Below are 143,456 nucleotides of genomic sequence, written 5' to 3'. Positions count from 1 at the left end.
ATGTTAAATGGGTGATATATCCCTTTTTAAAACGGAAATTAATTTGTTTACTTATGCATGGATCCCACTTTTTTTTTTTTTTTTACTAATAGTGGACTTTGAGCAAATGAATGTGAAATACATATTTACTGTAATTCAACAAATCTTGGTCTACCAGCTCTTGCCCGTCAGTATTTAATATATTTTTTTTTTAGAGAGAATTTTTTTCTTTTTTTCTTTTAAGATTGGCACCTGAGCTAACAACTGTTGCCAATCTTCTTTTTATTTTTTTTTCCTGGTTTTTTTCTCCCCAAATCCCCCCAGTACATAGTTGTATATTTTAGTTGTGGGTCTTTCTAGTTGTGGCATGTGGGACGCTGCCTCAGCATGGCCTAATGAGCAGTGCCTTGTCCTCGCCCAGGATCCGAACCCTGGGCCGACGAAGCTGAGCGCGTGAACTTAACCACTCGGCCACGGGGCCAGCCACCCGTCAGTATTTAAACTCTCCCCTTCACCCCAGGCAGTTCTGATCACTCCTTTACAGTTACATTTATTGATAGAGTGATCCATACTCCTGTCCGTTTCCTCTCCCCCGTGCACTCTGAGTTCATAGGAAGTTGACTTCCCATCACAGCCCCATCTAATTTATTTTATATCTAATTTATTTATAAGGGGCTCTCTGTCAATACTTGCTACCTTATTTAGATGTCCCCCACACTCTGAAAAAAAGATCTCTTTTTTCTTACCAAATCTTTATTAGGTGGAATTCATCAAGGTCTTTAGGAATCTGAGAATTCTCTTCTAGGAAATACACCCCTCAGAGATTTTCAGACTATAAACAGGATCATGTGTTTATTCTCTAAGCTCTCACTTTCTTTTGGCCTCACAATTATTTGACCTCCTCCCCGTAGGGAGTGCAGAAAAATGTTTTCTTCCATTTCCCTCTGACAGCATCTTGGGATATTCTCTTTAAGCACGCCTAATTGATTTGGATAATTAGTACACTGAGAAAAAAACGTTTAGAGATTTTTCTTGGAGGCACTGTCGTTGATGCTAGAAATAACATAATGATCAAGCTCTAGAGAGATGAGGTCAGGAAAACCAAACCTATAACCGAGGGTTCATCTTTTCCCTCCCTCGACAAACCTGGTAAACATTGGGTCCAGAATCCTGGCACAAAGCTTACTCAGGTGAGTGGAGCTTTATGTCTGACTTAGAAACTGTCTGGGAAAGGAAAGGGGTGAATATTCAGAGATGGGAATCTGTACCACGTCTGGACAATCAGACCTTTTTATGAGAACACACACGAGTCCCTGACAGGACCTGTCTTTACCACGAAGGGGCGTTCTCCGATTTCTGCAGATTCTCTTCCTTTCACCCACTTGCCTACAGTGTCCCTCGATTCTTCTCCTGCGCCAGTTTGTTCCACATTTTCTCCTCTTTTCTTTGATTAAAACTTCTTAGTCTGTGATTCCTTAAGTATGGGGTCAAGATGAGTTAAATGTATAACGGAGAAAATTACAGACCTGGCTCACCTAATCTTAAATAAATGTTAACATCTTTTGCTTCCACTGGACCGTGTCTGGGTGAGACCGAAGTTGGGAAATTCGTTTATACTGAAAAATCCTCTCTGTGCCCTGCATGAAAATTTTAAGATATTGTCTGAGTTTTCATTAGAATTGGTCCACAAGGAAATTGCATGTTCTTGTAGATTCTGATCTTCACATCAAAATAATACACCTTGGAATAAATGCCAGACACAATTACAGAAGAAGGCGTGCTTGTCAGTGAATATTCTCCCGGGTGGGTTCTCATTCCCAACAGCCCACTTGGGTCTAAGACTTGGATTCTGAGATGCGATATTGGTCCGACAGTCAGACATCTGATGTGGACCCTGCCTTCTGCTCTGAGTTCCAGGGCAGCATAAAAATCCTGAAAGCAAACATGATGGGGCAGTGGCTGGCACAGGGTCAATGCTCATAAGGATTAATGATTTAATGACATCTCTGAACCTGGGGTACACAGACTTTTGGGAGGCATCGTCACACTTTTTGCTCAAATGCGGAGCCCACACAGGATTCGTCATCAGCCACCATTGTCTCTTAGTCAGCTGCACCTCTGCTGCTATTTCTGTCTGCGTGTGGGTGTCTGCTTCCTGCTGTTTCTGACGTGTTTTTTTTTTTGCCCTGAAATTCATTTGTCTGTAAGATTTGATTTGGCATTTCAACTTTATACTTTACACAGCATTCACCAGTCTTTCTCCTTTTTTCTTTAACACTACTTTTGTGTGTGTGCGTGAGGAAGATTGTCCCTGAGCTAACATCTGTGCCAATCTTCCTCTATTTCGTACGTGGGATGCCGCCACAGCATGGCTTGATGAGCGGTGTGTAGGGCCGCAGCTGGGATCCGAACCTGCCAACACTGGGCCTCCAAAGCAGAGCGTATGAACTTAACCACTATGCCACCAGGCCGGCCCTAAGTCACCAGGTTTTCTGGTCCCTCAAAATGAACAGTTATTTTCTCATTTGTTGGACTTCCTATTTATAATTTTTCTGGACACTTCATTCTGAACCATTGATATGTTTGACTATTCTTCTTTTGTACCACCCACTTTAATTGCTGTAGTAAGTTTCAGGAAATTGGGTGGGTCAATCCACTTAATCTTTGTTATTTTTAAAAAATGGGGGGCCGGCCCTGTGGCCAAGTGGTTAAGTTCACGAGCTCCGTTTTGGTGGCCCAGGGTTTCGCTGGTTTGGATCCTGGGCACGGACATGGCACCGCTCATCAGGCCACATTGAAGCGACAATCCACATGCCACAACTAGAAGGACCCACAACTAAAATACACAACTATGTACCGGGGGGGATTCGGGGAGAAAAAGCAGAAAACAAAAAAAGGAAAAAAAATGGTTTGTGTATGTTTGAGGATAAAATGTTGGGAGAAAAGGCTTGGGTTTTTCTCTGCAATTATAGTTAAATTTTGAGGCAAATTGTCTAGTTCCTGAAAAATTCTCCTGCTATTTGATTGATGTTGAATTGAATCTACACATTTGAGGAAGTTTCAAATCTTGATGACATGTTGTATCTTCCCTTCCATGTACGTGGACTTTAGTTCCACTCATTCAAGATTTCTTATGTGCTATTTAATTGTTTTGCTTTTATATTTCCAGTACAGTAAGACTTTTAAAGTGTTGATGCACAATATATTTTTAAGTTTTGCATATCTATGTAATAATTGAGCAAATTATTATGTTATTCCTCCCAAAATATTTCAGGTGGTTCTTTGAATGTAACATAAAAGTAATCTAATTTTCGAAGAGGAATAGCTTTTTCCTGCCGTTTTATTTACCGTCAGAAAAATACTGAATAATTGTGTGCCTGTGGTCATGTTATTGTTTTTCGCCAGTGAAACGAGATTGCTTCTAATGTTTGTTGTTGTGTTAATCACGTGTAGTCTGGGAATATATCTTTGTTATGTTGTATTATTATTAAAACATACTGCTCACATCAGGTTAGGTCCTTGATTCAACAGTTGTATTCAAAAATCGTATTGGTTGCTAGAAAGATAATGTTGGACAAACAAAGAGTATTTGACGGGATCCAGTGCAGCCTAAGGCACTTGAATCCCTGTCTCTCAGAAAGGCCAGGCTCTCCCATAAATGAAAACAAACAAAATTTTCAAATCAAGCAAAAATATGCAGTTTTGAATAACACAATTCATAAGCTTAGTGCCCTGTTTTTAACCAACAAGTAGAAACAGTTAATATTTCTGCATTCCATGTTAAGAAATCTATTAATGTAAAGGACCTATTGAAATAACTTTTGACATGAAAATAACAACTCCATTCATTTGTTTATTCATTTATTAACGTAATAAATATTTCTTGATGGCCAATCTAGTAACAGATTGTTCTAGACCCTAGATATGGACTGGAAACAAGGTAGACATTCCAACTTTCATGCATCTCATATTTTTATTGGAGGAAATTGTCTTCCTTCAATAGAAATAAGATAAGTTCCGTTGAGGGGAAGCAGCAGTTAGGGATGGATTCTTATGTGTGACAATAGAATAGGGTTTCCAGAAAAGAGATTTTAAAGAAAATATGGCGAGAATGGTATTTCACTTGACTTGAAGAAATTCACGCGTTCCTTCTGTTTCTCCCCAGGTCCTGCGGATCTGAGCAAAATCATCGTCCCTCTGCCACTGAGGAAATGATTTCCTTTGACTTGGCAATAGATGTGGCCATCCTTGCTCAGACTGGAATAGGGATGGTGGGCAATGCTTCACTCCTTTGTCATTACATCTGCTCTCTTTGTAGGAGGCAGAGATTGAGACCATTAGAGCAAATAATTAACCATCTTGCTTTAGCCAATACTTTGACCCTGCTTTGTGGAGGAATTCCTCGAACAATGGCGCCCTTTGGGTTGAAATATTTCCTAAATGATGTTGGCTGTAAACTAGTCTTTTATTTTCATAGAGTGGCCTGGGGAAATTCCCTCAGCACCACCTGTCTTTTGGGTGGCTTCCAGGCCTTAAGTATTAGACCCACAAACTCTAGATGGGCAGAACTCAAATTCAAATCCCCAAAGCATATTAATTCTCCATGTATCCTGAGCTGGGTGTTTCATTTGTTGGGAAATATCATTGTTCCCATGAGAGTGACCGGACAGAAGAATCACGGAAATAGCAGTGTGAAATTAAATCTTGGATATTGCTCTCGTGTGTTTATTAATGCAATTACAGAATCAATATGTTCAGTCATTTTCTCCTCTGTTGATGTTATTTGTTTAGGACTCATGATATGGGCCAGTGGATCCATGATAATTTTCCTTTGGAGGCACAAACAGCGAGTTCAATACATTCACAGCACTAGGCGATCCCCCCAAATATCCCCAGAGACCAGAGCCACAAAATCTATCCTGATACTTGTGAGCGCTTTTGTCATATTTTATTCTCTCTCTTCTGCTTTTGAAATGTATGCCTATCTTTTTGACAGCCCACAATTGTGGCTTGTGAACACCAGTGTGTTTCTAGCATCTTGTTTTCCAACTCTCAGTCCCTTTTTGCTCCTGAAAAGTGACACCCACATCTCCAGCCTCTGCTCTTCCTGCTGAGAGCATTGTACAATATTCATTCATCCATTCATCTCATGCTGTGAAGGGCCTGCTCTGTGCTACTCATGTTCTAGACACAGTGGTGAACAGCGACAGCGTCTGCTCCAGTAAAGTCTGTGAATCCAGACATCAAATAAACAATTACACAAATAATTATATACTTACAGTTGCACAGATGGCTGCAATGAGGAGCTCAGGTTTCAGGATCGTGGAAAGCTTCTCTTTGTATCTGCAGTTCAGCCTACCCCCTGAATATTTTGGAGGAGGTCACCAGCCATGGCGGGTATTTTAGGCCAATGGAAAAGCGTGTTTGAACATGATTTGCAGGAAGGAACATAGAACATACAAAGAACCAAATGAAATCTCTTGTGCCTTGTGAGCCAAGAACAAGAGAATCTGGCACGAGCTGAGGTTATCGATTAGGGTGGGATGACAACTTGCCAGGTTTTACTGATTGAGTTAAGAATTTGTACAACAAATCCCAGCAGTAATTTCAGGCAATTTAAGGATTTTACCAAGGAGAAAGCAGGCATTTAAAAAATTGTCCACTTTGCCTGACAAATTTGAGAATAGTTTATTGAATGGAGCAAGAGTGAACTTGGGAAAAAGAGTTAGGAGACGTTTGAAGTAAACCAGGTGAGAGAGGATGATGATTCTGATACCGATGATGACAATCAACCTGAAGAGGAGCTTACCGACTTGAGAAACACTTCCTTAGAAAGAAGTAGCCACTGAACTAGGTGATTGTTTCATCAAGTGTTGGTTGAGGCTGAGGTGGGCAATGACGCACAGCTCTCTTAAGACTCGGTCGTGGTGGTGTTTCCTGATATTGGATACTGAGGAAGCTGTCATTTGGGTGTAGAGATACTGCACGTTCTTTTTAGCACGCGGAGTGTATGATGTCCCTAAGGCGCCTGTGTCATCCACGTGTCTAGTCATTCATCACACACGTGAATATGTGAGTGGAGCACAGATGGAGGGTCTGCTTTGGAAATATGCATTTGGTTGTCAACAACATATATTAGTAACAGGAGCTGAGGTCAGTTGGAATAAGAGAAAGGGAAATTTAAGAGTGGAGAGAATAGGCCTGAGACTTAGTAACCAGTTAGCTTCATTTGAAGAGCAGATAGAGAAGGTGGATCTACGCTTTCAGTTCATTCATTCATTGGTTCATTCATTTTATCAAGAATATTCATCATCCCCACTAAACGCCAGTCACTGTTATGGGTGATATTGGATATGGTGATAACAAGATAGGGAGGAATAGTGGTCCTTACAGAGTTTACATTCTACTGGGAGTGGCAGCAAACATTAAACAAGCAGATAACATTGTAGGATTTCAGCTGCTGGTAAGGGCTCTGTTGAAAAGTAACCGATAGGGGGCTGGCGTCATGGTCGAGCGGTTAAGTTCACATGCTCTGCTTTGGTGGCTCAGAGTTCACCAGTTCAGATCCTGGGTGTGGACCTACACGCCGCTCATCAAGCCACGCTGTGGTGGCGGCCCACATAGAAGAAATAGAATGACCTACAGCTAGGATATACAACCATGTACTGGGGCTTTGGGGAGAAAGAAAAAAAAGAGGAAGATTGGCAACAGATGCTAACTCAGGGCCAATCTCCCTCACCAAAAAGTCAAAAGAAAAGAAAAGAAAAGAAAAGTAATGGCTAAGAATTGGAGAAAGAATACTCTGCTTGATTCAGTTTTAAATAATCTGGTCAGGAGATCCCTTCCTGAGACTGAGATGTTTGAACAGAGTCCAGAATGACTTGGGAGAGGAAGTGATGCCTGTAGCCCTTGGCAAGAATGAGAGGGTGGACGGAATAGGTAGAGGAAAGATTGAGGAGGGCCCATTATTGGTGTGTTGTAGGAACAGCAAGGTGACCCGTATGGCTGCAGGAAGACGTGGGCATGAGCAAGAAGTAGGGGTGAAAAATGCCAACTTATGTGAAGCGTTGTAGGTAGTGTAAGTGTTTTGACTTTTACCCTAAAAGAGATAGGGAGCCATCAGAGGTTTTGAGCAGAGGAATGACCTGATCTGATTTATTTATTTGAAAGGATGATGGGGCTGGCGTTATACTGTGCTAATTTAGCTAAGCATTTGTGCCATATTTAGAAGTTGGAAGAGGAGCAGTAGCCATGTGCCCCGCAGAGGATTGTGGGCCCCAGATGCTGTGCAGCTTTCCACGCTGCTCTCGTCTGCTGGCGTGATGCCCCAGCTGGACTGCAGCTGCCCCGGCTCCTGCCAGGTGTCTATCCTCTCTCAGCTTCTCCTAGTGCTGGGCCAGGTGTGTGTGCGTCCATGGCAGGGTACCACCTTCTGCAGGTCACCCATGGTGTAGGAGTTGGAGGTCATGAGACACCAACACACGGTCCAGTTTGTCTTCACTCTCTCCTCTTTTGCGTCCAGCTTTTATGTCCTGACTGCCTGGCCTGCCAATTTGCAGTGACCTCAGGCCCACCACCGGACACAGAGGCAACAGCATCCCACAGACTTCTTCACGGCCTCCCACAATTGCGAAAGGTCTAAGTCTTATAAAAATTGCATATTCCATATCCCTCTCAGTGGTTCTACTTCTCTGATTGAATCCTGACACAATGATGTTCCTCCTGGGTTCTTGCTCGAGAGATCAAAGCAGGAGACTAGAGACAATTCAGGAGGCAAACTTCAATAATCCAGTGAAGTCCGAGGGACTAGTGTCCTACCAGTGGAAGCGGTGAGCATTGTTCAAATTCGCATATATTTTTATGCGTTTGCCTTTTTTCCTTTCTGAGATAATTGCAATCTCCAGGTAAACACGAGTCTTTATCATCTTGTCATTTCTGTGCCAGCTTCCAGCACAGATGAGATTTATAAAGGTTCTAGGCTCTTATTTACTTGACATGATGCCTTTTTACCCCATAAATTTTATGGCAGGGTAACTAACATTCATAAGCAAGTCATATGTCTACAGACCATGACATTTTCACGATTTGAACACTCTCATGAAACCAAAACCCAGATTAAGAAACAGAATAATACCAACATCCCGGGATCCATTTTTATGCCCCAATAAAGTCGCTAATCCCAAAGGTAACCGCTATCGAGATTTCTAATACCATAGATTGGCATGACCGTATTTGAACTTTGTATAAATGGGATCAGACAGTAGGTGTTACTCCATTTCTCCGAATTCTATGGCTCAACATTATGATTCGGAAGCTCACACATGTTATTACATGTAGTTGAAGTTCTTTTATTCTCTCATCTGCATATTGTTCCATTGTATAAAATCAAGACAATTTACTCTTTCTAATGTGCATGGTCACTTGGCTTGTTTCCAGATTTGGCTAGGAGAATAGTGCTGTTATGAATATATTTGCACATGTCTTTGGGGCCATTTATACATGAATTTCCTCTGAGAATAAGCTAGAAGGAAATCCTGGATCGTTTGGTAGGCGTGTCTTAGCTTTTGTAGACAATGCCCAACAGCTTTCCATAGTGGTTGTACCAATGAATTGATATTTCCACCAGCAGCGTATGAGAATTCTGTCGCTCCAAATATTACCCCCAATTTGGTATTGTCTATTTGTTTCACTTTAGCCATACGAATGGGTGTGTAATGATATCACACTATGATTTTAATTTTCATTTCCCTATTTTTACATGTTTGTTAGCCATTTGGCTGTCTTCTTTTGTGAAATTCTTTTTAAAATGTTGCCATTTTTTTCTATAGATTACCTCCCTTTTCAAAATTTATCATTGAGATCTTTATATATTCTCAGAATGAGTCTGTTGCAGGATGCATTCAGTGTAAGTGCCTTGTCCCATTCTTTGCCTTTTCTCTTTCTTATTCGTGTGTATTATAAATAGAATTTCTGAATTTGAAAGTAGTCCATTGTATTATTTTTCCTCTTAAATTGGTGCTTTTGCTTTCCTGTTAAGTAAATCCTGGCATACTCCAAGGTCGTGATCAGATTCTTCTCTGCTTTCATCTAAAACTTTTATTATTTATAATTTCACATTGACATATATAGCATATGTGATTTCATTGTTGTGGATGGGGTGAAGGAGACGCCAAAGACTTGCTTTCCTGATGGATATCCAACCATCCAAGAAGCGTTTATGTACCCCAAATGTACTTCAGTGTCTTCTGTGTCATGAATCAGGTGGCGAGACATTTGTGGGTCCGTTTCTAGACTTTCCACTCTTTTCTATTGGTCTGTTTGTCTATCCTGTGCCACTGTCATACTGGCTTAATTATAATAGCTTTGTCATAAGCCCTCCGGCTTTGATCTTTTTCTTCCGTTTTGCCTAGTCTTTCTCTGCTCTTTATATTCCCACACACATTTTTAGAATCAGCTTGTAAAACTTCACAAACGGGGCTGGCTCCATGGCCCAGTGGTTAAGTTCGCGCTGCGGCGGCCCAGGGTTCGGATCCTGGGCGCGGACATGGCACCGCTCTTCAGGCCACGGTGAGGCGGCGTCCCACATCCCACAACTAGAAGGACCTGCAACTAAGATATACAACTGTGTACAGGGGAGGATTTGGGGAGATAAAGCAGAAAAAAAAAAAAAGATTGGCAACAGTTGTTAGCCCAGGTGCCAATCTTAAAAAAAAAAACTTCACAAACAATCCTGCTGGAATTTTCCCTGGGGCTGCACTGAATGTATAGATCATTTTGGGAGAACCGTTATTCTGAAAACCTGAGCATTTCAAGCTATAAACAGTATATCTCCACTTACTTAGTTCTTATTGGATTTTTCTCAGGAATCATTTATGGTTTTCAGTGTCGAGGTCTTATGCGTCATTTGTTAGATGTTTTCCTAAATATTTGATGTTTTTGATGATATTTTTAAATGGCATCGTTTAAAAATTTTTATTTTCTATTTCTTTGTTGGTAGTATTTAGAAAGTACCTAGAAATAAAATCAGCTTTGTATTTGAATCCAGCAACATTACTAAATTATAATATATTGCTAGAGATTCTTTTTTATTTTTTGTGTGCACCATCATGTGCATCACCTGTGAATAACAACGGGTTTATTTCTTTTCATTCAATCTATATTCCCTTTATTCATTTGTCTTGCCTTAAATACATTGGATAGAGACTTCAACAAATCGTTAAAAATGGGCACACTTGCTTTTAATTCTGATCTTAGGGGGGAAAGCTTTCAATTTTTCACCATTAATTATAATAATTCATCATTACTTATAATTTTCTCTAGAAATTATAGATGGTATTTGTAAGAATGAAGACATTTTCTTTTGTTCTTAGTTTTCTAAGGGTTTTGCATTTCTTGTATAAACCCTACATGGTTATGATATATTATATATTTTATATTTTTCTTTATTTGCTGATATTTTTCAAATATTGAAAAGGTTATTGAATCATCGTTATCTTTTAAAATGTCATTCTCATTCCTGATATTGATAAATTTTCTTTCCTTCCTTCTTTTCTTCTGTTCCTCCCTCTTTCCTTCCTTCCTTCTCTTTCCCTCCCTCCTTTTTCCTTGTCCCCCTCATCCCTTTCTTTCACACACCTTGCTAGAGGTTTTTCAATTATATTAATTTTTAGAATTCTCTATTGTATATTTGTTTTATATTTTACTGACTTCTGCTCTTATCTTTGTCATTCCCTTGTTATATGTTTTTTTGACTTGATTTGTTATGTTATTTTAGCTTTTTTGTGATGGGAGCATATAATTAATTTTCAGTTTTTCTAATTTTTTTTTTTAAGATTGGCACCTGAGCTAACATCTGTTGCCAATCTTCCTTTTTTTCTTCTTCTTCTTCTCCCCAGAGCCCCCCAGTACATAGTTGTACATTCTAGTTGTGAGTGCCTCTGGTTGTCCTATGTGGGACGCAGCCTCAGCGTGGCCTGATGAGCGGTGCCATGTCCAGGATCCGAACCGGTGAAACCCTGGGCCACCGAAGCACAGCATGTGAACTCAACCACTCAGCCACAGGGCCTGCCCCCAGCGCTTCTTCTTTTTAAGAAATATTTATTTAAGGCTATAAATTGAACTCTAAGTGCTCTAGCTGTCTCCCACAAGTTGGTATGTCATAGATTTATCATTCAATAGAAAATATTTTCAATTTCCCTTTTGACTTCTTCTTTGACTTATGTTTTATTTAGCAAGGTATTGCTTAATTCCCCAAAAGTTGTGAATTTTCTCCTTACCTTTTTGTTATTTCTCACTCAATTCCTCTGTGGCTAGAGAACATACTTTGAATTTTTTTAGTCCTCTGACCTTTGTCGACGTTTTCTTTATGACCCAGGATATGGTCAATTTTGATAAATATTTCTGTGCTGTTGGAAAGAAGATGTAATCTTTTGTTGATTTGTTCAGTGTTGTATGCACAACAATTAAATCCTGTTTGCTAATTCTGTTGTTCAGATATTGTATTGCCCTGCTGATTATTTGTCTGCTTGTTTTATCATCTATTAAGAGATGTGTTAAAATCTCCCACTATGGGGGCCGGCCTTGTGGCGCAGCGGTTAAGTGTGCACATTCCACTTCAGCAGCCCAGGGTTCGCCCCTTTGGATCCTGGGCACGGACCTGTACCACTCATCAAGCCATGCTGTGGCAGGCGTCCCACATATAAAATAGAGGAAGATGGGCACAGATGTTAGCTCAGGGCCAATCTTCCTCAAAAAAAAAAAAAAAAAAAATCTCCCGGTATGTTTGTGGATTCTTCTGTTTCTCCTTTTAGTTCTGGTGGGACGGGCCTTAGTCAAGAACGTGAATAGTTCGTCCTCAGTAACAGGCAGTAAGAGAGAATATGGGCACACCCTGTGTAGATGGCTAGTTGACATAGTAAGAGGCTGTAGAATCTTTTTTGACGGCAAGCCCATAAGCTGAGAATCAAGTTGGGCGGAGGTGTTGGAGTCTGGAAGAAAGCGGAGAGAGAGGTCAAGCAGTAGTCATTTAGGGGAGAGGGAGGGTGAATGGGACGGGGGAATACTGTATGACTGCTGTTGGGAGAGAAAGTCCTCCAGGGGGGCTCACGCTCCTATAAGTCTTGCTGAGTGTGCCAGGAGTGTAAGGCCCTGATCTCTCTTTATTTGGGTCATTTCTCAGGGCTGTGTTTGCAGTGAGCACCGTGAGGGACGAGGCAATGTCTCCCTCGGGGACAGAGAGCAGGCTTGCTTCCACTCTGCTATAAAACAGCAGGTTCCCAAAGGTCAGTGTACTTATCCTGTAACACAGCCTCCTCCACGTGCCGGCATCCATCTCGACCTGTCCCTGTTGCCCTCAGGGGACTCAAGGGTGAGGGGAACCAATGCAAAATACGCTGATACTAAAGCTGATTTCCGTGGCATGAGTGACAAATCCCTTTGTCTCTGGCCCGGGAGTCTAATGCTTTCTGATAGCATCCATGGAACATAGCAAGCGACCTTTATTAGCTTCCAAGTAGGAGAAATCAAATCCCAGACCTGACACCTGTCACTGCGCGTTAAGTGCCTTCATGAGGTTAGTGATCATGAATGTAAAGTGAGATCACTGCACTCTTTCTCTCTGTTTAGCCACGTTCAGGTGTGTGGAGGCAGGCATGGTGTACACTGAGCCTTCAAGTGTTGATGAGACTAGGAAATCGAGGGCATGGGATTTGAAATGGGTTAGGAGGGGAGTGAGGACCCTGAGGGGTGGAAGGAAAATGGCGATTCGACAGATTGAATTTCTGGTGACAACAAAGCCCTTTTCGAGTTGGAGCACCAGCTGGAAGAGGAGGAGGTGGGGAAGGTGGCTCAGGAGTGGGGCTTGACATCGCGCCAAGGGAGCACTGGGCTCACTGGTAATGTCAGGTTTCAGGGTGTGACCATGGAGATGAGAAGTGGAGATCAGGTTGGGGACAAGATCGTTGCAGGAGACAATGTTACGGAACCAGGGGGAAGCATACTGGAAGATCATCTGTGTGTGTGTAGACATCTAGAAGAATTAAGACCGGAGTAGTGTTGGGTCGAATTATAGTAATTCAAGATTTAAAATCTTCAAGCAATGATGGAAAGTGACTGGTGGGGACAGTGGATGACTGCAGTGGGGAGATGTAGCTGATGATATCATCTGATGACACTAGATTCCAAGCCAGAGGGATTTAGGATGAATAATGATATGAAAGGAATCTTCGGTACTGAGGGAAAGTATATCCATGCCTACCGTAAGGTACAAAGATGAGAGCTACTCCCAGAAAATAGTGCAAAATCTTAAGAAAGCTGTGCATTTATTGAAAAATTTGGGTGCAGATTATTTGCTTGCATTGTCTTTTAAGGACACCAATTAAATCACAATGGGGTTCTTATCCTCTGCAATTTCTTAATTTTCTATTTTGTTAATTTCTCCTCTTAATTATTTCCTTTTGTCCACTTCCCTTATGTTTATTCTGCTGTTTTTAAAAACTCGTATCTTTTTTCAGATATTTAGTTTAGTAATTTTTAATCTGTCTTTTAAAAATTATATCCACTTAAGGCTTTAATTTCCCTATAAATGTTTGCCTTAGAATTAGCTCTTCACTTTTGATACGTAAAGTTTTCATGAATTTTCATTAATATACAATTGCTTATTCCAAATAAGTGGTTCTATCGACTAATAAATTTTTCAAAGTGTTTATTGCCCATGTTTTTGTTGGTAAATGTAGTTGTATGGCTTGACGGTCATGAAATTTGGCAGGTAAGGTATACATTTTGAAGAACTGATTGCAAAATGTTTTGTAGCCAGACTAGATTTCTCTAGATATTTCACATATGTTGAAAAAAGAAAAGTGTTTTCTATTAGTTTTGGACCCAGGGTCCCAAACGTGTTTATTTGATCAAGCTTATTATTTAGTGTCTCAAAAATTTTCAACCTTACTAAATTTTGTTTCCTTAAACTATAATACACTAAAATATGCATGTTAAAATTTATATATAAGTACTCTTTGTATTTTTACATCAATTTTTTGGGGTATGTAAGTTGACATTTCTCAGGTGCACGCAAGGTTAGGATTGTTATATCTTTTAGCTGAATTGTTCTTTTTATCAATATGTAATAATTCTCTTTTTCAAGAATGTGTTTTGCCTTAAAATTTACTTTGTTCTATATGATCATTTGTATCAGCTTTATTTTGGCAAGTTTATGATTAGAATATCATTTTTCATAACTTACTTTGAATATTTCTGCATCATTATGATTTGAAATAATCTCTTGTAAAGAGATTTTATTTTTTGAAATTTGGCATAAGAAACTGTGACTTGACTGCTATGTTTAATAAACTTAGCTTTGTTTTTCCTGATATAATTGAATTTACATCTATAATATTATTTGTGCTCTCTATCTAAATGCTATTTTTTTGTTTTAAGATTTTTTCCATTTCTCTTTCTAGTGGATTTGTCGCTTTCCTGCTCTCATTCCCTCCTTCTAAACCTTTGGAATATATCCCTACCGTTTTCCTTCTTATTTTTCTTGAGACTCTGAAATCTCACAGAATTCAAGTAGTATTCTTCACTGACAAAGCAGAAGATGTTTCCTTGTTGTCTCAGACATGACCTGGTTCTCACCATCCAGATCCCCAGGCTGTTTCTACATTGTGCTGGGTGTTCAGTGTTTATCAAAATCTCTTACTTCACCTTTAGTTTCACATTAGTGCAGAGTATGACCAAGAACATGAGGCATGATGACCATGGCACAGCTCATCACCTTCTGTGAGTTTAGGTAACTTGTCTGTTTCCCATTACATTGTTTGTCCTTTTATTCAAATCTGAGATTATATGGAATAGTATAATTATGACGTGACTTTGAGAAATCAATTAGTTAACCGTAGAGAACCCAGTCTTTTCTTCTTTGCATTTTGTACTTCCACGGCTTGTGTCTTTGTGACTACTTACGGGTTTCATGCCCTTCCTAGGAGCAGTTTCACTATTCCCTTACTCAGTGTCACAGGGGAATCCTACAATGCTTTACTCTAACAGCTATGAAACTGTAGTTTTCAACTGTAATTATGCAGAGGAGAAAATTTGAATATTGTCACAATATCATGGGTTGGGAAATTTGCTATTCCAAGGTCGATATAGGGAAACTGCAAAGGGACGCTGAAGATATCCTTGTGTCGCTTTACTGCATCATGTCACTCATAAACCAAGGCGAGGGATATCTTGAAGGAGTAAACAGTGTGGTATCTGCCCTAGGGGCAGATATTGGCTAGATATTCACCAATCCTCTTTCCTCTTTCTGGATATGTAGGAGTACCACCTTTCCCAGCCTCCTTCACATTTAAATTTGAACAGGTGACGGCTTTATAGCCAATGCAATGTAGGCAGAAATAAGGTAAGTCATTAAGAGGCTGGGTCATAAAATTCCCTGCATCATCTTCCTACCATCTCTCTTCCATCCCTGGCTGCGTGATTTCTGAGCACAGTAGGTCCCCACTTACGTGTGGATTTGCTTCCTGCAGTTTCAGTTACCCATGGCCAACTGTGGTCCAAAAATGTTAAGTGGAAAATTCCTGAAGTAAACAATTCGTAAGTTTTAAGTTGAGTAGCATGATGAAATCTTGTGCCGGCCTGCTTTGTCCTGTGTGAGACGTGAATCATCCCTTTGTCCAGGATGTCCACACTGTACACGCTGCCCGCTCGTGAATCACTTAGTGGCCGTCTGGGTTATCAGGTCAACTGTCGCAGTATCGCCGTGTTCAGGTCACTCTCATTTTACTTGATAATGGTCCCAAAGTTCAAGAAAAAGGATGCTGGCAGTTCAGATATGCTGAAAAGAAGCCGTAAAGTGCTTCCTTTAAGTGAAAAGGTGAAAGTTCTCGACTTAAAGAAAGAAAAACATCGTATGCGGACATTGCTAAAATCTACGGTAACTTTTATTACAGTACATTGTTCTAATTGTTTAATTTTATTAGTAGTTATTGTTGTCGATCTCTTACTGTGTCTAATTTAGAAATTAAACGTTATCACAGGCGTGGATGTCTAGGAAAGAACATAGTATATGTAGAGTTCAGTACTATCCACAATTTCAGCATCCACTGGGGGTCTTGGAATGTGTCCCCGTGGATGGGGGGGACCACTGTATCTAAGTCGGTCTCAGAAATAGCAGGACCTCAGATGAAAAGGCCCCGGGGCTCTGAACCACCATGTTGCTCACCAAACACCCAGTTGCATTATTATGTCAATGAAGAGCAAGTAACTGCCTGAGTCTGTTTGGGCTCTTGTAACAAAATATCACATTCTAGGTAGCTTAGAAGCAAGAGAAATTTACTTCTTACAGTTCTGGAGGCTGGGAAGTCCAAGATCAAGACTGGAGTGAGTCCATGATTGGGTGACGACCCACTTCCTGGTTCATAGCTGGCACCTTTGTGCTGTGTCCTCACACAGCGGAAGGGGCAAGGGGTCTCTCTGGGGACTCTCTGGGTCTCAACAAGGGCAGTAATCCCATTCCTGAAGGCTCCACCCTCATAACCTATGCACATCCTAGAGGCCCCATCTCTTAATACCATCACCTTTGAGGGTTAGAATTTCAACACATGAATTTCGAGGAGACACAAACATTCAGAGCATAGCAGTAACTGAATGAAGTCACTTAGAGTTTTGGTTGTTCGTCGCTTCAGCTAGCACCAATGACCTCTCCAACACAGGCCTCCATGTGCTGGTGGGCCGTTCCTCTTTCCACGTCCTTTGACCTCCCAGGGTTTAGCAGAAATTAATTATCCTCGGAATGTCTCAGATGGAACGGCATTGCTATTTTTCTCAATTACTTTTGCTCTTTGTATTAAAATCACAGTAAAGTTTTGTTTGGGATTTGCTTTTTGTATTCCAACTTTCTTTGGAATAAATTGGCAATGAAGATGTTTGATGTGAGCAGCAGTCGAAATTTGTGTTTACTGTAGACATGGTTCCTGTGGTTTCTGTGCTCTGAGCTTAACAGTCGAGAGGGAAAAGCATAATAGTTACACCTTTGTAAGATAAATATACATAAATATGTTTGAGATTGACGAAAAGCAAAATTTAACACTTGAAGAATTCTTAGAGAAGAAAACTCTAAGTCTTAACAAAGAGGCTGTAGCAGTTTAAAACTCATGTTTTTACTGTTTTATCAGTAATCTCTTGATGTTAGAATTCTAGAAGTGTTAGGTATCCTGTGCCTATTATTAATTTTCATTAAAATAATGGAGTTATAAGAATTTCCAGATAATGGAATAAAATATATGTTCACAAAACCATTAACAGTCTATATTATATGATCTAGTCTTTTAAAAAAGAATATCTCAATCCCCTAGGAGCTTAGTATTTAGATAGAGATTATGGACAGAATATGTAATATGAAAAGGCACTATGATATGAATTTTTATGGTAAAATTGTAAAAAATATATTTTTTAATGGAAATGTGGAGAGTGAGACATTTAGCATATAAACTGATATTTAATCTAAAGATGTTATGCTTGATTGTGATGAGGAATTATTTTTGTCAGGGGGACTATGTGAATAAAGACATAAACAGTAATCAGTTCCAAGGAATTTCTAATAAGCTGGTTCAAAAAAAAAAAAGGAGGACAGAGTGTGTGACTGACTGGAAAGGCTGAAAATGCAGCTTGAGGTCATACAGGAGAACTTCTATCTTATCATTTAAGCATTTGCAGATTTTCTTTATGCAGCGGGAGCCAGTAGCAGTTAAACATTCAGGCTTTTGCAACTAAGAATGACTCAAGAATTCTTGTGGCAGATGGGTGGAAGGCTGGTGACAAGTGTTAAGGCTGAAATCTTCTTAACTATGTTTTACAGTACACTATCCCAGCTATGTTGGTTCTATACGCTGAAGTAATAGTAGCGAAGAATAGTAGTGAAATCATGGGGTAGATAAAAGTGACATAATATTTGGTCGTGTACTTGATGTATTTGTGGCATGGGGATAGCAGAGTTGACAATGACTCCTAGCATCCAAAGAGGGGTATTGGATGAACTGGTGGAAAGTGGAGCCATTGACTATGTTAGGAAATGCAAAAGGAAGAGAAAAAATGAGGTCTCAAAATTTAGATTGTGTTCATTTAACTTGTCCTTACAAAATCCAGTTTTATAAAAACTGCAAACATAAAAACAGTGGTCATTATTTGGAAGCATATAAAGCATCATCAAATAAAGGATTCAGAATGAACGCAACAGATACTATGACCGTAACCCACCAGCGAGTGCTGCTGAAATTCCGTGCCAGGTTAACATTTTGATTTGGATGAACAAAATATGTGTCCTTTTATACTCTCACAATGGAACTTGAATTAGAGGTCCTTCTTGTAAAGCCCGTAAACAGCTTCCATGTTTCACGTCCTCCCATGTTCCTAATGGCTATATGTAATTTCTGGGACCATTACTACCTTTTCCATTACATATTCTGCAGCCAAAATATACATTAATACAGTAAATTGTGTTGCTTTAAACCACTAAGTTCATGTCAATTTGTTCTGGCAACAATAGGAAATGACTACAGTCAGCTTGGGGGCTTATAGTATTCCAAAGGTAAGTGGAATTTTGGGCAGAATTTGTCTCATGGTTGGTCCAAAAGGTTTGTGAATTGAAACTGTGATCATTTATTCCGTTTCTTAATGAGTACGGGACAGCAGCAGAATCCCTACGTTGGCTCCTAACTATGAAGAGTGAGTACTGTTATCGTAGGAAGAGTCCTTGAAAAGCCCTTCGAAATTCATCGGACTATTGCAGTAGCAAGGCACAAGCAATATGGCGTGCGTGGCATGGCAAGAATGGTGGCGTCATCAGAGAACGAAGATGCAGAGGTGGTGATTCTCATCACATCTCCAATTACTTCACTTGTTTAACTTGTGCTGCAAGTGGATGGAGTTTGGATAAGGACCGTGGTTTATCACTAAATCAATCAGAAGTCTTAATTTCTGTGTATTAGATGATGGCAGGTTAAACTCATTTGTCAATTCTCGTGGCCCAGAAGTCTCAGCCGTGTCTCCCGAATGAAAGTCTTCGCTGCATTTAGCAGCTCTTCCCACTTAGAAAGAAGCACAGTGCTCGTTGGGCTTCTTTACATTTTGGAGGGAACACACACACCAAATGATGTGCTGTTCTGACCTGTTTTCTGGATGACCCAGGAGGCAGGCAGCTTTGATTGGGTCCCAAAGCTAGAGAAGACTTTGCAAGTCTTTTTTTTTTAATTGAGTACAATTGACATATAACATTATTGTTTGTTGTTTTTTTTAAAGATTTCACATAGGGCCAGCCCCGTGGCCAAGTGGTTAAGTTCACGTGCTCCACCTCGGCGGCCCAGGGTTTCACTGGTTCAGATGCTGGGCGTGGACCTAGTACCTCACATGAAGCCATGCTGAGGCGGCGTCCCACACAGCAGAACTAGAAGGACCTACAACTAGAATATACAACTATGTACTGGGGGGCTTTGGGGAGAAGAAGAAGAAGAAGACGAAAAAGATTGGCAACATGTTAGCTCAGGGTCAATCTTTAAAAAAAGATTCCACATATAACTGAGATCATCCAGTATTTGTCTTTCCCTATCTGACTTACTTCACTTAGCATAATGACCTCAAGGTCCAGCCATGTCGTTGTTGCAAATGGCAGAATTTCCTTATTTTTTATGGCTGAATAATACTCAATTGTGTGTATATATATACACATACAACATTTTCTTTATCCATCCATCCATCGATGGACGCTTAGGTTGTCTCCACGTTTTGGCTATTGTAAACAATGTTTCAATGAACGTGGGGATATTTTTTTGAGACAGTGATTTAATTTCCTCCAAATATCTACCCAGAAGTGAAATTGCTGGATCACGTGAACCTTGCAAGTCTTGGCTGAATAGCAGGTAGTGCTACTATTTGGGCCTTAAAATGTAAAGATATTTAAAGCATCTACGTTAAATCAATTTAACGTGTGGAGACTAGGAAAGCCTCAAAAGAAGAATCATAGGGCATTTGCCTCTGGTTATGGAGTAAATCCATACCATCACAAGCACAGAACTATCATAATTTCTAGAACAACTACTTGGCCCTAGTTGAAACTAAATGTCAGACTCTGGGACATTAAGCTTTCTCAAATAGCTGTCTGTAGTCACTGTGTCCACATGTCACTTCCTAGTCTCTCCTTAAGCTCTTATCATTGAGTTTTCATCTTCCTCATTCCACTAAAATTGCTCTTCACAAATCATTAATGACAGCTGTGTTTACAGATGCCACCCTCAAATCTTGGTCCACATATTATTTACTATCTAAGGAGAGTGACGCATTGGCAACTCTTTTATTCTTGATACACTTTCTCATAGTTCCTAAATCGCCATCTTCTTGAGGTTCTTTCCTGCCCCAGTGGTGGCTATCTCCCATCATCCTTTGCTACCCGCTCCTTCTGCGCTGGATCTCTTGACTTTGTAGCACCTCAGGGATTGTTGCTAGTTCTCCTTCTCTCCTCTATCTTCATATTCTCTTTCTGTGTACACATCTGGTTATTTGGCTTGTCAACTTAAACAGCAAATTCGCCTTTTGTTTTACCCTCAAAATGAGTTTATTTAGGAATAGCCCCCAAATTGCAATTGAGGATGTTCCTGCTATGATGAACCACAGGCAAATCTGGAAAACAAAGGCGGGTAAAAACAGTTCAGGGTGGCAACGGCTCCTCATTGGCTGAGCTGCAGCATTTTTCACTGGCTGGGCAGTTGCTGGGTGGGAGAGAAATCTTCCTTCAGTGGTAAAGTGGTTTTACTTCCTGTTGAAGATGCAAGGGCACTTGTCTTCCTGTTTAGTGTGACTGAGATGTGGGATAGGGCATGAGAGCTCCCCCTACAGGCCTTCCCCCACTCCAATTTAGTTAAGGTTGCTTTTATTAATTTCCACAACCTCTACTCAACATTGCACTGGACGTTCTAGCCATTGAAATAGGGGATGAAAAGAGCTAAAAGACATAGAAGTTAGAAAGGAAAGATTAAAACTGTTATTACTTGCAAATTACATACTTGCTTTGGGTTTTCTAGGTACACACTCTACATAAACTTAGAATTAATTATGAATTAAGCAATGTTGCTGTGCATAGGTCAATAAATAAAAGGCAATTGTATTTCTGTATACCTACGATAAAGAAATAAAAAATGAAAACAAATCATACCATTTACATAAAACAGGAGAAATACTTAGGTATGAATCCAACAAAATGAACAAGCCCCCTACACTGAAAAACGCAAAATTTCTCTAAGAAATTAAAGAAGGCCTAAATAAGGAAGAATATTACATTCATGGACTAGAAGGCTCAGTAAAGATATAAAATTTTCTCCAAATGCACGTAATGCAATTAATGATTAAAAATCACAGAAATTTTTTGTGGAAATCGACAAGATGAGTCTAAAAGTCGTACAAAGATGCAAAGGGCCAAAAAGAACCAAGAGAATCTTCAGAAGGAGATTAAAGCTGGAGAACATTTGCTGCCATGTGTAGAGATCTATCATAGTGATACAATGTTTAAGACAGCGGGATGCTGGTGCAAGGAGAGAGAAACCGGCCAATGGAACAGAATAGAGTCCTGTAATACACCCATACACATGTGGTCACCTGATGTATGACAGAGGTGTCACTGCAGTGCAATGATGCTGCCCCAAATCAATCCGGGGTATGTGAGTGTAAAATAAAGTTTTTAGAGGGAACAGGAAATGCCTCCTAACCTTGGAGTCGGCAAAGATATTTTTAACAGGAAACAAGAAGCATTAACCATAAAATAAAAATATTGTAAGTTGTACTCTATTTTTCACAAGGACATTTTCCATCAGACAGAAACTTTAAGAGAGTGAAAAATCAATGCACAGAATGAGAGAAGACGTTTTCAATCTACATATATGATATAGGATTTATATCGACAATATATTTTAAAAACTTATAAAAATCAATAAGAAGAATACATCTCAAAAGAAAAAAGGGGCAGAAATGTGATAAGCCGCTTCACTGGACAGGCTATCCTAAAAATCAGTAAACATCAGAAAAGCTCATCAAAGAGACTAGTACACACAGTAGAATGACTACACTGAAAAAGAAAGAAAATACCTAGTATTCTTTGGAAAACAACGGGAACTCTTCCACACTTTCTATGAGAGTGTAAATTAGCACAATTCTTTTTTTAAAGCCACTTTATTGAGTTGTGATTGACATGTAAAAAACTGCACATGTTTAATGTACACAACTCTATGAGTTAGCATAAGTATACAGCTGTGAAACCATCACCACCATCAAGGCCATAGGCAAATCCATCACCTCTCAAAGTTTCCTTCTGCCCCTATTATTAATGTTATTATTTTAATAACACTTAACATAAGATCTGCTCTCTTAGGAAACATTAAATATACACTACACTATTGTTAGCTATAGGCACCATGCTGTATGGTGGATCTCCAGGACTTATCTATCTTGCATAACTGTAACTTTGTCCCTTTTGACCATAACCTCCCCATTTCCCCTTTCCCCAGCCCACAGAAACCATCATTCTACTCTCTGCACCTCTGAGTTTGACTATTTTAGATTCCACACGTAAGTGAGATAATAGAGTATTTGTCTTTCTGTCTCTGGCTTATTTCACTTAGCATAATGTACTCCAGGTTCATCCAAGTTGTCACAAATGGTAGGATTTCCTTCTTTTTTAAGGGTGAATAATATTCCATTGTATGTATATACCACATTGCACATACTTGTCCAGTAGGTACATACCTCCATACTCTTTTCCACAGTGGCTGCACCAGTTTACATTTCCACCAACAGTGCACTGAGGATTCCCTTTTCTCCACAGCCTCACCAACACTTACTATCTTTTCTTTTTATAGTAGCCATGCTTCAGACGTGAGGTAATATCTTACTGTGTTTTGATTTGCATTTCCCTGATGATTAGTGATTTTGAGCACTGTTGGTCATTTGTATGTCTTCTTTGAGAAATGTCTATTGAGGTCCTTTGTGCATTGTTTAAGTAAGTATTTCATTTTTTCTCTGAGTTATATGAGTTCCTTATCTATTTTTTGGATATTAACCCTTTATTGCATATATGGTTTACAAATATTTTTTGCCCAATCCATAGGTTCCCTTTTAATTTTGTTAATTGTTCCTTTGCTGTGAAGAAGCTTTTTAGCTTGAATTAGTCCCACTTGTTTATTTTTGCTTTTGTTTTATGTACTTTTGGTGTCATATTCAAGAAATCATTGCCGAGACTAATATCAAGGAGCTTTTACTCTGTTTTCTCCTAGGGGTTTTATGGTTTTAGGTCTTATGTTTGAGTCTTTAATCCATTTTGAGTTGATTTTTGTGTATGATGTCAGATAAGGGTCCAATTTCATTTTTTTGTATGTGGATATCCAGTTTTCCCAGCACCATTTATTGAAGAAACTATCCTTCTCATCATGTATTCTTGGCGCCCTTATCGAAGATTTGGTCACGATTTATGTGTAGGTTTACTTTGGGCTTTTTTTTCTGTTTCGCTGGTCTATGTGTCTATTTTTATCCCAGCACCATACTGTTTGACACTTTAGCTTTGCAATACACAGTCATCAGCTGCATAACGACGTATTGGTCGGTGACAGACCACATACACCATACGATTAGTCCCTTACAGCCTAAGTGTGTTGTAGGCTCTCCATCTGGGTTTGTGTAAGTACACTCTATGATGTTTGCACAATGATGAAACACTCATTTCTCAGAATGTATCCCCATCAAGTGATGCATGACTGTAATTTGAAGGCAGGAAGTAAGATGCCTCCAGCTTTGTTCTTGCTCAAGATTGCTTTGGCTATTCGGGGTCTTCTGTGTTTCCATTCCAGTTTTAGGACTGTTTTTCTATTTCTGTGAAAAATGCCATTGAAATTTTAATAGGGATTGCATTGAATTTGTAGGTCACTTTGGGGAGTACGGACATTTTAACAATATTAATTCTTCCAATCCGGGAGCATGGGATATCTTTCCATTTATTTGTGTCTTCTTTGATTTCTTTCATCAATGTCTTAGTTTTCAGTATACAGATCTTTCACCTCCTTAGTTGAATTTATTCCTAAGTACTTTATTGTTTTTGATGCCGTTGTGAATGAGGTTGTTTTCTTAATTTCTTTTTCGGATAGTTTGCTGTTAGTGTATAGAAACACAACTGATTTTTGTACATTGATTCTGCATTCTGTAACTTCACTGAATCCATTTATTCTAACAGTTTTTGGTGAAGTCTTTAGGGTTTCCTATATATAAGATTCTTTCTTCTTTAATAGTTATGCTCATTTGCATTCTTCTCCATAAAGAAAAAAGTAAGTTACCTTGAAGTCCCAAGGAGCAGTATTCCTCCCAAACAGGATTCTCACCTTTAGCATTGGCCTGCGCCTGCGCACTCCGCGGCCTGGACTCCCGCTCAGGCTTCGGCTCTAGGGGCGGCCCGAGTTGCATGCTGGGATCAATCGGATCGTAGAGCTCCAGGGTTCTGACGCTCCTTCCTGTTTCGGACTATATTTCCCAGCGGCCACCGCGCCAAATTAACCGGTCCGTTTCCCGTCCCCAGGATCGTGGGCGTAGCAGGTGAGGCCCTCGGGTCCGAGAAAGACGTCACAGCCTGGGGGAGGTCTCTGCGGACTAGCACCCCAACAGGACCGGCCTGTGACGTGATGGAGCCTCAGGCTCGTGCGCGCGCGGGCAGCCGGGGAGGGGGATCGTGCGATCGCGAGTGACGGGCGCCGAGCGTGGGCGTGTGCGCGGGAGGGCGCGCGTGGTGCCCCGCGCGGGGCAGCGCAGGGCCTGCGGGGGCTGCTGTGACGCGGGAGGGGCGTGCGGACCCTGAGCTGGCTCTGCTGCGGCTGAGTGTCGCCGAGCCCAGTGGCCTGCTGCTTCCTGCGTCTTCTCCCCTCCCGGCCCCGGGGGCTGCCGCAGAGCGGTGGGCACAGCAGCGCGGTGAGATCCTGCGCCTGGAAGGAAGGTTTCCCCAAGAAGGCACAGACCTGGGCTTGGGCTGGGAGATTAGAGCTGGAGGTGCCTCTGAGCCCCCCTTTTCCCCGCTCGCCCCCACCTGTTGAGAACCCCCGCGTTCTCAGAGCTCTGTCCCCAGGAGCCAGCTTCGGACTCAGGGACCGACTCCTCCTCCTTTTACTTCCATCCCATTTTGTGCGAAGTAAAGGAAGGTGTGGGCCTGGAAGGGGCTTTCACATTTAGTCTGCGCTCCAGGAAAAGCCTGGGGTCTCACGCTTGCCTTCTCCTCCCCCAGTCGTACCGTTATCCCAAAGAAGGACCGCAAGGAGGATGAGAGTACTATTGCGGCGCGTCTGAAAGTCAAGGGTGAGTTCGTGCTTTGTTTTTCTTTAAGAAATGCGTTTCTGTTTTTAGAATATAGAGGTTCCGGTAAATTTTCAGTAAATGGAGAGAGACCTGCAAATTGATACCCCACCATTGTGGTCGACCATTGTCCCTCATCCCTTTACTTAATATCCACTTAGCCATTTGGTAAATTGTTTACATCTTCTTGTGCACTCTCTTTTTTTAAGATGATATGGAAATAAACTTCCAGAGATTGATGTTAAAGCTTTATTTTAGACTCTGATTAGGTAAGAAGGAAATTAGTGTCGAGGTGGAACCACACACCAGGTATCTTTTGGTCTTTACGGGCCTGCTTTTTGAAGCACGGGAAGAATGGAGATGGTCACATGGTTTCAGTCGGTCTGTGAGGCTTTAGGAGTGGGGAAGTGATAGCCACAGAAGATGGTGTCAGTACGAGCCAGAATTTTTCCAGGGAGTCCCACCAGTTGGCATTTGTCTTCCTGGCCCGGTTTCCTTTGAGGTTTGGCAGCCAAGGTGTGTTTTGGTTTTCATCTTGTGTGGACTGTGGGAAGCAGTGTCATGTTGTGGTTAAGAGTGGGGGCTGTGGACCCAGGGTATCTGGGTTGGAATCTTGGCTCTCTTTCTCGTCTCAGGTCTGTAATGAACATTAGATGAGTTAATATGTGTGAAGCCCCCTAGAGCAATGCCAGCCATTTAATAAGTGCATGGTATGTTTTAGCTGTTACTCATGCGTCGTCGTTTTAGCTCATTCCTCTCAACTCTCTATACAACAGGAGCATTAGGAATGTGTGATTTATTGGGATTGCTGTCTGCATATTAAGAAAATGAGTGAGATGCTCAAGTGATCTAGAATAGAAATTCTTAATGTGAGTCCCTGTGATTCCATTTATGGTTATTTATGGACCACAAACTCCTTGAAATAGTATATGGAAGTGTTAGAGAATTTATAATGGTGGTGTTTGGGGGGAGAGAATGTAGATAGTTTCATGGGATTATCAGAAGTGTATGTGACCCAAAAGGCTTGGACCCATTAGTGTGGGTTGGTGATTCTCAATGGGGTGTGTGTGTGTGTGTTTGTGTGTGTGTGTGAGGCTTGGACCCATTGGTGTAGATCATTGATTCTCAGTGGGGTGTGTATGTCTGTGTGTGTGTTTGTGTGTCTGTGGGGGGGGGGGTAGTTTGGATCCATTGGTGTGGATCATTGATTCTCAGTGGGGGGTGTGTGTCTGTGTGTGTGAGATGGCCCCTTCCAGGGGACATTTGGTAATATTTAGAGACAGTTTTGCTTGCCACACTGGGGGACAATGCCACTTGGATTTCACAGGTACAGGACAAGGATGCTACTAAATATTCCATAATGCACACGCCAGCCCTCCCCACCCTCCCAACAAAGAATTATTTGGGCCAAAACGTCAGTAATGCTGAGTTTGAGAAACCCTGGTTTAGAATCAAAGGACCCTAATACCTGGAGAGACATTTTAAACGATCTTATACAAACTGAGTAGTTAAGCAAATCATACTAGACTCGGGTGCTAGAATATGATGCACTTAATAAAGTTCTGCTTATAAAGAATCATGAGAAGAGAAAATATTTGATACAACGTTAAGCAGTCTTCATGTTGTGAACAGCAGTGCTCAAGAAAATCTTGTATGTGACTCCCATTTCCCGAGCGAGGGCGTTCTGTAAGCATCAGATCCAAAGGGATATTTTAATTGGCTGTTCAGTGAAGAGAAGCGAGCGTGGGGCTGTATCTTCCACGCGTTTTCTCACTCAGTCTGCACGTGCCACTTACCTGCCTTGTGTTCTTTTGGAGAAGAATCCTCATAATGAAAATGTCTGATTATATTGGTGAGATGGAGCTAAAGGATGTTAGCACTGGTTGATGGTATTTGTTGTGGTCACATTGATTTCTTTGTTGACCCTCATGACAAGCTCAGTTTTTTAGTGATTGGAAGTGCTCCCTCCCTGATAACTCTGTTTTTATTTTTTAATTTGGAAGTAGCTTTATTGTGTAGTTTTAATGATGGAATAGGGTGGAACTGTTCTTTTTAAAAGCTTAAAAAGAAGAAAGTTAAAATTATAGTCCCACCCTCTAGAGATAGTCATTATTGATGTTTTGGTTTATGTTTTTCGAATTGTTATTTCTGTGTGGATAGGAGAGTTTTGCTTCTGTAGAATAGAATGAGTTTGAAAAATAAATTCAATTCAGATGTGGTTTTCATTCATTTCTGGGTCTGGGAGAGAAGAGCAAAGTGCCAGTCCCTCCCTCTGAGGGTTCTGTGCCAAGAGTGCCTTTTCTCCTTGTCTTTATGAGAACATTTTTTGCTAGTGTTATTTAAGAATTTCATTCTCCAGGCTAGCCTTTGAATGTTTTTGGTTAGCATTCTAAGAAAGAGGCCTTATACTGTATTTTACTATCTGACTTATACAAGAAAAAAGAAAACAGTAGAATTAAGTTTCTTTAGCAGATGTCATCTTCTTTCTCCTCAGTAATAATGAGGACACATCTCTAACAGTTATTGTATGTCATTGTATGTTTTCACTGAATTTTCTTTCTACTCTTCCTGACAGCTCTCTGTGCTGGTAACTCTGTTTTACAAACGAGGAAATAGAGGCACCGAGCAGTTAATTGTCCCAGTTCAGGTCCACATCCTGAATGTGAAGACAAAACTTGTGAGGTTTCTTTACTAATGACAGGGTACCATATTTGAATTTAGGTGGACTTTCAAAATCCTGCTTGCTTCACGTAATAATTCATCATAAATGTTTTCTTCGTCAATTAATGTGACCATCACAATGAATAATGGCCTGGTATGCCATCATATAGTGGCCTGTAGTTTATTTAACCATGTGCCAACTGTTAGATACTTAATTTTCTGATTTTTGGTCATTCTTTGGTGATCATCCTTGTGCGTATATTGTGTGAGCTTCTATAGCTGTTTCCTGTGGAAAATTTCTAGAACTGGAGTTTGGGTTAATCATAAGATGCTCAGGTGCCTGCAAGGTGGTAGATAGTGTGATTATACTTGGAGGATGTAATGACTGAAAGACCCACCCACCACTTTTAAGCTTCTTTTTATCCAGCAGAGAAAATAAAATCTGAATAAGAATAAGGATATGGCAGAATTGATAAGGCCATCAGAAAACTTCACCTAGCATACTTTGAGAGTTGACAGGAAGGAGACCTGTTTTACTCTGTAGTCACCAAGCTCTGACCAAAGTCTAATAAGCCCATGGGATTTCTGTAGCATTAAATCAAATCCTGTTGTGAGATTTGAACCTGACTTAGAAATTCTAAATATGTTAAATGCAAAGTGACTAATAACAGAAGGTGACTCGGCAGCTGTTGAGAGAACACGATGACTAAAATGACAGGTTTAGAAACGTAATAAACCTTCTATTAGGAAGACGTGAGAGGAGCAGCAATGAGAGCATCGCTGACGCACACAGGATATTGCCTGGGGGCCTGCAGACGTTTTTTCTAAAAATGAATCTAACATAATCAGATAAAAACAGACATCTTAGGGTTGGTTCAGGAATTGGGAAATGAAGGGAACAAACCCATGACGTGAAGACAAGAGGTCACTAGAGTTCCTGAGTTTCCCCACCAAGGTCGGAGGGAAGCTGTCTGGATAAAAGGTGGTCCTTCATCCGGTTTGGAGGACACTTTCCTCATAGGGAAAAATCTGTAAACGTATGTGAATGCATGTGTGTGTGTCTGTATTTGAATATAACTGTATGTATATTCCACGTTAATGCCTGGCCACAGTTAGAACAATTATGAAACAACCTTAAACAGAAAGTAGAGAATTGGGGCCATAATACAGAGTTAAGAACTGTTAACGTGGCATATAATTTTCTGGAATTTTTTTCTCTCAACGTCTGTTAGTCTTTATAGTTATTTATACATATATTTTATGTGTGTAACCATATCACACATCCTGTTTTGTAGGCTGATTTTTCTGCTGCCCTTATATCTTGAACATTTAGTGACCACTGAGTATTCATTGCGTGGCTGCTCTGCTTTATTTAACCCGGTGGCTTTGTTGGGCTCGGAATGCCGAGCAGTGCCTGAGCAGTGCCATCGACAGCCTTTCCAGATTTCATGCTGCGCTCCACTTCCCCAGCCCCCACTTCACCAAGAATTCTGGTTTGGATGATGTGACCCCTTCCCAGCCCTGAAACCTGGGAGCGGGTGGGAAGGATCTGCACGGAGCAGGAGGAGGGGCCGGTCCTAGGCCTACATGCGCATCCCAGGAGTGGACGGCTGGCCAGGATCCCTCCTGCTGAGATATTTTGGAGGACAATAGGTTCCCTGGGGTTTGGAGGAGAGCTTGATTTTGTCCATACTCCTCTTACTGGTTGCCATTTGCATGAGAGAGTGAGCGTGTGTGTGTGTGTGTGTGTGTGTGTGTGTGTGTGTGCACGCGCGTGGATGTGTGCGAAGAGAGAAGGGATGGAAGAGGAGTCTGAGGGGGGTAGTTGAGACATAGAAATGGAGGAAACAATTGTTCTATTAATTTAAGTCACTTTGAGAGCACTGAGGCACAGCTTTCCTTAAACCCTTCTTTCTTTTCTCTAGGAGAGGAAGCATGAGGAAGATTGACCTGTTTTGTAATTCTAAAAACATGGTCCACGTAAGTTGCTATTTCTTCCCCTTGAAATATGATGACTTTCAGGTTAGGTGACAGTTATGACTTCCCCTGGAGCTCCCTTAAGGATCCATGATCCTACACCCCAGTTGGTCCCATTACAGTGAAGGTTGGTGGGAAAAGAAAGCTCAGTGCTCTTCCTGTCCGTGTCTCTCTTTTCCAACTGGTGTTGACGTTTTCTTTAAATGCATTGTTTAACTTCTGCTTTGTGCTCTGTCCTCTGTCAAAGGAAACGCTGGAGCCATGGGGGGTCGGTCCCCACAGGGAAGCGGGTTTGTGGGGTTTGAGAAGTTAGAGTTGACTGGCTCATTTGACCACACTTGGGAAAACCTCGAGACTTCTCCACAGACTCGAGCTTTCCAGGTGGATAAGATGGGATTCGCTGTCGGGTGGCCTCGGTCTCCATGTGTGACAAGATGATCTATTTATGAGGTTCTTAGGAAAGTTCGGTGAGGACGGTGGATGGTAACAGGAAGATCGTCCAGTGTGTAAGTGGTGGGCGATTGTAAATTCCCGGAATTGGGAAAGACCATAGAGACGTTGACTATCTGAATATATAAACAGAAAAGAAGGATCAAATCTAGTGTGTCAGTTATACGGACTGTTATGCAGCTTATAAAAATCACTTACGACAAGAAAAAATGCTTTCGGCCTCAGCTAGTATAATGAACTTGAGGAATGAGAACATTCTCAATTTTATGTAAACTCTGTTTTCTAAAATAGATATTTTCTATAAAACTTGGGGGAAAGGTTTCATGAAATTTGGTTTTCTTATACCTTAAAGGGGAAAGACGGTGTTTTTGTTGTTGTTACTGCTGCCGAGTTGATTCTCACTCCTGGTGGCCCCGTGTACCGCCACTGCTGTTCATAGAGTTTTCATGGCCCATTTTTTCGGAAGTGCGTGGCCATGTCCTTCTTCCTAGTCTGTCTTAGTCTGGAAGCTCCGCTGAAGCCTGTCCGTCATCAGTGACCCTGCTGGCGTTTGAAATACCAGTGGCATAGCTTTCAGCATCACAGCAACACGCAGCTGTCCACAGTGTGACACCCGACAGGCGGGCGGTGTGGTTCCCTGACCGGGAAACGAACCCGGGCCGCAGCGGTGAGCACAGCGCTGAGTCTGAACCACTAGACCCCCAGGGCTGGCTGAACATGGTGTAGAAGTGCACACTTACAGCGTTGTGAGGCAGGCATGGTGCCTAGGTAGTAGGGAAATTCAGGTTTTTTTAATCCATCCCCAGACATGCTGGGATTAGTGAGTTATCGCACGGTACCCAAGAAGTTTGCTCTGCGCGAGTGGGCTTCCTCAAGAACGTGCTGGCGCCCTGCGGAATTCCGCATCGCCCCCTTCCTGCAGTGTGGTCCTTCCCTCCCTCTCCTTCCATCTGGAATGATTTCCTTCAGTCTCACTGTGATACGTGTGTCTGTGGTTTCAGGGATCGGTGACGTTCGCGGACGTGGCCGTCAGCTTCTCTCAGGAGGAGTGGGCGTGTCTCAGCCCCGCTCAGAAGGCCTTGTACCGCGATGTGATGTTGGACAACTACAGCCACCTGGCCTCACTCGGTAAGGCTGTCTGCCCCGATGTTCATTACTACTAAATGTGGATGACTATTAAATACTTATAATTATTAATGATAAATTGTCAGTGTCTGTTGTCTTCACCATGAGTTTCAGGGCTGTCATTTAAGCAGTAGCTGAGTTCCTTCTTCTGGCTACCGAAAGAAATAGTTTGGGATTTGTTGGGTTGAAAATGCCTGCATCTTGCCCATCGCTGAGTGAACTTTCTCCCTTACGTTGGTCCTCTCTGTGGCTGCCTCTTTCTTAATGACCGAGGAAGTGAATTTGAAAACTTAGACCTTCATTGCATGATCATTAGCTGAGAAACCAAGTTTCACATTGTGTTTGATTGCAGAATTACTGTAGGCTATCTGGGTTTTTTTTCTGACCCGCCTGCAAGGAGAATAGTGTTTTGAATTTTTCTAAAAAGCCTCTATGATGTCCATAATTTTGATTGGGTCAACTGAATTTGTTTAAAACTGAAGTGGACACATTCCATGTCCTTCAGCAAACATTCCTTTCCCTGCCATGTAGTTGAAAGTTGCAAGCCATGAAGTTTGTATTTTTCATTGAATGAATGTACGAAGAAAGAACAAAAATGTCTAAAAAGGCAAAATAAATAACAACAATAAGCGTAATAATAGTTAACTTTGTAGTGCTAAATACCGGGCAGTGTTTCAAGCGTTTTACATGTATTAACTAATTTCATTTTAATGTCAGTCCTATAAGATAGGTATTATTATCATCCGCTTTTTAGAGATGGGCAAACTGAGGGACGGAGAGTTTAAATAGCTTGTCTAAGGTTCTACTGCTAGTGGCTGACAGAGGATTTGAACAAGGCGGTCAGGCTTGAAGGTTCATGTTCTCAACCACTAAGTTATAATTCCACGCCAAGGGCAGACCCTATATGACTTTAAATGATGCTAAGTCCTTTTTCTAAGATCACTGGTCTCTTATTCAATTCTCGTACCCTTCTCTGAAGTCTTTCTCAGTATCATTTTGACTTTTAACTAGTTGTAAATTTAACCAGGTCTCAACTGAAGTTTTTTTTTTAATTAAAAATTTCTACATCATGTGTCATTTTTTTCTTTTAAGGAGGAAGTTCCATTTCTAAGCCAGATGTCATTACCCTCCTGGAGCAGGAGAAAGAGCCGTGGATGGGTGTGAGGAAAGAAACAGGCGGACGGAACCCAGGTGAGTGAGGGGAAAGCCAGCAGGGGGCCATAATCATTGGGGCCCCCGTGGTCAGAGAGGAGTCACACCCCTGAGAGGTGGTTTGGAAACCTTTCTTCGAAGACCCAAGGCCTCTTAGATGAAAACGCCTGATCTCTGGGAAGGAAATAAAGATCACAGCACGAGCTGTTGGAGGAACTTCATCTTTTACTGATGACTGAATTTCTCTTCTCTTATTCCCCTCCCCTTTTAGTGCTGAGTGCCTTTCTTTCCCAGAATAAACTTAAAAAAATTTTTTTTTAAAGATTGCACCTGAGTTAACATCTGTTGCCAATCTTCTTTTTTTTTCCTTCTTCTTCTCCCCAAAGCCTCCCAGTACATAGTTGTGTATTCTTAGTTGTGGGTCCTTCTGGTTGTGCTGTGTGGGACGCTGCCTCAGCGTGGCCTGATGAGCAGTGCCAGGTCTGCACCCAGGATCCGAACCAGCGAAACCCTGGGCCGCCAAAGCAGAGCGCACGAACTCAACCACTCGGCCACGGGGCCGGCTCCTAGTATAAACTTTTAACGTAGATTTTGCATCCAGCTGCTTTCCAGCCCTGCTTTGCATTTAGATTTCTATATGTGCTTCCCCTGTCTAAAGAATGTATTCTTATATTCAGCAAATATTTATTGAGTGCCCACTGCAGGCAAGGCCCTGTGGTTGGCACTGTCCATACAGTGAAACGAACGTGACTGATAAAGTCCTGCTCTCTCTCCTGGACTCCACCTGCAGTGGGCAAGATGTAGATTAAACCAATAAGCAGATGACTAGATCAGTAACGTCACGAATCATGCTGTGCAGACAAGTAAATGGGAATAAGGTGGTGAGAATGACAGAGCCCGAGTGGTCAGGGGACGTGTCTTGAAGTGGGCATGCTCTCCCAAAAGTAGGGGTTCAGACCCCATCCCTGGGCGAGAGCATTCTGTCTGAGCAGGAAGTGATCTCTGTGTGACTGGCAGCAGTAAGAAGGTTAGAGCCGAGGGGCCGGCCCCATTGGCCAAGCGGTTAGGTTCACGCGCTCTGCGGTCCGGGGTTTGCCGGTTTGGATCCTGGGTGTGGACCTACACACTGCTCATGTGGCCACGCTGTGGCAGCATCCCACGTAGAGGAACTAGGATACACAACTATGTACTGGGGCTTTGGGGAGAGAAAAAAAAGAGAGGAATATTGGCAACAAATGTTAGCTCAGGGCCGATCTTCCTCACCAAAAAGCTACCTTAAAAAAAAAAAAGAAAAGTTAGAGCCGAGGTGAAGGGAGAGTAGGAAGGAGGTCTGGGAGTTAGGCCAGGGCCAGACCGAACAAGGTTTTGGTCGTCACTGTGAGGAATAGGGAATGTTTTCCAAGTTATTTGTAGCCAATTACGATGTTTAAAATTTTCTTCATTTCGTAGTTTGTAAACAAACTATGACAAGAATCCAGAAAACCACATGAAACAAAGAATTGCGTGATTAGTTATATTAAGGGTCACGCACTTTCACCACCAGGTCGTGAGTTAGGATTCTGCCAGCTGCGCCGGAGTGCCTCTTCACAAATTACAAGCCTTTCCCTCCCTGCGAGAAGAGTTTTCTTTAGAGTTTTCTCATCTCAATGAGCATCTCCCACAGTCGGATTTATTTTGTCTGTTGTTTCAGAAGGTCTTTAGTCTCTTTGAAATTATAGGTTCTCTTAACCTTTTTTTATTCTTAACAGTTTTTTTTTTTTTTAAAGATTTTATTTTTTCCTTTTTCTCCCCAAAGCCCCCCAGGACATAGTTGTATATTCTTCGTTGTGGATCCTTCTAGTTGTGGCATGTGGGACGCTGCCTCAGCGTGGTCTGATGAGCAGTGCCATGTCCGCGCCCAGGATTCGAACTAACGAAACACTGGGCCGCCTGCAGCGGAGCGCGCGAACTTAACCACTCGGCCACAGGGCCAGCCCCTATTCTTAACAGTTTTTTCGTGATAAGATTAGATCGTTTGTGCTCTGGTTTCCCACCATCTGGATTTTGCCGATTGCACCCTGTGGTATAGATTAGCATGTTCCTCTGTCCTCTGCTTCCTGTAGATTGATCGCTGGGTCTAGAAGTTTAATCTGACTCAGGTTTTGGGGGTCGTTTTGGCAAGACTGTTGGCGAGGTGGTGGTGACATTCTTCAGTCGGTTGGCACACGATGTCGGGATGTCTGGTTTTAGTGATGTTCGCAGCCTTTGATGGTCCGTTACTGTGTCCATTAATTCATTAGAGCTTGCAGATTGGTGATACTCGAATTCTGTCATTTATTCTGTATCAGCTAGAGTGCATCTGTAAAGAGAAACTGCCTCATGTACTGCTTGGTTACTCAGTTATATAGATCATTTGGAAAAGTCCAGATAAATACTTGATTCTTTGCCTTTGTTTACCAGTTTTCTAAATAATGAGTTAGTTTCCTAGCATCCTTTCAAAGGTGACCTATTTTTTGTGATGATTGAATACATGGAATTAAAATATTTGATGTATTTTACTCTGTTGTTACTATTTTGTGTTTGTGTGTGTGTGTGAGGAAGATTAGCTCTGAGCTAACATCCGGCGCCAATCCTCCTCTTTTTGCTGAGGAAGACTGGCCCTGAGTTAACATCTGTGCCCATCTTTCTCTATTTTATATGTGGGACGCCACCACAGCATGGCTTGACAAGCAGCATGTAGGTCCACACGTGGGATCCAAACCAGCAAATCCCAGGCCGCTGAACCAGAGTGTGTGAACTCAACCACTTTGCCACCAGGCTGGTCCCAAGTTACTATTTTTACTGATGCTCAAATTGGTCCCCTCATTGGCCAGCGCCAGCCTCTTCAGCTTGGCTCCTGAGCCCTTTTAACCTGGCTCTGGTGGACTATGAGAGATTCCTGCTGTCTAGTAAGACAGCCTGTTCCAGGCCTGTCTTGTACATGTCCTTTTCCAAACCTGGAATAAGACGTTTCTCCAGAAAGCCATGGTTGGTTTGATGGAAAATAATATTTCAAGACCACAGTCTGGGTACCAGGGGTGCTCATCCTGCCTGGTTAGGTCATTGCTTTTAGGCATTTTCAGGGGACAGAGATAGGAAATAAACACGTGTAGTCTTGTTTTAAGGATAAATGCCCCACAAGTTGACACTGCTCTTTCTAACTCAGTTTTAGGATTACAGGGTATTTACTTAATCTAATCTATCTTAAATCTGTGTCTTGTTTTTTCTCAAACTGAAATTCCTGGTTCTCAGCGATACTGGGGATAACAGAATATCCTATAATTACTGATTTGTTTTATCTCACATTATATGCAAAACATCCTGAGAATAACACGGCCAGCATTACCATGACGCTATGATTATTGAAAACAGATTGTGCTCTCCACATTTTCTCCCCATTTTTTGTAGTTTTCCCATACATTTCAAAAAGTGCATTGTCATTATATGCTGTAATCTCATCTTGATAATCCTCATTTAGTGTGAATTCTCTAAGAATGTACGTGTGTGTGAGGTATCTCTGGTCAATTTGGTTGTTTGAACTTTTTCTCCTACACAGTCTTACGGGCTCATGGAACAATTTCCCTGAGTGTTTGTATGTTGATAACAGTTCAAAGTCTTGTTCTTTTTTTAATATAACAATTAAGATATAATTTACATACCATAAAATTCACCCATTTAAGGTCTACCATTCAGAGGTTTTTAGTGTGTTCACAGACTGGCACATGTCTCACCGCAGTCAGTTCTTTACCAGTTTCCTCACCCCAGAAAGAAACCCCATACCCATTAGCGCTCACTCCTCATTTCCCTCAATATATTTTCTAATTTTCTTGATTATTTATTTGACTCAAGAGTACTTTTTTCCCCTTAAATTTTCCCAGGTTTTTATGTTGAAAATGTTCAAACCTAGAGAAAAGTTAAAAGAATAAGTGAATTCCATTTAAAACTGTTGCCTGGGGGCTGGCCCCGTGGCCGAGTGGTTAAGTTCGAGCTCTCCGCTGCAGGCGGCCCAGTGTTTCGTTGGCACTACTCATCAAACCATGCTGAGGCAGCATCCCACATGCCACAACTAGAAGGACCCACAACGAAGAATATACAACTATGTACTGGGGGGCTTTGGGGAGAAAAAGGAAAAAAAAAAGAAAATCTTTAACAAAAAAAATTAAAAAAAACAAACAAAAAAACCCACAAAAAACTGTTGCCTGGATTCACCAATTGCTAGCATTTGCCATGTTTGCTATAAGTATTTATATATCTAAATATTTTAAACCGTTTTTACTGTCGTGTGGAGGGGTAAGTCACAGATATCATGACAGATACCTTAAATGCTTTAGCTTGCATCTCCTAAGAATAGGACATTATCGTAAATAACCTTTCATTATTCCTGATTGACTTCATTATCCTAATTAACCTAAATAACCTATCATTGTCACACCTAAGAAAATCATCATTGTTTCAGGCGCTTTATCTAAAGTACAGTTCATTGTTAAATTTCTTTTTAATTTTTAATTTTTTTGTATGAGCGTGTTTCAATTTAGGATCAAATTAAGGTTCATAAATAGATTTATTGTTAGGTCTTATTTCCTTTTAATCTAAACTTCTGTGCCTTAAAAAAATTATTTTTATTTATTTATTTTTTACTTTGGCCTCTTTTTTTTAAAGAGTCCAAATCCAGGCCAGTTTTCTTAAAGCATGATATTCTGAATATGTGTGACTAAAAATTTTTCTCATGATTTGGTTCAGAAAACTCCACAATGGAGGCCTAATTCCAATAGCATCCTATGAAGAATCACGTAATATCATGTCTGTATAGATTACTGTAATTTTGGTGAACCAAGTATGGCTTTTCCATTTCCAAATAAATGAATAATCTCTGATATTGATCTGACAGCATGATTTTATTGTGGTCAGAAAATATGTTGTTTCACTCCTTTTAAGTACGTTGAGACTTGCTTTGTTTTATAATCCAGTATATGGTCAATTTTTATAAATGTTCTGTGTGATTGAAAAAGGAATGTGTGTTGGTAGTGTCAAGTTTGTTTTGTGTTTTTTATATATATGTGTATTTAATTTTTTAAAAAATCTACTTCTGCAAATTACTAAAAGAGGTATGTTAGAATCTCCCATTCAGTTTGTAGATGTGTTTTCCTTTATATTTTATCTATATTTGCTTCATATTGAAACCATTTTATTGGTGGCATATGAATATTTAATATCTCTTTGTTACCATGGCCTTAAGGCAGGTGCATTATAGAAAATTAGTAGAGACAAGTCCGAATTAAAAATGTAACCCTCACAACTGTGTTCTTCAGTAATTCCTGGTTTACTCCTGTCCTTCCACACCTTCACACACATACGTACAGTTATTTCTGTTGAGCAAAATGAGATCCTGTTGAAATTTCTGTTTGATGACCTCCCTTTTCCAGTCACATCTCACTGAATAGTTCCCTCACGCTTTAGTTGTCTTACATCTGTGCTGTGGTCGCATTACGTGTACATACATTGAAAACCCCATCACGTGATACAATTTTTCTTTCAACCATCAAACATGTTCTAAAGAACTCAAGAGGAAAAGATGGTCTATTATATTTACCCAGATAATTACCATTTCTTTTGATCTTCCTTCATTCTTGATGTTCCGGATTTTCTTCTGGTATCGTTTCCCTTTAGTCTGAAGAACTTCCTTTAGCAGGTCTTTAGAATAGGTCTGTTGGTGATATTCTTTTACTATTCTGTCATCTAAAAACATCTTTATCTCATCTTTATTTCTGACCAAGACTTTTTCAGGATGTAGAATGTGGGGCAGAATTTTCCTTTTAGCACTTTAAAATGTCACGTCACTTCCTTCTGCCCTCCCTTGTTTCTGATGCGAAGCCTAGAGTCGTTGTCCAGGTATTGGATAGGTAATGAGTTGTGAGTTTTTTGGGTGCTTTCAAGTATTTTTTCCTTTGTCTTTAGTTTTTACTGGTGTGATTATGATGAGTTTGGGTGTGGATTTCTTTAGGTTTATTCTCTTTGGGGCTCAGTGAGATTTTCGAATCTGTAGGTTTATGGATTTTGCCAAAATTGGAAAGGTTTTAGCCCTTTAGTTCAACATTTTTTCAGCTGTGCACACTTTTCCTCTCCTAGGATGCCCATGACATGAATGTGAGAGCTTTTGGCGTTGTCCTCCTGGTCCTTGTTGTGTGTTCATTTGTTTTTCGATCTTTTTTCTTTCTGCTGTTCAGATTGGATAAATCTTTCTCTATCATAAGTTCATTATTTCTTCCCTCTGTCTTCTCCAGTCTCCTATTGAGACCATCCAGCAATATTTTAATTTCAGTTATTATAGTTTTTTGTTCTAACTTTTCCGTGGTTCTTCTTTATATCTTCTACATCTTTGCTGAGATTTTCTATTTTTCCATTTGTTTCAAGAGTGTTTGTGGTTGCTTGTTGGAGCATTTGCATGATTACGGCATTAAAGTTTTCATCAGATAATTCCAACATCTGTCATCTTGGTGTTAGCATCTGTTGATTTTCTTTTAGAACCTGTTGATATATTTCAGCAGGCAATCAACCTAACTAGGTTCAAGCTTCAAGTTTCTACCTGCCTTCTGTGGTTTGTTTTCCCATTTTTACATATACTTGACAGATCTGGCTCAGATGTGCGTTTGTTTCCATTTGAAGTGATAGGAGAAAGGTCCTATTTATCAACTTTAATGGTTTTGGATGAGTGATAATTATGATAAGCCTTTCCCAGTGGCTTATTTTTGTATTATATACATTTATTCTCAGGCTAATTTCCTTTATCAGTAATTCTCCAGTAATCTACTTAACAGCTATTATGTGCTATGAGCTTATTATTCACTGGTGAATGCTATCAGGATTGTGTCTGCCCATAGGCAGATTTAGGGATAAGAAAATATACAGAATAAGAAATGAGGCAATGAGGGGCCGGCCCCGTGGCCAAGTTGTTAAGTTCGTGCACTCCACTTTGGTAGCCCAGGGTTTTGCCAGTTTGGATCCTGGGCACAGACATGGCACCGCTCATTAGGCCACATTGAGGCGACGTCCCACATACCACAACTGGAAGGACCCACAACTAAAATATACAACTGTGTACTTGGGGGATTGGGTGAGGAAAAGCAGAAAAAAAACAAAAGAAGATTGGCAACAGTTGTTAGCTCAGGTGCCAATCTTTAAAAAAAAAAAAAAGAAATGGGGCAATGAATGAATGAAAGTAATTGAAACAGTTATGAAAGCAAGGAATGAGACTTGTGAATAGAGAATACAAGACAGAGACACACTTAGATAGGGCCCAACAAGCACAGCTGTACTGAGGAAGATACTTATCCTGAGACTTAAAAGATGGGAGGGATGTCTCCTACAGGCAGCCCAGGCCACAGGATTCTTGGGTGATGAAATAGCCTGAGCAAAGCCTGAAGGTGTGGAAAAAATGTTGTATCATGTTTTAGGTTTCTAAAACAAGGCAGTATGGAAGAGGTAGGGTACAAAGGATGACAGTAGCTTGGTATGAGTTCTTGTAAGCGTATCCATGGTAAGGGTTTCGGATTTTATTTTAAGAGTAAAGACAAACCGTTCAAACAGTTTTAAGTATGGATCCTTAAACTTTGATCTACATCAGAATGATCTGATAGAGATGTTGAAAATACAGCTTCATAGGACTTATTCCTAAAAATTCTGATTCTTTGCATCTGAGTTAATTGAATATCAATATTTGTAACAAGCTTACCAAATGATTTTAACACCTAAATTTCACAAAGTTAATCTCTTCCCCTATTATGAACATCACCATCTTACATAAACTTTCTTGACTATTGGAGCTCTTCTTATCCTTTTTCAACTTCTCTGAAAGTATTTTAGGTTTAAGTCATTCTATAATGGATTTTGTACATGTGTGTGTGTTACAGGACAATAAAAATGTGTTTGCTTTTTCCTTTTCTTTCAGATTTGCAGTCAAACTCTGGAGCTGACAAGTCATCTACAGAAAATGATATTTATGAAATAAATTTGCCCAAACAGAGTGTAAAGGAAATAAGTAAAACTCCTGGCCTCAAGGCCTCCAGTTTTAGAAATGATTCAAAACACAGAAGTAAATTTGAGGGACCACAGGGACATCAAGAGGGACATGTCAATCAAAAGATAATCAGCCAGGAAAAAATGCCCACTTATACTCGCCGCACTTCTCTTATTCACAATACAGATAAACCATATGAATGTAAGGAGTGTGGGAAGTTCTTTAGTCGTGGTTCAAGTCTTATTCAGCATCAGAGTATTCATACTGGAGAGAAACCCTTTGAATGTAAGGACTGTGGGAAGACCTTTAGACTTTATCTGCAACTTACTCGACATCAGAAATTTCATACTGGTGAGAAACCCTTTAAATGTAAGGAATGTGGGAAAGGTTTTAATTTTCCCACTCTACTTAATCGCCATAAGAGCATTCACACAGGTGAGAAACCATTTGAATGTAAAGAATGTGGGAAATCCTTTAATCGTAGCTCAAACCTTGTTCAACACCAGAGTATTCATGCTGGTATGAAACCATATGAATGTAAGGAATGTGGGAAAGGCTTTAATCGTGGTTCCAATCTTGTTAAGCATCAGAAAATTCATTCTAGTGAGAAACCCTTTGTGTGTAAGGAGTGTGGGAAGGGCTTTAATTATCATTACCAACTTATTGAACACGGCCGAATTCATACTGGCAAGAAACCCTTTGAATGTAAAGATTGTGGGAAGGCCTTTAGTCTTCTGATACAGTTTGCTCGACATCAGAACATTCATACTGGTGAGAAACCATTTGAATGTAAGGAATGTGGGAAGGTCTTCAATCGTGGCTCGAATCTTATTCAGCATCAGACTATTCATACTGGTGAGAAACCCTATGAATGTAAGGACTGTGGAAAGGCTTTTAGACTTCACCTACAGCTTTCTCGGCATCAGAAAATTCATACTGCTGAGAAATCCTTTGAATGTAAGGAATGTGGGATAGCCTTCAGACATCAGTACCAACTTATTGAACATCAGCGAATACATACAGGTGTGAAACCTTACGAATGTAAGGAATGTGGGAAATGCTTTCGTCGTCGTTCAAACCTTATTCAGCATCGGAGCGTTCATACTGGAAAGAAACCCTTTGAATGTAAAGAATGTGGGAAGACCTTTAGACTTCGTATACAACTTATTCGGCATCAGATATTTCATACTGGTGAGAAGCCTTTTGAATGTAAGGAATGTGGAAAAGCCTTTAGTCTTCCTACCCAGCTTAATCGCCACAAGAAGATTCATACAGGGGAGAAACCATTTGAATGTAAAGATTGTGGGAAGTCCTTTAATCGTGAGTCAAACCTCGTTCAACATCAGAGCATTCATGCTGGTCTGAAACCGTATGAATGTAAGCAGTGTGGGAAAGGCTTTAATCGTGGTTCAAACCTTATTCAGCATCAGAAAATTCATTCTAGTGAGAAACCCTTTGTATGTAAGGAGTGTGGGAAGGCCTTTAGATATCATTACCGACTTATTGAACATCGTAGAATGCATACTGGTGAGAAACCCTTTGAATGTAAGGAATGTGGAAAGGCCTTTAGTCTTCTGACACAGTTTACTCGACATCAGAACATTCATAGTGGTGAGAAGACATTTGCGTGTAAGGAATGTGGGAAGACCTTCAATCGTGGCTCGAATCTTATTCAACATCAGACTATTCATACTGGTGAGAAACCCTATGAATGTAAGGACTGTGGAAAGGCTTTTAGACTTCACCTACAGCTTTCTCGGCATCAGAAAACTCATACTGGTGAGAAACCCTTTGAATGTAAGGAATGTGGGATAGCTTTCAGACATCAGTACCAACTTATTGAACATCAGCGAATACATACAGGTGTGAAGCCATGTGAATGCAAGGAATGTGGAAAGGGCTTTAGTCATGCTACAGACCTTAGAGTACATCAGAGAATTCATACTGGTGAGAAACCCTTTGAATGTAAGGAATGTGGGAAGGCCTTTCGACATCATTACCAGTTTCTTGGGCATTACAGAATTCATACTGGTGACAACCCCTATGAATGTAAGGAATGTGGGAAATGCTTCACTCGTGGTAGAGACCTTAGAATACATCAGAGAATTCATACAGGTGAGAAACCATATCAATGTGAAGAATGTGGGAAGGCCTTTAGTCGTAGCTCAAACCTTATTCAACACATTAAAATTCATACTAGTGAGAAACCCTATGATTGTAAAGAATGTGAAAAGGCCTTTAGCAGTAATTATGAACTGACTGTGCATCAGAGAATTCATACTGGTGAGAAACCTTATGAATGTAAGGAATGTGGGAAAACTTTTAGACTTAGCTCAGTCTTTACTGCACATCAGAGAATTCATACGGGTTTGAAACCCTATAAGTGTAAAGAATGTGGAAAGACCTTTAGCTGTAGCTCAAACCTTGTTCAACATGAGAGAATTCATACTGGTGAGAAACCTTATGAATGTAAGGAATGTGGGAAAACTTTTAGACTTAGTTCAGTGTTTATTGCCCATCACAGAATTCATACAGGTCTGAAACCCTATGAATGTAAAGAATGTGGGAAAGCTTTTACTGTGAATGGTCAGCTTACTCGACATCAGAAAATTCATAATCGCCAGAAGTCCTATGAATATAAGGAATGTGGGCAAACCTTAACTGGGTGTGAACAGTTGACTCAACAACAGAGAATGCTTACTGGGGAGAAATCCCGTGAGTATCAAAGAATGCGGGGAGACCTTTCGTCGTGGTCTGAGATTGGCTCTGACAGCACAGTGTGTGCTCTGGTGAGAAACTCTGAGTGTAAGTAACGTGGGAACATTCGTAGTCACAGTAAACACCTTAGTGTTCAGAGAGGCCTTCGGATGAGAAAGTCTTTGAAGGTAAGGAATATGGGGTAGCCTTCATCTTCACAATTTACTAACCATAAAAGATATTTTACTAGCTATGTTAATTTCATAAACTAGAGAAAAACTCTTACTGGAACAAATGTAAGAAAATGTCTACCTGAGGCACATACTTTATCATCATTGCCATTTCACTACCTGTGTGACATCAGGCTGGATGCTTATCTTTTTGCATCCTTTGTAATGGCAACAATAGGTAGTATTGTTGTACAATTATGGGAATAAATGTGTTATAGTACATATTAAATCCTTGAAAGAGTATTTGGCACATGCCTGTGCTCATAAAGAATAGCTTTACATTGTTTCATTAGCATTACTGCTATTGATGTGAGAGGAAATTGTATTATTACAAATAATTTAGAAAAGCCTCATCCATTCATCCATTTTTTAATTTTAAATAACTTCTGGATAAAATCTAGTAGGATGTAAAGAACAGAAGAGAATTTTCATGAAGAGCTCATTCCTTAAGTTATGTCAGAAAGTTAATGCTGGAAGAAACCCTGTGGGTTTAATGAGTGTGGAGGTGTTGAAAATACAGTTGTTGAAGAATCGGGGAGTTTTTGAAGTGATTTCTCTATAAAAATTTCAATAGGCAGAAAAACATATAATTGATGTTCTCTGTCCAGAAGTTGAGATCAATCAGATATTCACAAAAGAATAGCAAAATTAAAACTATCCACTTATGTATTATCCAACTCTTTATCATGAAAATTTTTACACATATGGCAAAGTTGAAACTATAAATAAATATCCATACACCCCTACCTAGATTCAAAGTTATTAACAATTTTGCATGTTTATTTTTCTGTGTATTTTTTGTTGTACCATTGAGAACATGTTTTAGACACCATGATTCTTTACCCCTTATCGCATCAGTATGTGTCTCCCAAACATAAAGGCAGGCTCTTCTGTAGCCATGGTACCATAATTACCCTTAAGGAAATCATTCATAATTCCACAGTATCTATCTTATATTCACATTTCTTTATTGGCCTCTCAAATGCTTTTTACAGCTGTTTCTTTTCTTAGGAGAATGCATTCCAGATTCTGCACTGTATTTGGTTGTTAGCTCTCTTTAGTCTATTTTAGTCTGGAACAGTGACTCAAATTTTCTTAGGTGTCAGAGTCGCCTGTGGAACTTGGTAAAAATAAGCTCGGGCCCTGTCCTGCCGTCCTTCACTGAGCCAGGGCCTCTGTGTTCTGTACCAGTTCTCTAGGTGATTCGGATATGCACCACAGAGAGCCACTGGTCTAGAACATTCTCTCTTTTTTTGATGTTGACTTTTGAGAAGTCTAGGAAAATTGTCTGCCAGGTGTTTGATTTTTTGTTTCTTTCTAGTGTCGTTTAGCCTTGCTCTATCCTTTATAGAGCAAGTTAGGTCTAGCGGCTCCATTATGTTCCGATTAAATGTATTTTGGGGGAAGAATACTTTGTAATGTTTGTATGTCACAGCATGTCAGAAAACATTTAAGGGCAGGTTGTCACTTTGTTGGTGAAACTGAGCTTGATCATTTAGGTAAGATGCTGGCTTTCAGATCCCTGTTGTCAAGCTCTAGTTTGCAGCTGGTAAGTAATTTGTGTGGAGAGTTTGTCACCTCTTTGGAAATTTATAATCATGTGTATTTAAATCCTGGATCAAACGGAAAATAAAAATTGAAATAGACAGTTCAGTAACGAACGACATTAAGATGTCAACATAATTATTGAACTTGTGGGATGTGAGTGAAGCCGCGCTCTGTACAAAGTTAGGATCCTTCAGTGTATAAAGGAAACCAAGAGTGTTTTGATGAGAATTTGTTTTTTGTTGTTCAGCACTCTATACCCAGCACCTGTACTATGCCTGGCACATGAGAAATTGATTAACTTTGAGAAAAAAATTTAAGCCGAACAGAATAAAACATAGGCCAACATCAGGAAGCAACAGAGTAAAAGTGAGGATTAATAGTTCAGAAACAGACTTCATCCATTTTTTATTTTTTTTCCAGCTTTATTGAGACATAATTGACATATAACACTATAAGTTTAAGGTGTGCAACATAATGATTTGATATATGTATATATTGCAAAATGATTACCACTGTAAGTTTAGTTAACACATCCATCACCTCACGTAGTTACTTTTTGTGTGTGTGATAAGAACTTTCAAGACTTAGTGAAGTTGTTTCCATTTCTCGGCTATTGTAAATAATGCTGCAATGAACGGGGTGGGTGGGGGTGCTGGTATTTCTTCAAGGTAGTATTTCATTTCCTTTGCCTATATACCCAGCAGTGGAAATGCTGGCTCATATGGTAGTTCTATTTTTAATTTTTTGAAGAACTTCTGTACTCTACCATAATGGCTGTACCAATTTACATTCCCACCAGCTGTATACAAGGGGTCCCCTTTGTCCACATCCTCACTAGCATGTCTCTCTTGTCTTTTTGATAATAGCCATTCTGATAGGTGTGAAGTGATACCTCATTGTGGTTTTGATTTGCATTTCCCTGATGATTCGTGGTACTGAGCTTTTCATGTACCTATTGGCCATTTGAATATCTTCTTTGGGAAAATGTTTTGAGGTCCTTTGCCCATTTTTAAATTGGATTATGTGGGGTTTGTTTTTTTTTTTTTTTTTTTGCTATGAGTTGTATGACTTCCTTATATATTTTGTATATTAACCTCTTATCAAATATGTGGTTTGCAAATACTTTGTCCCATTCTGTAAGTGGCCTTTTCATTTTTGATCCTTTGTTTTGCTGTGCAGGAGCCTTTTCCTTTGATGGACTCCCACCTATTTATTTTTGTTTTGGTTACTTGTGCTTTAGGGGCCATTTCTAAAAAAGTCATTGCCAAGACCAGTGTCTTGGGGAGGGAGATTTTCCCCTATGTTTTCTTCCAGGAGTTTTATGGTTTCAGGTCTTACATTTAAGTCTTTAATCCATTTTAAGTTCATTTTTGTGAGTGGTGTAAGAGAGGAGTCTGGTTTCATTCTTCTGCATGTGAAGATCCCATTTTCCTAGCACCATTTATTGCAGACATTGTCTTTTCTCTATTGACTGTTCTTGGCTCCCTTATCAAATATTATCTGACTATATATGTATGGGTTTATTTCTGGGCTCTCAGTTTTTTTTCATTGTTCTATATGTCTGGTTTTTATGCCAATACAATACTGTTTTGCTTATTATAGCTTTATAACATAGTTTGAAATCAGAAAGTGTGATGCCTCCAGCTTTGTTCTTTTGTTTCAGGATTACTTTGGCTACTCTTGGTCTTTTGTGGTTCCATATGAATTTTAGGACATTTTACCAGTGTTAATTCTTTCAATCCGTGAATACAGGATATCTTTCCATTTATTTGTGTCTTCAATTTTTTTCATCAATGTCTTATAGTTTTCAGTGTACAGATCTTTCATATGCTTGGTTAAATTTATTCCTAACTATTTTGTTGTTCTTTGATGCTGTTATAAATAGGACTGTTTTCTTTATTTCTTTATCAGGTAATTTGTTTTTAGCATATGAAAACACTACTGCTTTTTGTATGTCAATTTCATATCCTGCAACATTACTGAATTCATTGATTAGATCTAACAGTTTTTTGGTGGAGTCTTTAGGGTTCTCTCTCAGAAAGATCATTTATATGCATATAGAGACAATTTGACTTCCTCCTTTCCTATTTGGATGCCTTTTATTTCTTTTTCTTGCCTGATTGCTCTGGCTAGGACTTCCAGGACTACGTTGAATAGGAGTGGTGAGAGTGGGCTTCTTAGTCTTGTTTCTGATCTTAGAAGAAAAGCTTTCAGCCTTTCACCACTGAGTATGATGTTTGCTGTGGGCTTGTCATGAATGGCCTTTATTATATCAAGGTATGTTTCTTCTATATAGAATTTGTTGAAAGTTTTCATCAAGAAAGGATGTTGAATTTTGTAAAATGCTTTTCTGCATATAATTTGTATCTTTTAATCTTAATGTAGTGTATCCCATTTATTGATTTGCATATATTGAACTATCCTTGTATTCCAGGGCTGAGTACCGCTTGATTGTAGTGTGTGATCCTTTTAATGTGCTGTTGAATTCTGTTTGCTAGTATTTTGTTAAGAATATTTGCATCTATATTCATCAAGGATACTGGCCTGTAGTTATCTTGTAGTGTCTTTATCTGGCTTTGGTATTGGTAATGCTGGCCCTGTGAAATGAGTTTGGGAGTGTTCCTTCCTCTCTGTTTTTGGAGGGGTTTAAGAAGTATTCCTATTAATTCTTCTTTAAATGTTTGGTAAAATTCACAAGTGAAACCGTCAGGTCTGGGGCTTTTCTTTATTGGGAGATCTTTGATTACTGATTTAATCTCCTTGTTATTGATCTGTTCAGGTTTTCTATTTCTTCATGATTCAGTCTTGGTAGGTTGTAAGTTTCTAGGAGTGTGTCTGTTTCATCAAGGTTATCCGGTTTGTTGGCATACCGTTGTTCATATACTCTGTTATGATCTTCTCTATTTCTCTTTAATCAGTAGTAGTGTAATCAAAGTAATCAATTTAATCACTTTCATTTCTGAGTTTAGTCTTCTCTCTTTTTTCCCTTAGTCTATCTAGTTAAAGGTTTATAAATTTTGTTGCTCTTTTCAAAGAACCAACTTTAGTTTCATTGATTTTCTCTATTGTTTTTCTATTCTCTATTTTGTTTGTCTCTAATTTTTTGTTATTTCCTTCCTTCTGCTAGCTTTAGATTTAGTTTATTCTTTTTCTGGTTCCTTAATAAAGTTAGGTTGTTGACTTGTCATCTTTCTTGTTTTCTAATGTAAGTATTTATAGCTATAAATTTCTCACTTAGCACTGCTTTTGCTGTGCCTCAGAAGTTTTGGTGTGTTTTTTGTTTTCATTCATGTCTAAGTATTTTCTAATTTCCCTTATGATTTCCTCTTTGATCCATTTGTTGTTTAAAAGTGAGTTGTTTGATTTCCACAGTTTTGTGAATTCTCCAATTTTCCTTTTGTTTTTAGTGTCTAACTTCATCTTGTTGTGGTCAGTGAAGATATTTTGTATGATATCTATCTTGTGAAGTCTGTTGAGACTTAATTTCTGACCTAACGTAGGATCGTCCTGGGAAATGTCCCTTGCGCTTCAGATGAATATGTATTCTTGTTGGATAGTGTTCCGTATATGTCTGTTAGAGCTCGATGGTTTGTTGCATTAAGTCTTATGTTTGTTCACTTATCTCTGTCTTGTTCTGTCCGTTATTGTGAGTGGGGTATTGAAGTCTCCAGCTGTTATCGCAGACCTATTTCTCCCTTCAATGCTGTTAGTTTTTGCTTCATGTATTTTGATGGTCTGTCATTAGATGCATAAATGTTTATAACTGTTGTATCTTTTTTCTGTATTGAGCCTTTTATTAATATATATAATGTCCTTTGTTTCTTGTAACCTTTTTTGACTTAAAGTGTATCTTTTCTGATATTAGTATAGCTACACCCGCTCTCTTTTGGTTACTATTGGCGTGGACTATCTTTTTCCATCTATTCACTTTCAACCTGTTTGTGTCTTTGAATTTCAAGTGAGTCTCCTATAAAGAGCATATAGTTGTTGGATCCTGTGTTTTTCTCCATTCTGCCAGTCTCTGTCTTTTGATTGGAACAGTTTGATTTATGTACATTTAAAGTAATTATTGATAAGGAGGGACTTAGTTCTGTCATTCTGTCATTGTGCTACTTGCTTTCTATATGCCTTATAGTTTTTTGTCACTCACTTCCTGTATTATTGCCTTCTTTTGTGTTTAGTTGATTTTTTATAGTGAAATGTTTAAATTCCTTTCTTATTTCATGTTGTGTATATTTTATAGCTGTTTTCTTTCTGGTTATCACGGGGATTGCATTTAGCATCCTAATTTGGATTTATACCAGCTTAACTTCAATCACATACAAAAACTCTTCTCCTTTACAGCTCTGTCTCCACTCTTTTGATTGCTGATGCCACATAATTATCTCTTTATACATTGTGTGCCCCAAAACATAAGCTAATAATTTTTAAAATGCATTAGTCTCTTAAATTATGTAGCAAACAAGATTTGGAGTTATAAGCCAAAGTTACAGTAATACTAAATGTCATGTCATTCCCACCCTGTTGATAGTGATGCTATCAGCTAAGGATGCCTGAGGCACTTGCCCGAGCCCACATTCCTGGTAGTGAGCACTCAGACACTTCCACCGCTGGGGCCAGCGTTGTGGCTGGACTGGCCCTTGTGGTTTTTTTTTTTTTTTTTTTTTAAAGATTTAATTTTTTCCTTTTTCTCCCCAAAGCCCCCCGGTACATAGTTGTGTATTCTTCGTTGTGGGTTCTTCTAGTGGTGGCATGTGGGACGCTGCCTCAGCGTGGTCTGATGAGCAGTGCCATGTCCGCACCCAGGATCCGAACCAACGAAACACTGGGCCGCCTGCAGCGGAGCGCGCGAGCTTAACCACTCGGCCACGGGGCCAGCCCCTGGCCCTTGTGGTTTTTGTTATGACTGCAGGATGCACCTCGGCAGCAACCATGAGGGATCTCTGAAGAACAGCTTTTATCACTTACAGGTTCTGGAGGATACATGGCACCCCCACGGGTCACATTGAGGTGAGGTTGCAGGTAGAGGGAGAGCTTGCAGACCTGGGGCTCTGCCTTTATTAGGGACCGAGGGTGGGTGTCCAGGGTTTCACCAGTTCACTCTATTCATTAAAGCCCAAGAGCAGGAATTAGGGTGCTGGAAGAGAAGCAGGATCACCCAAGTGGTCAGTTTTCTAGGTTCCCCGGGGCTTTCTGAAAGAGGGAGCTTCAGGGGTGGGGGCAGCCTGATTCCTTATCTGGCTGTTTCCTAGGAGTTGTGTCAACAGCTGGCAATGTGTTTATTCAAGATTGATGTCTTTGGAAATGGGTGCCTCCGCAATCAAACACTCAATATCAGGCACTACACTACACTAGCTTTACACTAATAATTGGGTTTTTTTCTTCAAATGTATTAGTCTCTCAAGTCATGTAGAAAACAAAAAGTACAACCACAAAACATTGTTTACTAGCTTTTATAATTGCCCATGTATTTCCCTTTGTTGAGATCTTTATTTTTCTGCATGGCTTCAAGTTACTTTCTGAGTGTCTTCATTTCACTCTGCAGGGCTCCCTTGAGCATGTCTTGCAGGGTTAGATCCAGTGGTCACGAATTCCTTCAGCTTTTCTTTATCTGGGAATGTCTTAATTTCTCGCTCACTTTTGAAGGACAGTTTTTCCAGATAAAGGATTCTTGGTTGACTTTTTTTTTTTTCTTTTAGCATTTTGAACATACTGGCCCACCGTCTTCTGGCCTCTAAGTTTCTGATGAGAAATCTGCTTATAATCTTATTGAGGATCGTCCTCATGTGATGATTCACTTCTCTCTCGTCACTTTCAAGAGTCTTTGTCTTTTGAAAGTTTGATAATAGTGTGTCTTGGTGGGAGTCTCTGAGTTCCTCTTATATGGAGTTTGTTGAGCATGTTGGATTTTTATATCTTTCATCAAATTTGGGAAGTTTTCAGCCATTATTTCTTCAGATATTCTCTATGCCCTTTTCTCTCTCCTCCTTCCTGGACTCCCCTGATGCATGTGTCGGTCCAGCTGATGGTGTACCATGGGCTCCTTAGGCTCTGTTTGCTTTTCTTCAATATTTTTTGTTTCTGTTCCTCATACTCAGTAATTTCCATTGTCCTTTCTTCAAGTTCTCTGAGTCTTCCTTCTGCCTGCTCAAATCTGGCTTTGAATCCCTCTAGTGAATGTTTTCATTTCAGTACTTTTCAGCTCCAGATTTTCATTTTGAATTCTTTTTAGGTCTTCTGTCTCTTTATATTGATATTTCTGTTTTGTTCAGACATTTTTTCTTGACTTTCTCCACGTTTTCCTTTAGTTCTTTGAGCATCTTTAAAACAGTTGTTTTAAAGTCTGTGGTATATCTGCCGTTAGTTCTTTTTCAGTGACAGTTTCTGTTGATTTATTTTCTTTGAATGGGTCATACTTTCCTATTTCTTTGTATGCTTTGTGATTTTTTTTCTTGAAAACTGGACATCTGAATCTAATAATGTGTTAACTCTAGAAATCAGATTCTCCCTTTTCCCCAAGATTTGCTGGTTTTTTTGTTACTGTTTTTGTTGTAGACTGTCTCTGTGCCAAGGGTAAGCCTGAGGTGTGAACATAAGGTCTTTTCTGAGCTTTTCCCTGTATACAGAGTTGGTTTTGAATGTCCTAGTCTTTAATGTCCAGCTCCTGAAAAAGGAAAAAGTGAAAAATGAAGGGGGAAAAGGGGCGCTGACCCTTTAAATACCCTGGAAGTCACTGTAGCTGGAGGGGGAGGGGCTTGCAACAGCGTGACGGGAGATGCAACAACAGTGGCTGCCTGCCTCTTTGTCTGCACCTCTGTGATCAGAAACAGCAGTCAGAGGCCAGCTCCAGCCAGAGTGGGTAAGTTCGCATGCTCCACTTGGGGGGCCTGGCTTCCTGGGTTTGGATCCTCGCTGTGAACCTACACTACTCATCAGCCATGCTGTGGCAGCAACCCACATACAAAATAGAGGAAGATTGGCACAGATGTTAGCTCAGGACCAATATTCCTCAAGCAAAAAGAGGAATATTGGCAACGAATGTTAGCTCAGGGTCAATCTTCCTTGGCAAAAAAAAGGAAAAAAAGAAACAGCAATCAGACCAAAGATCTCTGATATTTGGAAGACAGGGTACTTTTTACCTGTCCTGGCTTCTGGAAGGTGTGCACACGCTGCTCTAGGAACACATGCACAGCTGCCTGCCATGTGGCTGGGTGTGGGGGTTGAGTAGCTGCTACTGTGCTAAGAGCTGAAATTGAGTGAAATTAACTGCAGTTCACTGTTTGAATCTTCCCCTGGGAGTTTCAAGCCTCAGTAGTCTCCGGAGTTCCAAAATAGTTACATCAGACGTACTCTGCCAGTGCAGTTGTCTAGCTGGAGAGAGAGTCCTGGTGCTTCCTACTCTGCCGTCCTCCTAGAGTCTTCCCAAGTGATGTCTTTTGAGTATCAATATGAAGTGGTTTTTAGTAGACTCTGCTTGTTCCAATTAACCATTGCACTAATTATCATGATTGGGTGATGCTCAGATTGGCCAGTAGGAATCCATTTACATTTGTTCCTTTGATTATTCCTGTTCTCCTTAAAAGGATAATTGTTTTCAGGCCTCAAGAAGATATGTCAGGCTGATCTTGATCTTTGGTTCATATTTCCTGCCTGCCTTGTCCTGAGTTAGAGAATCAACTGTCCTCTTAGGGAGTCCTAGTTCCCTTTAGAGGTAAAGACCATTAGAGACCAAAAATTCAGTTTAGAGATGTCCGTGATAGTTGGAGGTATGAAAAAGAGCTACCGCTTCTGTTAGAATAGTTTTAGTAGAGTCAGAATTGAAAAGGTCATTTTAAGGCCATAGGTTCACAATGGTTTTTCTCAACTTAGATTTACAATTTGCTCTTTTTTGCCTTTGGTCAAAAGACTTAGTGTTATGGTGACAGCTGGAAGGTTTACCTCCTGCTGGGGCGCCTGCCTGGAAGAGTAGTTAATGTGCTTGCCCATCGTGGGACATGTTGGTCTGATGCAAGTGTGTCGTGATATTTCTCAGTAGTGTCATGAGAGACTTGTGTTTTAGAAAATTCAATCATGGATAATATACTTAATGTTGCAGAAAATGTCCCCAGAAAAGAGGAAAAACTATAGACAAGATTTCTGTCAACCTTTTATGGAGTATTGTAATAATCCAGTTAGAGATGCAAAGGACGAGGGACCTGTGTGTGTGTGTTAATTTCCGGGATCCCATTTCATTTCACTGAGTTCTGCACCAGTCGTGGTCTCCAGGGTTCCAGTGCGGTTACTTATTATTGGTCAAAGTGAAACTATCCCCTTAGATTCTCCAGTGAGTGAGAGCCTACTTATCAGTCCCCCATATCCATTATATCCTGCTTCCATGGTTACAGACCAACTGATTTTTATTAGCAGTTTATTATGACTCTCCAGAATAAGGATTGTATTTATTTCTCCAAGGTGTCGCTATGTCATATAACTTATGGCCAGTGGAATGTGAGTGAATATTTTGGCAATTCCAGAACCTTCTCTTAAAGACAACTGGCTTAATATATTAATATTTGAGGAATCTTGGTGAAGACTATCCAGAAATTTTTTGTATTATTCTTGAAAGTCTTCTGTAAGTCTGAAAGCTTCATTCCATTCTGATGCCAGGGATGGCAACATTTATGAGGTATTTGGAGCAGAGACACTATGCCAGGCTTAGACTGTCTACATACATATTTTGTGATAGAGAAATTCACTTTTATCTTGTTTGATCCACTTTTATTTAAGGCAGCCTTAGTGTTTTCCTCACGACCAAATTTAATGTCAAGCAAAACATTCAGATTGTCACGTATTGAAACTAAAGACAGTCAGTATTCCTGCCGGTCTTCTCGAACTCAAAGGCCCAAATCTGTAGAGAACCGAATCTCTCTCCCATGTATGTTGTCATCTACTCCCATACCTAATTAAAATCATGGCACCTGTAAGGGAGACACTCACTTTTCCTTCAAGAATGTGTATTTCTGCCACATCAGGGATCCTTCAGAATGAGGTGATAGAAGGTACTAAATTATTGTTGAATGAATATATGAGGTTCCCCTTCTGGGTTGTGGGGTGAAGATGTGGCTCTTCAGACCCGTTCCCAAGTTAAACAAGTAAAGCTGGGGAAAAAACATCTATAAAAACAACCACCAGCCGTTTAGAGTCTGAAATGTGTCCTAAGGGCATATAGCAATTGAAATATTTATCAAGAAAACCTACTAAAACATGGAAAGAACAGCAAGTCTATGGCATTTAGGACATGACCTCGCCCTTCCTCCCGTCTACAGCTCACTGTGATAGAAGCTTCATTCTAGGTAGGTGTGGCCGAGAAGATGGAGCTCCCTCTCCCTCCAGATCCCAGTCAAGGGTTACCACATCTCAAAGTGAGGGGCAGGTTGCCAGCATTTCTCATCACCGCCCACACGCAGCCAAAGAGGCTAAACTCCTGATGAGTATGGCTGAGAGGCTGGGAGCTCCCTTCCTCCACCCAGCCCCGACCTGTAGGCACAGTGAGCCCAGAATCCTGGGACCCTGACTGCCCTCATTGCAGCTCACCTGTAACACAGCTTCCACACCAAGAGAGGCAGGCCAAGAAGAACAGGGGCTACCAACGAGCACAAAGCCCAGAATAGTGTTTTGGAGATTTTGCCCAGAGGAAGAGGCAATCCACAAGAGCTCTGAAGCTGTCTCTAAAGGAACTGTTGAAATAGTGTGGGAAAGTTCAAGGCTAAAGGCAGTGTTGGAAACAAATAGCTTCTCTTAACTAAAAATGATAGTGTAAACCATAGGCTAGCTATTTCATCAGGCAGATCCAGGTAAAGAGCTAATAAGAGCCTTCCTGAGGTGAACACAAACCTCAAAGGCTGGCCTTAAAAACTAGCCCTGCCTTAAATTAAATTGGATCAGGCTACTGAGCATTTTATGTCCCCAAGGAACTGTTGAAAACAGCAGAGCAATCAGCAGGAAATTAGCGGAGCCTAATGGGCTGGGAATAATAGCAAATGAGGCAGACAGCTTCAGAGAGAGATCAGGGAAGAAGACAGTCAAAGAAACTCCTGCTTAAATAATTGTCATCCCAGGGTGGCTGCACACACTCAAGCCTACACCCTCTGAGGAGCAACACTAAAGGCTTCACACTGCAAAGGGAAATAGATTTCACTGAAGTAGCCTAGCCAAAACACAAAACAGGCAGAAAACCACACAAGTCTGGGGGAGGGAGGAGAGATTGGTATCTGCAGTTGCTACAATATATTACCTAATATGTCCAGTTTTCAACAGGAAAAAAGGACAAGAGTAAATGAAGATATGAAGACAATGTCTCATCAAGTAGAGAATATCATTAAGGAGATAGAAATGATAAAAAGAACCAATTGGGAAATCTGGAGTTAAAAGAGTACAATAACCAACATGAAAAATTCCTAAGAGCTAAACAGTAAATTTGAACTGCCAAAAAATCAGAAAACTTGAAGATAGATCAATAGAAATTATGCCATCTGAAGAACAGAGAAAACAGAATGAGAAGAATGAACAGACCTTCAGAGAAATTTGGGACACCTTTAGTGCACCATACATTTAATGAGAATACCAGAAGGAGAGGAGAAAGAAGAATGAGCAGAAAAAATATTCAAAGAAATAATAGCTAAAGCCATCCCAAATTTTTTGACAAACATTAATCTACCCACTCAAGAAGCTCAACAAACTGCAAGTGGAATGCATGCAAAGACACCCACAAACACACACCATGGTAAAGATGCTAGAAGTCAAAGACTAGAAGAAAATCTTGAAAAAGCAGCAAGAGAAAAAACAGTATACATCTCATCAGAAACAGTGGAGGCCAGAAGACGGGGATGACATATTCAAAGTGCACAAAAGAAAAGCAACTGTCCATCAATAATCTTATATCCAGCAACATGATCTTTCAGAAATGAAGGTAAAATAAAAACAATCCCATTAAACAAAAACGGAGAATTCATTTCCACCTGACTTACCTTAAAAAAATACTAAAGAATATTCTTCAAGCTGGAACTAAGTAATTCTTGGCAAAAATTCAAAACCAAATAAAGCAAAGAAAAGTTGAAAAGTATTAAAGAAGGTATGACTACATATTTCTTCTACTTTCTTAGCAGATTTAAAAAGCAGTTGTGTGAAACAATATTTATATAATTGTACTGTTTGGCTTAAAACATGGAAATTAATATATTTGACAATAACAGCATAAAAGAAGTGAGTGACAGAAGAATTTTACTGGAGTGAGGAAATGACACATCATGGGAACTAGAATCTACAGGAAGAAATGAAGAGAACCAGAGATAGAAAATAAGAAGTTAAATATTTAAAAACTGTATATGTTTGCTTTCTTTTCTTCTCTCAGCTTCTTTAATTGGCATAAAATTGTATAAATTAATTGTAACAATGTATTGTTCGATGTGTAGCATACATAGATGTAATATTTAACAATAATAGCACAGAAATGGGTAAGATGGACTAGAACTATACAGGAGTAACACTTATATAACTCGCTGGAATTAAGTTGATATAACTCAAGTCGATTCTACATTAAGATGTATATGGTGAGCCTTAGAGCAACCATTAAGAAAATAAAAATTGGGGCTGGCCCAGTGGCACAGCAGTTAAGTTCACATGTTCCACTTCTCAGCAGCCCAGTGTTCGCTGGTTTGGATCCCAGGTGCGGACATGGCACCACTTGGGAAAAGCCATGCTGTGATAGGCATCCCACATATAAAGTAGAGGAAGATGGGCATGAATGTCAGCTCAGGGCCAGCCTTCCTCCGCAAAAAGAGGAGGATTGGCAGTAGTTAGCTCAGGGCTAATCTTCCTCAGAAAAAAAAAAAAAAGTTTAGTGAATGAGAAGAGAATCAAAATGTGTCACCACAAAACATCAACCAAACACAAAGGAAGACAGTAACGGAGGAAATGGGGGATGAAAAAGCTATAAGACTTATAGGAAACAACAGCAAAGGAAAGACATTCCCTGCTAGTAATTGCTTTAAACGTAAATGGGTTAAAATCCCCAACCAAAAGACACAGATTGGCAGAATGGATGTAAAACAAAACAGAACCCAACTACACGCTGTCTGTAAGAGACTCACTTTAGATCTAAGGACATATGGGTTGAAATTGAAAGGATGGAAAAAGATGTTGCAAATAGTAACCAAAAGAGAGTGAGCGTGTGTATAATAATACACAAAGTAGACTCTAAGTCAAAAACTGTTACAAGAGACAAAGTAGGACATTACAGAATGATAAAGGAGTCAGTTTACCAGAAGATATGCCAATTACAAACATATGCAGCAAACATCATAGCTCTGAAATACACGGAGCAAACATTGACAGAGTTGAACAGGGGAAATAAGCACTCCTATAGTAACAGTAGACTTCAATACCTTACTGTCAATATTACACAGAACAACCAGACAGAAGATCAATAAGAAAACGGAGGACTTGAACAACAGTCTAGACCAATTGGACCTAACAGACATAAACAGAACACTTCACCCAACAATAGCAGAATACATTTCTTTTTCAAGTGCACAGTGAATATTCTCCAGGATAGACCATATGTTAGGCCACAGAACAAGTTTTAATAAATTTTAAAAGACTGAAACTAGAATTTGATGGCACAAGGAAAACTGGAGGATCCAGAAATGTGTGGAAATTAATCAAAACATTCTTAAATGACCACTGAGTCAAAGAAGAAATCACAAAGGAAATTAAAAAATATCTCGAGACAAGTGAAAACAAAAAAACAACCTGCCAAAACTTGTGGGATGCAGCAAAAGCAGTACTAAGAGGGATGTTTATAGCAATAAATGCCTATATTAAAAAAGAAAGTTCTCAAATCAACAACTGAACTTTATACCTTAAGAAACTAGAAAAGAAAAACAAACTAAACCCATAGCTAGTAGAGGAAGAAAATAATAAAGATCAGAGCAGAGATCAATAAAATCGAGGATAGAAAAACAATAGAGAAATGAAGCCAAGAGTTGTTTCTCAAAAAAAAATCAGCAAAACTGATAAATCATTAGCTAGGTTGACTAAGAAAAAAGGAGAAGAGACTTACATAACTAAACTAGAAATGAAAGAGGTGACATTACTACTGATTTTATACAAATAAGGATTTTAAGAGAGTACGATGAACAATTTTATGCCAACAAACTCGATAGTCTAGATGAAAGGGACAAATTCCTAGAAACACACAATCTACTAAGATTGAATCATGAAGAGATAGAAAATCTGCATATACCTATAACAATAAGGAGATTGAATCAGTAATACAATACCTTCCAACAAAAGAAAGCCCCAGACAAAATAGCTTCATTGGTGAATTCTACCAAATAATTTTAGATCTTGATTCTTTTCTAGTACTATAGGCAATTAAAGATACACATTTCTCACTAAAAACATCTTTTCAGCCACATCCCATAAATTTTGATAGTTATTGTTTTTATTTTCCTTCAGTTCAAAATATTTCCTAACAATTTTTTTCTTTGGTCCATGGGGTATTTAGAAATGTCTTGATTAACGTCAAATATTTTTGAATCCCAAATTTCCTTAGTTGTTGATTTCTAATTTATTAACATTGTGGTCATAGAATATACTTAGCATGATTTCATTTTTAAAAATTTATTAAGATGTTTTATGGTCTAGCATATTATTTAGCCTAGAGAGAACATGGCATGTCGCCTTGAAAAGAGTATATATTCTTCTTTTGGTAGAGTGTTCAATAAATATTAAAGTCAAATTGGTTGATAGTGTTGTTTAAGTTTTCTGTATCCTTACTGATTTTCTGCCTAGTTGAAATATCAGTTATTGAGAGTGTACTGTTTTGAATTGTCTATTTCTCCCTTCAGTTTTGTCAGTTTTTGTCTCATGTGTCTGTGGGTTCTGTTGTTAGGGGCGTATATGTTCATAATTGTTATATATTCTTGATGAACTCAACTCACCCTTTTATCATTAAGTAATGTCCGTATTTTTCTCTAGTAACTTTTTAAAGTGTATTTTGCCTGATATTAGTATAGCAACTCTTGCTTTCTTCTGATCACTGCTTGTATGGTGTATCTTTTTCCAACTTTTTATTTTCCGCCTATTGATAATGGTTCATTTTGTCTGCCATTTTGCTATTTGTTTTCTGTAATGCCTCGTGTCTTTTGTATTCCCGTTCCTCCTTCCCTTATTGCCTTCTTTTGTGTAAAATTGGTATTTTGTAGTGGACCATTTTAATTCTTTTTGTTTAGACCTTTTAAAAAAACTTATTTTCTTCACAGTTGCTCTAGAAATTACAGTATACATTTTAGCTTAAAAATCTAATTGAGATTATTACTAACTTAATATCAATAGTATACAGAAACTTTGCTCCAATATAGCTCCCTTCTTCTTCCTCCTTTGTGCTGTCATTGCAATTCAAATGTGACACATATTACATCTTTATAAATTATGAGCCTAACAACACAGTGTTAGGATTATTGTTTCATGCAGTTGTATTTTATATCAGTTAAAATAAAACAGTAAAAACGCATTTACGTTGTCTTTTTCATACTAAGTGAGGTCCTCTATTTCTTTGAATGGAGTCAAGTTACTATTTGATGTTACCTCCCTTCATGCTCAAGAACTTTCTTTAATATTCCTTCTTAGGCAAGTCTAGTAGCAATGAATTTTTCAGTCTTCATCTTGGATTGTCTTTATTTCACTTATATTTTGAGAGAGAGTTTGCTGAATATAGAATTATTGGTTGACAGTTTTTTCTTTCAGTACTTTGAATGTCATCCCCCTGACTTCTGGTCTCCATTGTTTCTGGTGAGAAATAAGCTAAAATTCTTTTACACGGTGAGTCATCTTTCTTTTGCTGCTTTCAAGGCTTTTGCTTTATTTTTGGTTTCCAACAGTTTGACTATGATGTGGCTCTCTTAGAGACAGTTTGATTAAGTGTTCATATCCTACTTTATCCCACTTGGAGTTTAAATGTGTGTCTGTGTGTGTGTGTAATCAGATTTAGGAAGAGTTGGACCATTATTTCTTCAAATTTTGCTCCTTTCTCTCTCTCCCCACTCCTGGCCCTCCTGTTATGTGTATGTTGGTATGCTTGATGGTGCCCCACAAGTCTCTGAGGCTCTGTTCACTTTCCTTCCTTCTTTTTCTGTTTTTTTAGACTGCATAGTCTCTACCTATTTTCAAGTTCATTAATTCATTCTTTTTCCAGCTCAAAATTGCCATTGAGCCCCTCTAGTGAATTTTTCCTTTCAGTTATTGCACTTTTTAACTCCAGAATTTGTTTGGTTCCTTTTTTTTTAAGTAACAATCTCTGTCTCTCTACTGATACTCTCTATTTGCATAGACATTGTTGTCATACTTTTCTTTAATTCTTTACACATGGCTTTCAGTTCCTTGAACATATTTGTAATAGGTGTGTTGACGTCTTTGCCTGCTAAATCCAACATCTGTTCTCCCTCAGAGAGAGTTTTCTACTGACTGCTTTTTTCCCTCGTGAATGGCTTTACTTTCCTGTTTCTGGACATTATGTCATTACTTTGTTGTTGTTATTGAAAACTGGACATTTAAGATAATACATGGTAGGGCCAGCCCGGTGGCTTAGAGGTTAAGTTTGCACACTCCACCTTGACATCCCAGGGTTTGCGGGTTTGGATCCTGTGCGCAGACCTACGCACCACTCATCAACCCATGCTGTGGCAGTGTCCCACATATAAAATAGAGGAAGATTGCCATAGATGTCAGCTCAGCAACAATCTTCCTCAAGCAAAAAGAGGAAGATTGGCAACAGATGTTAGCTCAGGGCCAATCTTCCTCACCAAAAAAAAAAAAAATATATATATATATATATATATATATATTATGGTAGCAACTCTGGAATCTGATCACATGCCTCTCCCACCATACACATCCAGGGGTGGTTGTCACTGCTGTATTTTTGTTCTTGTTTGTCTGTTTAGTGACTTTCCTGGCCTAATTCTGTAGAGGCTGCAGTGTATGACCACAGATGTCTCTGCTATTATATGGTGGTGCTGGTGTTTTTTAAAGCCTTGTTTCCTATAAGTCGCCCCTATGTCAGCATAGCTAAGTGGTCACCCAGCCATTAATCAGAAGACTTCCTTAAGAGCTTTGAGCCATAAGCCTTCTACCCATTGCTGAGGAAACCTGTGTGTGTTGGGGCATGCCTTCAAAGTTCACAGTTTTCAAGTCTGCCTTAGCTCTCCTTTCCTGTTCATGCAGGGCCTCCCAGTCAGCCAGTAAGTGGGGCTCATTCCAGTATTTTCTCAATCTTTGCACAGCCCTGTGCCTGAGCACAGCCTTCCTGTCACCAGGAATCCGTCAGACCTTTTCAATGTCACCTATGGCTGTCTCATTGTCCCTTTCACATTTTTGGTTGATCTCTTGCTCACCCTAACCTGTACCACAGTCCTAGGCACATGGAACGCTGACCTTCAGAGATTGCTTGCTATTGTTTTCAACAATGCCCTGAGGCTAGACCCTCTCCCCAGAGTTTCAAATCAGGTGATTCCCCTCCAGTGGGAGTGAAGCTGCCAAACTTCACGGTTTCTGGTGTTGGCTGGGGGCAAACGGGAGTAACCCCAAGTTAAAATGTGACAAACCCCACTGTTCTTATTGCAGTTTGGTATTTTTTCTTCAATAAATGCTTTTTAGTTTGTGGTGTGACTTCACTTAGTTTACAGTGTTCTAAAATGGTAGTTTGGTTGCTTTTTTTGGTGAGGGGGAGCAGATTTACTGGGTCCTCACTCCACCATTCTGGAAGTCCCTTCTTGGCAGTTTCTTACAAAGCTAATTACTACACCATAGGATTGAGCAATTCCACTTCTACGTATTTACTCTAGAGAAATGAAAAGTTATGTTCACACCAAAACCTGTACAATGATGTTCATAGCAGCTCTATTCATAATCACCAAAACTTGGAAACAAGTGAAGGAACTCAGAATGGGAGAAAATATTTACAAATCATATATCTCATAGAGAATTTGTATCTAAAATATAGAAAGAACTATTATAACTCAATAATAAAAATACAAATAGCCCAATTTAAAAATTAACAAAGGTTCTGAATAAATATTCCTCGAAGGAAGATATACAAACGGTCAAGAAACAAATGAAAAGATGATTGACATCATTAGCCAGCAGGGAAATGCAAATCAAAACCACAATGAGTTACTATTTCACACCCATTAGGATGACTAGAATAAAAAAGTTAGATGGTGCTGGGTCCCCGGGCTAGTGGTTAAGTTCAGCACACTCCACTTTGGTGGCCGGGGTTCAGTCCCAGGCATGGACCTAACCACTCATCCACAGCCATGCTATGGTGGGGACCCACATACAAAATAGAGGAAGATTGGCACAGATGTTAGCTCAGGGCAAATCTTCCTTAGCAAAAAAAAATAGATAAAAATAAGTGTTGGTGAGGATATGGAGAAACTAGAAACCTCGCACACTGCTGGTGGGAATGTAAAATGGTGCAGTTACTTACAATAAGTCTGGCAGTTCCTCAAGTGATTAAACATAGTGTTTCCATATCACCCAGTAATTCCACTTTTGGATATACACCCAAGAGAAATGAAAACACATGTCCACACCAAAACTTGTAAATGGAGGAGTGCCCTGGATGGGCAGGGAGGGCTGGGCTCGGCAACCTCCTGCTCACACTGCAGGAAGATGGCTCAGCAACTTCTGCTGAGGAGGTGCCTGGTCTCTGTCACCTCCAGGAAGCCCCTCAGAGTCAGTGGGCACCCCGCACCTCCAGGGCCCGGCAGACCCCACAGTGCAGTCCTCATGGCTTGATAGTAACCCTGGCTCCAGCCTGGTTAATATACACCACCAGAGTCTCTACAATGACCTTTAACGTCCAGAGTGGACCTGAGTTTCAAGACCGAGTTATCAACAGTGAGTCACCAGTGGTGGCAGATTTCCATGCACAGTGGTGGGGCCCCTGCAGGATCCTGGGACCGAGGTTAGAGAAGATGGTGGCTAAGCAGCACAGAAAGGTGGTGATGGCCAAGGTGGATACTGATGGCCACACAGACTTCGCTATGGAATATGAAGTGTTGGCTCTTCCCACTGTGCCAGCCATCAAGAATAGGGACGTGGTGGACAAGTTTGTGGGCTTCAAGGACCAGCTGGAGGCCTCCCTGAAGAAGCCGATTGGCTGACAAGCGGGCAAGAGTCCTGATTTCCCTGCCCACCTGGGCCCCTGTCGTCCAGGGAGGGACCCTGATAGAAGTCAGCTCTTCTGTGCTGGCCCTTCTCGCCTTTTTGTCTGGCCCTTGTGGGCCCATGCTTTGGAGACCAGGCCTCCAAACACGGGAGCCCTGAGTGTTTTCAACCCAGCTGACTGCCCAGGGTGGCCACCAGAGAGAGGAGTGGTGCTGCCGCTGATCTGGGGACAGCCGTCTTCCCACTGTTGTCTGCTCCCTCTAGGGCTCGTCACATTCTCCCAAGATGCTTGGAGAGCACCCGGGGCAGCCTGCAGGGCTACTGTTGTGGCATGAACAGCTTGGTCCTCATCTCCCTGGTCCCTTCTGATCTGAACCCTGGTGCCTGGCTCATCTGCCGCCTGCATTTTTCTTTTCTCTTGCTCTTTTGTAAAATAAATAAAAATAAGGGGAAAAAAAAGAAATCCAAACAAGTGAGAGTAATATAATTCTCTCATTTTTTGTTGATTTTGTGGAACTTTGTGTGATCCCTTCTACCTCCTGCTGTGAAGGACAGACCCCAGGCTCTGCACTGAAATGACCCTGTGGCCACCCCCTGCCCCAAGAGCCCCTCCCTTCTTGCCTCCCAGGCAAGAGGGTGGAGAACACGCACTGGGCTGGGGCAGCCCTGGCAGACCCTTGATTCTGGAAGGCTTGACACACTGCCTTCCCTCACCATTAGCTGGCCCTTTGGTTCTCTGCGCAGGAGGCTTAACTGTGAACAAGCCAGACCAATAAAACTAGAGTTTGCACTGTCAAGAAAAAAAAGATAATAAAACTTGTAAATAGATCTTTATAACAGCATTATCCACAGTGGCCAAAATGTGGAAGCAAACTAAATGTCCATCACTGGATGGATAAACAAATGGCTGCTGTGGGCTGAATTTGTCTCCCCAAAATTCGTATGTGGAAGTGCTAACCCCTAATACGTGCCATGTGATTGTATTTGGAGGTAGGGTCTTTAAAGAGCTAGTTAAGGTTAAACGAGGCCATGAAGGTGGGCCCTAATTCAGTAGGACTGGTGTCCTTAGAAGAAGACATTAGGACACACACATAGACAGGAGGAAGAGTGCGTGAAGCCCACGGGAGAAGACGGCCATCTACAAGCTGAGGGGAGAGGCCTCCGAAGGAACACCTGCTGACTCCTTCATCTTGGACATTTAGCCTCCACAACTGTGAGAAAATCCACGTCTGGTCTTTACGCCGCCTGTCTGTGGTGCTTTGTCATGGTGGCTCTTGCAACTAATACAGTGGAATATCCATACAATGGGATATCATTTGGCCGTAAAAAGGAGTTAAGTAGTGATACATGCTATGACTGGGATAAACCTTGAAAAATATTATGCTAAGTGGGAAAAAAAAGTTACAAAAGACCACACATTATATGATTGCATTCATATCAAAATGCAGAGTGGGGAAATCTATAGAGATGGAAAGCAGATGAGTGGTTGCCTATGGACTAGCCGGGAGTGGTCTTTTCATCATCGAGTTGTGGTTGTGTATAAAATTCCTATAAACCTTCTTGAACAAGTTTTCTGTAGGTGTATATTTTTAATTCTCTTGCACAAATACCCAGGAGAGAAATTATTAGATCCTAGGGTAGATCTATGTTTAACTTTCTAAGAACTGCCAAATAGTTTTTCATTTGGTCACACCATTTTATCCTCCCATAAGTAATATATGAAAGTTCCACTTGCTCCACATCCTTGGGAACGTTTGATGTTGCCAGTCTTTTAAATTTTAACCATTCTGGGAGGTATGTTGTAATTGCTTATTGTGATTTTAATTTGCATTTTTCTTGATGACTCATCATAATAATATTTAGTTTTTGTAAATGTTGTCCCAGAATTTAGACCCTGGCTAGAGGCCGGTTCAGTTCCTATTCTTGAGCAGCTGGTTCAGTTCACACCCCTAACCACCTCCCTTATTGGACTCTCATACTCCAGGCCACTAGCCGCCTGCCCTGATTACCCCTAAGGCCAGGCACCAGACAACCAGGCACAGGCCACTCCCCGAACTTGCTGAAATTATTCAAAGTAGAAATCCTAAGGCTGCCTACCTTGCCTCGTCATTTCTTCCCACAGAAACTACAGTAAAGGTTCTTGCCCACAGTTCTCCTCTCCCTCTGCCTTGTGTGTGACCCTGGTGCTTCCCGAGTGACCCTGCGTGGCCCGCTGTGTTCTCCTCAGGGACCTGAGAGTGTAATAAACAAAAACGCTTTCCAGGATCTCTCTTGATCTGCATCCCCATCCTCACCCCAAGCTAACACGGTTGAAACACTCAAGCTGTGGATTTCTCATGTTTATTGGCTGTTCGTATACCTTCTTTCGTGAAGTGTCTGTTCACATCTTTTGCGCATATTTGTTTTTAATTTTCATCCTGTTAAGTTGTATGAGTTCTTTAGATAGGCTAAACAGAAGTCTTTTTTTGGATATATGTATTGCAAATATTTTAGTTCAGCCTATGACTTCTCTTTCATTGTCTTAATGGTATCTTTTGATGAGATGTGTTTAGTTTTACTGAAGTTCCACCTTCTAGAAGTTTTATAGTTGTTTATGTCTGTGATGCACCTCAATTTAATTCTGTGTGTCGTGTAAGGTATAGGTTGTTTAGTTTTACTGAAGTTCCACCTTCTAGAAGTTTTATAGTTGTTTATGTCTGTGATGCACCTCAATTTAATTCTGTGTGTCGTGTAAGGTATAGGTTGAGGTTAACTTCCCCCACAGTTATTCAGTTATCCCAGCACCATTTGTTGAAAGAACTTTCCTGTCTCTCATTGAACTGCCTCGGAATTTTTTAGGAAAAGCAAATGACTGTATAAGTAGTGTAGGTTTTGTTTATCTATTTGTTTCTCCTTATACCAATACCACATTGTCTTGATTACTCTAGCTTCACAGTAAATCTTGAATTCAGGTAGTGCGAGTCCCTCAGCTTTGTAATTCCTTTGAAGTATCATCTAAGCTATTCTGAGTCCTTTGTATTTCCACGTTTTATAATCGACTTAGCAATTTCTACACAAATGTCTTTTGGGATTTTGATTAGATTCCACTGAATGTATAGATCAATTTGAGAACTGACTTCTAAACATTGTTGGGTCTTCTCATCCATGATTACGGCCTGTCTTTCCATTTATTTATTTAGGTATTCAGATATTCTCTGGCTTCTGTCAGTAAAACTGTGTAATTTTCAGGTAGCGGTCCTGCATGTGTTTTGTTAAATTTATTCCTACATATTTTATGTTCTTTATAAATGCAACTTTTCTCTTTTAAATTTCATTTTCATTTGTTTGTGATGTAAACAAATTGTGATATGAAAATTCAATTTAGGGGAGTATATTGTCCTTGAAACTATAAGTCCTTCCCACAAAGAAAACTCCAGGTTCAGATGGTTTCAACGGCAGTCTGACCCAAGATTTAAGAAAGAAATAACATGAATTTTCCAATATCTCTTTCAGAAAAGAGAGAAAGAAGGAATACTTCTCATCTCACTTTATGACATCAACTTAACACTGATACTAAAACCTGAGAAAGATATTTTAAAAATTAGGCCAATATCAATAATAAACATACACACAAAAATCTCCAAAAAATAATTAGCAAACAGAATTCAGCAATATATATAAAGGACAATATAGTCATGACCAAGTGGGGCATAACCCAGGAATGCAAGGCTGGTGTGACATTCTAAAATTAATCAAAGTAATTCACCACATTAAAGAAGGAAAGAAACCAAAAGATCACGTCAGTAGTCGCTTTTTATGTATTTGACAAAATTCAACACCAACTTTCCCAATCTGACAAAGGATATTTATGGGAAATGAGCAGCTAACATAACACTTTATGATAAAACACTGAATGCTTTTCCCTGAGGTCAGAAACAAGGTCCTCTCTGAGTGCTTCTGTTCAACGCTGTCCTAGCTTGTGCAAGAAGGCAAGTAAAAGAAATAAAAATTAAAAAGGAACTGTCTTCACAGATGTCTTGATTGTGTTTATAGAAAACTCTAAGTATAATCTATAAAAAATAAATCCTTCTAGGACTAAGTTTATTTAGCAAGGTCATAAAATAGAAAGTTAATATTTAAAAATTCATTGTATCTTAAAGACACGTTGTTTCTAGTTTCCAAAGAACAGTTCATTACAATTCTAAAAGCTTATCAATAAAAGAAAAGGGGAACTATAATACTGCCTCACCTAGGACCACAGATGGAAAAATTCTAATTAAAATATTACCAGATGGACTACAGAAATATGACAAAAATCACAGTATATTACAAAAAATATTTAAAGTTCAAGACATTAATAAGTACAAATCAACATATCAATAAATTTAAGGAGAAAAATATAAGATTAGGCCAACAGATAACAAAATGGCCTTGGACAAAATTCAGCAGTCACTACAAGACAGGTAGGCATCCTCCACTCCCCTACGTATATTGAAGGAAATTATATAGAGGCAACAAAGAGAATTTATCTTCAAATAAAGAGTGGACATTATAGTAAATGATTAAACATCACAAAATTTTCCATTCAATTTGGAGAAATTGATGCCTGAATCACCATAATATTCAACCTTGTTCTGAGGAGTCTAGCTATTGCAATCAGAAAAGTAAATAAAGTAATGAATATTGGAAAATAAATAAAATTTTATTTTCAGGTTATATAATTTATAACCTAGAAATCTGTCTCATAAAAAGAGAATGAGTGTTTGGTAGATAGATAACTAATGCTATATTGAATGTAGGAGAAAATGATTGCATCAGTATAGCGAACGAAGAATCCAGAATGACATGCAAGTCGATTAGGAAAAAAAAGAAAAACCAGAACAACAATAATGGAGAAAGTCCAGACTAGGAAAGTCAAAGTAAAGGAATGATGATTGGCCAAGAAACATGTTTGAAAAAATGCTCAACTGAAATTGAAATTTATGAAAATATATATTAAAACATATATCTAAAGTGATGCTATGGGAATACTCAATTTGGTAGGGGGATTCCTGTCAAACTGAGTATTGACAGGAGTCTAAGAGAACAATTTGGCAATATCTAGCAGAATGGGAAGTGTATATAACCTGTGATCAGTTTAGCACTATCTAACATAACTGACAGAATATATGACATATGAGCAATCCTACTTCCACATGTATGCAATTAGAGAAATTCTAGCTAACACAAACCAATGACCACAGACAAGGATATTCACTGAAGGACATCTGAACTAGGGAAAAACTGTTGAAACTGGAACATGAAACAATAAGAGAAGGTTTAAATACATTATGGCATGTTCATATAAAAAGCTGGGCCCAACGGGTTTTTAATTTTGTAGAAAAATATCAGCCCTACATTGAGAGGGCAAGCAGCTGAGTGCAGAGGAAGACGTGAGCAGCAGAGAATACACCACGCATGTCCTTTCTCAACATAGCTGAGCATCTGCTGTTTTATCTGAATTGTCCTTGCTGAAGGTCACTCTTTTTGGGTTAGGGCAGCCTTTCCGGTGGGTTCCCATCCCAAAGGTGTTAGGTATTGTGAATGGGACTTCCTTAGTAAAGTTTAAGATACACTGGGATAAACACAGTCAAGAAAATTTTCCTTAGTGTAGGACCCTTAAGTCTTTTGACAGCCTGAGAATAAGCATTATTTTCTTAGAAGAAATTTAATATTCAAAACTTCATAAGCCTGTGACCACAGAACATTTTTCAAGTACCATTAAATACCATGGTTCCCAGAGACATTCTCTCAGACATGCTGGGTTAAGGCACTGGTATCTATCTGTAATATTACAGATTGTGGAATTATTATTAATTTCCTTATAAGTATGAAGTTATACAGTGACTGAGTAGGAGGCCCCCTTTATTCTTAGGAGTTGCATGATTAGATACAGAGAGGTGAAATATCATGATGTCTACAATTTATATGCAAACACCATAGCAAAAAAATATGTAAAAAATTATATAGAAGCAAACCAAATGTGACAATATATTAACAATCACCGAATATAGAGAGGGCATCCCAGTGTTCACTGTACTTTTTTTTTTTAATTGTTTTCAAATGGACGGTGGTCTTTTGGTTGTTTCTAATTTATCATGAATTTTGGGCAAAAAAAAAGAAGACTAACTTGTCTGCTTTTTGGATTATGAAAAGAAAAAGCATTACAGCTCTCCTTGATTCTTCAAAAGCTTGACTCATAATTTTCACACTTATCAACTCTAGAGATTTCTCTCTCACAGTAGTTTTCAGAGATGAGTTCTGATTTTAGAAACGGAATTTTACTTCTTTTTACTGGGTTTTATCCACAATTATCTCAATTTAAGTAAAGAGTAAAAGGTCATGGAAGACTTTTACAAATTCCTTACACTCGTAGGGTCTTCCTCCCACGTGAATCATTAATAATATCAGTAATGATAAAAATAACAATATTTATCGAACACATACTTTTCTAAAGGATTTTTTATTAACATTTCATTCTCACAAAAAATACTATTAGGTAGGTATTATTATCACCATTTTAAAACTGAGGCACGGAGGGGAGAAGTGTTTTGCCAGATATCACACAGGTGGAGGTGGAATTATGAGAATTATAGTAAAGCTGTGCCGTGGCTAAAGTCTTTTCCCACACTCCCTGAATTAACAGAATTATTCTCTGCTACAATGCTAGACAAAGTGTGGTCCACGTACTGAGGCTGGTCACAGATGGTTGCTTCTGGTCTGCAAGGAGTTAAGGTACAGATACTGAGAGCAAATGTTTAGAAACCCTTCCAGCAATCTGACAGAGTGAATTCATGTCCATTAAATTCAATAATTAAAAAATGGGGGCTTTCATTATGTATCTGTTTTTCTTTCCATTTCATTTTTCTGATAATCCAATTTTATTGCATTTTATAGAAGTGTTGGTCAACAACCAAGTTGGGGTGGGAGAAGATCCTTTGCCTTGGTCTGAGATGCACTGTAGCAATATCAGTCTGCTAATGTTTCACCAAGACTGGGTGATGCTATCAACCCTTTCAATCAATATATATAGTATAAAACTATTGCTGTTAAGTTTTGAGCATGAAACAAAAGGGATTCCCCTAACAAGTCAAAAATTTCTTAAATGATGAGTTCACTGTTATAAAAGGCATTTTCTAAGGGCCATTCTATCTTCTTCACATTACGCATAGAGTATCCTCACTAATATGATTTCTCTGATGTAAAGTAAGTTGATCACTACGATTAAAGGCCTTCCCACATTCTTTACATTTATAGGGTTTCTCACCGGTATGAATTCTGTGATGTCGAGTCAGTTCTGAATTAACACTAAAGGCCTTCCCACATTCTTTACATTTATAGGGTTTCTCACCGGTATGAATGGTGTGATGTCGAGTAAGTTCTGCTTGAAGACGAAAGGCGTTCCCACATTCTTTACATCCGTAAGGTTTCTCACCGGTATGAAGTCTAAAATGTTGAGTAAGATGATACCGACGACTAAAGGTCTTCCCACATTCCTTACATTCATATGGAATCTCACCCGTGTGAATTCTTTGATGTAAGGTAAGTTGATAACTACAAATGAAAGCATTCCCACATTCATTACATATGTACGGTTTCTCACCAGTGTGGATTCTGTGGTGTTGAGTAAGATGATAGTGACGACTAAAGGTCTTCCCACAGTCCTTACATTCATAGGGTTTCTCACCAGTATGAATTCTGTGATGTTGAGTAAGATGATTGCTACGAATAAAGGCTTTCCCACATTCCTGACACTTATAGGGTTTTTCGCCAGTATGAATTCTGTGATGCTGAGTAAGTTCTGTTTGAAAGCGAAAGGCCTTTCCACATTCTTTACATTTATAGGGTTTTTCTCCAGTATGAATTTTATAATGTTGAGTGAGATTATAGCGACGACTGAAAATCTTCCCACATTCCTTACATTCGTAAGTATTCTCATTGGTGTGAATTCGCTGGTGTGAAATAAGTTGGTTGCTGCGAATAAAGGCCTTCCCACATTCCTTACATTCATAGGGTTTCTCACAAGTATGAATTCTGTGATGTCGGGTAAGTTCTGCTTGAAGACGAAAGGCTTTCCCACATTCTTTACATCCATAGGGTTTCTCACCAGTATGAATTCTATGATGTTGAGTAAGATGATAGCGACTACTGAAGGTTTTCCCACATTCCTTACATTCATAGGGGATCTCACCAGTATGAGCTCTCAGATGTAAAGTAAGTTGATAGCCACAAATAAAGGCCTTCCCACATTCCTTACATTCATAGGGCTTCTCACCAGTATGAATTCTATGATGCCGGGTAAGTTCTGTTTGAAGACGAAAGGCTTTGCCACATTCTTTACATTCATAGGGTTTCTCACCAGTATGAATTCGATGATGTCGAGTAAGTTCTGCATGAAAACTAAAGGACTTACCACATTCTTTACATTCATAGGGTTTCTCACCAGTGTGAATTTTCTGATGTTGAACAAGGTATGAGCCATGACTAAAGGCCTTCCCACATTCATTACATTTATAGGGTTTTACACCAGTATGAATTTTCTGATGTTGACTAATATGTCGTTGTACCCTAAAGGTCTTTCCACAGATCTTACATTCATAAGGCCTCTCACCAGTGTGAATTCTCTGATGTTCAGTCAGTTGGTAATGAAGTCTAAAGGCCTTCCCACATTCCTTACATTCATAAGGCCTCTGTCCAGCATGAATTGTCTCATGTACTCTAAGGTCTCTAACACGACTAAAGGCCTTCCCACATTCCTTACACTCATAGGGTTTCACACCAGAATGTATCCTCTGATGTTCCGTAAGGTGGTAATGAAGTCTAAAGGTCTTCCCACAATCATTACATTCATAGGGTCTCTCCCCGGCGTGAATTGTCTGATGTACTCTAAGGTCTCCCACACGACAAAAGGCCTTCCCACATTCCTTACATTTATAGGGTCTCTCACCGGTATGAATCCTCAGATGTTGAATAAGGTATGACTGTTGTCTGAAAGCCTTCCTACATTCCTTACATTCATACGATTTCTCTCCAGCATGAATTTTCTGAGGCAGAGGAAGAGATATATGTTTTTGGATTATCACTTGACTGATGCATCCCATCTGATGATGTTCTCGTCTCTCAAATTCACGTTTACACTGCAAAGCATTTCTGAAAATGGTGTCCTCATGGATGTAGGTTTTACCTTTTTCCACTGTCTGCAATTGAGATAGATATATTTCACAAACATCCTTGTCTGGAAATAACTTCTCAGTGACATACTTAGACTCCAAATCTGGAAAAAAAAAAAAAAAAGCAAAAAGGAAACAAATGCTGTAATGCAATTTTTCTCTGTGGGGGTGGAATGAGGAGTTGCATCTCATAGTAGAAATAAAAGATAAACTAAAAATAACACACATTAGAAGTAAAGATACAGAGCAGGAGTCAGCAAACTTTTTCTGTGAAAGGCCAGATAGTAAAAATTTCTGGCCTCGTAGGGGATGTGGTCTTTGTCACAATTACTCAGCCCTGCTGCTACAGCACAAAGGCAGCCATAGATAATATGTAATTTAACGAGTGTAGTTGTGTTATAATACTTTGTTTATGGACACTGAAATTTGAATGTCATAAAATGTTTATGCGTCACAAAAATATTCTTTTGATTTTTTTTTCAACCACTTAAAAACAGAAAACCCAGTGTTGGCCTGTGAGCCATACAAAAGGTGATGGTGAAATACTTGGCCCCCAGGCCATCGTTTGCTGGATCCTGGCTTAGAGACCCCTAAGTTATTGTAATACAATTTGAAAGAAGACAGAAAGACCTCAGAAAATGATGTAACTTTAAAAGAGGGTAAAACAGGTGATTAGAGGAACAAGTCAAGTCAGTGTCCTCCAACTTAGGATGGACCTAGGGGAGTTCCTTCCGTATGCTGCTGTTCAGGCACCAACCCAGACAGACAGAATCAAAATCTATAGAAACAGTCCTGGATAGCCGCATTTTTAATCTTTTTCATCAGATGATTTTGATGCAGATCTGTACCTAATTCTTTTCCCAAAGGTTTCTCTTTACCCCTAGAATGAAATCTGAACATCTTACCAGAGACAAACATATTACCACCATATTATCTTGCTTATCTGTAAGACCTGTTCAAGCCACTGTCATCTTTGTTCTCAATCTCCTATCACAATGCATCCTTTTGGATCCTATAATGTGCCACAACTTTTTCTATATCTTAAGGCTTTTCACAGGCTGCCCCCTCTCCCAGGAATTCTCTGACTTTAGTTCTTTGTATGGTGGCTCCTTCTCACTCTTCAGGCCTCAGGTTAAAGGTCACTTCCTCAGAAAGGCCAGCCCGACTGACCACATCTCAGTCAGTCCACATTCTTGGCTCCAGATTCCAGCACTTAGTTCTGTGGCTTTTCCCAGCCACAGACTCACTAATTTTCTCACTTGTTGTTCTGTGTATTTTCCTATACCTGTTTAGAATTTTTGCATCTGTGTTTATGAAGGATATTGATTTGTAGGTCTCTTTTCTCATAATGTCTTTGTCTGGTTTTGGTATCAGAGTAAGGCTGGGCTTGTAGAATGAGCTGGAAAATATTCCCTCCTCTTCAGGTTTCTGGAAGAGTCTGTGTACAATTGACACACAAATGTAAAAACCTAAAACCATAAGAATTCTACAAGAAAACATAGGAGAATAGCTTTGTAACCTTGGGTTTGGCAAAGATTCCTTAGATATGATACTGAAAGCACAATCCATACAAGAAAAAAGTGAGAAATTGGACTTAATCAAATGAAGAGCTGACGCCGTTCAAAAGACGCTGTTCAGAGAATGAAACGACAAGCCACATAACGGGAGGAAAGATTTGCAAATCATACATCTGATAAAGGACTTCTACCCAGAATACATAAGGGATTCTCAAAACTCAACAATAAGGAAACGAATGACTCAATTAGAAAACGGGCAAAAGATTCTAATAAACTTCACCAAAGAAGATATATGAATGAGAAGAAATTAAGCCATGAAAAGTTGCTCAACATCATTAGGCATTCGAGAAATGAAAATCAAAACCACAATATGATACCCCTGCACACCGATTAGTACTGCTAAAATTAACAAGACTGACCACACCAAGTGCTGGCAAGGATGTGGAAGAAACAGAATTCTCCTCTTCTTCTGCTGGGCAGGTAAAATGGTACAACCACTTTGGAAAACAGTGTAGCAGTTTCTTAAAACTTTAAACATATATTTACTGAATGAGCTACCCATTCCTTCCCAGATATTTACCAAAGATAAATGAAAGCATATATCTATACAAAGACTTGTAGGTGAACGTTTATATCAGCTTTATTTATATAATACTCCCAAACTGGAAATAATTCAATGTCCATCAACAGGTAAACAGATAAACAAATTGTGGCATATCCACACAATAAAATACTACTCGGCAATAAAAAAAGGATGAACTATTGATACATACAACAACGTGAATGAATCTTAAAATAATCATGCTGAGGGACGGAAGCTAAACCAAAAAAATCACTGTACGATTCCATTTATACAAAATCCTAGAAAATGCAAACTAATCCACAGTGACAGAAAGCAGACGGGTGGTTGCCCAGAGAGGGCGGAGAGCAGCAGGAGGAAGGAACTATTTTTGCAGGTGATGGATCTATTGATTATGTTGATTGTGTAATAGTTTCACAACATACATCTGTCAACTTATCAAACTGTACACTTTAAATATGTCCAGTTTATTGTACGCCACTTATACATTAATGAAACTTTTAAAAAGTTATCGTACTTGGCCCTGAAAATGGATGCATTTTATATTATCTAAATTATGCCTCAATACATATGATTAAGAAAATGCACCTGCCCTGTACTCACCAATTCCACTTCTACATATTCCCGAGAGAAATGAAAACATACGAACGCACAAGTGATGGTACAAGAATGTTCAAATCGGCTGTATAATATGGTTGGGGAATAAACACAGATGATCTCCACCTCTCCACTGGCTGTTTCCTCTGCCTGGAATGCTCCTCCTCAACATTCACGTGGCCTGAGGCCTTACTTTGTGTCTCTGCTCAGAACAGCCTTTGTTGAGAGCATCTCAATCAGCCCCATGACCCTCCAGCATTCTGTCTCCTTCCTCTGCTTAATTTTCTTCACAACACATATCACAACCTAATATTACCTTATCTGTCTGTTTGTTAATTACGCGTCCCCGTTACTACAATATCGACACCTCCATGACAGCGGGAACCTGTGTCAATAGCGCCTAGACTCTAGCACAGTGCCTGGTTTCAACTAAACAGGAAATTTGTGTTGAATACAATAATTTTAGGCAATGGAGAAATGAATATAAGTGTAACTGTACAAGAGGACTTGGAAAGATAGGTAAAATGGTTGTCAATGGGGATGAAAGAAAACAGTCCCCTCTTTGCAGTGGGAGGAGGGAAACAGAAGAGAAACAAGGAGCAGAGCACTAGGGGTGAAGCGGAAGTGCCTTTGGTAGCTCCTCTTGAGAGGACCTTAGTGTTTTCCAGGTCTCAGGCCTTTTCTGCACAGGCCTTGGGCCTTTGAAGGGAGCTCTGCAGACAGCCTCTCAGGGGCGTGCCTCCCCTGATGTGGTGTGCTCTAACCTGGGGTGGCGTCCCCCTGCCTGATCTGCCGCCACTCACCTGAGCACCAGCTTCTTGTCCCTTCCCTCATTACCATCCAGGGCTCTTTGTCTTGCTCCAGGAAAGTGATCACATCTGGCTTAGGAATGGACCATCCTGCTCATAAGACAGAAATGCCACATGATTTAGAACAAGAACAAAAATTAAAAACAGTGAGCTCAAAATGACTTAATTCAGATTTGGTTATATTTATATTAAACTGTAGGTCAAAATGGTACTTGAGGAAATGAAAAAGGTCCCTGAAGAATATTGACATTTAGATGGACTCATGATCATAGGACTAAACAGGCCAGATGGGGAGGGCAAAGGTCTGCTCTGCTTTTAAAGGCGTATAGACCAGGGTTGAGAACAGACTCTGGAGCCCTTCAGCCTGGGTTCAAATCCTCTGCCACCTACCAGCAGTGTGACCTTGAAAAGTCACTTACCCTCCGTGTGCTGTACTCTTATCAAATGAAAAATGCGGCTGATATTATCTAATTCACAGAGCTGTTAGGAGAATTAAATGAATCAATATTTGCAAGGATGTAAAAGGATACCCAGTACATAGTATTATTTTTGTTGTTGTTACTATTGTGTTGAAAGAAAAATACTGAGTTTCCCAAAACACATCCAGATTCTTCCTCAAAATTCTTTCAGTGCCAAAGCAAAATTCACAGACTAGAACTTTCAATCATAAAGTAGGTTAAAGGGAACATGTCTCTTCTAGAATGGGATGTGTTTGCCTGAATTTTAAGTGGATATTGTTAACCCAACCCACCACCATATAAACCGCAGAGGCTCTTCTGATGATCACAGAAAGCCAGAACCCGGAGACCAGCTCATCTCTCTGCAGACGGGCCCGACGTGAACCCAGAGCAGCTATAGAAATTCCGAGCGTAGACATTATATGAAACCCGGCTTCTCTGAAAATGCTGTAGAACCCAAATCTGGGAATCACTTGGAAAAACAGGCAATTGCAGGAAGGGGCAGAGGGAAGAGCGAAAGTCACTCAGGGATGGGGAAGATGAAGGCGCTGAATGCAGGTGTCCATTTCCAGTGCAATAATGCCCGAGCCATTTCTTTCCAAACTGGGCAGAAATTCAGCTGGTTTCTCAAAACAGACCTCTGAAATTCAACAAAGGAGAAAACTGACATTCCAGAAGCAGACTGTGAATTATCTGCACAGACATCCTTACCCAACGAGGCCAGGTTCCTGTAGTTCTCCAGCATCACGTCCCTGTACAAGGCCCTCTGCGCGGGGTCCAGGCACGCCCACTCCTCCTGAGAGAGGTCTATGGCCACGTCCCCGAACGCCAAGGACATCTGAAATGACAGACCCACGTATTACAAACATTGTTTTACATGTATTTTAATTGTATTTTCCAGGTGGAAAACTGCAGGAAAGTGGCAACATAGCAAGTAAACTGGGGGTCAAGCCTGTGACATGTAGGGAAGAATAAGGAAATTAGTCTTTCTAAAGTGGGGTACCTACATGCTTTTAAAGAACACTGCTGGGACAAACAAAATGTCTGTATACCGTGGGATACCATAATCATCCGAGGGTCTGGATGAATAAATGAATAAAATAAATGAATAAAATGAATAAATGAATAAAATAAGCAAAGTTTCCCAGTGAAATGAAACCATCTAAATAAGCACTCTGCCTGCATTTTAAGTTCTGAATAAATGTGAGTTCCACTCTATTTTTCCTTTCAAGGAATTCAAAAAAGAGAAGTAATGAATTGTTTTTCCCCAAAACTACTCTGAAATCTCTGTCTTAGAAAATAGGACTTGACTGACATTTGATTTCATCAAAACTCAGGTTCACCATTATGCAAGATAACGTCCCAAGCATTCTCCCTTGTTGTAAGGTGACAAAGTCTTGAGCTAATTTATTTATTGGCTGGCTAGTCATCCATCTTGTGGATATATCAGACTAATCCTTTTTTCATCTTTAGGCATTTAGGTTGGACAAAATGTCTGTGGTCTCCCCCAATCCTGTGAGCCTATTTTCATCCCTCATTAGGGATCCGGAGGGTCTTCCTACCTGCTCCCACCATCGTCCCTCAGGAACACTTGTCTGGATCCTGAGCCAGAGGATGCTGATGTAGGATGATCCACAATGACAATGACATCATTGGAGACCAGCATAACCTCCCCAATCACAAAACCGACTTGGTCTGGTTGTTCGTCCCTCTGGGGACCCCCCGGCTCGATCCCTGACGTCCCCATATGCAGGCCTCACACTCCAATCCAGTTTCTAAGCCTCTCAAAGTATATGCTCTCACCACATGCAGACACTCGACACTGACTTCCATCTCATCAACCTGCAAAACTCAGGAGGCTAATGGGACCATCATCTCTGCGTCACGGAATCATGACTCTAAGGAGGGAAGTTCAAATAGTTCCCTCAAGGGACTTCACCTTTCACTGCTCCATCAATGCTCCTGAGAGAGACTGGGCACATGCAGAGGTGATGGGCAGGTGAACACAGGTAAGAGGCAAGAGGGGCGAACGAGGAGGATGCTAGGTTGTGGGGCGGCATCCTTCACTTGGACTGGAGCAATAGGGAGCAGGTTCCGCAATAGGGTTGTGTCAGGAAAGAGGTCTCAGGGTCATGAAAATGCTCACAGGAACTCAAAACCACATCATTTCAAGGAGGAGAAATGCAAACTTACATGGTCCATAGTTCTAGAACTGTCAGTCCTCTTTGGGCTTCCTCCGGAGGAGAAGCAGAGTCCAGAGAAGCCAGGGCTGGGGGAGGGACGAGAGGCTTTGAGACCAGGCGTGTCTCAGAAATCCCAAAGCGACTTAAGGTAATATTACTGTGTTTTGCCTTCTTTCTATTTCCATTCCCACAGTGCCTCATATACCAATCAGGAGAGATAAGAGGGAGTTTGGATAAAGCCAAACCCTCCCTAGGCCACGGAGAACCACCTGTGCGAGTCTAGACACAGAGCAGAGGCCTCCTGCATGAAGCCAGACCAGGAACTCCAGCAGAAGGGTCTCTGGCCCACCCCAATTTCTGATGATGCTGATCTGTAGCTGGGACCAAACTGTCGAGTCCTGCCCTGAGCAGATCCTCTTCCATCCACATCCACCCTCTAGAGCCGAGAAGAGGCCACCCCATCCAAGTCCAAATGTCTTTGATGGCTCAGGTATGTATCTGGACTCCACAGACACACAGGCAGAAAAGAGCAGGTGACATTTCCCACTGCAAAATGCACTTGCCCATGTGTGCTCCTTCCCTGGCCAGAACTACAGCTCCCAGCACCCTCTGGGCTCTGTTCCCAACCAACCCCTATTTCCTAAGCAGGATCATCTGTCTGCTTTCCTGCAGGAAGTCACCGACCACCCCCATCTCTCAACATCAAGGCTGCAGAGGTGTGAATTCGAGCCAATTCTCTCTCAACTCTGGCTTCTTCCTCTGAATCCCAGGATTTCTTCCTCTGAGTGAAACTTGAGCACAGGTAATGCGCTAAGAAATAACAACATACTCTCCACCAAAGTTACTAAGTTTCAATGCCATTCGGGAGATACTTGTTAAAGAAATAAGGAAATATGAGTTGACAGTTCTTAAACTGGCAGATTTAGAAGACTGATGCTATGCCTTATGAACGAGGTCCCGGGGAAATGGATATTTTGTAGCTGGTATGGATGTGTGCAACCTTTCAGGAGGGCATATAGAAGAATGTGAAGGAATTTAACCATACAAACCTATTTCTGAGACTCTGTCCAAAGAAAATGACTGTAAATGTGTATTAAGATGTATGCGGAGAAGGGAGTGGTCAGCATTCTGAGTCCAGCACTAGCTCACTGGTTACGTAAATGACAGACCACCTAGGTAATGAACTATTAAGAAGATATTAAGTACTGTGCTAAACTGGAGAAAATATTTAAAGGATATAGAAAATATTCAGGATATATTGTAAACAGAAAAATCAGCTTAAAAAAACAGAATATACAATATGATTACATTTGTGAAAAATACACACACACGTATATAGAAAGAAAGAGTGAAAGACGGGGCTGGCCCCGTGGCCGAGTGGTGAAGTTCGCGCGCTCCGCTGCAGGCGGCCCAGTGTTTTGTTGGTTCGAATCCTGGGCGCGGACATGGCACTGCTCATCAGACCACGCTGAGGCAGCGTCCCACATGCCACAACTAGAAGAACCCACAACAAAGAATATACAACTATGTACCGGGGGGCTTTGGGGAGAAAAAGGAAAAAAATAAAATCTTTAAAAAAAAAAAAGAAAGAAAGAGTGAAAGACAGACAGGCAGACATCAAGACAGAGAAAGTCCAGAAAGTTATATATCCCTATGTCCAAACTGCTGATCTACATATTTTTGATATTCTTTTTGCTTAAGTATAATCCATAATTTTTAAAACAATTTTAAATATACACAGAGGCATATATATGTATTTCTTTCATTTTTTTTTTTCAGAGAAAGCTCTTCCTCTTTTAAACAATTCTCTTAACTTGGAGAAAAAGCTCAAGACAATCTAAACTCAGCTGTTATATTTTTATTGAACGTCTTTTTCTCCGTTAGCTCCTCCCACCTGAACCGCTCTCTGATTTTTTGTATACGTCCTGTCTATGAATGTACGGCAGTGTCTCGTAGGGACAGATCCTGGCCTCCACGAGGCTTCCTTTCGCGTGCTCCTGACAGATGTGTTCCGGGCAGTTTATTTTGCTCTGAAACTGCTCTTTCAGTGCCGAGACCCTCCAAACTGCTGCCGAATAATCTCGTCCCATTAATCTCACTTTCAATCTAACATCGTCAGAATAAAAACTGCGAGGTATGAAGTTGTGCTATCCAATATGAGGGCCAAGAGCCGCACAGGGCTAGATAAACCCAAATTGAAATTAAGGAAAATTAAAGAAAATTAAAAGTTCAGTTCCTCAGTGGCACTAGCCACATTTCAGGTGCTCAGTAGCCTCATGTGGCTAGCAGCTACCATACTGGAGAATAGAGATAGAGAAGATATATCTGTATGTGGTATGGCAGCACTGGTATGAAGCATAAAATCCATTTATTGCCACAGAGTTCCCCTGAGTTCAGAATACAGTTCTATCATAAGACCCAGCATACTATGTGTCCTTATGTCTGATTTTTTTTTTTTTTTTTTTTTTGGTGAGGAAGATTGTCACTGAGCTGACGTCTGTGCCAATCTTCCTCTACTTTATGTGGGATGCTGCCACAGCATGGCTTGACCAGCAGTGCTAGGTCCATGTCCAGGATCCGAACCTGCAAACCCCAGGCCACCAAAGCAGAGTGCAGAAGAAACTTAACCACTATGCCACCTAGCCGGCCCCTCCTTATGTCTGATATCTGACTAAAATTCCATTTTTAGGCAGTTTTTCTTAGGAAATGGCTATAAAAGCACATTAAGATATAGACATAAGATGTTTATCATGTAACAACTCAGAATAAGCAAATATTACAAATATAAACAGCCACAGGAGTCAACAGGTGTTACAAATTATGGTCAGTTATGATGGCACACTAAGGCCTTATTCATACGGATTACATTGGCCCATATTTATTGTTGGAGAAAGACATTCACGGTGAATTACTGACTGATACACGCAAATTTAAAAAGATGTAAGATTATGGGAGCGATTGTAATTTCATTAATAACGGACTCTGTTGTTAGACTTTCAGAATGCGACAGCCACTAACTTTTCAGTTAGTTTACTGATAAACTAGGGTTAAGAACAGCACCTATGTCATCCAGTTGTCACGAAGACTGAGTTATTACATATATACCGCTTAATGACATGTAATTCCTTAATAAGAGTCAGATAGTATTATTAACATAAAGGACATTCCACGTCCTTTATTCCACTGTTACTAAATAAAATTATTTTTTACTGCTTCTTTTTTTGCAGTCAAATTTGAGTCTCATGTTTACTCTGTTTTACAATGACATTTAAAATATTTTAGAGCCAAACTTTGGAAGTGAAATTATTTTTAACAGTGGCAAAAGAGACTCTCAGAAAGCTAAGCAGGAAATCTCGCCTTGTCTCCACAGTTGTCAAAGAGAGGACACCCTTCTTCAACATAAAACTAGCCAAGAGGATCTAATGAGGCATCAAAAAGGAGAACTTTAATAAGAGGTTCAATCTTATTCTCCTGTCCGATGGAAAGATTTGCATGAATACATGAATATTTACAGTTATTACCGTCTTATTCTGCATTCTAGTATTACAAATCTGTCTTACAAAATGTTCTTTGCATAAGGGAGCTTCAAAAGGTACTTGGGTAGGAGAGGGTATTGCTATGTCCTGTGAGTGCAGCCTTAATCTAAAAAAAGTGTAATCTTGAAGGCCTATCTTATTTGATAAATTTTGCCATAATAATTCTCTCAAGTGATTCGTATAACCCTAAAAGGGGTAAATACCGAGAAGGTTTATCCAATTACAGGGGTTTATTGGCACTTTCTTCTTCCTCCTATATTCATGGAAGTATGAGAAACCTATGGTTAGGTAGAATTACTTTTTCTAAACAGGATTTGGCAAGTGTCTGTCCTTTGTATGTTCCATTAGTACAATTAGTACAATTTCTATTCTGCAGAAACACACACCCCCCCCCATACATATAGAGGTGCACAGAAAAATTCTGCTGAATTACGCCTCCCCAAAAGATTAATAGTGATGCTGAGGCTCTTTTAACTTTCTTCTTCATAAGTCTCTCATGCAACATAACTGAATAACTGATGCTTTTTGCAAAAAATGAGCATTAATTCCATAGTCTTAAGTATACAATAAATCTAAGTCCAATTTTAAAATATTTTAAAATCTGGAAGCAAACTGGTTCAACATATGTGGTAACAGTAGGACAACCACACACACTCGCCTGTCACACTCAATCTCACACACACCCCGCCTGTCACACTCAATCCCACACACGCCCCGCCTGTCACACTCACACACACACCCCGCCTGTCACATTCAATCCCACACACACACCCCGCCTGTCACACTCAATCACACACACACCCCCTGTCACACTCAATCACACACACACCCGCCCCCCGTCACACTCAATCACACACTCCCCCTCGTCTGCTCCTCACGCGCACACAGGCCTGCGGCTCCAGGCACGACGCGCCCCGGGCTCCAGACTTTGGGCAGCAGCCCGTCCCCACCTCCACCCCCACGAGGCGGGCGCCGCCTCACCTAGCACCCACCTCTTCCCCCGCTGCGGCTGCGGCCAATTCACCTGCGGCAGCTGAACACCCAGAACACAGGCAGAGGGCCCTGGGTCGCGGCTAACTCTGCCCCTGGGGCTTCTGGGAAATGTAGTCCGTAGCCGGAAGCCAGTGGACTTGGGCTGCGAATGCGCATGCGCACGCGGGACTGGCGGCTCCAGCCCGGCTCCCGGGGACCGGCTGTGCCAGCCTCCCCAGAGCGCATGCGCTCGGCCTCGGGGTCGCACGCGGGGATGGGCTCGGCGGTCCAGTTCTTCCCCTGAGGTAGTCCCGGCGCTTGGGTGGCGTCTGGTACACAGCAGGAGCCTTATATGTGTATTTTAAAGAATAGGTGCCTGTCCTGAGAGCGTGCGTGTGTCACTGTGAGGGAGGGGACCGACTGCGCCTCTCTGGCTGTTCTGCGTGTGTGCAATGCTGTGGGTGCGAGATGGCATCTGACGGTAGGGAGGCCACAGAAAGTACCCTGGGACTGTGATGCGTGGCTGTGAGCAGTGAGGTGACGGGCTCGGTGGGAGATTGTGGCTGTGCTGGACCGTGAGCGTGGTGATATGTGTGTGATGGTGTGGGCGTGTGGGTCGTTGTGCCACTGGGATCGTTGAGTGGCCGGGCGCAGGCAAGGCTGTAGGAAGGCGGGGGTGTGGGATTTTGAGTATTTGGGTTGGAACATCGTGGGTGCCGGTAGAATTGTGTGTATGATCACGTGCAACCACAGGCCTATGCTTCTGCTGCGGGAAGAGGATATGTTGCATCTTCTTGCAGCATCAGCTTTATTGGAAGACTTGGCCCAAAGATTTGCAATTTATCTGCCAAATAATTTTGTCTTTTTATATAGAATCAAATGAATTTTTTCAGAGAGAAAAATGCAAATCATAGTACCTTTGCTAGAATATGAAAGAATTTTTTCCACTCTTCTCTGCTGTTAGGGGTCTTTGGTGGACCCGTTTGAGAATCTTGGGCTGAGGAAATCGCTTTCTGCTTGCAAAGGCAGTGTGCCAGAGAATAGTGAGCCCACGACTAGCGTCAGCTGTCCTGAATTGTGGGTCAGACTTTTGTTAGTCCTACGTTCTGAAGACAAAACCTGGGCTCATCAAGGCAAGGGACATGTGTAAGGCCGTGCACATTTAGTCCATCAGAGAATGGCTTGCTGTATTTCAAATTATAACACATTTTGCTCTTCCTCTTCCCTTCCTTTTCTGCACAATTCACTCCTAATGTCATAAGATGGGCTCAGAGCAGGGTTTGGGGGCCTGAGCAGGATAAGGAGGTGTTTGTGCAGAGGGTGGCTTGGTGCATGGTGACAGAGCTCACGAGGGGGCATTCCAAGTGGTGGGATGGACCAGCATGGCTGTGTCACTCTCAGCAGGGTAAGGAGAGTGTCCACACAGGAGCACTGCCCTGCATGCGACTTCAGAGCCCAAGCTGGGTGAAGAGGGCATCTGGGTATGAGAACCGCCTAGCATCGAGTGTTGGCGCCCAAATAGGGGCATTGGGGACATTCCTGTGGGTCAGGTAGGAGGTGGTGAGGGTCAGAACCCAAGTAGGGGGAGGAAAGTATCTGCGTGGGGGAGGGGCGGCAGCTGTGATGGGAGTTTGTTACACTCAGGGGGGCTGATCAAGTAAGTAAATATGCTAAGGGCAATGGGAGCCAGGTTTTTCGCTGTCGGAGCAAGGAATTCAGATGTGGAAAACGAGAAAATAAGAATGAACCTTGTGATGTTAGGTTGAAACTAGATGTAATGGTATGAACTCACAATTGTCTGTATCGATAGATATAAATATAAGCAGGTACTGGGCCACTCAGGTCGCCAGGCTCATTTCTGGGGGTTGTGCCACCCTGCTGTCCCTTGCAGGTGTCTGGGTTCCAGCATCTGCCTGGCCTGATGGCTTCCTGCTTCAGCGGGAGTCACCGTGCTGAGTGACTCCACTTGGGCCACCTATCCCATCACGTAAGACAGTATATGCACCTTAAGATCCTGAAGAAAAGGTGAAATGTCCAAGTAATGTTTAGAGATAATTTGTGAGGCCAAGTGAAAAAAAGATGTGGCCATCAGGACATTGGGCACGGCGTTCTTCTGGCTGAAAGTTATCATTCTCCTCCGCTTCCTCTGAGGCTGACGTGGAAGACAGTGTTTGAGTCATCTGGGATGGCTATGGTGTGATCCGTGCCATCATGACATGGCTTCTGGTCTCTGCGGACTGTGGTGACACTTGGCATGTTGCTGCATTGGTACTCCGAAATCAACAGTCATTTTTAACTGCCTAATGGTACACACGCTGTCATCTCATCTGACACAGGCTTACTGATCCTGGGTAGTACCCAAAGGAAATATTACTAAAGAATCGTGAAACCTGCAAAAATGCTAGAGATGATGGACATGTGTCCACAGTGTTGCTGCATAAAGCCAGGGGGCAACCTTTATTGCAGTGATCGCAAACATATCTTCAGAAAATGGATCGTCACTGCCTATGGGCGGACAGTGGTGTAGGAATTTCTGTTTCAGTGGAAACCTCCCCCCCGGTCCTTGGATAATGTTTACACAAGTGTTATAATTAGTTGTTACATTATACATTTCTATTTTGGGCACCTTTATATGTGTTATTTTTTACAATTAACAAATAAACAAAAAGGTTTACATATATTTAAATTTTTTCTTCCCCTCTTCTTTGCAGAGTGGAACAGAAGAAAGATATCTGTATTTCCCTTGGCAGGAAAATACTTGCTTTAAAGATTCCACGTCTAAGGGGCTGGCCCTGTGGTGTAGTGGTTAAGTTCACACGCTCTAGTTTGCCAGCCCCAGGGTTTGCCAGTTGGGATCCTGGGTGTGGACCTACACACTGCTCTTCAAGCCATACTGTGGTGACATCCCACATAGAAGAACTAGGAAGGATATACAATCGTGTACCTGGGCTTTGGGGAGAAAAAAAACAAAGAGGAAGATTGGCAACAGATGTTAGCTCAGGGCCAATCCTCCTCACCAAAAAAAAAAAGATAGATTCCACTTTTAAGATGTAAGAGTGCCCAGGCTGTTCAGCAAATCGCTTTACACAGTAGTATATAATTGAGAACGGAAACCCTGACATCTAGGAACTGGTCTGACACTTACAGGTAGGCCTCAGTGGTGTTGAAAGCCGGCCTGGTGCTCACATTTAGGTCACGTTATGCTCCTGTTGGACATAACGATCTCACAGAACTCTCAGATCAAGGTCACTCTGAGACCATAATGAAGGGAGAGGAAGCAAGGCCACTTCATAATTTTGTCTAAGCACAGACAAAAACAAGGTCTCTGGGCAACCCACACAATATACCCCAAGCCCCCTCCCCCCACTAATGTGGGTGGCCCCTGCTTCTTACCAGTCACAGCTTTAGCCTCCTCACTCTGGTCTGCCTTCACTATGGGTAAGATTGATGACTGTCCGATCGTCATAAAATTCCTCTTGCTTCCTGACAGCATCCAACCCAGAGCAAAGTCCTGCTTCCTGAAACTCGCCCCAAATCACCTAACACAACCCCAAAAACTTGAATAAGTCTTTTCTAACACCCTCTTCCTGAGACGCCCAGCAGTTTCCCCTGGTGTGTGTCCCTCCTTGTTGTAAGCACTAACCCCAGTTTATTCAGCTACAGGCGTGTTCCTGGGGTCTGCGGCTGGAGGGCGCTGACGTAACACATGTAGTTAATTGTAATGTTATTCTTGTGGCAGCTTCTGCTCCCACTGGTCTCGGCCCCTTGCTTACTTTCAAAATGCAGAAAGTGACTTTGAAATGCAGAGCGCTGCTCCGGAGGCCTTGAACCCCTGGAGAAATTGTATTAACCAAGGTCACTCTTGCCTAGTTTTTTGGGGTCATTTGACCTAAAGGAAATGGAGAAAGGCCCCGTAAAGTGTCATGAGGATGGTTAGAGAAAACAAATGGTCTCCGCCTCGGGCTCTCCAGATCTTCTCCAAGATTCTCCGGGAGCTTTAACTTGGATGAGGGGTCAGGGCAAATGTAAAAATGACTCGAAAACCCTAGAGAACAATCCGTCCTAATCATCTTTCAGGTTCCTTCATATTTTTCTGAGACCACGATTAAAGGCCAGCTCTGTCAAGCAGAGAAAGTCGACCCCGTCATTAGAATAGAACTTCAGGGTTTCCTTCCTCGGCCTCCGCTCTGCACCACGAGGTCCTTGACCAAGGGACCGGGTCTGATTCATCTCTGAAACGTGACTCCCTCCAGAATGGAGGCCACGGAAGGGGGCGCGAGCGAACACGTCCCAACAGCAGCAACACCAACCAAAGCACCGGATTACAGTCCTGCTGAGGGAGCAGTCTGTTTTATGGACTCAGAGAGGGTATCTTGCCAGAGAGGTCTTCACAGTTCTTGCGAAGGACTGCGGGGTTCCCTCCCCGTTAGCTGGTGCTTTCTGCTGTTCATGTCTGTATTTCACGCACTCCGCCATTCTTGGGACGGGGGCATGACACCTGTTTAACAGATGAGGACTCTGAGTGACAGAGTGTAAGGCAGATGCTTCAAGTTGCCGGAACCCACAATCCTGACCCCAAGACGGATGATCCTTTCAGGTGGTGGCAATATTCTGTCGCCTCCACCCCCACCCCCGCCTCCCCCGCCTGGCCCCGTTCTTTTCTTTTCTTTTTTTTAAAGATTGGCCCCTGAGCTAACAACTGTTGCCAATTTTCTTTTCTTTTATTAATTCTTCTCCCCAAAGCCCCCCCGCACATAGTGGTGTATTCTAGTTGTGAGTGCCTCTGGCTGTGCTGTGTGGGAGGCCACCTCACCGCGGCCTGACGAGCGGTGCCACGTCCGCGCCCAGGATCCGAACCAGCAAAACCTGGGCCGCCGAGGTGGAGCGCACGAACTCAACCACTTGGCCACGGGGCTTGCTACCCTCCCTCCCCCTATTATTTTCTTTGCTGTCACTTCTGGGGCACGTGGCTTTGTTCTCTTTCCCAAGTCTCTTCGCCCTCCATCACTGATGTTGAGGGTGTGTTTCGACACTTCAGCAATTTCCCTCCTTTACCCTCCCCCTTCCAAATGTCTACTGGCTTTAAGATTCTTTTTTCCCCCGTGGTTTTGTTATTGTCATTTTTTTAAGTATCTAAAAGGTCAGATATTGTAGAAAGTGTGTAACAAACCCGAAGCGTTCCCGTGGCACCCCCGCCCCATATTTCTGTCTACTTCCAAGAGACGACTACTTCCAGTTCTTGTTTCTTTGGAAATTTACTTCCATTATTTCTAAGTGATAGGCTTTTGTCAACTTATCAGTTTTAGATATTAGTAACTACTGAATGTGAAAGATGACTTGAGGTGGCTTCACTACCCCCTTTTTTCCTCCTTGCCCTGCCTGCTTGAGCTCACTTACTCCCATCTTCAGCACAGCACCCTCTCGCTCCGTGCCCCAGCCAAGACCGCGGTCCAGCCTTTCCAGGGTAAACCTGCGGTCTTCAGCCAGGCCGGAGACGGTCACAGGACCCGGACTAACAACAGCTCGTGGATTGACTGCACACCAGGTTCCAAGCACGCTGCACGTAGGAACTCTGATTTGTAGATAGCCTTTCTTTTACCCAGTCCTCCTCTTCCAGCCCTCACCCCCAGAACCGGGCACTTCTCACTTCTGATGGGACCCTGCCTGGGTTTCCCTCCGTCCAGGTCTGTGTTCCTCAGGTCTGCTACTCAGTGAGCAGGCATCTGCCACTTTGCAAAAGGGTGTTGCTGCCGTCTCCTCTGCTCCTGTCCTTGTGACTCACGCCTCGCTCTCTTACCTCCTTACTGTGTCAGTGAGGTTCCAGGAGCGGGAGCAGTTCATTCCCCGCTCAACCTGCCAGGCTTCTCTGGAGCAATCACCGCCGCCCTTCCAGGACCTGTGACTCCCCGACTGTTTTTCCTTATATCTTCCTCCCATCTCACTCTGAATAGATAATGACATTTGGATATTTGTTCCAGAAACATTAGCTGAATGTCCACCATGTGCAGGCGCTGGGACCTGAACTGGAATCAAGGTACGATCCCTGACCACAGGGGGCTCCGCTCTGGAGGAGGGGACATGAGCAGCGCCAAGCAGGGCACGTGCACAGGGCTGGGGGGGCGCAGGGGAGAGTTCCTGCCCCACTTGGGGCACCAGGGAAGGCTGCCCCTGCCGAGGTGTCTAAACGGACATACCTCAACAGAGAGTGCGCAGTGGTCCAACCAAACGCGTCTGTGCCCCAACGAGACCGTGTGGAGCAGAGCCAGAGACCTTCGCGGACCCCAGGCATCCACCTTCCCCCGCCCTCAGCATGCTCTGGCGACTCTGCAGGGTCAGCTCTTTGTCCTTCATACTCCCTCTGAGTGTGACAAAGGCAGGAACTGCCAAAGACTCAAATGGTTTTCTACCTGTAGGAAACGGGGTTGGGGAGACGTATGGGGCTTTATTCTGTGGTCAAGGGCTGAGGACTGAGGTTCATTTTCCATCTCTTTCCCCAAGTTTCTGAAATGATCTGGTTGGAATTCTTGCTTCTCTCTCAAGCTGTAACCCAGGCCATGTGTCTCAGCAGCTCATCTGTGAGGAGAGCAGGAGGCACACAGAGGATCCTAGTCAAGGCCCAGGTTCTCCGAAGGAGGTAAACTGCTACAAGGAAATTAAACGGATTCAACTTTGTATATTTATTGAATAAACCAATCCCGGGTAAAGAGAAATGAGAACTAGGTCTTGGGACAGAGGTTGGGGAGGTGAGGGAAGTCCCCGGCCCCTGGGAGTGGGGACAGGGGTCACTTGTAAAACTCATGCTCCTGCTCGTCCTTCTTGATGACCGTCTTGTACGCCTTCTCGAAGTCCTTGGCCAGAACAATGTAGCGGTTCTCGCGGACGGCCAACATTCCGCTCTGTTGAGGGATGACAGTTACAATCTACTCCCTGTGCCCCCCACCCTAGGGATGGTGGAGGAAGAGACAGACGGGGCCCGAGACCCCAGGGAGACCATGAGGGGCCGAAGGACTGCAGCAGAGTGGTCTCGAAGAGGAAGGTCTTCACACGGCCCCTGCCCGGATCCAGAGAGAAGCCATCACTCACCTCCTGACAGATGGAGTTGATGTCGGCTCCTGAAATCTTATCTGGTCGGGCCACATCTGCAGCGTGTGACTTAAGGAAAGCACTCTAGGTGGAAGCCTAGAGCTGGAAGCCATCCTTGGGCTCTCCGTCCCCAGCCCCCGCCCTGGCTGTGGCGATGGCAGAGGTGGAGCTGAAGATCCACGCCCCTTCCCAGCTGGGACCCTCCCTCACGTCCAGGGCAGGATACAATCTTCCAAGTCAACCTCCTCGGAGAGATTCATCTTGCTGGTGATCGTGGAGAAAATCAATCTCTTCTGACGGCGGTCAGGGAGGGGAAATTCAATTTTCCGGTCCAGGCGTCCCGGCCGCAGCAGGGCCGGGTCCAGCGTGTCTGCTCGGTTCGTGGCCATGATCACCTGGCATTGGGGACAGCCCGGCTCAGGCCTCCATCCGCACTACACCCTCCTTCCTTCGTGATGCCTGCCCCCTCCCATGCCAGCCTCCCTCCTTCCCTGACTCCCACACTCCACCTCCCCCTGCCCATCCCGAACCCCAAACCTTGACGTTGACATTCTGGTCGAATCCATCCATTTGATTCAGCAGCTCTAGCAGGATTCTCTGCACCTCCCTGTCCGCTGGAGAGCGTGCAACACAGTCAGTCCATGGCATGCCGTACAACAAGCCTGCCCAAGACCCCAGGTCCTGTCTGGGCATCACTCACCCCCTGTCTGTGCGTCGAATCTTTTGGTGGCGATGGCATCAATCTCATCTATGAAGATGATGGCAGGTGCATTCTCCTTGGCCAGGCGGAACACGTCCCGGACCATGCGGGGGCCTTCGCCCAGGTACTTCTGTACAAACTCGGACCCCACAACCCGGATGAAGGCAGCTGACGGCAGGATGACAGGGGTTAGATGAGGATGGGCCCCCTGTGGGGCCCATTCTGCTTTAACGGACACTGAGGATCCCCTGAGGACAGCCCTTTCTTTGGACACCCACTCCAAGCAGCCAGGTCATTCTCTCATGCCCTGGGCTGGGTCCCAGATCCCGCCAGAAGACCAGCCATCTGCTCGTGTCCCACAGCGACCCAGCAGCCCAATCACAAATCCTGCCCACACGTGTCGTTTTTTGGCCCAACATTAAAAAATCAGGATATTAAAAAAAGAAAAAACAAATCCGTCTGTGCTCCAACACGCGCGTATGGAGAAGAGCTAGAGACGTTCGTGGAAACCAAGATACAAAAAAATCTGGATTTCCAGAGGGCTTGAAAAATCAGTAAGAAAACAGAGAGGCTGTCCACACACTAGGGCATCATACTGCCTCAGCAAGGCTCCGAGTTCTGTTGGCTACAAGGACCCACTTGTGAATATTATGCAAGAGTCAGGGACCCCAAACACATGTTCTGGCATAAGCGGCAAGTGGCAATGAGGCTGAAGACAGGTTTGTTCCAGGCCTCTCTTTTGTAACCTGTTTCTTAAATTTCAGCTGGTTTGCTAGTGACTGGATGTGGCTTTGTGTTGCCCAGAGCAACCTCCGGGACCCTCGGTGCAGCCACCACAGAGGAGGGAGTCACACAGGCCACTGTGTAGAGCTGGTGGTTTAATCCCATAAACTAGGAGTTGTGCAAATTGCGGTCCTGCCTCGACACGCCCTAAAATTCAGAGTTCACAGCTGGCTCAAGGGGTCCCTCCTCCCGAGGACCTGCGTCACCTGAGGGCTCGTTCAACATCCAAATCTCGGGCTTTCTGACTTTTCCTGCCCTAAACGCACCCCAACCGCCTTGCTTTTGGCCCCACATTTACTTGGCTGCTCTGCAGGCGTCCAAGCTGAAAATCCTGGGATTCCCAGATCTGACCCTGGCCCCTCGGCCTGCCTCTGCCCCTCCATCATTGCAGTCCCGCCCCACGCTCGCCTTCCCTGTCCTCCCGGTCTCTCAGTGCGTCTCAGTGAGTGTTTCCTGGTCACTGGAATGCAGCGTGTCCCACTCCAGCTCCCCCTACGCCAATCTGTTGTTCCCCAGCCCTGTGAAGGTCATCAACCAGCACTCGATGGCGCCAGCCCGAGACCGGGACTTGCTCCTAACACCCCCTTCTTGCCAACCACATCTGGTCAACAAGTAAATCCTATCACTCTTACCCCTTAACCCTACCTCTCTTCAGTCCATCCCCGAGGCCCCCACCCAAGGCCACCCTTATCTGTCCTCCGGATCACTAGTCTTCTAACTGGCTGCCAGATTTCTCCTCCTGCCAGTTCACCTCCAGCTGCCAGAACAGTCTTTCAAAGCACAGCCCCTCCCTCAGCCAGCCATTCAACAAACATTTTCTCAGTACCTACCACAGTTCAGTTACTGGGAGGGCCCTGGAAACATAGAAAAGAACCAATGCACAAGGTCCCTGACCTGTAGAGTTTAGTCAGGGTGTACTCACAATTCTCTAATTGAGTTCTTTCCCACCCCAGGGCCTTTACACATGCTATTCCCTCTGACTTGGATGCCCTCTCCCAACTGTGTGCCTGACAAACTCCTCACACCTCGCTTCCTCTGGGAACCCCTATCAGAGAGGCCTAGTCTGCGTGGATTGACACACTCTCCTTTTAGGGCAATCCCACTACCCTCCTTGCTTCCCTGGAGCATTTGCTACTCTGCAGACTCTCCCCACTTGACCTCCCCTCCAACCGTGAGCCCCCGTGCCCACTTGGCTTTAGCTGCAGGGGCCTCCTCGCTGTTCCTAGAATACAGCTTGGCACATATTAGGTGCTCAATAAATATCCTCTCAATGACTGAGTTCTAAGTGTGTATCAGTCCTTTCCCCAGTCACACTGGGAGATTCTCCAACGCAGGGGACACGTCTGACGCATCGCCGTCTCCCAGCCCAGGGCCTGCGAGAGCAGAAGCCCAGTGAACTGCTAAGCAAATGGATCATGACCATGGCTAACATTTACTGTCCACTTACCTCGGGCCACATATGGGTCTAGAAGCTTTATATTGATTTAATCCTCTGAATAACCCAGAAAAATAGGGATTGGAGTCACGGAGAGGCTAATTCACTGAGCAGTTACATAAACTGACTTCCTTACATAAGTTGGTCACATGAACTGACTTACTCAGCAGTGCTGGGGAGCCAGCTTTCAAACTCCCTGACCCACAGGTATTAGGATTTTAAGATGTGCCAAGGCCTGTCCCCAGGCTTTACAAACAGTAATACAGTGACTTTCAGACATTTCTGTCTGGAACCTACACTAAGAAATACATTTAGAAACAACCACAAGCATGTATGTGTGTGCCCACGTGTGTGCAACGTTTCAGAAAACAAGACGAGTGCTTACTATGTGGGATAGATTCCGCCATTTCTGGTTCTGTTGCATTTTTTAAAATGCTGGTGGCAACTCATGAATTTGAATTCATTATTACTAACGGGTCACAACGCACCGGAGGAAGAACAGTGCGTTATTTCATTCACTCCTCACAATCAGGCTGCAAAGTGAGTCCTCCATTACATGAGGAAACTGAGGCACGAGGAGGTGACGTCACCTCCCCAGGACGGCACAGCTAGTAAGGAAGATGCACACCGGGGCTCTGACCCCAGGGCGCGTGTTCTTACTCACTGTGCTGTGTCAGTTCCAGGGCAGAATGAAAGACACGGGGCGAGGCCCTCGGAAGAGCCCAGGACAGAGCTCGGGAGAGGCGCCGAGCGGCTCACCTGTCGTGTGATGGGCCACGGCCTTTGCCAACATGGTCTTCCCGCAGCCAGGCGGGCCGTACATGAGGACGCCTCGGGGAGGATCAATGCCGATCTGGAATGCAGAGGTGGAGAAAGAAGGATGAGCCAGGGAGTCCTGTCACCCACTCCAGCGAGGCCTCTCCCTTCCCTGCCACCCAGCGCCTCACCTGCTTATAGAGTTCGAAGTGCGTGAGCGGGAGCTCCACGGCCTCCCGCACCTCCTGCTTCTGGATGTCCATGCCCCCGATGTCGGCGTACATCACGTCTGGCTTCTGGTCTGGTGGGAGAGCAGAGCCGGGGCTCCCAGCCTGGCCCACAGGGTCCCTTCGGGCCTCCCCGGCCCTGGGCTGCCCCGTTACCTGAGGTGAGCATCATTATGCTGCTGTCGGCCTCAGGAGGCAGCACGTCCACCAGGGCGTTGCTGTGCTTGTGGAGGGCCACGGAGGCGTTGGGCTTGAGCAGCTCACGGTCAATGGTGCTCAGGATGCGCACGTAGTAGTTGGAGCCTTTGGGAAGGCGACAGGAAGGGAGAGGGGAAAATGAGAAGAGCCAGAACCTCAAAACTCGTCCCTCCCCGCCACCTCACAGTTGCACCCTCCAGGCCACCAGTATCTCTCACTCAGACCCCAACTGGCCCTCCTGGCCTCTGTCTTGCCTCCTCCAGTCCATTCCCCACATCCACATGAACAGCAGCATCTATCTTTAGCTCCAAATCTCTCTTGAGGCCCAGCCCCAGGGGACCAGCAGCCTCCTGGAATGCCCCCACTGGACGTCACCCGTCTCTCTCTCGTTCACCACATCCCAATGTGTTCTCGGGATCGTCCTCCAAATTGGGCTGCCCCTCCTGTCTGGCTCAGGGAGGCCCACAGTCCCGGGTCACCAGGCAGAGCCGCAAGCCTCGTGCTGGACCTTTCTCTCCTTCCCACCACAGTACATCAGTCGCTGTGACCTTCCACCCAGCCTCCCGAATGTCTCTCCACCACCCTCTCCTCTCCTCCCCGTGGCCCCTGCCCTGATCCAGCCCTGTCCTCTCCCGTCCAGGTCTCTGCACCGGACTCCGCCCTATTCACCCAGCCTCCAGTGCCAGCTCTCCGATCCACCTTCTACATATATGGTGGTGATACACACATCTCTTTCCAGTCTCAATCTCTCTCCTGACCTTCAGGCCCGGCTGTCCAGGTCCAGCAGCCTGCCGGACACCTCCCTGTGATGGCCTAGACTGCCCTTGCTGTCTCCCTCCAGACCTCCTCCTCTGCCCGTGTCGCCATCTGAGGGATAGCCCCACTGTCCCCCTAAGGCCTACAGGTCAAAGACACAGGCCTCATTCCGGGTATCCACCATTCACCACCTCACCACCAGCCCATCAGTCCAATTCCAGGTCTGGTCACACCCCTTTCTCCACCTTTATAAGAACAGAGCTTGGACCAAAGGAACAGAGGCCAGAGGCAAAAAAAAAGACAGAGAAGATGCAGAGACAACGAGCATCCTGAGGGCAGGCCTGGACCCATGCTAATAACAGCAGCTACCACATACTGAGTCCTCCGAGAGCCCAATCTCTTAACACTTCACCCACGGTTTCAAACTGCAGGTCCCAACTCAGTAGTAGTCATGAGGTCAATTTATAGGGTCATAGCCAGAACATTGTTTAAAACAAAAACAGACTAAAGCAGAACAGGAAACATCAGAGTGTGTCACACATAGTAGGGCTAAACATGATTTGGTGAAACTTATTGTATATGTTTAGTGTATACAGATGTATATATGTATACATATATATAAAAAATACACACGTGTATGGAGAGAGAGAGAGAATGTGAAACATTTTGCAAAACACCCTTTACACAGTCTTGCCTCGTTTGCTGCTGTAAGACCCTAGCACTGTTCCTGGCACGTGGCAGAAAACAGTCACCAGTCATTGAACGAACAGATGAGTGGAGGAGGCGCGCCCTCGCCACCCACCCGCGCACCTGTGGTGGAGCCCACGATGGCTGTGTTCTGATCCACAGCCTCCAGAAACTGTCCGATGACAAGCGGGATGCTCTGGATGCGCTTCACCTCCTCCTGGGCGTGGAGGAACTCCTTCTTCAGGTTCTTCTGCTCATCCTTGATGTACTCCTCCTGTACCTCCAGGAACTCCAGCTCCTGCTGCAGCTTCTGTGGGCACAGAGCGGAGAGGTGAGGGACGGCTCCGGGCCTTGCTGAGCCACGGAGCGGTGGACGGTGGGTGGAGGACGGGACGTCGGGTCCTGTGCACCATCTGGATTGGGGCTGAATGTACCTTGTAGCGGCTGTACAGGTCCTCCAGGTCCTCTGGCTCGGGTCCCAGGAAGGACAGGCCAGTCTGGGGCCGTGACACAGACAGGGCTGGGATCTCATCCTAGAACAAGGGGAGAAACTCAGGTTGGAAGAAGAGGGTCCCTTCATGAAAGAATCTAGAGCCCCCTCGCCACTCACCATGAATCACTCAGCCTCTAACAGACTCCTGACACCATTTGGCCCCTCTAAACAGACCCTGGAAACCTCTCAGCCCCCTAAATAGTCTCCTACTGTCATCCAGCCCCTAAAAGGCCCCTTCTATCAACTGGCCCCCCCCAAACAGATCTTCTGCTATCATATGCCACTTGTAACATGTCCCCAAAGTCACCCAACTCCCAACTAGGGCCTAAATTTCACATCACCTCCTTACCAGACCCCAATGCCCCCAGCCCCCCTCAACAGGTTCCTAATGTCATATGGCTCTCTCATAGAGAGAAAAGTCACCATGCCTTCAGACAGTTCCAACATTACCGGGTTTCCCCCGGAAGATCCCTCATGTCACAGAACCCCAACTCACATGAGCCCCTTTATGTCATCCAGCTCCCCAGGGAGCCTCCAAACATCACTCGCCCAGACCACAGATATTACTTAGCACCCCACACCGGCCTAGACGAACATCAGTCAACTCCCCAGCCCAGCCTCAGACATCATTCAGCCCCACGGCCGAGCCCCAAACATCACTCCCACCCCGACACATCCCCAAGCCCGCCGGGCCACCCATGGCACGAGGCACTCCCAGCTAGACCTCGGAATCACTCAGTCCCAAGCACCTCTAACGTCACTCATCCCGCAGCCCCGCTTTCCCAGCCTCACTGCCAGGCTAACATCGCTCGGGCACCCAGCCAGGCCTCGGGACGGCACCAAGCTCTCCACCGAGGCCTCCGAAATCACCCAGACCCGGCCCGGGACCCCCGCAGTCATTCAGCACCCCTCCCGGGCCCGCCCCGCCCTCTCCCCGCGAGCCACGCGCCCCCGGACCTGAGTTTTCTCCCCCAGGATGCCTATCTCCTCCATAGTGACCAAGCCGGCCTCTGTGCAGCCGGGCCAGATCCAGTCACCGCTTCCGCTGACGCTACCGGAAGCCCTGGGCCTGAGTGGATTCTGGGAAATGTAGTTTAAGACGTCGCTGAGAGCGGGCGAGACAGGCCGCATAGGAACGAGGGAAGGGAAGGCCTTCCCCTAGGCTCCGCCCCCAAGATTCGCTCATGCGCTCTCCGTATCGCGCGGGCGGGCCCGGGGCGGTGCGCGTGCGCAGTGGCGCCATCTCGGGCAGCCCCCTCGGGCTGGAGTTTTCTCGCCAGTGGGCGGCGCTGCCCTATTGCTCTTTTGACAAAGGAACTCACCAATCCGTCAGGGAGAGATTGGTGGCCAAGTGCTCTTCGCACTCGTTCGGTGGCAGGGCTGGAGATGCCGTGGGCCGGGGTCCGCAAAGGAGGTGTTTTAGGGGGTCTCCACGTGGGCTGTGCCTGAGGATTGGCCCCCGCGCAGGGACGGGGAGGCCCTGGCTGCTCCTGAGAGTGACAGTCGGTACCGGGCTCCACCCCAGGGTGAGGGGCCCCAAGCCGGCGTTACCATTAGCAGCGAATCAGGTAGAACCCATGCGTCGGGGCTGGAGGAAATGAGGCAGTGGGGCCAGGAGTTGGGTCACGCAGGAGACAGGCAGACCTGTGCCAGGCCCTGTGCTTAAGTCTTACGTGCGTCACCTCTTGAATCTTAACAGACACTACGTTCCCTCTTTTACGGAAAGGAAACAGGCTCAGAGCGGCCAAGCCACTGCCACTCTCGAGGGCCAGGGCACCGGGTCCCAGATCTGTCTGTCCCCAAAGCCTGTGCATCTAGCCCCCAGGATACACTGCTGCTCATCACACCAGCTACAGTTTTTGTTAAGTAAACTTTTTATTCAAGACGTGTACAAATCATTACTGTATAGTTCAACGGCTTTACACAAAGTGAACACACGTGGAACCAGTACTCAGCTCAAGAAACCCAACGTTAGCAGCCCGCAGAAGCCTTGGCGCAAGCTCTCTTTCTGCCGCCCCCATTCCCTCTGAAAGTTATCACTTACCTGATTTCTAACAGCGTGGGTTACTTTTGTCTGTTTCCAACTCTCTATGGCCCCATAGAGTGTGTACTGTGTATTTGGCTTCTTTTGCTTAACAATATGTCTGTGAGATTCACACGGCATGTAAGAATAGTTTTCCTTGCGGCCGACCCCGTGACTGCGTGGCTAAGTTCTCGCGCTCAGCTTCAGGGACCCAGGGTCCGATCCTGGGCCCGGCCACGGAACCAATCGTTAGGCCATGTTGAGGTGGCGTCCCACATGCTGCAACTAGGAGGACCCACAACTAAAACATACAACTATGTACTGGGGGGACTTGGGGAGAAAGAAAAGCAGGAAAAAAAAGTGGCAATTGGCAACAGTTGTTAGCTCAGGTGCCAATCTTTAAAAAAAAAATAGAATAGTTTTCCTTTTCATTTATGTGTGGTTTCTGTTGTGTAAATATGCTTGAAACTGGATATTTCCCAGTTTGGGGCTATACTGGTGCTGTGAATATTCTGGTATATTTCTTTGAGAAACACGGGAATATACTCAAGCGTGGAATTGCTGGTCACGGGACAGGTATGTGCTGAGCTTTAGCAGACACTGTCAAACTGCTTACATATAGTCCCGCCACTTGTGCATACACTTGATACTGTCTGTCTTTAAAATATTTTTTTCCATTCTGGTGGGTGTGTTGTGGGTTGTCACACCAGACCCCATTTATGCATTTACTTGCAGCCAGGCAATTTCCAACCCATGACCTCAAATCCTTACAACACCCTCAGAGCTAGGTCTGCTTTTCCTGATTTTACGGATGAGGAAATTGAGACTCAGACAGGGGAAAGTCACTTCCAGTAAACCACAAAGAGAATTAGTGGTTACCGCTCAGTGCCGGCCCTATGCCAGGTGAACCCGGAGGTTAACCAGCTCGGAGTCCTGCCTTCCTTGTTTAAGCTCCCAGTATTTTTATTTGCACAAAAAAAGGAAAACAATGACAACAACAAATCCATCCTTTTTTCTCGGCATTGGCAACTCTTGGTTCTGTCTTCTAGATCTCCAGCTAATGCCCCAAAGGTATGCCAGATTTCTACTTGAGTCTGAGAATCTATGGCTTAAAATAGAGTCCATCCTCTTGCTCCTTGCTTCTTGTTCTCTATCCTCCTAGTTTCCAGACTTCAGACTCAAACCTCTGTGAGTGCCTTGCCTTTTATTGCCCACGCCCAGTCAAATCATCACCATGTTCTCTCCGCCGCTTTTGGCAAGGATAAATCAGTGTATCCCTTTGGAATTTTTATGGATAATAATCGTAAGTAACCATTTCCTGAACATTGACTATGTACCCTGTTCTTTGCTATGCACTTTACCTCATTATCTCATTTAATCCTCAAAACGACCTTAGGAAGTGGGTAGTAAAAGTAATCGATATATATAGAGTCCTTACTTTGTGCTACGCAATCTTAAGCGCTATATACATATCATCCGATTTAATTTCATATCAAAGTGGGATTTGAAGTGGGAACTGTCGCCTGACTTCCTCCTTTCTCAGGTTGTATGTGAGAAACCAGTCTCAGAGAGGTGAAGTCACTTGCCCAAGATCACACAGCAAGTAAATGGTAGAGTTGGCATTCAGATCCAGAGCCTGAGCTCTTAACCTCTTGTGATGGTTGTCACCTGGATTTGCAGATGATCTTCCACAGGTAAGCCAGTCAGTCATTCTCAAGGAGGAGGACGTCAAATCATTTAGGGAGTTTTTTCAAGCTAGACCCACCTTTACTTGTACCCTGTCATTATGACTCTCCCTCCCATCTCCCAATTAAGAACCACCTATCTAACTCATTTAACAGATGGGCAAACTAGAACCAGGATCGGCTCTGTTGACTAAAATTCATCTTTCTGGGTTCAGACCCAGGGCTTTCTTCCTCTCGCCTCCACTGCTTTCTAACAGAAGTCCTGAGCAGCTCTTGTTTTGAGAGAGGGTGTTCCCAGATCTGGGCCTTTAGAGCCCTGGGTGAGGCTGAGTGAATACAGGTGACAACACACAAGTAAGTAAAGACAGCTGGGCTGGCAGAGAAGGGATTCCCCATCCAGACAGTGGCTGAAACTCAACTCCAGCCACGAGAGCCACGCTGGAAGGTGAGCCCATTGTTCCCGGATCTGATGTTTCAAGGGGAGTCAAGAATCCAGATTGTCAAGTGAAATCTTCTAATTTTTAAATGTTGACAATGAATTCAAACACTTAAAAACGCCCTTCAGGCCAAACAAAACCCATCTGTGGCTTCATGCAGTGGATAGATGACCCCTGGTCTAGGCTCAGCCTGTCCCCAGCATTGCTATCGAAGGCCAAAGAATGCAAAGCTTCCCTCAGTCCCAGGGTGAAAGCAGAGGGCGGGGTCTGACCCATTCTGAAAGCAGCAAGAATACAAGGGAAGGGAAGAATAAGGATTAACCTCCTGGAAAAACAAACTTAAATGTCAAACAATAGCTGACGGGTTAAATAAACTTCGCACCATCCCTCCATTATGGACTATGACATAATTTTTAAAAGCGATGGAGAGTATTTAATGATAGGCAATGTGTTTGCAGAATGTGTAATACCTAAGAGAAGAAACAGATGACAAAGCAATAAAGTATAAACCCTTTTAAAAAATCTATTTGGAAATTTCAGTTGCAGAAAATTTTTAAGAATGGTACCTACTCTTAGCCCAGATTCTCCAAATGTTAACATTTTAACACATTTGCTTTATCATTCTCTTTGTCTCTATGCATGCAGTCTTACATACGTGTGTGTGCACAGACATATTGTACATGTGTCTAGCTATATATATGTATACTTTAAAAACCACTGCTGGGATTTTCATCTGGATTGCATTACATCTTTAGATCAATTTGGACAAAACTGGCATCTTAACAATAATGAGTCTTCTCATCCATGAACGTGGTATGTCTTTCCATTATTTGGTGTTTTGATTTCCTTCTTTTTAGTGTTTTGTCCCTTTCAGTATACAGATTCTGCACGTCTTTTGGTAGATTTACACCTATTTCATTTTTCAAGCTATTTCATACTACCTTTATAAAAACAGGTATAATTGATACACAACAAGCCACATGTACTTAAAGTATACAATTTGCTAAGTTTGGGCATATGTATACACACATGAAGCCATCAGCAGAACCAAGAATCTATCTATAACCCTCAAAAGTTTCTTCACGTCCCTTTGTACTCTCTCCTTCCTGCCTCTCCTTGCCCCCGGCCCAGAAAACTCAAATTCATTTTCATTTTTTAGACTTTTATGTAAATGGAATCATAAACAGGTCCTCTTTCCCTCAGAATGATTATTCTCAGATTTATCCATGTTATTGCGTGTGTCCACGGCTCATTCGTTTTTAGAGCTGAGGATTCCATTGTATTGGTTGATAGTCTCTGGCTATTACAGGTAAAGTTGCTGTGAATATTCACGTCCAAGTTGGACACGTGCTTTTATTTCTCTTGGATAAATACCTAGGCGTGGAAGGGATGGGTCATGTGGTGAGCGTATGTTTAACTTTTTAAGAAACTGCGAAACTGATCCCCAGAGTGGTTGCACCATTTTACATTCCCATCCACAGTAAGAGAAGTCTAGATACTCCACATCCTCACCAAACGCTCCCTGACTTTCCAATCAGTCTTTTCAATCTTAGGTATTCGAATAGGTGTGGTTTTAATCTGAATTTACCTAATGACGAATAGTGTTGACCCTTTTTCCCTGTGCTTATTTGCCATTCAAATATCTTCTTTGGTGGAGTGTTTGTTCAAATCTTCTGCCCATTTTTAATTGTGTCATTTGCTTTCTTATTATTGAGTTTCAAAAGTCTTTATTTCTCCTGGTATCTCGGTCTGCTTGGGTTGTCATAACAAAATTTCATAGATTGAGTGGCTTAAACAATGAAAATTTATTTCTCACGGTTCTGTGGGCTGAGAAGTCCAAGATCAAGGTGCTGGATGATTTGGAGCTTCATGAGGACTCTGTTCCTGGCTTATAGCTGGCTGCCTTCTCACTGTGTCTTCACACAGTGGAGAAAGAGAGCTCTAGTCTCTTCTCCCCTCCTCACAGGCCGTGTCTCCAAATACAGTAACATTGGGGGTTAGAGCTTCAACATATGAATTTTGCAGGGGAGACAGAAACATCCAGTTCATAACACTTATACAAGTCCTTTATCAGATATGTTATTTACAAATATCATCCCAACATATGGCTTGCCTTTTCATTCTCTACTAGTGTCTTTGAAGAGCAGAAGTTCTTGATTTTAAGTCCAATTTATCAATTTTTTTCATGGATCATGCTGTCGGTGTTGTATCTAAAAAATCTTTGCCTAATGGAAATTCACAAAGACTTTCTACTACGTTTTCTTCTAAAAGTTTTGTAGTTTCACATTTTACATTTAGATCTATGATTCATTTTGAGGGGTTTTTTATATAGGGAAAAGTGTTATCAAAGTTCATCTTTTTGCATATAATACCCAGTTGTTCCAGCACCGTATGTTGAAAATACTATCTTTTCCAACCAAATTGCCCTGCAACTTTGCCAAAATTCAGTTGATTATGCATGCGTGGATCTATTTGTGGACTCTTTGTTCTCCTCATCTATTTTCCTATCTTGTCATCAAGACCACATTGTCTTAATTCCTGTGGCTTTAGAAATCTTGAAATTTGGTAGTGGAAGTCTTCCGACTTTATCCTTCTTTCTCAAAATTATTTTCACTATTCTAGGTACTTAGCATGTCTATAAGATTTTTTAAATCAGCTTTTCAATTTTTATAAAAAATCATGACGGGCTTGTATTCAGGAATACACTGGATCTATAGACTAACTCGGAGAAAATTGACATCTTGGCATTAAATTTTCCAGTCTATGAACCTGGTATATTTCTCCACTTATTTAGGTATTCCTTAATTTCTCCCAGCACTGTTTTTCAGTTTTCAGTCTACAGCTCTGGCACACCTTTTGTTGGATTTATCCCTATGTATTTCATATTTGATGATCTCATAAATGATATTTAAAAATTTTTGTATTTCCAATTTTTGGTACCCAACATATAGATATTTGATTTTCTTTTGCACATTTTCCTGCAACCTTGTCAAAATCACTCATTAGTTTTAAGAGTATTTTAGTAGATCCCTTGGAATTTTTTACATATCATGTCATCAATGAATAGAGATTGTTTTATTTCTTCCTTTTCAGTCTATATGCCCTTTATTTCTTTTTCCTGCCTTCTTGCGCTGGCAAAACTTCCAGTACAATATTTAACAGGAGTGGCGAAAGCAAACATCCTTTTCTTGTTCCCAATCTTAGGTGGAAAGCATTCAGACTTTTAACATTAGATATCTTTCCAGATGCCCTTTAGCGGATTAAGGACGTTTCCTTCTATTTCTATTTTGCTGAGATTTTTTTTTCCACCATAAATGGATGTTAAACTTTGTCAAATGTTTTTTCTCTATCTATTGAGATGATCAGGCAGTGTGTTTATTCGTTAGTCTATTAGTATGACGAATTTCATTAATTGCTTTTTGAATGTTGCATGAACTTTATATTCCCAGAGTAAGCCCTACCCGACCTTTTTATATCCTATCCTTTTTATATATTGTTGGATTCAATTCACTAATATTTTGTTAAGGATTTTCATATCTGTGTTCATGGAGGATATTGATTTGTAGTTTTCTTTTCTTGTAATGTCTTTGTCTGGCTTCTGGTATCAGGATAATGCTGGTCTCATAAAATGAATTGGAAAGTGTTCCTTCCTCTTCTATTTTCTGGAAGAGATTTTTTAAAAATTCATGGTTTGTTTTCTTCTATATTTGATAGAATTCTCCAGGAAGTCTTCATTGGCCTGGAGATTTTTTTTGAAGATGTTTAACTATAAATTCAATTCCTTTAATAGTGGCAAGACCTCTCGGATTATCTTTTTCACCTCTGGTGAGTTTGGTAGTTAGTGTATTTCAAAGAATTGGTCCATTTTATGTAAGTTTTCATATGTATGGGCATTGAGTTTTGTGTAGTATTATCTAATTATCCTCTTAATGCCTGTAGTTTCTACAGTGATATCTCCTCTTTCATTCTTAATATAAGGTAATTTTTTGTCTTCTCTCTTTTTTCCTCAGTCAGTCTGGTTAGAGGTTTATCAAAAAGCCAGCTTTTAGTTTCATTGATTTTTCTCTACTGTCTTTCCTTTCTCAATTTCATTGATTTCTGCTCTTTCTTATTTTTTTCCTTCAGTGCTTGGGTTTTATTTGCTCTTCTTTTTCTAGGAACTTAAGGTAGGACATTAGATTTGAGAACTTCTTTTATATGTGTTTACTACAATAAATTTATCTCTAAAAATTACTTTCATTGCTCCCATAAATTTTGATATGTTTTCTTTGCATTCAGTTAAAAATGTTTTCTGTTTCTCTTCAGACTTCCTCTTTGACTCATGGATTATTTAAAAGTATGTGATTGTTTTCCAAATATTTGGGGATATCCCAGATATCTTTCTGTTACTAATTTCTACTTCAATTCTATTGTGGTCGGAGAATATACTTTGTACGCACGTATTTTGTATGGTTTCAATTCTTTTAAATTTTTTTAAAGTGTTTGTTTTATGACCCAGGAAATGGTCTGTCTGGTGAATGTTTTATGTGTCCTTGAAAACAATGTGTTTTCTGCTATTGTTGGGTGTAATGTTTTGGAAATATCGCTCAGCTCAAGTTGTTTGATAGCAGTGTTCAAATCTTCTCTTTTCTTGCTGATTTCTTGTCTGCTTGTACTATTGACTACTGAGAGAGGCGCGTTAAAGTCTCCAACTATAATTGTGAATTTATCTCTTTCTTCTTTAAGTTAATCAGGTTTTTGAAGGATGTATTTGAAACTCTGTTGTTAGTGCATACACATTTAGGGTTGTTAGATCTTCTTAGTGAATTTACTTTTGTATCATCATATAATGTCCCTGGTAATTTTCCTTGTTCTGAAATCTACTGTGTCTGAAATTAATGGGATGACTCTTGCTTTCTTTTGATTAATATTTAGGTGGTATATCTTTTTCCATCTCTTTATTTTTAACCCATGATTATCATTATATATATATATTTTTTTTTTTTTTGAGGAAGATTAGCCCTGAGCTAACATCCACCGCCAATCCTCCTCTTTTTAGCTAGGGAAGATTGGCCCTGAGCTAACGTCTGTGCCCACCTTCCTCTACTTTATATGTGGGACTCCTGCCAAAGCATGGCTTGGTAAGTGATGCATAGGTCCATGCCTGGGATTTGAACCAGCGAACCCTGGGCCACCAAAGTAGAGTGCATGAACTTAACGACTATGCCACTGGGCTGGCCCCAACAGCATATAGTTTTAATATAACCTGACAATCTCTGTCTTTAAATTGGTACACTAAGATCATTTACATGTGATAGAATTATTGATAAGTTGGATTTAGTTCCACCATTTCATTATTTGTTTTCCGTTTGTCCCTTGTGTTTTGTTCCTCTCTTTCCCCCTTTCTGCCTTCTTTTGGACTTGAATTTTATTTCATTTAGTTTCTCTATTGGCTTCTCCCTCACCCCCTTCTCCCTACTTTCTCTTTATAGGTGTTCCTTCCCACTCCTCCGACCAGAAGGAGTGTTTCTCAGAATTTTTCTGTGTGCATCTGCTGCCCAGTGCTGGTGTTTGCATTGCCCTCTGGTTAAGGTGGGGAGATACAGGAGGGAAAAAAAACAATAGAAACTTTACCACTGTATCGGTCACTCTTCAAATGTTGACTGCCCTCCCCAATCTGCCTGCTGTCAATTGCTTTACAGTGTCCTCAGGTAGTTACTTTATGTTTTCTGGCCAGGGCTTTCCGTTGTAATCAGTGAGAGACTACAGAAGTAGGCTTAATTGATCTGAATGAGAACCGTAAGCACACACAGAGAGCGACATTGTTTTGAGCTTTTGCAAATCTCTTTAACGTTCAGCTTAATAGAAAATAACTGGATTCTGATATCTGCTCCTGCATTCAATGTGTTATGACATATTGTTTTAGTTGAAGTATACGAAGAAAATTGGGCCTCACACATATAAGTAGTTGTAATATAGAAGTGTATTTAATAGTCTTTTCAAATAAATGTGGGACTTCTTTTTTTGGAAAATACTACACCAAAACTCTACAAATGATAATTTCTTAAAGGGTAGTTGCAATGTGGAGTCTGAAATCGTAACAACAAACTTTTTAAAATCCATTGGTCTGTCTTGCACTTTGAATGGATCTTTTACCTATTCATAGTTTTTTCTCTTTTTTTTTGAGGAAGATTAGCCCTGAGCTAACTACTGACAATCCTCCTCTTTTTGCTGAGGAAGACTGGCCCTTAGCTAACATCCGTGCCCATCTTCCTCTGCTTTATACGTGGGACGCCTACCACAGCATGGCTTTTGCCAAGCGGTGCCATGTCCGCACCTGGGATCAAACTGGCAAACCCCGGGCCGCTGAGAAGCGGAACGTGTGAACTTAACCACTGCGCCGCCTGGCCGGCCCCTCATGGTTTTATAACATCATGCATTCAGAAAGTATTGGTTCACTAAGTTATTCAGCTTTCCAAATGTTGACACATTTCATTACATAATGTGGAAAAAGTCATAGTTACAAATATCCACATGGATCTCATCAGAAAAGCTGTATTTGGAAAGCTGTCAAGCAAATGCTAGTGGCAGATGTGTTCTTTTTCCCTTGAAGGCTCAGATTTACTCATTTGTAACAAATTCTGTCAGTTATTTTTCTTAAAACAACAGGCTTACTTTGTTCATTTTTGAGGGAATATCTGCCAGATACTCAACTCTGTATAACTATAGTTTTTTAATTGTTCTTTCAATGTAAAAAAAAAAAAAAAAAAAAAGGTTATGCTATGGGGGCCGGCCCAGGGGCGCAGCGGTTAAGTGCGCACGTTCCACTTCGGGGGCCTGAGGTTTGCTGGTTTGGATCCTGGGCGTGGACATGGCACCGCTTGGCATGCCATGCTGTGGCAGGCATCCCACATATAAAGTAGAGGAAGATGGACACGGATGTTAGCTCAGGGCCAGCCTTCCTCATCAAACAGAGGAGGATTGGCAGCAGATGTTAGCTCAGGGCTGAGCTTCCTCAAAAATAAATAAATAAATAAATAAAAACACAAAAAAGTTATGCTATGAAAAAGGCTGCTGTTACAGTTCATAACTTAATCAAACAAACAAATGTTTTTCTTGGCATCATGCATCGATATGCAGCTTTATGCATACCTTGCATTTTGTCACACAGAATATTAAAATGACATGTACTTGAGGCTAAAGATTTAATGGAATTAATATTTTTACTGCTTCATCGAGGACCTTCTTAAGTGAAACTGGTTTTTGTTGTTGATGCTTGTTTTTTGCTGGGCGCAAGTGGTTGTAAAGAATACACCTTCTAGAACGTTTAGTGCTGCTGCCTTGGTTTAGGACGAAGGCCAGCAGTTTTACCCACTATGGTTTTTGCACCATCAGTGTAAATTTCAACACATGAAAAATCTGAATACCATTTTAGTTCCATTAGGAAAATTTTGACCAAAGCTACCCTCTGAAAGGATGGGGGACATGCAGGGGTCTGCAGATTTACTCTGAGAACCACTCTACTCAGGGTAAAGATAACGGAAGAGTTCCAGGTTCTCCTGTAGGAATAAAAACAGATGGCGCTTAACCCATCTGGGAGGTTATAGCCACACAGACCTGAAGAACAAGTGGGAATTAGCCAGATCAGGAGAGGAGAAGGGCATTCCAGACCAAAAGAAGACGCAGGGCAAGTGAGAGGATGGATGGGAGACATATAGGGTAAGGCCAGGGATAATGGGGTAAGGTCAGGAATAATTGGCTGAGAGAGGAGAGGAGAGCAGGAGGCATATTATGGAAAGGCTTCACTGTCATCTAAGGAGTTTAAAATTTATCCTAAGAATAAGAGGCAACCACTGAAGGGTTTTAAGCGGGGGGATAACTTAACAGGATTTTGTGTTTGTTTGGGATGATCTCTCTTACTGCAATGTAGATATGGATTCAAAGGGGATAAGACTTTGAACAAAACCCCAGAGAGCTGGCACAATAATCCAGGTGAGAGATGGTTGTCTGAATCCATTGGTAAAATGGCGTGGACTTGGAAATAAATAGATGAACTTGAGATCTACAAAGGAAGTATAAGTGATAAGACTAAGGAACTAATTAGAAGTGAGGATGAAGCAAGAGAGAGGGATCGAGTATGACGCTCCTAGCTTGGGCTGCTGGATGATGGCATATTGTTCACTGAGAAGACATGACGAGAGGGGCAGATGTGGAAGGAGAGTAATGATGTTGAGTTAAGTTACCCGTAAGATATTCAAGTGGAAATGTCCTATATCAAGAGATGGGACTGGAGGTTACTTACTGTCTGATTCCATTTATAAGACATTCTTCAAAAAGACAAAACTATAAGAACGGAGAACAGATCAGTGGTTGCTAGGGGTGAGGGGGAAAGGGAGGGTGTGCCTACAAAAGGAAAGCATGAGGGAGTTTTGGGGGATGATGGATCTGTGTCCTGATTGTGGCAGTGGTAACATAAATCCATACATGGCGATTTTACTGTGTGTCAACTTAAAAAATAAAACAGGCAAAGTACTCTTGAGTTTCTGGCTTGCAGAACTGGTGCCAATGGTGGCATCGTTCACCGAGATTCAGAACAAGAAAAAGACCTGGGTTAGGTGTGGGAAGATAGCAAGGTTTGGGATATACTGAGTTCGAGGTGCCTTTGAGACATGCAATAGGTATCAAGCGGGCAGTTGGACACACCCTGGAGAACTCCAAGGAGAGCTGTGTCTGTTCTTACAATTTTCAAAATCCTCACCTGGTATATAATTATGGATTTTTCTTCTGAACTCATAACCTAGGCTATCAGGAGTAACCGTTTCGTGTTCCTTATTGCTCTTGTTGACATTGGCCCAGCACCAGCAGGTTTAGTCCTTGATATCGGCCACTATATGGTGGTAAGCAATGAGTACTGGTAACTTCTGTGGGTGGCCTTATTTACAATAAGAAATATTAAAAAAGTAGAGGCCCTTTAGGACCATCAAGGGCAGGTGTCACTTTAGTGGGGTGTCTGAAGCCAGAAAAGGATTTGAGAAGTCCTAGGAAGAGCGTCGAATGTAAGAAGAGGCAGCAATGACAGAGGCTTGGAGATGAGAAGTGACGGAGAATAAGGAGTTTGAAAAGGTGGAGTTGGAGGGGTTGAAGGGAAACTAGGTGTGTGTGTGTGTACGTAGGTATGTGCTGTCAGAGAAGCCAATGGAAGGAGGGACTTCAACAAAGAGGTGCTTGTGAGATCACACGAGAGCAGGAAAATGTCCTCTGGATTTAATTACAAGGAGGCTATTGGAAACCTTGGCTGGCGTAAACTCAGTGCAGCGGTGGGGTGGAAGGTAGGCTTCAGGGCTCTAAAGAATGTAGAAAGAATGAATGTAGGTTGTGGAAGAGTATAGAAAGCTGGGTCAGTGAGTGTACATAGTTCTTTCAAGAAACTTGACTCTGATGGAAAGGGGAGTACAAGGGCTGCAGTTATGGCAGAATGAGTTGTTAGGAAGATGTGTCCATGTGTTTTCTTTCTTAAAGAGACTTGATCACGATTATATGATGATGTGCAGAAGCAGAAATTGAGAGAATGGGGTTAATTGGTGGAGCCAGTGTCTTGACATAGTGGGAGAATAGTATTCCAATTAGGGGGCGGGCCTTTTATCTTCAGTCTCTTTAACTTTGTGTTGGAACTATTAACCAATACCAAGCAGAAGCATAGGAAGTAGAGGCTATCTCCATTTGATGATTATATGATTATAAAACAATCAATGGATAAGTAACTACAAATAAGAGAATTTAGTTAAGGAGCATGACATAAAATCAATATACAGAAATCAACAGCCTTCAACAGTATCTAGTTAGAAGAAATAATAGAAGAGCAGACCCTACTTACAAGAGCAAATATTAATAATAATAAAACACCTAGACATAAGCTTAACAAGAAATGTACGAAACATATATGAGGAAAACTATGAATACTTCTGGAAGGCACAAAAGCAAACATGAACAAATGGAAAGATAGAAGACTCATATAATAAAGATACCAATTCTTTCAGAGTTAGTTTATAAATGTAGTGTAATCCCCCCAAATCCATCAGGTTTTTATCTAGAATTAGAAACGTTGATTATGAAACTTATTTGAAAGAAAAACAAGAATGGCCAGGGAAGCTGAGAAAGAAGACCATGATGGGGAAACACCATGGGCCCTACCAGATATTAAAATGTATTATAAAACCCTTACAATTAAAACACTGTGGTATTAGCGCATGGATGGATAGACCAAAGGAACAGGATAGAAAATCGAGAAACAGACCCAAGTGCACATAGAAATTTAGTAGATGATAAAGGTTGGATCTCAAACCATTGGAGAAAAGAAAGGCGTTTCAATAAGTGGTACTGGGGTAAATGGATAACTCTATGGAAAAAGACAAAATTAAATCCATTCCTCACACCGTATATCAAGATAAATTTTAAAGGGATCAGAGATCTAAATTTTAAAAAATGAAAGTGTAAAAGTACTAGAAGAAAGCACAATGCGTTCCTTTATAACTTGGAAGTAGTCAAAATTTTTCTATGACTCAAAATAAAGAAGCGTAAAAGAAAAGATTGATATGTTTGACTACATAATAATTTAAAATTTTTGCATGGTGAAAAACGCAATGAGTAAAGTAAAATGATAAAATTCACAGAAAACATGAGCCCTTAAACAAATGAACAGATGGTTGACCTTGTTTATAATACTATAAATGTGAGATAAAACTACATTGAGATATCATTTGTCACCTAACAGATTAACAGCGTATTCTGGTGCAAGGTTGTTGGGGAAACTGGCACTCTCATTTTGCTGGTGGGAATGAAAAATAGTACAAATCATATGGAGGAGGGTCTGGCAATTTCCAGCAAATTCATATATGCCGTTTTACCTAACAATCTCACTTCTAACAAAAATTATGTATGCTCTTTGACCCAGCAATCTCATGTCTAGGATTCTATCACAAAGATACACTGGGAAAATGCAAAATAATGTATGCACAAGGCTGTTTGTGGTAGACTTTTTGTAATAGAAGAATGCTTGAAACCCAAATATCCATCAGTAGTGGGCTGATTGAATAAACTTAAGATATATTTATAAAGTAGAGCAATATTCAACTCAAAAGGAATGGAGGAGATCTCTCCATATTGTTATGGTGTGATTTCCATGATAAAGTGTTAAGTAAAAAAAAGGAAAGTGAAAGACGGTGTATATGATATGCTAACTTTTGTGTAAGAAAGAAGGGAAATGCAAATACGCACATATGTATGTATTTGCATATATTTTCAAAAAGAAATGATGGGAAGATGAATAAAAATACCATAAAAATGATTACTTCTAAGGGAAGAGAGAAAACATGGTGGTGAGCACAGAGATGGCAGTTAAACCTCTGTTAAGTTACCTCATTATAAAGTTTTGGCTTTGGAACTATGCAAATGTCTTATAGAATTTTTAAAAAATAAACAAAAAGGCAGTTCCTCCCCTCATGCCCAAATTATGGTCTCTAAATACAATGTGGTAATAATAGGAATTAAGGCTCTTTTGAGAAACGGTTGATTCTGGATGTGGTCAGGAAATGTACAACGATGAGCCTGGAACACCTTTTCATACCATAAATTAAGGGGGCTTCCACTGGCCTCAGGAGGAACTGCAGTGGATTGAAACACTTCAAAAATGTTTAAAATCCATGCATTCATAGTGATATTACGCATGCACACACAATGTTTATTTACCTTCAGAGAGAACTGGCTAAATCTGAAAACGGAAGCATTTTAGTTGCTTTTTCTGTATAACTGCAACTCAGGGCGACCAAAGAATTAATGAGGGATGTTTCTCTATATAGTCATCTGTGTATATAGTATATAGTAGAGTATAGATGTTTCTGGGTATAATAGCTAATAAATGAAGAATGATAAATTAGAAATCTCCATTTTGCAAAGCCTCTAATGAAATAATGAATTTTGTAGGTTGCTAGATTTAGCAGATAAATCGCATGGGACATACTTACAAAATTATACTAAAATTGTATGGGACATACTTATACTAAAAACTAATTGTTGTTCATCTAAAATTCAAATGTAACTGAATGTCCTGTATTTTATCTGGCAGCCCTGGATCTAGGTATTGACCAACAATGGATATTAACATCATTGAGTAGATGCAGAAGAATCATTTAGTAAAACTAAATATCCATTTATGATTAAAAATCTGAAAATAGAAGGAAACTTCTTTAATGTAATAATGTGTACTTACAAAAATATTATGTAAGCATCATACTTAATAGCAAAATGTTGAAAGCTTTTGTTTTGTGATCAGGGGAAAGACTAGGATGACCCCATCACGTCTTTTGTTCAATGATGTATTAGAGAGGCTAAAGAAGATGAGAAAGGAAGGAATTAAACTCATTATTCATCAACAATATGATTGTATGTAGAGAATCTATAAGAACCTACAAATAAATGTTTAGAATAATAAGTGGTGACTTCTGGTTCCAGAAAAGATGGCAGAGACTCATTTCTCCATACTCCTCTCTGCTCAGTACAATGAAAAACTCTGGAAATAATACAACAGACATTCATAAGAGGACTCCAAAAGATAGAAAGAAGAAGGCAATCTAGCTAGGGGCTTTAGGACTTGAGAAACAACACAGTGAACCAGCATCTCTCAACTCCTCACCCAATGACAGGAGGTGGCCCAGGCCCAGTGGATCCCTAACCCCATCCCGCAGCAGAAGGCACCCAGGTAGGTGCTTTTCTGCCCAATGGGTGGCACCAGCAGAGATCAAGCAGGAGCCCCCGTGGCACTGGGCAGTCCAGGAAAGTGCTCTCCACCCTTTCATGCCGGTGTCTCCTACCCCTAACATGGCAGCACCATGTGGGCCCAAGAAAATGCCTTCAGCTTCCATTGGTGGTACCAACAGGAATTGCGTGCAAACCCAGCCAGCCTTGGGCATATTAAGCAGACCGGACTAACACTTCAAGGGCTCTGAAAACTAAATTGTTATTGGAAGAACAGCACACAAAAGTAGGCCAGGACCTGCATGCTAAACGTAAACAGGGTGACTGTCTGCTAAAATGGAGGAGTTAAATAGGATCCAGAGTCTCCTATCATAACATCCAAGATGTCCAGGATGTAACAAAATAATTACACATCATACCACAAGCCAGAAAAATCAAACCTTGAATGAGAAAAGACAATGAACGGGTGCCAATACTGAGATGAATTAGATGTTGGAATTACCCGACAAACATCTAAGCTAACTATCATAAAAGTGTTTCTTCAAGCAATTACAAATCCCCTTGAAACAAATGAAAAAATAAAAATCTCACCAAAGAAATAGAAAATATAAAAAAGAACCAAATGGAAGTGATAAAACTGAAAACTACAGTAGCTAAAATAAAAAACTCACTGGAAGGACTCAAGAAAGAATAAATATGACAGAGGAAAGTATAAGTGACTCTGAAGATAGAACAATAGAAATTACTCAATCAAAAAAAAATCAGAGAGGGTCTGGCCCCATGGTTGAGTGGTTAAGTTCATGCGCCCCACTTTGGCAGCCCAGGGCTTTGCCAGTTCAGATCCTGGGCACGGACCTAGCACCACTCATGAAGCCATGCTGATGTGGCATCCCACATAGCAGAATCAGAAGGACCTACAACTAGAATATACAACCATGTGCTGGGGGGCTTTGGAGAGAAAAAGAAAAAAAAAAGATTGGCAACAGATGTTAGCTCAGGTGCCAATCCTTAAAAAAAATCAGAGAGAAAATTGGGGAAAAAAAACAAACGAAGCCTCCGAGAACCTGCAGGACAATTATAAAATATCTAACATTTGTGTCACAGGAGTAACAGAAAGAGAGAAGAAAGAGATTGGGGCTGGAAAAGTATTTTTGAAGAAATAATGACTCAACCTTCCCAAATTTGGCAAAAGACATAAACCTAAAGATTCAAGAAGCTAAAGAGAACAAATCCAAAGAAATACACACCAAAATACAGCATAATTAACTTACGAAAACTAAGGCAAGAAAAAAATCTTGAAAACAACTAGAGAGAAATGATGCATTACCTGTGGGGAAATATTGATCAAATGACATTGGATTTCTCATCTAACACCATGGAGAAGAAAACAGGTCACAATATTTTTCAAGTGCCAAAAGGAAAGAGTTGTCAACTGTGAATCCTATATCCAGTAAAACCATCCCTCAGGAACAAAGGGGAAATAAAAAGCTTTTAGATGAAGGAAAACTAGAGACTTTGTCATCAGCAGAACTACCCTTACAGGGTGGTTAAAAAGAAGTTCTCCAAACTCCAGATGATAACAGAGGAAGCCCCAGAACTTCAGAAAGGAAGGAAATAGCAAAATGGGTAAAAACAGGGGTGAATATAATAGGCTACCCTTCTCATGAGTTTTTAAAATCATATTTGGTTGAAGAAAAAAATACAGCATCATCTGATGTGGTGCTCACTGTTGATAGAGGAAAAGAGTTAAAACAATTATATTTTTTAAAGCAAGGAAGGTAAAAAGACTTACATGAAGTAAAGTTTCAGCGCTTCACTCAAAGTGGTAAAATATCAATGCTAGACTCAAGTGATCAGTTACACATTCATGTTGTAATACCTAGAGCGAATGGCAAGAAAATTATCCAAAGTAATATACTCAAAAAGAATATACATCAAAGTGGAATTCTAAAACATGATCGTGAAACCCACAGGAATGTCAGGAAAAAGATAGAGGAATGAGAAACAGAGGGAACAAATGGAAAATAAATAATAAAATGTCACACTTAAGCCCAAATCTATCAATAATTACTTTAGATGTAAAGAATCTGTCTAAATACACAAGAAAAGACAGAGCTTGGTAGAGTGAATTTAAAAACCATGACTCAACTATACGCTATCTCCAAAAACAGCTCGCTTCAAATATAAGGACGTAAGTAGGATAAAAGTAAAAGGACGTGAAAAGATATACCATGCAGATATTTATTTTAAAAAGCCAGGAGTTACTATGTTATCTAGTAGATATAAAAGTAGACTTCAGAGCAAAGAAAATTGCTAAGAACAAAGAGGGACTTTACATCGTGATAAAAGGATTATTCCACCAAGAAGAAATTGTAATCCTAAATGTATACTCCCCAAACAATAGAGATTCAAAATACATAAGGCAAAAACTGATAGAGCTGAAAGGTGAAACAGACAAATCCACAATTATAGTTAGGGACTTCAAGACCTCACTCTCACCAATTCATAGAATTACTGGAGAGAAAATAAGCAAAGGTACAGAAGAACTGAATAACACCATCAATCCACAGGATCTAATTGACGTTTATAGAACCATACATCCAAGAACAGCGGTATGCACATTCTTTCAAAGCACTCACGGAACATTTACCAAGATAGACTCTATAAATCAAACCACAACAAAATTAAAATAATTGAAATTATGTAGAGTATGTTCTCTGACCATGATGGAATAAGCTAGAAATCAACAACAGAAAGACAACAGGAAAAATCTCCAATCACATGGATTTTAAACAGTTCACATCTAAGTAATCCATGGGTCAAAGAGGAAGTCTCAAGAAAGTTTTTAAAATACATAGAATTAAATGAAAATGAAACTATAACATACCAAAATATGTGGGAGACAGCTAAACAGTACTGAAAGGAAAATTTATAGCACTAAATGCTTACACGGGAAAAAAGGAAAAGTCTCAAACCAATAATCTAAGCTCCTACTCAAGAAACAAGTAAAAGAAGACCAAAATAAATACAAAGCAATCAGAGGAAAGGGGAAAGAATAAAGAGCAAAGACTAATAAAATTGAAAGAAGGAACATAATAGAGAAAAATCAATGAAACGAAAAGCTAGTTATTTGAAAAGATCAATAAAATTAATAAACATCTAGCAAAACTGACAAAGATAAAAAGAGAGAAAACACAAATTACCAATATCAAGAATGAAAGATGGGACATCACTACAGACCCTATATCCATGAAAATGATAATAATAAGGGATAATATGAACAACTCTATGCTCACAAATTTCACAGCTTAGATGAAATAGACCAATTCCTCAAAAACCACAAACTATAAAAACTCAGCCAATATGAAATAGATAATCTGAATAGTCATGAAAGAAATTGAACTTGTAATTAAAAAGCTCTAGAGAAAGAAATCTCCAGACCCAGGCAGTCCCACCAGAGAATTCTACCAAACATTTATAGAAGAATTAGCACCAATTTTATGCAGTCTCTTTCAGAAAATAGAAGAGGGAACACTCTCCAACTCCTTCTTTGAGGCCAGCATTACTTTGACGCTAAAGCCAGACAAAGACATTACGAAAAGAAGAAAGAGGAGGAGGAAGAGCGGGACAAAGAAGAGGAAGAGAGAGAAAGAAAATTAGACAGTATCTCTCATGAACTGTGATTCAAAAATCCTCAAAAATATTAGCAAAACAAATCCAGCAATGTGTAAAAAGAATTATATACCATAACCAAGTAGGCTTTATTCCAGGTCTGCAAGGCTGGTTCCATATTCAAAAATAAATCAGTGTAATCCACCATGTTAACAAGCTAAAGAAGAAAAATTATGTGAGTGTATCAATCGACATAGGAAAATCATTTGGCAATAATCAATACCCAGTTGTGATAAAAACTCTCAGCAAACGAAGAATGGAAGGGAACTGCCCCAACCCGATGAAACAGCATCTTCAAAAAACTACAGCTAGCATCACACCTAATGATGAAAGACTGAATGTTTTCCCCTTGATTAGGAACAAGGCAAGTATGTTCAGTCTCACCATTCTTATTCAACATAGTACTAGAAATTCTAGCCAGCTAAATAAAGCAAAACAAAGATATTTTTAAAATACCGATTGCAAAGGAATAAAATCGTCCCTATTTTCAGATGACATGATTGTCTGCACAGAAAATCCCAAAGAATCTCCAGGATAACTCTTAGAACTAATAAGTGAATTCAGCAAGGTTGCAGGATAGAAGACTAGCACAGAAAAATCAGATGCATTTCTATACACTAACAATGAAAATGTAGAATCCGAAATTTAAGACACAAGGTGATTTACAGTAGCTCCAAAGAATAATAAAATATTTAGATATAAATCTAACTGAACATGTTCAGGATCTGTATGCTGAAAAAATTTTTTTTTCTTTACTTAGAAGAACAGAAATGTGTTGTCTGGAGGCCAGACGGGCAAGACCAGGCAGTCAGAAGAGTTGGCACCTTCTCAGGTCTGTGAGCAAGTATATGTTCCACGCCTCTCTCCTAGCTTCTGGCGGTTTACTGGCAATTTTTAGCGTTCCTTGGCTTATAGATGATTCATCGCCCTAATTTCTCCCTTCATCTTCACATGGTGCTCTCTCTGTTTGCATGTTTACCTCTGTGTCCAAATTTCCCCTTTTGATAAGGACGCCAGTCATATTGCATTAGGGGCACACCTTACTCCGGTATGACCTCATCTATCTACTTACATCCACAGCAACCTTTTTTTTCAAAATAAGGTTACATTCTAAGGAATTGGCGGTTAGGATTTCAACATATGAATTTTGGGGGGACACAATTCAACTCATAACAATGATCTCATTTTTTCTTGTTAGAAAAGCTATGCATGTGCACATATGCATATGTGTGTATAACTGGGTGTGTGCGTCTATGAACAGATAAAGGACTGAATGGTACACATCAAATTGCTAACTGGGGTTACCCTCTGGGAAATGGTGGGGAGTGAGGAAGGTAGGTGGGCAATCCTTATACTTTGGATCTCCACAATTTTGCATTGATTGAAAAATGCTCAACAAGCACGTATAACTATTGCAAATCTAAGAAAGCAATTTAAAAGCTTTTAGGGCACCTTATAGGTGTCCATCAAGGTAGATCCTGGGCTGCCTTGGAAGGCAGTGGGAACTACAACAATTAAGTGGTTCAAAATTCTTGGAATACTTTTCCAATATCAACGTGCAAAACCGTAATGTTTGATATGTCCCCCCTCAAAAGGGCTTGTGAGTCAGTAACAGTGTGGAAATAGCACTGCAATTGGAGCCCAGAGAGTTGGATGGAGTTCCCTTTCCCACACTAGCTGGATAGGTGGTCTTAGGTTCTTAATCACCCTGGCATTTGTATTATTATCTTTAAATATTTCTGTAAATTTCAGATATGCAGTCCCCTGGTCCGTGTTTACTCAGATCTGGCTCATACATGTATGTTGTGCATCAGAGCAAAATTTGACTGAGCCTAAAAATAGCCAGCCATCACTTTGCCTAGGGAATGGTCAACGGAGAGACCATTGATCAGAGCTATGTACTCAAAGTATAGTATATTGAAGTCACACTGGGCAGCCAATTCTTCCACTCTGCCTCTGCAAAGCGTCTATGCCCCGACTCCACTATCGCTGTGAGAAGGACAACTTCCACCACAGTCCCATACAACAGTCAGAGCTGAAACCCGCAAACCTCTGTCCCTCCTTCAGAGCTTCTCTTCATTCCTCCATTCAATCAGGAAATAATTATTAAGTACCTGCTATGAGCCAGGACTATACCAGGCCCTGAGGATTCATTGATCAGCAAAATAAAAAAGGTCCCTATGCGGTTCAAGGAGGTAAAAAAAAAAAAAAAATAGTAATTATAAGACAATGTGAGATGTGTTTTGGTAAAGGAATTACAGGGTGCAGGGGGGAGCCCAGCTCTCTGAGTTCCGGGCCCTTAACTCAGACTTGAAGGTTTTCTAAAGGCTTCTCTTCACAGAATTGAATTGACTCAGCTTTGAAATAATGAGTTTGATAATTTTGCCCACCGCTCACTGGCTTTGCAAGAAATCTGTCTTTCAGTTGCATCAATGGCTGCTGGGGAGGGGCACGTCTCGGGCAGGGAGTCACCAACCCTCTGTGGTTCAGCTACTCAAAGAAGAGAAACAATGGCATCTCTGACTGGGAGGCCTTCTTTCCACTTCCTGGATGGTGCCATGTTTTTCTTCTAGAAAGAAGAGTCTACTCTGTGGAGTCCAGGTCTGAAAGGGTTTCAGTATCTGATCACAAGTCCAGAGAATAATGAGGAATACTTATTTATTCCTCATCAGAGTCACCGTCTATCATAGCCCACTTCTCACTTTCGCTAACCATTACATCAGACACAAAATGTCGCTTTGAAAGTCTTCAAAGTGCACGTTTATTAGTTTCTTGAGGCACAGCACATGCCAAGGTGACAGGGCTCATGTCCCTTTTCTGTTTTCTCTGAGTCTCCTCAGAATTCTTGTTTCCTTTCTCCATAATGTTTCTGAAAAATGTTTAAATACTGATGAAATAAATCCAAGAAGATCTAAATAAGTTTAAAAAAAAAATACAATGTTCATGGATTAAAAGACTCAACACAGGGGGGCCGGCCCGGTGGCGCAGCGGTTAAGTTCGCACGTTCCGCTTCTCGGCGGCCCGGGGTTCGCTGGTTCGGATCCCGGGTGCGGACATGGCACTGCTTGGCAGCCATGCTGTGGTAGGCGTCCCACGTATAAACTAGAGGAAGATGGGCACGGATGTTAGCTCAGAGCCAGGCTTCCTCAGCAAAAAGAGGAGGACTGGCAGTAGTTAGCTGAGGGCTAATCTTCCTCCAAAAAAAAAACAAAAACAAAACAAAACAAAACAAAAAGACTCAACACAGGAAAAAAAAAAAAGAAGCCAGTTATAAAAACAAAACAGAAAAACAGATTGATCATATGGACTACCTTAGAATTAAAAAGCTTTTTCATCAAGAAAGTGAAAAGATGGGGCCGGCCTGGTGGTGCAGTGGTTAAGTTCGCGTGTTCCGCTTTGGCAGCCTGGGGTTTGCCGGTTTGGATCCCGGGTGTGGACCTACGCACCACTCATCAAGCCATGCTGTGGCAGGTGTCCCACACAGAAAATAGAGGAAGATGGGCACAGATGTTAGCTCAGGGCTAATCTTCCTCAACAAAAAAGAAAGAAAGTGAAAAGATAGGTCAGTGTGGGAAAAAAATTTGCAAAACATCTAATCAACAAATGAGTTGTATCCAGAATATATAAAGAATTCATACAGACTAATAAGAAAAAGACAACCCAATAGAAAAATGGGCAAGAGACTTGAATAAATACATTACTAAACTCTCAAATCCCAAAGAAGAGATCCAAATGGCCAATAAATATATTAAAAAGTGCTCAACTTTACTGATAATCAAGGAAATGCAAATTAGAACCACAGCTCAATACCACTCCACCTCTAGAATGGCTAAAATTACAAAGTCTTGACAAGACCAAGTATTGGTGAAACATCTAGAATTCACACAGAAACACTGATCGGGGGGCTGAAATTGAAGCGTGTTTGACAGCATCTACTAAAGCTGAGCCCAGTGACCCAGCAATTCTGCCACTGGGAATTCCAAAGCATGTCCCGACAGAAATTGTGCACCTGTGCACCAAAAGATAGTACCCATTAGCCCAAAGAGGAAACAATCCGCACGTTCATCGACGTGTAGAGTGGGTAAGGAGGTAGTGACTTTTGTCTAAGTGAGTACCATATGGCAATGAAAATGAACTCAGTTATGTGCACATGGGTAACATCAGGTGAAACAAGCCAGTCACAAAACAATACAGACATTATGTAAAATTCAAAAAACAAGCTAGATAATCTGTGGTGTTGGAAGCCAAAAGAGTGGCTCCCTATGGGACGTAAGGCGTGGATAGTGATCAGGAAGGAGCATGAAGAGGGCTTCTGGGATGCTGGAAATGTTCTCTTTCTTGATCCAGGTGAAGGTTATAAGGATGTGTCCCTTTTGAGATAATTCAATGAGCTATTATCCATTTATGATTTGTTACTTATTAATATGTGTGTTTTATTTCAATAAGATTTTTAAAAATATTTCTGTGAGTCACCTGAGAATGGGTGCCTAGAAGGGGGCAGTAGGAATGGCAAATAGGTATAAATGAGAATAAATAGGTAGATAGGTGGATGGCAGATAGATAGGCATCTAGATAGGTGGGCGAAATGTGGCCCGTGTTAGCAACAGCTCTAGATTTTGTCCTGTCTAATATGGACACAAGTTATAGGTCATTATTAACTTTAAATTGATTACAATTAAATTAAATTAAAAGTTCAGTTCCTCCCTTCCATTAGTCACATTTCAAGAGCTTGATAGCCACCTGTAGCTATCGCCCACCACATTGGACAGCGCAAAATATAAGAAATGTTCATCATCACGGAAAGTTCTACTAGACAGCATCGGTGGCCCTGGACAAGATCTCCTGGAGAAAAGAAGGAGCGAGAGAAAGAAGCAGAGGAAGAGAATCTGAGAACCATCAATGCTAAAGGGGTTCTTGTAGGAAACAGACCAAAGTAACACAAGAGCCAGAAGAAAGGGACGTCACGGCAGGCCAGGCGTTAGAAATGTCCAAGGTGAAAGTGTTCACGACAAATGTTACAGAGAAAGAGCTAGAACCAAGTGACCAATGAGAGGTCACTGGAGAATTTAGCAAAACAGTTTCAATGCACATGGAAGTCAGATTGGAGTGGGTGGAAGAGGGATTGGGGGGGAAGACAGAGGCCAAACGTACATGCAGCAAGACTCAGTGCCAAGCGGCTAAAACAAAAAAGGGGATTTCTGTTAAGCAAGAGAGCAAATAGCCAGTTCCAAAGAAGAGAAATAAAAGAGATTAGTATCTGCTTGGGTTTTCAGTAAATGACTCATGAAGAAAGTGCTGTCTGGGTGCCAGATGTGGAGTTAGCGGGTGGAACGTGGAGAAGGGTGCTCCCAGGGAGGGAACCGTGCGGACAATGGAAGGCGGAAGGCCCAGACATGGAGGATTAGGGCTGGAGGTAATCCTGCCAGGAGTAGGGACTTGCATCCCCAAGGACAGAGAAGCTGAATGTCCTTGAGCCGGGGAGGAACAAGATCAAAATGGAACCTCAGGGAGGTTAGTGGCAGCCTATGCAAGATGGAGGAGTTCACTAAACGGGTGTAGAGACCGCCCCGGCCAGAGCATGAAGGAATGAAGTTAGGAATGGCCAGCAAGAGTGAATTTAGCTGCAGAGAGTAAATTCTCCCCAGCTGTGCCCTGGGTCTGTAAAGCCCAGCCAGAACAGAGGGTCCCAGAGGTCTCACGTGGTACCACCAGGGCAGATCTGCTCCCTGCAGAGCCTGCTGGCAGGGAGAGGCCAGAAGGCTCAGACACACAAACATCCTTATGAGGCGAGGCTGCCAGTGGTGGGGTGGGTGTGGTCTCACTGACCGGAAAGAAGTGTCCCCACAGGTTATCTCGGGATCACCAGTGGGATTTCTGAGAATAGGTATGACCCGGAGTAAGGCACAGGGTGCGTCATACCACATGTACACACACACCCACAACACACACCCACAGCCTGGGCCTTGAAAGGAATGGAAAGAAGGTCTCAGGGGTGTCAAAACCAGAGTATTAAATTGTGAGATTTCCCACCCCATTTCTGCGGAGTCTGGCTGCAGAAAGCAACGACAGATTTTTGAGGGCGGAAGGCTTCTCTCTGGAGTCAACTAGGGGAGACCCCAAGGCTTAAAGGAGGTTGGGGAGCAGTATCACCCCTAAGGGTTATCCTAATTCTCTGCCCCCTCACCCCTCGTTTCTCTGAGTGTCTCAGACTACAACAGGGGTATCCGACACAGAAGCTTTTGGCATCTTGGTTTGCAATAGCTGTTTCCTCCTCAAGAATCCCAACAGCCCCTCCTCCCAGTCCTTTCCTTCAGGGACCCGGATGCCCCCTCCCCACCCCCAGGCTCCTCAGGGACCCATACACCCCTCGCCTCAAAGCTCCCACTCTCTGTGGGTCCCCCTACCCCTGCCTGTTTGTTGATAACTCTGGCTTTTATCCAGGCTCGTGTTTACTCACTTCATTTTCCTGGTTGACTTCGTGTTCCAGTCAACTCTGAGCCTTTATCTCTCCCTCTGAGAACCTGCCCTGGGCGGCGGGTGTCAGAGCCCCCACCCACCCTGGCTGCCCAAAGCTCCAGGCCTTGGTGATAAGAGAGGAGGAGTCGTGGGAGCAGCAGCTGCTGGGGTGTTGTCCGAGATGACACCCAGGCTTTGCAGCTGCTGTTTCCAGAGAAGACTCCCCAGCAAATAATGAGCCCCAAGATTGAAAGGAGGGGAGCAGGGCGTGGGTGGGGCCAGCGCCTCGGGAGGAACAAACTCCATCTCAGAGAGCTCACGCCACCTCTCCGCTGTCTCTTCCTCTGCTCCCCGTGTGTGACCGGGACCTCCCTCTCCCATCCCACGCAGGTTATGGGGGGATGGTGGGCACAGAGTCACCCAAAACCTGTTCAGCCAGTCCCTTCTCAGGCCAAAAAACACCTCTCAGAAAACAAACAAATCTCCAGGAACTGGAAACCGGTGTCTGATTGGAACCAGGAAGCAGGGGCCCACATCCTTCCTGACACACAGCTCGGGTCCCCCGTTCCCTCCCTCTCCCGACCTGGGACCACACCAGAAGAGCCTGCCTCCACTACTGTCCTGGAGGGTGCACAGAGCACCCTCTGGAAGATAACTAGGCCCAGTGAGGCTGGTTTTGATGTTCCCATTTTGCAGAGGAAGTACCATGAGGACCTGTTGAACTGGGGGTGGAGGTCTTGTGTCCCACTCTGCAGGCCTGGGTCAGGCGCTCAGATTCCTGCCCACCGCAGACACCTGCCCTGCCCCCCAGTGGTGGCTGGCAATAGGATACGGGTGGCTGGGGACCAGGGATCAGTTTGTGGGGACTGAGGAGCAGCCAGGACCCGGATGTGGATCCCTTGCTATTATTCCTGGCAGGAGCCAAAGAAAGGAATCTGGCCATTAAACCAGAAACCAGTAAACAAGACCGAATGCCACCTTCCGCCCCCGTTCCCCGCCCCTCGGGGACCCAGGCCCTCAGCACCCTGCTCCCCAGCTGTTTCCCTCAGGGCCACCACCCTTCTAAGACCGAAGTCTCCAGCAGGCAACCACGGCACAGCCGCCAGCTGTTCTCACATCCCTCCCGGGACCCAGGCATCCAGGCTCGCCCTCTGCCCTTCCCAGAGCCTCAGGATCCCCATTCCACCTGGCCTGGAATTAGCAGCCTCCTCCAGGAAGTTGGCATCATCTGCCTGGCAGGTGGCCTAGGGTGTGGCCTGAGAAGCCAAAAAACCCCACTATATAGCCCAGCCCAGGAGCTAGACCCGCAGCTCCAGGGACCTGCAGGTGAGAGAGGCTGGGGTCCCCTTTGGAAGTGGGACATCAGGTCCGCTACCCTCCCCACCCCACCCCCAGGCCCACTGGACATCCAGCTTCCGTATACAGACACACACTGGCCCTTGGATCCAGCCCACCTCAGCCTTCCTGATGCCTAGGTGGCCCTTGTCCTCAGACTGGACCCTTCCGTCCTCTCCGGGACGGTCTCCAGCAGGAGGGGCAAGCAAGCCTCCTATGACCCCTCTCTTTCTCCTCTGCAGACATGGGTTCCCTGTGGAGCTGGTGGACTCTCTGGGCCGGAGCAACCCTCCTGTGGGGTAAGTCAGACCGAGATCCCATCTATGTCCTTGTTCCAGTCTGGGGAACTCCACCTGCCTGGGCCAGCACCCTCCATTTGGTGCCCCCTCCAGAGACCCATCTCCCAGTGTCAGCAGTCTAGCTGAGATGGGCGAGGGGCCCCTTAGGTTCTGCAGAGAAATGGAATTCCCCCGTTCTCCTTCTGTGCTGGAGGGAAACAGGTGAAAACCTTAGTCGCCAAATTCAAGTGTGCAAGAATTCCCACTTTCTTGATTTTCTGCAGCTTAGCTAAAGTTTTGACTCTGAGACTCATTCTGCTGAGGTGATGGAAAAAATGTCACTAAAGTCATTCTTGGAGGGCTTGGTGCCCAATTCTCCAGGACTAGGGTCTTAGGTAAGACTAAAGTACTGGTGGAAGGATGGAATATCAATCACCAGTCACCCTCTATTTAGGCGACTTTTGAAACATTCATTGTCCTGATCCCTTGGCCCCGTGGGACACTGGGATAATCTTCAAGGCTCCCCTTATTCAGCAGACAAGCTTTTACTGACCCCCACTCTCTCTCCAAGACCCCTTAAATCGATCTCCCTCTCACTCTCTGTCTCATAAGCCCTAGGAATCTCTTTCTAGTTGGGGGTCTTGAAAAGCCCCCAGTCTTCTCTATTTCTAGAGGACATTTTGTCCACACTCCCATCATCCGTTTCTTTCCTTTACCTACTCTTCACACACCCCGCCCCCCCAAGTCCTACTAACAGAAATCAAGAACTAACAGCTGAATCCAGCCAGTGTGGGCCCCACGGTGCTTCAAACAATTTAGGTTTCGAGATTTCACAGGGAAATTCAGAGAGCCAGTTTCTCTTGAAACATGGTAAGATCTGGCATTAAAAAAAAAACAGAGCCCACAAACCATCATAATAACAACAGGCTAAAGCTGGTAGCAAGACCCCACTTCCGATGGCGTGTGAATGCGCCAGCTTACACAGTCACCACTCGGATAATTTCGCACATTTATATTACTCACCTGGCCCCTGTCAGCATTTGAGTTTGAGACCCTCATCCAAAGCGTTCAGGCTTTCGGAAAACAAAAGCCAGACAGGTTTGTAGGTGAACGCTGCACTGACAAGGAGAAAGGAGAGAGAAGAGAGAGGAAAAAGCCCAAGTTGACATTTCACCTTGTTACCCAGGTACAGGGCAAGGGGTTGGTTCTCTGATGGCAAGGATTGGATAAGTGGACCCACAACTGCGTTTTCTCGTCCCAGGGGTGACGCAGGAGGCCTCAGTGGGCTCCAAGAACACCGAGGGGGAGGAATTCCTCACGGCCTTCCTGCAAAACTACCAGCCGGGGTACAGCGAGGCCTCCCTCCACCTCCTCCTCTCCAGTCTGTCGAACAGCCCCGCCTCAGTCTCCATCCTCAGCCAGGTAGACAGCACCTCACAGGATGTCACAGTGAGGCCCGGGCAGTCAGTCATGGTCAACATTAGTGCCAAGGCTGAGATGGTTGGCAGCAATACCTTCCAGCGTGCGGTGGTGGTCCACTCTGACCGCAGCATCTCTGTGCAGGCCTTAAACGCTAAACCCAGAACCGCGGAGGTGACGAGGGTGCAGCCTGCCCGCGCTCTGGGCACCGAGTACTTTGTGCTCACACCGCCTGGCACCTCAGCCCAGAATGTCAAAGAATTTGCTGTGGTGGCTGGGGCAGCGGGTGCCTCGGTCAGCGTGCAGCTGAAGGGGTCAGTGACATTTCAGGGCAAGTTTTACCCAGCGGGCAGTGTCCTGAGTGTGGCTCTGAAGGCTTACCAGGTGGCCCAGGTACAGAGCACCGCTAATCTCTCAGGGTCAAAGGTCACAGCCAGCAGCCCCGTGGCTGTCTTCTGTGGCCACAGCTGTGCCCAGAAACACACGAACTGCAACCACGTGGTGGAGCAGCTGCTCCCCACATCTGCCTGGGGCACCCACTATGTGGTGCCCACTCTGGCCTCCCAGGCCCGCTTCGATCTGGCCTATGTCGTGGCCAGCCAGACCACGAAGCTGACCTACAACCACGGGGGCACCACCAGCTCCCGTGGGCTCCAGGCGGGTGACTTCGCAGAGTTTGAGATCCGGCCATCCCACCCACTCTACGTGTCGGCAGATGTGGGCATCCAGGTCCTGCTGTTCGGCACAGGTGCCATAAAGAACGGAGTGACCTACGACCCTTACCTGGTCCTGATCCCAGACGTGGCAGCCTACTGCCCCGCCTATGTGGTCAAGAGCATGCCAGGCTCTGAGGGTGTGGCCCTGGTGGTGGCACAGACGAAGGCTGCTGGCGAGCTGAGCGTGGATGGGAGCAGGCGGGGGTCCGAGCTCGTCTGGGCAGCTGTCCCGGGCACTGAGTTCTCGTATGCCGAAGTGGACCTCGGCACTGCTGACGTGATCCACAGGGCCGAGGCCACGACCGACTTCGGGCTGCTCTCCTTCGGGCTGGCCCTGGCTCTGGGCTATGGAACAACAGCTTCCTGCAGCCCGAGTGAGTGATGGGGAATGACCCCCGGCCCTGTCCGCCTAGTGACCCCTTTACCAGCTCTCTCGCTTTTTCCCCTTCCCCACCCAGCTTCTCCTCTGTGGCTTCCTGCCTCCACTGGGCCATCCCTCGCTCACCTCCATCCTCCCTGCCATCCTTCTTTTCCTCGGGGCTTCCCAGCCCCTCCCTACTCACGCCCCCAGGACCCATACTCTAAATACTTAGCAACCGGTGTGATCCAGGGTCCCAACCAGTCCGAAGAGAGGCCAGCCAGAGCACTGTGGCGGGCTCCGAGAAGCCCCCACGGTGTGTGGCATCAGCCTTTCGTCTGTTGCTTTGCGGGGTGGGTGGGGAAGGGATAGTAGGGGAGATCAAGGTGCCGAGAGCAGGGATCTTTGAGGGGGTGGGGATCAGGTCAGCTTCTTACCAACTAGTTTGGAAATATTTTGATATTTTGGCAACTGGTAGACAACTATACCAGTTGCTTACTGCCGCTCTCCCGACACCTCATGTAGAAATGTTTACGCCCAAACTCAGGAGGTGTCACAGTCTAATAATAACGATGGCTGCCATGTTGCAATAGACCAGGGAGCAGTCTAGGTGCCTCGTGTGTGTTAACAGAGTTCATCTCTAGGACCTGGTCCTATGTATCACCCTGGGGCTCAGCACGTTGAGGAGCTGCCCGCAAGCAGGGACACGTGGTATTTGCGGGAACAGATACTAAAGCCAGACTTCCCAGGGTCCCATCCCACCTCTGCTTGTGTGACCTTGGGCGTGTGACTTCATGTCTGTGGGCCTCAGTTTCCACATCTGTGAAGTGGGGAGGATAACAGCAGCCCTCCACAGGGCTGCAGGGAGGGTGTAATGAGGTGACATCTGGCAAGTGGGTAGGGCTACATAAAAGTGAGCTGTTACACGAGCAGAGAGAAGGCACGAGCTTTCGAAGTCTGCGAGGCGGGGGGAAAGAGCTGTTTCTTCCTGTGTGGACCCCCACCCTCCAGCTAGGGCCGTAGACACTAGGGTTTCTCACACTCCCACCCTCAGGGGCGTGGAAGCCACCCAAATTCCAAGGGCCACTTTGGGCTTGAAGAGCAGAATGGCAAAGGTGTAGGTGATCATTGTAACAGGTAACACTCAATTACCACCTGGGGGCTATTCCAAACCCCACTTATGTTTTAGCTCATTTAAACCTGGACAACACCCCCTCCCCAAGTGTCCCCGTGAAGAGGGTATTATTACCACCCTCCTGTTACAAATGAGGAAACTGAGGCACAGAGAGTTTCAAATTACTGGTCCAGCATCACACAGCTAACTGGTTGAGCCAGGAGTCCAACCTAGGCAGCCTTTCCATCTGTTGAACAGTCTCTGTCTTCCATTTTCTGTGCTTAAAAAAGATCCCTTAGCCTTTTGACCTGAGTGGGTGGTAGGGGAGAGGGGAAACAGAGAGAAAAACCAGAAATGAGCATTTCCATGCTTGTTCCTGCCTGTCCTTCTTCACTCCCTTCCAGTTCTTCTGAGGAGTCAAAAGACCTGGGGTCGGGCCAGGTCTGGGCGGCTTTCTCTCTGTGAGGTTCCAAACCTTAGTTTCCCCACTTCTAAAATGGGCGGTTGTGGGTGAACTGCCCAGACTCCCCACGAGGGGGAGCTCCAGGACTCCCACCGAGCGGGACACTCCTGACTCTGTCGCCACCCGTTTCCCTCCACAGCCGGGCTGTCGGTGGAGCAGCCGTCCTGCCAAGACGTGCAGTGTCCTCCCGGGCAGCAGTGCCAGGTGTCCGGCGGGCAGGCCAAGTGCGTGGCGGTCCCCGTGTCCACCTGCCGCGCCCAGGGTGACCCCCACTACACCACGTTCGACGGCCGTCGCTATGACATGATGGGCACGTGCACGTACACGATGGCGGAGCTGTGCAGCAGCGACCAGACCCTGCCTGCCTTCAGCGTGGAAGCCAAGAACGAGCACCGGGGCAGCCGCCGCGTGTCTTACGTGGGCTTCGTCACCGTGCGCGCCTACAGCCACTCGGTGTCGATAGCCCGCGGGGAGGTTGGCTTCGTCCGGGTAGGTATCCCAAGCCTGAAGGTCAGGCCCCAAACGTGACCCCTTTGCCGTGACGTGGAGGATGCAGAGAAGTGGGCCAAGGCAGTGGGGCCTGGGGAGGGGGCTGTGAAAATCCGCGGCAGAACCTTAAAACCCTTTGGTCCAACAATTCCGCTTCTAAGCATTTGAAGGATGCTCAGAGGTATGGTTGGGGAAAAAAAGTTTATGGCAGTGTGGTTTATCACAGCAAAAGAAAGGAAGCAAAATGCCCAGCAATGGGGAATTTCTTAAAGGACCAAACACTAAATTTAGTGAGCCCCAGATTGTTTGTGCTGAATTCGTTTCTTCACACTTTCCATGTAGTGATGCATTTAATGCTCCCAGCAATCGGTGGGGTAAGTGTTACTATTATTAACACTCTACGATGAGGAAACAGAGGTCCAGAGAGATGAGTGACTTCCCAACGGCTTAGAGCTAGTAAGATGGCTGGCTCCTGAGTCCCGCTTCTTAACCTCTAGGCCGTTCTGCCTCTGGTAAATGGATTACCACTCAACTGATACAAATAACAGCCTGGAGCAATGATTTCCCTTTTCCCAGCATGTTATTATGAAAACATGAAAAGACCCAGAAAGGCTGAAATCCTTGTACAGCAAACGCTCAAATGCCGGTCACCCAGATTCTGAACATTTCGCTCTTCTTGACTAATCGCACGCCTATCGTCTGTGCATCCCTCTGTCCGATCAGCAATCCCTCTTATTTTATTTTATTTTTTTTTTTGTGCTTCAAGTAAGTTCCAGACATCGGCACACTTCACCCCTAAAGACTTCAACATCCCCATCATTAACTAGAATACGGTATTTTTACACTTCTTTTTGCTCACTTTGGAGGTAAAGCTTATGTATTATAAAACCCACACATCTTAAGTGTACAGTTCACTGAGTTTTGACAAATGTGCCACCCAAGCCTCCATTAAGATAGAGAATATTTTCATCATTCTAGAAAATTCCTTCACGCCCCTGCCCAAACTATCCCCAATCCACCTCTAAAGGCAATCACAGTTCTGATGTTTGTCCACCGTAGATTAATTTTGCCCGTTCCAGAACTTCTTATTAATGGAACCATACAGGGTATGAAGGCTTTGTGTAAAGCTGCTTCTGCTCAGCATGATATATTTGAGGTTCTTCCACGTTGCTGTGATTAATATTTTTTTAATAGGTAAAGCATTCACATAGCTCAAAACAAAAAGGGCCTCTTGTGAAAGGTCTTGCTTTCACTACTATCTTCATCTGCTTTCCCCTCCACTCTTCACAGTGGATTTTTACTGATTTCTTGAGTATTCATCTAAGGTTTCTTTATGCCAATACAAGCAATTATAAACATACGTTCTTAGCTCTCCCCTTTCATAGCAAAGGGACCTGTATCACGTGCTCTGTCCTGAACTTTGCTCTGGCACCGAACAGTAATTCTGGGGCTCTTTCCGTATCAGTGCAGAGGGAGCCCCTTCTTTCTTTTTCACAGCTGCCCCGGTCCCCATTGGATGGAGGCATCATAGCTCATTTAACTCAGTTCCCTGTGGATGGACACTTGGTTTGCGATGACAAACAGTCCCTAAGTGAATATTCTTGCCCCTCCCTCATTTTGTGAGCATGCAGGTGGATCTGTGAGATTAATAACCAAGTGGATTAATGTATTTGTTCTTGAGATCTGGAGGGGCTGAGCACGAACTCAGGGGAACTTCAAATCCTGTGAAATCACGTGCAGAATTTTGCACATGCTGTGCAGTTTTTCAGGGAGAGGGTCCATCGGCTCTTGTCAGATCCTTATAGAGAGGAGTGACTTGACAAATGTTTAGAGCTCCTGGTAGAATCGTGACAGGTGGTCCACAAGACGTTGTGAGGAGAAAAGAGGAGTTCATGGAATGGTGGCTTCAGCATGGTATCGTTATAAAAAAAAAAAAAAGTATAAATGTATTTAAAGGTGGGAAAAAAAACCTGGCAGGGATTTATAAACATACGTGTGTGTGTCTACAGCCATGTGGACGATTTCTCTTCTCCCATTTTTTGCTCACGCGCAGTTTCTAAGTTTTCTGTAATGAACAAATATTACTTGTGTTGTTTAAAAATGGAGATCAGTGGTCTAAAGGGAGAGACGGATTTGCCAGCGGTCCCTGGCCTGAGAACCTGTGAGCATGGGGCTCTGGGCTGTCTCGGTCCCTGCTGTGTCGCCGGCACAGCCCGGCACAGACCTGGACACGCAGGAGGGCTTGTGGAGGCGTTGCTGACTGAACAAATGAGTGAAGGATCTGTCTTACCTTCAGACTGTTGCTCATGCTGTCCCCTCTGCCTGTTACTCCTTTTTTCATCCCCCGTCCTCTTGGCTAAGACAAGAATGTGTGAAGAAAGATGCTCAGGAAGAGGAAAATGGCCCAGGGGACAGAAGGACACACTCCTTATCTGCTGGCCAGACTCTCTCTCCACTCAGGACATTCGCAAAGCAATCCCCTGCCCGCTCCTTGGTTTCCTGCCTCTCTCTCACTGAACCTTTACAGCTCGGCTCGGCTGTCCCTTCCCCAAAGAAGCCTCCTCCGACTTACAAGATTGGGTGTGGTCCTTTTTCTAAGCTCCCACAGCCTCCTGTGCCTCCACTATCCCAGCCCTGACCACTCTGATCTGTCACTGTCTGGTATCTCCAGGATCCCCCAGCCCAGGGCCAGCACAGCGTGAGCACCCAAGGAGTGTTTATCTAAGGCAGCAGTGCCTCCATTCGCTTCCTGAGCGTCTGCTCTTCCGCCAGGCACTGTTCCAGGCGCTGGAGATGAGGCAGTGATGAAGGCAGACAAAATCCCTGTCCTCTAGTGGAGTTAGATAGATGATACACATGAGAAATTGGCAAATTATATTTTAGAAGGTTAGATGCTATAGGAGAGAAATAGAACAGAGAGGGGCGTGGGGTGTAGGGAGAGGATGCCATATGAAATAGGGTGCTCAGTGGTGGCCTCACTGAGATGGTAACATTTAAGCGAAGCTTCTGTAAGAGGTGAGGGGCCGAGCCATGTGCACGTCTTAGGGAAGAGCGTGTCAGGCCGCGGGGACGGCAAGAGCAGAGATCTGAGGCTCCGTCAGCGGCAGTAAGAGGAGGAAGGAATCCCAGGGCGGCTAGAGCAGGGGAAGCGAGTGGGAGGAGATGAGGGGCTGGAGGCTGGACCACCCAGGGTCTGACCATGCATCTTCACCCCCCCCACCCCACCCCACCCCCCCGCAGATCGACAACCAGCGCTCACGCCTGCCCGCTTCCCTGGCCAATGGCCGCTTCCGAGTGTACCAGAGCGGGAGACAGGCCGTGGCGGAGCTGGACTTTGGGCTGGTGGTCACCTACAACTGGGACTCCCAGCTGGTCCTGAGCCTGCCCGAGCGCTTCCAGGACCAGGTGTGCGGACTGTGTGGCAACTATAACGGCGACCCGGCCGATGACTTCCTCACGCCTGACTGGGAGCAGGCTCCTGACGCTGTGGAGTTTGCCGGTAGCTGGAGGCTGGACGATGGGGACTACCTGTGTGATGACGGCTGCCAGGACGACTGTCCTTCCTGCACCGCAGGCCAGGCCCAGCACTATGAGGGCGACGGCCTCTGCGGCATGCTCACCCTGTCCAACGGCCCCTTTGCCGCCTGCCACGATGCCCTGGCCCCCCGGGCCTTCCTGGAGGAGTGTGTCTATGACCTGTGTGTGTTCAACGGGGACCGGGCCAGCCTGTGCCGCAGCCTCAGCGCCTACGCCCAGGCCTGTCTGGAGCTTGGCGTCTCTGTCGGGAACTGGAGGTCGCCAGCCAACTGCCGTGAGTGATGCCCCATGGGGGCTGCGAGCACGCGGTGGGAGGCGGGGGACCACTTGCGTCTGCTCAATATCTGAGCACTTGTAGTGGGTCAGCCTGGCGCTGGACCGTGTCAGAGCCGCAGAGATGGCCAAGACGGACAGGCTGTGCCCACGCTGAGCCTAAGGTTGGGGCGGAAATAACACTGGATAGTGACAGCCCAGAGGGGTCACGCTGGGGTGGGGGAGGCACAGGTAGAGTGGTCAGGCCTGGGATAGGGGAAGGTCAAGGGGGTTATGGGAGACCAGAAGCTTCCTGACCCCGCCTGACGAGGGTCAAGGGGGATTTCCTAGAGAAAGGGCTGCCCAGTCGGAAACCCATGGGAGAGCTCAGAACTAGACAGAAAAAAGGGAGCAGGAAGTGCGCTCCAGGCTGAGGGGAGAGCATATGCAAAGCCTGGCATGAGAGATAGTCTTCAGGGTCCCAAAGCAGAAATGTGAGCGGCTCTTCGTTTATAACCTTCTATGTCTCCCCGATGTCCTTTGGGCAAAGTCCCAGCTCCTTAGCCAGGTGTCCAGCCACTAAATCATCCATTTACTCATTTATTCATCCCCATCCCTGTGCCAGTGATGGACATACACCTGTCCCTGTCTTCCTGAGGCTCCCAGAGAAATGTTCAGGAGGCTGAAGGCTAGGGGAGAGGGGGGCGGAGGCACCCAGGCCCAGGGCTTGAGAGGGGAACTCCAGAGGCGGAGTAAGTCTGGGGGAGACACTGAGGCCATGTAGGGCTTGTCTTGGTCACTACTGTGTCCCCAGTGCCCAGGAAACACCCCCCTGCAGAGTTCCCCAGTGCCTGGTGCACAGGCGGAACCAGCGAGTTACTGTCTCCTGTGGGCCCGGCCCTGTCCTTGGTGCTGAAATTCAGCCGCGACTGGGACAGATCAGGTCCCCACTCTCACAGAACTGACATCCCAGAGGGGGAGCCAGACAGCAAGCAGTAAAGTGTGGCACATCTTCAGAGAGCAAAAGCAACAAGGTTCATGGAATAAGAGCAGATGGGAGGCCGGTGACAAGGGTGATCAGGGAAGGGCTCCTGAGGAAGTGACGTCAGAGTGGAGACCAGGATAAGGCAAAGGAGTCAGCTAAGTAATAAGGATGCTCACGAGGTGTCTCTGCATGGATTAACTCGTTTACTCCTCACGACAACCCTGTGAGGTCGCTACTATTAGTATCCCATTTTACTGATGGGGAAACTGAGGCACGGGGAGATTGGAGTCATCTGCTCACCATCACACAGCTGAGAAAGGGAGAGCTGAGATTCGAACCCAGGCCACGGGGCTCCAGTAGCCTTCTCTTAACCACATGCTTCCCTGCCTTCTGGGGAAAGGCCGCTATGGGCAGAGGGAACAGCCAATGCAAAGGTCCTGAGGTAGGAGTGCGAGGACCCTCGAGGAGGCCACTGTGGCTGGGGCAGAGTGAGCCAGAGGGAGACTGAGAGGAGAGGAGGACGGAGAGGTGATGGGGTAAATCTTGGGGGCCCTCGTGGGCCACCAGGAGGACTCTGGCTTTTACCCTGAGCAAGGCAGAGCCACAAGAGGGCAGGGGAGAAACATCTTCCGACTCAGGTGTTCACAGGGTCCCTCTGGCTGCGTGTGAGGAACAGACTGTGGGGGCAGGATGGCAGCAAGGAGATGAGGCAGGAGGCTGCCAGGGTGGCTGGGACCAGGGTGGGGACCGTGGTAAGAGGAGATGGGGGAAGATTCTGGATAGATCTGAATATGGAGCTCCCAGGCCTTACTGATAGATTGGCTGTCCGGGGAACGAAGCAGGGAGCCCATCAACCATGTCTCTGAGCTTTGGGGCCTGAGCCCCTGGAGAGATGGAGGTGCCATTAACTGAGATGGGGGCTCTGACGGGGGAGCAGGGTTTGGGGAGGCAAGTCCTGGTGCGCCCTTCGGACGGCGCACCCCTCCAGCCCCCTCCACGCCGGCCTGACCCACCTCCCCTTCTCCCCCAGCCCTGTCCTGCCCGGCCAACAGCCGCTACGAGTCCTGCGGGCCCGCCTGCCCGGCCACCTGCAACCCCGAGGCGGCGCCGGCCGACTGCTCCGGGCGCCCGTGCGTCGAGGGCTGCGTGTGCCTCCCGGGCTTCGTGGCCAGCGGCGGCGCCTGCGTGGCCTCCTCGTCGTGCGGCTGCGTCCACGAGGGCCGCCCGCTCGCGCCCGGCCAGGCGGTGTGGGCCGACGAGAAGTGCCAGCGGCGCTGCACCTGCGACGGCGCCACCCAGCAGGTGCGCTGCAGCGACACGCAGGGCTGCCCGGCGGGCGAGCGCTGCCGCGTCCAGAACGGCCTCCTGGGTTGCTACGCCGACCGCTTCGGGAGCTGCCAGGGGTCCGGGGACCCGCACTACGTGAGCTTCGACGGCCGGCGCTTCGACTTCATGGGCACCTGCACGTACCTGCTGGCCGGCTCGTGTGGCCAGGCCCAGGCTCTGGCCGCCTTTCGCGTGCTGGTGGAGAACGAGCATCGCGGCAGCCAGACCGTGAGCTACGCGCGCGCGGTCATCGTGGAGGCGCGCGGCGTGAAGGTGGCCGTCCGCCGGGAGCACCCTGGGCAAGTGCTGGTGAGGACGCGGGGAAACCCCCTAAAGAGCGGGGAGTCTGGACCCCGGGGGGGCTGGGGGCTGTTAGCAGACCTTGTGGCCAGTGGTTCAGGCCGGGGCTCCTGAGGCGAGAGATGCTGCCTCTTGCTTACTGTGTGACTCTGTCTCCAGGGGGGTCTCAGTTTTGTGCTCTGTCAAATGGAGTAATAAGAGGATACCTCCCCAGCCGGAGCCCCTTCACAAGGTGGTCGTGGGGGGTTGATAGGTTAATATTTGCAGGGTTTCAAAGAGGCCTTGGCACCCAGCAAGCGTTCAGTAAATACCGACAATTTTTTTTTTTTTTGAGTAAGATTAGCCCTGAACTAACTGCTGCCAGTCCTCCTCTTTTTGCTGAGGAAGACTGGCCCTGAGCTAATATCCATGCACATCTTCCTCCACTTTATATGTGGGACACCTATGACAGCATGATGGTGTGCCAAGTGGTGCCATGTCCGCACCTGGGATCCGAACCAGAGAACCCCGGGCCACCGAAGTGGAGTGTGTGCACTTAACCGCTGTGCCACCGGGTCAGCCCCTGCTGACAATATTTTATTGTTAGGATCCCTCCCAAGTTATAGATATGAGTCTTTCCTGGAGGACGTTGATTTTCAGAGTAAGGGGCCTTGTAAAAGGTCAGGAACTAGAGATGGGAGCCCGGGGGACTCCTAGACGGGCCCCACTCACGGAGGGTGGCAGGTTTCTGGACAAATATTTCTTAGGGGGTCCACCATCCAGCAGAAGCTGAGAACCACTGATTTTCTCTTTAAAGAAAAGATGAAACTCCAGAGGTGGGTTGTTGTAGGATTCACAGCAATTCTTAAGGAGCAGTTTGGGACAGTGGCCCATGCCTTGGGGAGGAGGATGAATTGGAAATGGGAAATCAAGAGAATTTTCCATGGGCCAGGCCTTAACTGGTAATCTTCAGAAGGACCTTAGAGTCAAGGAAATTCTGCCCAGAAAGCCTAGGGTTTAGAATAGAGAATCTTCTAGATAAACAGAGGGCGTGATTATTAATATTTTTGTTTTCACCTCTCTGAGATGACATCTAAGCTGCAGTTTGAATAATAATAGCCAAAATATATTCAGTTACTTCTGTGTTTAAATGCTTGACATATAGTAACTCATTTAATCTCTGTAACAACCCTGTGAAACAGTTAACCTTGTTAGACGAGGAAACTGAGGCACAGAGAGGTTAAGTCATCTATTCAAGATCACACAGCGAATGAGTGGCCGAGCCAGGATTTGAAGCCAGGCTGTCTGGCTCCAGAGTCCATACTCTTGACTGCTGCATCCTATTGCCTCTCCTGAAGAAAGAGATGGAACAGGCAGGGAGAGAAGTGGATGGAAGTGTGCTCCGGGGAGAAGGAACAGCAAGTGCAAAGGTTCTGAGGCAGGAACAGACATGAGGGGAGAGGAACAGCATGGAGACCAGTGGGGCTGGAATGGGAGTGGGGAGGTAAGGCATGGTGTAGGGGGTAGCTATGATAGAAGCTTCTCATTTAAGCTGAGAGGACGAGGAAGAGACCACCAGGCAAAGAGTGGTCGTTCCTGGGCAGGGGGAGCAACAGGCGCAGAGGCCGAGGTTGGACTGAGCTTGACGAGCGCAGAACTGCATGGGGCCGCCCCCGAGAGAATGAGGTTGGGGACATGGGATGGAGAGATTGGTAGGAGATGAGGTCAGAAAAGCGGGGACAGACAGGGCCTCGTGGGTAGAGGGGTTCGATTTTAAGCTGAGACGTGAAGGACGATGGAGAGGCAGCCAGGCAAAGAATAGGGATGTGGAAGAGGCTAGGAATGCCACAAACAGAAGGTACAGCAAGTGCAAAGCCGCTGGGGCTGGGCTGAGCTTGATGAGTTCAGGAGAATACCCAAATGCCTGCATGGCTGGAGTTGCAGGGGTGGGGAACGGGGTGCTACCGGAGAATTAAACTGGAGAGAAGTAGGGCTCAGATAACTTAGGGCCTTTTAGGCCATTACAAGGGGTTTGGATGAAGGCTGACACCTAAAAGATGAAGTAGAGATGGCCAAGTGAAGAGTGATGGGTGGTAATCCAGGAAGAGGGCACAGCAAGTGCAAAGGCCCTGAGGTGGGCCCACACATAATATGCTCAAGAGACTAGCAAGGAGCCCAGAATCGCTGGAACCGAGTGAGTGAGGGCTGGGCCACAGAGCCATGACTGCCCTGACCCCTTGGCCCTCCTGCATTTCCATCCAGGTGGACGACATCCTTCGGCACCTGCCCTTCCAGGCCGCAGATGGACAGGTGCAGGTGTTCCGCCAGGGCCAAAAGGCCGTCGTGAGCACAGACTTTGGCCTGACTGTCACCTACAACTGGGATGCCCATGTGACTGTCAAGGTGCCTCAGAGCTATGCTGGGGCCCTGTGTGGGCTCTGCGGGAACTTCAATGGGGACTCAAGTGATGACCTGGCTCTGAGGGGCGGGGGCCAAGCGGCCAATGCTCTGGCCTTTGGGAAAAGCTGGCAGGAGGAGACGAGGCCGGGCTGCGGAGCGACCGAGCCGGGTGACTGTCCCAAGCTGGACTCCCTGCTGGCCGAGCAGCTTCAGAGCAAGAAGGATTGTGGGATCGTTGCCGACCCCAAGGGGCCCTTCCGGGAGTGCCACAAAGTGCTGGACCCGCAGGGTGTCGTGCGCGACTGCGTCTACGACCGCTGCCTGCTGCCAGGCCAGACTGAGCCACTGTGTGATGCATTGGCCACCTACGCTGCTGCATGCCAGGCCGCCGGGGTCACCGTGCACGCCTGGAGGAGTGAGAAATTTTGTCGTGAGTACCGGGAGTGACAACTGGGGGGGGGGGGGGGGGGCGTGGCTCAGCCTTATGTATATTCATTACCGTCTGAATATCATTAACTCATTTAATTCTTAAAGCAGCCCTATGAGGTAGGGACTGGGGTTGTGGCCATTGAGCAGATGAGGACACTGAGGCTCAGGAAGGTTCTGTCCCATGCCCAGGATCATGACAGCTAGGAAGCCACAGATGCAATAGATGTTTGTGAAATGACCAAACACACGGGCGGCCCCAGGTCTGACGCCCCTATGGCAGCTGTCATTCAGAGAGGAGCTGCCTGCAGAAGGAACCTGCTCCCCTCCCCTTCTTGGCCCGCATCTGACCTGCTGCGCTCCTTTATGACATCCGCCTGGCCCCGTGGACAGTCACTTCGAGGCCCTCGCTTCGGATGTGGGTGCAGGAATGGTCTTCGGCATTTACGCTGGGCTGTAAAAGTTTGAAAAGCTGTGCATCCATTCATCTGACTTTACTGCCTAGGTTTATTGCTGAACTAGAACGCACATATTCAAAGACAGGTGCATGTCATAAGCCAACAGCTTAGTCAGCGTCCAGCAAGAGAACAAATCTGGGTAACCTGTCCCAAGAACCAAACCAGGCCCCCCACCCCCTCAGAAGCCCCTTCATGCCCCCTTCCCAGCATTGTGCCCCGAGACGTAGCCATTATTCTCACTTCTCACGCTTTTGAACTTTATAAGAGTGGAACCACACATCTCTAGTTTTCCATCCTAAGTGTAAATAATTACAAAGGATATAATTTCTAGCAAATGATAACTTTTGACTTTTAAAATTTTTTTCAAGGTCTGCCCCCCCCCCTTTTTTTTTTTTTTGGTAAGGAAGATTGGCCCTGAGCTAACACGTGTTGCCAATCTTTCTCTTTTTTTTTCTCCCCAAAGCCCCAGTGCCTAGTTGTACATCCTAGTTGTAAGCCCTTCTTAGTTCTATGTGGGACGCCGCCACAGCGTGGCTTCATGAGGGGCGTGTAGGTCCTCACCCAGGATCCGAACTGGCGAACTCTGGGCCACCAAAGCAGAGCATATGAACTTAACCACTATGCCACCAGGCTGGCCCCTAAAAATATTTTCATTATGGAAAATTTTGAACATACTCAAAGCTGGAGAGAACAGGAGAACAGCCCCTCGAATATCCATCATCTGCCTTCCACAATGATCAACATGATGGTGACATTTTAAAATAAAACTGTTACTTGACTTACATTACTCTTTTAAACATATTGAACACAGTGGCATACATCACTGGCCATTGAAAAATACACGAATGTCACATCATTTGTTTTTTTCCTTCAACTTACATTCATTCATTCATTCATTCAGCAACTGTTTGTTGAACACCTCCTGTATTCCAGGTGCTGGGGATACACTGGAGGGAAAAAAATCCTTGCTCTCCCGAACCGACGTTCTAATGGTTTTTAGTTCCAATAGAATTGAATCTAATGTAATAGACGTATATACCTGAAACTCTCTTTTTTTGATCACTGCAACAGTTAGTTTTTGCTGGGTAACAAACATCCCCAAAGCTTAGTGGATTAAAACAGCAGGTATTTGTTATTTCTCATGGTTCTGTGGGCTGCTGGGCTGTTCTCCTCGTCTGGGCCAGTGTGGCTCATCTCCACGGGGGGCTGGATGGTCTGCAGTGGCCTGACTGATGCATCTGGCAGTTGTCAGGCTGGTTGGTCTGGGGCAGCTCAGCCGAGACGGGTCGTCTCCACTCTGCTTGGTTTTGTCTTCCAGCCGATAGCACAGGCTCCTTCACACAGTGCGCTCCGCTCCCGAAGAGCCGCAAGGGCAGACAAGCCCCTGTGGATAGGCACTTCCAGCCTCTGCTGGGCCATCACCATCACATTTGCTGATGTCCCCTTGGCCAAAGCCAATACCACAGCCAAGCCCAGAGGCGGGGGTGGCCATTGGCAGGCTGTCACAATCCCCATCATACTTCTCTGCCACAAACATATACATATGTGAACAACATTCAGTAATTTCTAGAAATTCAGGAGACCATAAGACTCTAAGTGCTAATCAAAAAAAATCATGGAGTGAGGTATCATTGCAAGAATCACGAGTACACGACTGATAAAAAATATTAAACCTAAAAAGGTGAAATGTGTTGGAGAGGCGTCTCTTAGTGAGGCGAATAGGGCATTTTCCCCAATAGTTCAGGGATGTTGTGAGAATGGAACTCAGCGTCAATTGTAATCCTATTTTTCATTTTTGTAGACATGTTCTTATAAGCAGGTGGCAGCGGAAGGAGTTCTGGTGGAGCAACATCACTCCACCCTCTGAGCTCCTTTCAAGTCTTAGGGAAGTCGGTCACGCAAGGAGACACCACAAAACTTACTTTTTCTGATCTCTGAGCAGCCGATTCACTCAGGCCCTCCTTCTGTTTTGTCGGGAGCAGAGTTGGAACCGAATTGTTACCCAGTAATGATTCGTGATTCCTTGTCTCCACACTTACAGCAGTATTTGAAATCGTCCCTTCATGTCACGCCCTAGGGCAGCGTACCGTGTTAAGATCTGGGATGGGTCGGGGCTGTGCTGTTCTCTGTAAAGCAGGAGAACCACATTTGCAAAAGGGACAGTCGGGGAAAAAAGGGGGAGGCTGGCTTGGGGGGTAGTGGTTAAGTTCACACACTCCACTTCAGTGGCCTGGGGTTCACTGGTTTGGATCCTGGGTGCAGACCTACACACTGCTCATCGAGCCATGCTGTGGTGGCGTCCCACATAGAAGAACTAGAAGGACTTACAACTAGGATACACAGCTATGTGCTGGGACTTTGGGGAGAAATAAAAAGACGAATATTGGCAACAGATGTTAGCTCAGGGCCAAAAGAAAAAGGGACAGTGGGGAGGGAGAGGCAGCTCCATGGCAGGCGCATCCTCAGGCCGATCATTTCAGGAGGGGCGGGTGTACTTACAAGGGCTTTACGGTTCTCATTTCATCCTTGCCAGCACCTGGGAGGTGAGATCTTTCCTGTTCCTGGTTTGCAAAATAAGGAAATGGAACCACAGAGATGTTAATTTACTTGCCTGAGGTCACACAGCAGGGCAGCACGATGTGGGCCCAGGCAGGTTGACTCCTGAATTTGCACTGTTCGTTGCTACATTCTGTGGCCTCTGTGGAAATTGAGAATCTCTTTATTTCCTTTAAACGACTCTTGCCCCTGCACCTCTTGGAAGTTCTAGAAGAGTGGGTTGCGAGGACTCAGACATCAGGCAGAGGGGGCCTGGCGTGGGGCCTGACCCCACGCACCCAGCACCAGCTTCCACGATTGTGAATATTTTCTCATTCTCAGTTTCTCTTCTCTTCTTCCACTGCCCCTTTCTCTTTTTATTTTGCTGAAATATTTTAAAGCAAATTCTAGACGTATGAGTTTTCCCGTAAATACTACAATAAACATCTCCAACAGATAGGCCTTTGAAGAACCTTGACCACCATACTATTATTACTAGTAAGGAAAATAGCACTAGCTCCTTAATATCATCTAAGACCCAACTTAGATTCGAATTTCCCCAAATTGTCCCAAAAAATGTGTTTTTTCGGTTTCTTTGAATCTGGATCCGGACCAAGTCCGTACACTGCATTGGGCTGATTTTTCTTAAATCACTTTTATCCTGTAAGAGCCCCTTTCCTTTTTTTTCCCCAACATATTATGATGAAATTTTTCAAATATACAGAAAAGTCGAAAGAATTTCACCGTGACTACCCACATCCTTTCTGTCTAGATTCCACAATCTATTTTACTCTCCCCGCCGTATCGCCTATCTATCTCCCTCTCCACCCCTCCCTTTTGTTCATGCCATGTATTTCTGGGGACAAAAACAGGTCATTTCTCCTGCAGAATTTCCTGCTGTCTGAATTTCGCTGGTTGCTTCTTCGTGGTGTTGCTTATCTTGTCCCTCTCTCCCCTAGGTTCTCTTGTAAACTGAATATTAGATCCAGACCAGCGCTGTCATCAATGTTGGTGATGGTGGAAGTGCCCTATTCTGAGCTGGCCCATGTGGTTGCCACTCTTCGTATGGGGCTATTGAGCACTTGAAGTGGAGCTAGTGTGACCGAGGAACGAAATCTTCAATTTTATGTCATTTTAATTAACTTACATTTAAGTGGCCACAGTGCCTGTCATATGGGACATAGCAGATAGAGAGGCTTGATTGGGTTCAGTTTTCGTTTTTTTGGGTTTTTTTGTTTTTTTGGTTTTTTTGAGGAAACCATCTGTCTGATAGTCTGGAGTGACTGGAGTTTGGAGAGAGGAACAGAGATTTTTTTCCTTTTCTTTACAACACTGGCTAAGTATTTTAGTGTACGATAGAATTGCTATTATGACTACGTATTACTGCGATAGAATGAGGAAGCGAAAAATGCCGCATTCACAAATACGCTAGATAGATGACACACACACGCACTATACATGCGTCTATATTTTAAAACATGGACCACATCTCCACAACTTGTTATCAGCTTGAATCAGGTCTTTAAAGACGTTACAGATAACCCCAAACCAGAGTTAAACCGAGATCAGGTTAACCGTGACGTAATCTGTTCCCCAGGCCCCGCTGAACAGAGGGGCTTCTCACAGCTGGGCCCCTCGTGTGTGTGTGTGAGTGTGTGAGCATGTGCACACGCGTGTGTGCGGGGGCGGGGTGAGCTGTGTCA

At 43.3% G+C, this 143,456-nt stretch overlaps 4 protein-coding genes, 1 long non-coding RNA gene and 1 pseudogene across 19 annotated transcripts in view; 4 read left to right on the top strand and 2 right to left on the bottom strand.

The window, feature by feature from the left end:
• The first annotated feature begins 24,406 nt into the window (after positions 1-24,406).
• On the top strand, positions 24,407-56,280 carry LOC106843288 (zinc finger protein 780A). 8 transcript variants are annotated; one of them, XM_070499181.1, is made up of 7 exons: positions 24,407-24,594; positions 25,274-25,344; positions 29,928-29,982; positions 31,431-31,557; positions 32,647-32,745; positions 40,670-42,853; positions 55,500-56,280. In XM_070499181.1, the coding sequence occupies exons 3-7, from the start codon at positions 29,938-29,940 to the stop codon at positions 55,526-55,528; spliced, it is 2,484 nt and encodes an 827-aa protein (XP_070355282.1). In that variant the 5' UTR covers positions 24,407-24,594; positions 25,274-25,344; positions 29,928-29,937; the 3' UTR covers positions 55,529-56,280. The 8 variants fall into 8 exon arrangements, with proteins under 8 accessions (XP_070355282.1, XP_014715737.3, XP_044615599.2 ...); XM_070499182.1 differs by having other exon boundaries at positions 24,588-24,963; XM_014860251.3 differs by lacking the exon at positions 55,500-56,280 and having other exon boundaries at positions 40,670-45,433.
• A 6,403-nt stretch (positions 56,281-62,683) lies between these two features.
• Positions 62,684-64,212, top strand: LOC106843268 (thioredoxin, mitochondrial pseudogene; annotated as a pseudogene).
• Positions 64,213-69,888: 5,676 nt separating this feature from the next.
• ZNF546 (zinc finger protein 546) lies at positions 69,889-83,469 on the bottom strand. Of its 7 annotated transcripts, XM_070499185.1 has the most exons (6): positions 83,284-83,401; positions 78,766-78,841; positions 77,284-77,410; positions 76,109-76,204; positions 72,626-72,715; positions 69,889-72,485 (listed from the first exon to the last, which is right to left on the bottom strand). In XM_070499185.1, the coding sequence occupies exons 5-6, from the start codon at positions 72,698-72,700 to the stop codon at positions 70,599-70,601; spliced, it is 1,962 nt and encodes a 653-aa protein (XP_070355286.1). In that variant the 5' UTR covers positions 72,701-72,715; positions 76,109-76,204; positions 77,284-77,410; positions 78,766-78,841; positions 83,284-83,401; the 3' UTR covers positions 69,889-70,598. The 7 variants fall into 7 exon arrangements, with proteins under 7 accessions (XP_070355286.1, XP_070355284.1, XP_070355288.1 ...); XM_070499183.1 differs by having other exon boundaries at positions 69,889-72,715; positions 83,316-83,469; XM_070499187.1 differs by lacking the exon at positions 78,766-78,841 and having other exon boundaries at positions 83,284-83,387.
• On the top strand, positions 83,455-90,573 carry LOC123281112 (uncharacterized). Its single transcript, XR_011498620.1, has 4 exons — positions 83,455-83,568; positions 89,242-89,297; positions 89,804-89,897; positions 90,209-90,573. It is a non-coding gene; the product is annotated as an uncharacterized lncRNA (long non-coding RNA).
• On the bottom strand, positions 89,917-97,548 carry PSMC4 (proteasome 26S subunit, ATPase 4). The gene is made up of 11 exons (XM_014860244.3): positions 97,339-97,548; positions 96,323-96,421; positions 96,012-96,198; positions 94,404-94,550; positions 94,212-94,321; positions 94,024-94,117; positions 91,047-91,214; positions 90,884-90,960; positions 90,573-90,741; positions 90,347-90,402; positions 89,917-90,159 (listed from the first exon to the last, which is right to left on the bottom strand). Exons 1-11 carry the CDS (start codon positions 97,510-97,512, stop codon positions 90,046-90,048), a joined length of 1,395 nt encoding a protein of 464 aa, XP_014715730.2. The 5' UTR covers positions 97,513-97,548; the 3' UTR covers positions 89,917-90,045.
• Positions 97,549-124,865: 27,317 nt separating this feature from the next.
• Positions 124,866-143,456, top strand: part of FCGBP (Fc gamma binding protein) — a 40,117-nt gene continuing 21,526 nt past the window's right edge. The window contains exons 1-6 of one of the 2 annotated variants that reach the window (XM_070498552.1): positions 124,869-125,017; positions 126,258-127,505; positions 129,206-129,555; positions 132,796-133,366; positions 135,360-135,964; positions 138,197-138,764. In XM_070498552.1, coding sequence (XP_070354653.1) covers positions 124,963-125,017; positions 126,258-127,505; positions 129,206-129,555; positions 132,796-133,366; positions 135,360-135,964; positions 138,197-138,764 — 3,397 coding nt within the window. In that variant the 5' untranslated portion in view covers positions 124,869-124,962. Of the gene's footprint in view, positions 125,018-126,257; positions 127,506-129,205; positions 129,556-132,795; positions 133,367-135,359; positions 135,965-138,196; positions 138,765-143,456 lie in introns of both variants that reach the window. The other variant, XM_070498553.1, reaches the window with a different exon arrangement.

Source organism: Equus asinus, chromosome 26 (genome assembly GCF_041296235.1).
Source record: "Equus asinus isolate D_3611 breed Donkey chromosome 26, EquAss-T2T_v2, whole genome shotgun sequence".
Taxonomy (NCBI): Eukaryota; Metazoa; Chordata; class Mammalia; order Perissodactyla; family Equidae; genus Equus; species Equus asinus.
Note: the sequence above shows the minus strand (reverse complement) of the source record. Positions and strands in the feature narration are given on the sequence as shown.

Coding starts and splice junctions, on each gene's coding strand:
- LOC106843288 (XM_014860251.3), top strand. CDS start 29,938: ATGAGGAAGATTGACCTGTTTTGTAATTCTAAAAACATGGTCCAC. Junction 31,558..32,646: donor CAGCCACCTGGCCTCACTCG/GTAAGGCTGTCT, acceptor TTTTCTTTTAAG/GAGGAAGTTCCATTTCTAAG. Junction 32,746..40,669: donor AACAGGCGGACGGAACCCAG/GTGAGTGAGGGG, acceptor CTTTTCTTTCAG/ATTTGCAGTCAAACTCTGGA.
- ZNF546 (XM_070499183.1), bottom strand. CDS start 83,440: ATGCGCATTCGCAGCCCAAGTCCACTGGCTTCCGGCTACGGACTACAT. Junction 77,411..78,765: donor GTTCTAGAACTATGGACCAT/GTAAGTTTGCAT, acceptor CTGTCATTTCAG/ATGTCCTTGGCGTTCGGGGA. Junction 76,205..77,283: donor CAGGAACCTGGCCTCGTTGG/GTAAGGATGTCT, acceptor TCTTATGAGCAG/GATGGTCCATTCCTAAGCCA.
- PSMC4 (XM_014860244.3), bottom strand. CDS start 97,512: ATGCGGCCTGTCTCGCCCGCTCTCAGCGACGTCTTAAACTACATTTCC. Junction 96,422..97,338: donor TCCTGGGGGAGAAAACTCAG/GTCCGGGGGCGC, acceptor CCCTTGTTCTAG/GATGAGATCCCAGCCCTGTC. Junction 90,961..91,046: donor ATTCGACGCACAGACAGGGG/GTGAGTGATGCC, acceptor CACGCTCTCCAG/CGGACAGGGAGGTGCAGAGA.